The sequence below is a fragment of the Staurois parvus genome, unplaced genomic scaffold (assembly GCF_062004578.1).
Source record: "Staurois parvus isolate SC_StPar_1 unplaced genomic scaffold, SC_StPar_1.0 ptg001059l, whole genome shotgun sequence".
NCBI lineage: Eukaryota > Metazoa > Chordata > Amphibia > Anura > Ranidae > Staurois > Staurois parvus.
Genome location: NW_028318855.1, coordinates 1 through 119,605, shown reverse-complemented (window position 1 = coordinate 119,605; position 119,605 = coordinate 1). Strand labels below are relative to the sequence as shown.

General features: G+C 50.2%; 1 protein-coding gene across 4 annotated transcripts; it reads left to right on the top strand.

The window, feature by feature from the left end:
• The first annotated feature begins 17,962 nt into the window (after window positions 1-17,962).
• LOC149440691 (uncharacterized) lies at window positions 17,963-119,489 on the top strand. 4 transcript variants are annotated; one of them, XM_089658235.1, is made up of 11 exons: window positions 17,963-18,163; window positions 22,646-22,708; window positions 23,216-23,345; window positions 30,031-30,121; window positions 73,789-73,858; window positions 78,216-78,809; window positions 92,349-92,485; window positions 92,567-92,629; window positions 96,439-96,570; window positions 112,227-112,348; window positions 119,294-119,470. In XM_089658235.1, exons 1-11 carry the CDS (start codon window positions 18,052-18,054, stop codon window positions 119,424-119,426), a joined length of 1,647 nt encoding a protein of 548 aa, XP_089514361.1. In that variant the 5' UTR covers window positions 17,963-18,051; the 3' UTR covers window positions 119,427-119,470. The 4 variants fall into 4 exon arrangements, with proteins under 4 accessions (XP_089514361.1, XP_089514363.1, XP_089514362.1 ...); XM_089658237.1 differs by lacking the exon at window positions 78,216-78,809 and having other exon boundaries at window positions 17,965-18,163; XM_089658236.1 differs by lacking the exons at window positions 17,963-18,163; window positions 22,646-22,708; window positions 23,216-23,345; window positions 30,031-30,121 and adding an exon at window positions 72,637-73,377 and having other exon boundaries at window positions 119,294-119,484.
• Window positions 119,490-119,605: the final 116 nt, after the last annotated feature.

Genomic DNA, 119,605 nt, shown 5'->3' with positions numbered 1-119,605 from the left:
AGAGATCCACTTTTCTTCCTCCTCTCTCCTTTCTTCTCCATTTTTCCTCTCCCCTCCTCTCCTTTCTTCCTCTCCCCTCCTCTCCTTTCTTCCTCTCCCCTCCTCTCCTTTCTTCCTCTCCCCTCCTCTCCTTTCTTCCTCTCCCCTCCTCTCCTTTCTTGCTCTCCCCTCCTCTCCTTTCTTCCTCTCCCCTCCTCTCCTTTCTTCCTCTCCCCTCCTCTCCTCTCTTCCTCTCCCCTCCTCTCCTCTCTTCCTCTCCCCTCCTCTACTCTCTTCCTTTCCTCTGCTCTCCTCTTTTCCTCCTCTCTTCATTTTCTCTGCTCTCCTCTCTCCCCTCCTTCTCTTTTCCTCTCTTCTCCTCTCCCCTCCTTTTTGCCTCTCCTTTCCTCTCCATTCATTTCCCACTCTTTCTTACCCTCTCCATTATAATTTCTATCATCCCCCCCCCCTCTCTCTCCCTCTCCCCTCTCTCTTTCCCCCCTCTGTTTCTCCCCCCCCCTCTGTTTCTCTCTCTCCCCCCCTCTCTCCCTCCTCTCCATCTCTCTCTCTCCCCCACCCTTTCCATCTCTCCCCCCTCTCTCTCTCCCACCTCTTCCCCCCCTCTCTCTCTCCCACCCCCCCTCTCTCTCCCACCTCTTCCCCCCCCCTCTCTTTCTCCCTCTCGCTCTCCCTCTCTCTATCCCTCTCTCTCCCTCTTTCTCCCCCCTCCCTCTCTCCCCCCTCCCTCTCTCTCTCCCCTCCCTCTCTCTCTCCCCTCCCTCTCTCTCTCCCCTCCCTCTCTCTCTCCCTCTCCCCCTCCCCCTCTCTCCCCCCCTCCCCCTCTCTCCCCCCCTCCCCCTCTCTTCCCCCCTCCCTCTTTCTCTCCCCCCCTCCCCATCCATCTTTCTCCCCCCCCTCTTCCCCCCTCTCTCTCTCCCCCCCCTCTTCCCCCCTCTCTCTCTCCCCCCTCTCTCTCTCCCCCCTCTCTCTCTCCCCCCTCCCTCTCTCCCCCTCCCTCTCTCTCCCCTCCCTCTCTCTCTCCCTCTCCCCCTGCCCCTCTCTCCGCCCCTCTCCCCCTCTCTCCCCCCTCCCTCTTTCTCTCCCCCCCTCCCCATCCATCTTTCTCCCCCCCCTCTCCGTCTCCCTTATATAGTTATTCTTCCTCTATTGGGGAGAATAAAGTTTCTTCAGACATCAGACAATCGTCTTCACTGTCCGGGATATTTATAGAAAAAAAAACGATTCCTCACCAAATTCCCCAAATTCCGTGAATTCATTTTGACACTTTAGGTGCCTTTCATTTCCAGGTCCCAAGTGTCGGCGATCAGGATACCACAAAACAAGCTCTGGGCATGTGCACAATGAAAACATTTGTTTTGTTTCGGATTAATTCGTTACGTTAATCATTTCATGTCATCATCTTCATTTGGAATTTGTTTTGAATATTTTTATTTGGCTCATCCAACCCAGAGAAATGGAATAAGCTGATTGAATGATATCCAGAAAACAAATGGAATGAAAATAATTTTGGATTAATTTATTATATAATGATTCGGAGATTCGGATGGATCCTCCTCCATCCAACCCAAACACAATAAGTAGGAATCCTGTCAATTCACTTTTCTACCTTCCTGGATTTATCGTATTATGTCTCCATTTCATGATAAAAAAATGTTAATGCGAAATAAACACGAAATGGAACCTAAAGAATGAATGGAATGAATTTTGGATCCTTCGTTATGTTGTTACTTTATTTCGGATGCTTCAATAATAACAAAAGGCCCCAAGTATGGCATCCTGTCATCCGAACGAAACGAAGGAACACGAATGTAATACATTGTTTCCTTATCATTCATTTCAGATTGGTTGAAATTCACTATTATGGGGATTCGGATACATCCCAATCTCTGAATGACGACTTCTGATTCGTAACAAAACGAAGCGCACGCGTCTAACAAACGTCGTGTTCGCGGATTTCACAGATTCCCGAATGACGTTTCATACCCTCGGCTTCTAATCTGCACCGGAGACATTGCGGCGGTTCTGGTTGCTACAGGCAACAGAGTCGCTTCACTTTCCAGGCCGGTTTGATCCTCGCAGCCCCGTCTGGGAAATGATTCCATTAGAAACAAATCTTCATATTTTACCGGCTGATCTGGTTGGATGACTAACAATAGGAGACGAGTTCAGACCTGACAGTGTGTGGCGTAGTAATCCGTCCAATCATTCCACATCTCCTTGTATACGTCTGAAACGTTCCGTCCGCCTTCTATGTAACAACGTATCGATCTTCTGCTATGTAACAACGTATCGATCTTCTGCTATGTAACAACGTATCGATCTTCTGCTATGTAACAATGTATCGATCTTCTGCTATGTAACAACGTATCGATCTTCTGCTATGTAACAACGTATCGATCTTCTGCTATGTAACAACGTATCGATCTTCTGCTATGTAACAACGTATCGATCTTCTGCTATGTAACAATGTATCGATCTTCTGCCGGTCATATGGTTACATTGTTCCCAATACAGTCATGTGAAAGGTTTTGTATCTCTCAGAGAACGGCCTGTGCAGGTAAGGGGCGTCTGCGGGAAAACAAACTGTGGCTCTGAATGGAGCCGAACGTTGTCCTTGCTATAAATGTCGGCCATTTCTGTACCTCATGAAGCCTGACTGGAATAGCAGGACGTTGCTAGGACGTTGCTAAGTGAGGCGTAGTCATTTACTGCTCACCCCCACCATCACAGGAGAGAGCTTTTTCTCTGATTCTGACCCCCTCACATGCTCTTTCTCTCCCCTGATTAAGTCGTTCTGAGCTCAGTGTCTTGGGAGCTCACTCCTGTGATGGTGGGGGTGAGCAGCAATGACTAGGTCTCCCTTAGCAACGTCCTAGCAACGTCCTGGGAGTATTCCAGTCAGGCTTCATGAGGTACATAAATGGCGGACACCCATTACAAGAGCTTTATTCAGCTTTAGTCAGAGCTGTACGGTTTGTTTTTATCTGCAGACCCCCCCCCCCCTTCCCCTCCCTTCTCCCCCCTATCTGCAGACCCCCCCCCCCCCCCCCTTATCTGCATAGGCGTTTTTGTTTTTTTTTTTTTCTTTGGTAAAGGTGAACCATCCCTTGTTGAAGTATTGCTTCACTCAGCCCATATGCCGGCCATACACAGATAGGAAAACAAACGACAATTTCTACAAAAATCAAAACCTCCTCCCACTCTGACCTTCAATGGCCGAATGATTGTATCGGAAATTTTCCTGTCAATTTCAAGAATTTTCCAATCGTTTTCGACCATCAAACGTTTTTTTTTTCCTGATGGATCTCCAATATTCCTCCTACTGCGTCTGCGCATTTCAAACAAATGACCTATAAAGGATTAGAAAATCGTTCGATCCAAAAACATTTTCCAGTCTCTTGTCTACCTTTATGAGGAATATGGAGGATTGAAGGTTACTGCCAGGGGCGGACTGACAACTCATGGGGCCCCCGGGCAATAGAGGATCATGGGGCCCCTGTGTCCTTGCCCAAACTCAAAAAAGCCTATGAAAAAAGTACCAGGGGCATCTCATGGGGCCCCCTACTGACCCCGGGCCCTCGGGCAGTGCCCGAGTTTCCAAATGGTCAGTCCGCCCCTGGTCACTACTACATATACAGTGAATGAAGGCCTGGACTGCTGTATAATCACAACATCCCGCCAAGCTTCATATTACTCCATGAGGGGATTGCATTCAATATCACCATTTAGAGGTCACAGAGTTCACCTTATTGGTTGATTTGTCTCACTTTTTTTTATTTTTTCTTATTTTATATATATACCTCAGACCCATCTCCCTGCTGCCATTTACATCCAAACTCCTCGAGCGCTTAGTCTACGCCCGCGTATGCTCCCACCTCACCGACAACAACCTCCTCGATCCCCTACAGTCCGGCTTCTGTCCCCTACACTCCACCGAAACCGCCCTCCTCAAACTCTCCAACGACCTGCTAACCGCCAAAGCCAATGACCACTACTCAGTCCTCCTACTCCTCGACCTCTCTGCGGCCTTCCACACAGTCCACCACCCCCTCCTCCTTAACAAACTGCACTCCCTCTGCCTCAGAGACTCCGCCCTCTCCTGGATCTCTTCCTACCTATCACAACGCTCCTTCAATGATACCTATAACGCTACCACCTCCCCCTCTCTGTTGGGGTCCCTCAAGGCTCCGTCCTCGGGCCCCTTCTCTTCTCCATCTACACCTCCTCCCTTGGCCAGCTGATACACTCTCACGGCTTCAACTACCACCTCTATGCCGACGACACTCAAATCTATCTCTCAACCCCCCCACCTCACCCCCTCGGTCTCCGCCCCCCACCTCACCCCCTCGGTCTCCGCCCCCCACCTCACCCCCTCGGTCTCCGCCCCCCACCTCACCCCCTCGGTCTCCGCCCCCCACCTCACCCCCTCGGTCTCCGCCCCCCACCTCACCCCCTCGGTCTCTGCCCCCCACCTCACCCCCTCAGTCTCCACCCGAATCACAAGCCTAATGAACGACATATCAGACTGAATGTCACTCCACTGCCTCAAATTAAACCTTTCCAAAACCGAGCTCCTAGTTTTCCCCCCAGCCCGTGCCCCCCCCCCATCCTCTCCATCACGACCAACAACGCCACCATCAGTCCCACCCCGCAAGCTAAAGTCCTAGGTGTCACTCTAGACTCAAACCTGTCCTTCCAACCCCATGTCCAATTGCTGGCAAACTCATGCAGGCTCCGCCTCCGCAACATCTCCAAAATACGTTCGTTCCTAACCCCAGATACTACTGAACTACTCGTTCACCCCCTCATTATCTCACGTCTGGACTACTGCAACTCCCTCCTCACCGGCCTCCCTCATCACAGACTATCCCCGCTTCAGTCTATCCTGAACTCAGCGACCAGACTCATCCACCTCACCAACCGCTCCGCATCTGCCACCCCCCTCTGTCATTCCCTCCACTGGCCTCCACCCCCCTCTGTATTCCCTCCACTGGCCTCCACTCAGTGTCCTCCACCCCCCTCTGCCAATCCCTCCACTGGCCTCCACTCAGTGTCCTCCACCCCTCTCTGCCAATCCCTCCACTGGCCTCCACTCAGTGTCCTCCACCCCCCTCTGCCAATCCCTCCACTGGCCTCCACTCAGTGTCCTCCACCCCTCTCTGTATTCCCTCCACTGGCCTCCACTCAGTGTCCTCCACCCCTCTCTGTATTCCCTCCACTGGCCTCCACTCAGTGTCCTCCACCCCTCTCTGTATTCCCTCCACTGGCCTCCACTCAGTGTCCTCCACCCCCCTCTGCCAATCCCTCCACTGGCCTCCACTCCGTGTCCTCCACCCCCCCTGTCATTCCCTCCACTGGCCTCCACTCAGTGTCCTCCACCCCCCTCTGTCATTCCCTCCACTGGCCTCCACTCAGTGTCCTCCACCCCCCTCTGTATTCCCTCCACTGTCCTCCATTCAGTGTCCTCCACCCCCCTCTGTATTCCCTCCACTGGCCTCCACTCAGTGTCCTCCACCCCCCTCTGTATTCCCTCCACTGGCTCCCGATTGCCCAACGCATTAAATTCAAACTACTAACACTGACATACAAAGCCATTCATAACTCCGCCCCAAACTATCTCACCGACCTGATACCCAAATACCACCCAACCCGTAATCTTCGCTCCTCACAAGACGACCTACTCTCCAGTTCCCTGGTCTCCTCCTCCCACGCCCAACTGCAGGACTTCTCCAGGACTTCCCCCATCCTCTGGAACTCCCTACCCCAATCCATCAGACTGTCACCTACTCTCCTCAGCTTTAGGCGCACCTTAAAAACCCATCTCTCCAGGGAAGCCTACCCCACCCTCACCTAACAGCCGATCTCCTCCACTCCTCCTACCACTCCATCCCCCACAGCCACTTCCTCCTGTACCACTTTCCCCTCCCTCTTAGATTGTAAGCTCCCAGGATCAGTCCCTCCTATCCCTCTTGTATTGATCTGTATTGTCTCCGGTTACAGTTGTGTCCAAAATTATTCAACCCCCAATGCTGTAAAGGGGTTTAGGGACTATAGTGTACATTTGGAATTGTATTCAGAATCAAATCCTACAAGGACGTTGTAACTACCCAAATGCAACTAAAATGACATCAATTGTTTATGTAATACAGTAGTAAATGGTTCTTATGTGGTTTCTTCATTGCCACAATTATTCAACCCCTTAAAGACTACCACTCTGAAGAACAGAGGTTCATACAGGTGCTTTCCATCAGGTATTGAAAACACCTGTGGATGTCACCGAGCAGCAATCAAGCATAATAAGCACCAATTAGGCAGCTTTAAAATGACTGTGATACTCAGCTCCTTCTAGACATTTACTGGTGTGGTTACAAACATGGTGAAGGCAAGAGAATGGTCCAGGAAGACAAGAGAAGAGGTGATTTCTCTTCACAGGAAGGGCAATGGCTATAAGAAGATTGCAAAGATGTTAAACATACCAAGAGACACCTTAGGAAGCATCATTCGCAAATTCAAGGCAAAGGGCACTGTTGAAACGCTACCTGGTCGTGGCAGAAAGAAGATGCTGACTTCGACTGCTGTGCGCTACCTGAAGCGTAGAGTGGAGAGAAGTCCCCGTGTGACTGCTGAGGAACTGAGAAAAGATTTGTCAGATGTGGGTACAGAAGTTTCAGCCCAGACAATAAGACGCACACTGCGTAATGAAGGCCTCCGTGCCAGAACTCCCAGGCGTACCCCCTTGCTGTCTCCAAAGAATAAGAAGAGTCGACTGCAGTATGCCAAAAGCCATGTGGACAAACCACAAAAGTTGTGGGATAGTGTTCTGTGGACTGATGAAACAAAATTAGAACTGTTTGGGCCCATGGATCAACGCTATGTTTGGAGGAGGAAGAACAAGGCCTATGATGAAAAGAACACCTTGCCTACTGTGAAGCATGGTGGAGGGTCAATCATGCTTTGGGGCTGTTTTGCTTCTGCAGGTACAGGGAAGCTTCAGCGTGTGCAAGGTACCATGAATTCTCTTCAGTACCAGGAGATATTGGATGGAAACGTGATGCAGTCCGTCACACACCTGAGGCTTGGGAGACGTTGGACCTTTCAACAGGACAATGATCCCAAGCATACCTCCAAGTCCACTAGAGCATGGTTGCAGAGGAAAGGCTGGAACATTTTGGAGTGGCCATCGCAGTCACCAGACTTAAATCCGATTGAGAACCTCTGGTGGGACTTAAAGAAAGCAGTTGCAGTGCGCAAGCCTAAGAATGTGACTGAACTGGAGGCCTTTGCCCATGAAGAATGGGCGAAGATACCCGTAGATCGCTGCAAGACACTTGTGTCAAGCTATGCTTCACGTTTAAAAGCTGTTATAACTGTAAAAGGATGCTGTACTAAGTACTAAGATTGAATGTCACTTGGGGGTTGAATAAAACTGATAATGCTGTGAGCACAGAAAAGACATTTGTGGTTATTTCATTATAACTGTTATGTTATATTTGTCTGACCTACAAGTGCCTCTTTAATGTAAATGTAAGCAAGATGACTGAATGATCAAAAGCAATGTCAAACTGGCCAAAACACTCAATTTCAGTGGGGGTTGAATAATTTTGGACACAACTGTATATTGTACAGCGCTGAGCACACTGTTGGCGCCATAAATCCTGTATAATAATAATAAATATATATATATTTTTTTTATTTTCTGTTTCTAATATATATTTATTTTTTTTTGTTGCTGTTGAGTGTATTTGTCACTTTTTGTTGGCGTGTACACAGAGTGATTTTTGCACCATTCACGTGTCGCTCTCAGTTGAATCTGATTCTATATTTTTGCGCACATTTATTGATCTTGCGCTGATCTAGTATATTCTTCTCTGTACATTGTGTGATATATTGAAGGTCATACACTATTATAGCGTATTTGTTTGCGGTATCGCGAGGTCGGAATGGAGAATTGAAAGTTGGATATACTGGATTGAGATATTTGGAGGATTATTATTTATCTACATTTGGATATTAATTTTGGACGTTTGTTTATTTTGAATTAATCTCTGGTTGTTTGTTTTTGTAATTTTGTTTATTTTTTGTTATTTATTTTATTTAATTTATATTTTATTCTAATTTATTTTATTTTGTAGTCATGTGTTGAGGTTTTTGAGCTTAAGTGAAGGAAAAGATCTCTGATATTTTCTCAGTATGTTCGTTCAGCTTTGATCTTGAAACCGGAATCGGCGGCACAATAACCGCGCGGAAATCGAAGGTTGGGGGCGGCCGACTTGATTTGTTCCCCTTTCTAGCCGGCTCAGCGTCTGGTGATCACAACAAAAGTCATTCCCTCTCCGGGGAATATCTGGGGATCCCGCCATGAAGGTCCTCTTGTGTTCATTGTGTTTACATGTTGCTGATGTGGAAGTGTCAGAAGTTCGGGGATCATAGGACCCCGGGGGGGGGGGGAGGGGTCTGTGATGGTGAGTGTTGGGAATATGCAGGTCGGTGAGAGATTCTGTTCCTCGCTGTGCGGCACATCACGTCTATACGCGGTATTTTCGCAGGAACAGGTCGTTCCGTTGCCGCACGTTCCGTTCCATTATCACAGCTTCAGCCCCACAACTTACAATTCATTACGGACTCTCTCACCCCGCCGATTGCGCTTTTCTATAGAAATCGTCACTGCAGCGGTGACAGGTCCTCCTTACAGCGCTGGACACCTGCCGGGGCTCTAACAATGCCCTACACCGAAGGTCCCGCCCCTCATCTATTCACAAAAGCCTTTGTTTTGTTTTCCCAGAATGTGAAAACGTTCTCTGAACAGGTGAGAGGGTCGGATGAGTGACAGGATACCCTCCCCCGTTCACAGAATCTGTTGCCTTTGTTTGAAAACAATACAAGGAGTATTGTGAATGGAGGAGAGGACAGGAAGGGGCGGGCAGCTGTCAGGACCTTCTTTAGTGTAGGGCAGTGTTGGATCCAAGGCCATTGGCCTATAAAGGGCCAGAGTGTTCAGAGCTGCAAAGAGGACCTGTCATCACTGCAGAGAGAGACGATTTGTATAGGAAGGAGCGATCGGCAGGTTGTGGAATACACTTTCATGGCAGGTAATATATATATATATACTATAGCTGTTCAGCTTCAGGCCACACCCCCTTCCAGCAGTTCAAAGTCCTGACTTCATCAAGACCAATGCAGGGTCCTTATCCCTCCATTGGATATGATGACACAGCAGGACAGTCTACAGCAGGAGCATGGGGGGGGGGGCATCTGCCAGGGGGGAGCAGAGGATCAGGTAATGTTTTTTCCTCTTCCCTGGACAAAGTGAGCTATTTAACCCTTGCAGTGCAGGCTCCGCCCCACTTCGTATCTGCCTGGAGGGGGGCTTCAAATAATCCCTTAAATGGGAATTGTCAGTTGTCAGTGGGAGGAATTGTGCCCCATCATTGGTGTCAGTGGGAGGAATAGTGCCCCATCATTGGTGTCTGTGGGAGGAATAGTGCCCCATCATTGGTGTCAGTGGGAGGAATAGTGCCCCATCATTGGTGTCAGTGGGAGGAATAGTGCCCCATCATTGGTGTCAGTGGGAGGAATAGTGCCCCATCATTGGTGTCAGTGGGAGGAATACTGCCCCATCATTGGTGTCAGTGGGAGGAATAGTGCCCCATCATTGGTATCAGTGGGAGGAATAGTGTCCCCATCATTGGTGTCAGTGGGAGGAATAGTGTCACATGATTGGTGTCAGTGGGAGGAATTGTGCCCCATCATTGGTGTCAGTGGGAGGAATAGTTCCCCATCATTGGTGTCAGTGGAAGAATAGTGCCCCATCACTGGTGTCAGTGGGAGGAATAGTGCCCCATCACTGGTGTCAGTGGGAGGAATAGTGCCCCATCATTGGTGTCAGTGGGAGGAATAGTTCCCCATCATTGGTGTCAGTGGGAGGAATAGTGCCCCATCACTGGTGTCAGTGGGAGGAATAGTGCCCCATCTTTGGTGTCAGTGGGAGGAATAGTGCCCCATCATTGGTGTCAGTGGGAAGAATAGTGCCCCATCATTGGTGTCAGTGGGAGGAATAGTGTTTCATCACTGGTGTCAGTGGGAGGAATAGTGTCCATCATTGGTATCAGTGGGAGGAATAGTACACCATCATTGGTGTCAGTGGGAGGAATGGTGCCCCATCATTGGTGTCAGTGGGAGGAATGGTGCCCCATCATTGGTGTCAGTGGGAGGAATAGTGCCCCATCATTGGTGTCAGTGGAAGGAATAGTGCCCCCATCATTGGTGTCAGTGGGAAGGAATAATGCCCCATCACTGGTGTCAGTGGAAGGAATAGTGCCCCATCACTGGTGTCAGTGGAAGGAATAGTGCCCCATCACTGGTGTCAGTGGAAGGAATAGTGCCCCATCACTGGTGTCAGTGAAGGAATAGTGCCCCATCACTGGTGTCAGTGGAAGGAATAGTGCCCCATCACTGGTGTCAGTGGAAGGAATAGTGCCCCATCATTGGTGCCAGTGGAAGGAATAGTGCCCCATCACTGGTGTCAGTGGAAGGAATAGTACCCTATCATTGGTGTCCAGTGGGAGGAATAGTACCCCATCATTGAATCAGCGGGGAATGGTGCCACATCATTGGTGTCAGTGGAGATGGCCCATTGGTGTCAGTGGGAGGAATGGTGCCCCATCATTGGTGTCAGTGGGAGGAATAGTGCCCCATCATTGGTGTCAGTGGGAGGAATAGTGCCCCATCATTGGTGTCAGTGGGAGGAATAGTGCCCCATCATTGGTGTCAGTGGGAGGAATAGTGCCCCATCATTGGTGTCAGTGGGAGGAATAGTGCCCCATCATTGGTGTCAGTGGGAGGAATAGTGCCCCATCATTGGTGTCAGTGGAAGGAATAGTGCCCCATCATTGGTATCAGTGGGAGGAATAGTGCCCCATCATTGGTGTCAGTGGGGGAATAGTGCCCCATCATTGGGGTCAGTGGGAGGAATAGTGCCCCATCATTGGTATCAGTGGGAGGAAATAGTGCCCCATCATTGGTGTCAGTGGGAGGAATAGTGCCCCATCATTGGTGTCAGTGGGGGAATAGTGCCCCATCATTGGTGTCAGTGGGGGGAATAGTGCCCCATCATTGGTATCAGTGGGAGGAATAGTGCCCCATCATTGGTGTCAGTGGGGGAATAGTGCCCCATCATTGGTGTCAGTGGGGGAATAGTGCCCCATCATTGGTGTCAGTGGGGGAATAGCGCCCCATCATTGGTGTCAGTGGGGGAATAGTGCCCCATCATTGGTGTCAGTGGGAGGAATAGTGCCCCATCATTGGTGTCAGTGGGGTTAATGGGACACATTGGATAATTGACTTTCTAGTTTACAATCACAGCCGCTCCCCGGGAAGTCGTCACTTTAATGGAGTGTGTTGGCAGAACTCGTATTCCTTCCATGATCTCACTGCAATCTCTTGTGTATTGCGGGCACTTAGTCCATTACCGGGGCCGATCTGCACCATGACCCTCACCGAACATCTGCCGCTCCGCACAATGGGCCCGTGTGTGCTGCTCCTGGCAGACGCCGCTCTGGACCTTCCCTGACCACTGCTTCTTAAAGGGGCACTCCAGTGTAGACAAAATGAAATCCTCTACAGATGGATATAATTCTCGGTGTCTGGTTGGAGACATTGTTACTTTGTATATTGATGGGCCCCCCCCCCCCCCCCCGCCATGTATACTCACCTATCTATGCTTCCTTACCACCCTTCCCATCCCATTGGAGCTCTCACTTCATTGCTGTAATGGAGGAGGACTTCTGGGTATGGGGTGAATGTGACCTCCCCATGTGACTGTGCTCGGGTCCTCAGACAGGGCTGTCCTAATGCATGGGCCCTAGGTGCATTGGGGGCCCCATGATAATCTTGCATTACATTGTACTTGCCAACTGTCCTGGATTTGTCAGGACAATCATGTTATTTACCAAGCTGTCCTGGAATGGCCATGTCCCGGGCAGAGTCCCAGAATCTGTACTGTGCCCTCCTTATACCCCCCCCCCCCCCACTGCGTTGTACTGTGCCCTCCTGATCCCCCTGTACTGTGCCCTCCTGATCCCCCTGTACTGTGCCCTCCTGATCCCCCTGTACTGTGCCCTCCTGACTCCCCCTGTACTGTGCCCTCCTGATCCCCCTGTACTGTGTCCTCCTGACTCCCTCCTGTACTGTGCCCTCCATATCCCCCTGTACTGTGCCCTCCATATCCCCCTGTACTGTGCCCTCCTGATCCCCCTGTACTGTGCCCTCCTGATCCCCCTGTTACTGTGCCCTCCTGACTCCCCCCTGTACTGTGCCCTCCTGACTCCCCCCCTGTACTGTGTCCTCCTGACTCCCCCTGTACTGTGCCCTCCTGACTCCCCCCTGTACTGTGTCCTCCTGACTCCCCCCTGTGCTGTGCCCTCCTGACTCCCCCCTGTGCTGTGCCCTCCTGACTCCCCCCTGTGCTGTGCCCTCCTGACTCCCCCCTGTGCTGTGCCCTCCTGACTCCCCCTGTGCTGTGCCCTCCTGACTCCCCACTGTACTGTGTCCTCCTGACTCCCTCCTGTACTGTGCCCTCCATATCCCCCTGTACTGTGCCCTCCTGATCCCCCTGTACTGTGCCCTCCTGATCCCCCTGTACTGTGCCCTCCTGACTCCCCCCCTGTACTGTGTCCTCCTGACTCCCCCTGTACTGTGCCCTCCTGACTCCCCCCTGTACTGTGTCCTCCTGACTCCCCCCTGTACTGTGTCCTCCTGACTCCCCCCTGTACTGTGTCCTCCTGACTCCCCCCTGTACTGTGTCCTCCTGACTCCCCCTGTACTGTGCCCTCCTGACTCCCCCCTGTACTGTGTCCTCCTGACTCCCCCCTGTGCTGTGTCCTCCTGACTCCCCCCTGTGCTGTGCCCTCCTGACTCCCCCTGTGCTGTGCCCTCCTGACTCCCCCCTGTGCTGTGCCCTCCTGACTCCCCCCTGTGCTGTGCCCTCCTGGCTCCCCCCTGTGCTGTGCCCTCCTGGCTCCCCCCTGTGCTGTGCCCTCCTGGCTCCCCCCTGTGCTGTGCCCTCCTGGCTCCCCCCTGTGCTGTGCCCTCCTGGCTCCCCCCTGTGCTGTGCCCTCTGGCACCCCCCTGTGCTGTGCCCTCCTGGCACCCCCCTGTGCTGTGCCCTCCTGGCACCCCCCTGTGCTGTGCCCTCCTGGCACCCCCTGTGCTGTGCCCTCCTGATGCCCTCCTGGCTCCCCCTGTACCGTGCCTCCTGATGCCCTCCTGGCTCCCCCTGTACCGTGCCCTCCTGATGCCCTCCTGGCTCCCCCTGTACCGTGCCCTCCTGATGCCCTCCTGGCTCCCCCTGTACCGTGCCCTCCTGATGCCCTCCTGACTCCCCCTGTACCGTGCCCTCCTGGTTCCCCCCTGTACTGTGCCCTCCTGATCAGAATTTTCATTTTAGTGCACAGCTAGCTACACAAGACTTTTTTTTTTTCCTTTTGGGGGAGTGCATGTGATCAGCACAGGGCCAATCAGCAGACAGAGAGTCAGGGGTCATGCAGCCTCATAGGACAATGAGCGGAGAATGAAAACTCCTCCTACAAGCTTTAACCAGTGCTCTGCTGGACACTGATAGAAGTCACAAGACTGCTATATATTGCTGATAAGAAAAGGGATTTGCAGTTTAATTTTACCAAAATAATTGCATTTCCATGTTGTGTGTACTGTGGGAGAGCGGATATAGTGAATGCGGGTCCGGGGAGAGCGGATATAGTGAATGCGGGGTCCGGGGAGAGCGGATATAGTGAATGCGGGGTCCGGGGAGAGCGGATATAGTGAATGCGGGGTCCGGGGAGAGCGGATATAGTGAATGCGGGGTCCGGGGAGAGCGGATATAGTGAATGCGGGGTCCGGGGAGAGCGGATATAGTGAATGCGGGGTCCGGGGAGAGCGGATATAGGGAATGTGGGGTCCGGGAAGAGCGGATATAGGGAATGCGGGGTCCGGGAAGAGCGGATATAGTGAATGTGGGGTCCGGGGAGAGCGGATATAGGGAATGCGGGGTCCGGGAAGAGCGGATATAGTGAATGTGGGGTCCAGGGAGAGCGGATATAGTGAATGCGGGGTCCGGGGAGAGCGGATATAGTGAATGCGGGGTCCGGGGAGAGCGGATATAGTGAATGCGGGGTCCGGGGAGAGCGGATATAGTGAATGCGGGGTCCGGGGAGAGCGGATATAGTAAATGCGGGGTCCGGGGGGGGTATATATAGGGAATGCGGGGTCCGGGGAGAGCGGATATAGTGAATGCGGGGTCCGGGGAGAGCGGATATAGTGAATGCGGGGTCCGGGGAGAGCGGATATAGTGAATGCGGGGTCCAAGGAGAGCGATTATAGTGAATGCGGGGTCCGGGGGGAGCGGATATAGTGAATGCGGGGTCCGGGGAGAGCGGATATAGTGAATGCGGGGTCCGGGAAGAGCGGATATAGTGAATGTGGGGTCCGGGGAGAGCGGATATAGTGAATGCGGGGTCCGGGGAGAGCGGATATAGTGAATGCGGGGTCCGGGGAGAGCGGATATAGTGAATGCGGGGTCCGGGAAGAGCGGATATAGTGAATGTGGGGTCCGGGGAGAGCGGATATACTGAATGCGGGGTCCGGGGAGAGCGGATATAGTGAATGCGGGGTCCGGGGAGAGCGGATATAGTGAATGCGGGGTCCGGGGAGAGCAAATATAGTGAATGCGGGGTCCGGGGAGAGCGGATACAGTGAATGCGGGGTTCGGGGAGAGCGGATATAGTGAATGCGGGGTCCGGTGAGAGCGGATACAGTGAATGCGGGGTCCGGGGAGAGCCGATACAGTGAATGCGGGGTCCGGGGAGAGCGGATACAGTGAATGCGGGGTCCGGGGAGAGCGGATATAGTGAATGCGGGGTCCGGGGAGAGCGGATATAGTGAATGCGGGGTCCGGGGAGAGCGGATATAGTGAATGCGGGGTCCGGGGAGAGCGGATATAGTGAATGCGGGGTCCGGGGAGAGCGGATATAGTGAATGCGGGGTCCGGGGGAGAGCGGATATAGTGAATGCGGGGTCCGGGGAGAGCGGATATAGTGAATGCGGGGTCCGGGGAGAGCGGATATAGTGAATGCGGGGTCCGGGGAGAGCGGATATAGTGAATGCGGGGTCCGGGGAGAGCGGATATAGTGAATGCGGGGTCCGGGGAGAGCTGATATAGTAAATGCGGGGTCCGGGGGGGGTATATATAGGGAATGCGGGGTCCGGGGAGAGCGGATATAGTGAATGCGGGGTCCGGGGAGAGCGGATATAGTGAATGCGGGGTCCGGGGAGAGCGGATATAGTGAATGCGGGGTCCAAGGAGAGCGATTATAGTGAATGCGGGGTCCGGGGGGAGCGGATATAGTGAATGCGGGGTCCGGGGAGAGCGGATATAGTGAATGCGGGGTCCGGGAAGAGCGGATATAGTGAATGTGGGGTCCGGGGAGAGCGGATATAGTGAATGCGGGGTCCGGGGAGAGCGGATATAGTGAATGCGGGGTCCGGGGAGAGCGGATATAGTGAATGCGGGGTCCGGGAAGAGCGGATATAGTGAATGTGGGGTCCGGGGAGAGCGGATATACTGAATGCGGGGTCCGGGGAGAGCGGATATACAGTTGTGACCAAAATTATTCAACCCCCACTGAAATTGAGTGTTTTGGCCAGTTTGACATTGCTTTTGATCATTCAGTCATCTTGCTTACATTTACATTAAAGAGGCACTTGTAGGTCAGACAAATATAACATAACAGTTATAATGAAATAACCACAAATGTCTTTTCTGTGCTCACAGCATTATCAGTTTTATTCAACCCCCAAGTGACATTCAATCTTAGTACTTAGTACAGCATCCTTTTACAGTTATAACAGCTTTTAAACGTGAAGCATAGCTTGACACAAGTGTCTTGCAGCGATCTACGGGTATCTTCGCCCATTCTTCATGGGCAAAGGCCTCCAGTTCAGTCACATTCTTAGGCTTGCGCACTGCAACTGCTTTCTTTAAGTCCCACCAGAGGTTCTCAATCGGATTTAAGTCTGGTGACTGCGATGGCCACTCCAAAATGTTCCAGCCTTTCCTCTGCAACCATGCTCTAGTGGACTTGGAGGTATGCTTGGGATCATTGTCCTGTTGAAAGGTCCAACGTCTCCCAAGCCTCAGGTGTGTGACGGACTGCATCACGTTTCCATCCAATATCTCCTGGTACTGAAGAGAATTCATGGTACCTTGCACACGCTGAAGCTTCCCTGTACCTGCAGAAGCAAAACAGCCCCAAAGCATGATTGACCCTCCACCATGCTTCACAGTAGGCAAGGTGTTCTTTTCATCATAGGCCTTGTTCTTCCTCCTCCAAACATAGCGTTGATCCATGGGCCCAAACAGTTCTAATTTTGTTTCATCAGTCCACAGAACACTATCCCACAACTTTTGTGGTTTGTCCACATGGCTTTTGGCATACTGCAGTCGACTCTTCTTATTCTTTGGAGACAGCAAGGGGGTACGCCTGGGAGTTCTGGCACGGAGGCCTTCATTACGCAGTGTGCGTCTTATTGTCTGGGCTGAAACTTCTGTACCCACATCTGACAAATCTTTTCTCAGTTCCTCAGCAGTCACACGGGGACTTCTCTCCACTCTACGCTTCAGGTAGCGCACAGCAGTCGAAGTCAGCATCTTCTTTCTGCCACGACCAGGTAGCGTTTCAACAGTGCCCTTTGCCTTGAATTTGCGAATGATGCTTCCTAAGGTGTCTCTTGGTATGTTTAACATCTTTGCAATCTTCTTATAGCCATTGCCCTTCCTGTGAAGAGAAATCACCTCTTCTCTTGTCTTCCTGGACCATTCTCTTGCCTTCACCATGTTTGTAACCACACCAGTAAATGTCTAGAAGGAGCTGAGTATCACAGTCATTTTAAAGCTGCCTAATTGGTGCTTATTATGCTTGATTGCTGCTCGGTGACATCCACAGGTGTTTTCAATACCTGATGGAAAGCACCTGTATGAACCTCTGTTCTTCAGAGTGGTAGTCTTTAAGGGGTTGAATAATTGTGGCAATGAAGAAACCACATAAGAACCATTTACTACTGTATTACATAAACAATTGATGTCATTTTAGTTGCATTTGGGTAGTTACAACGTCCTTGTAGGATTTGATTCTGAATACAATTCCAAATGTACACTATAGTCCCTAAACCCCTTTACAGCATTGGGGGTTGAATAATTTTGGTCACAACTGTAGTGAATGCGGGGTCCGGGGAGAGCGGGTATAGTGAATGCGGGGTCCGGGGAGAGCGGATATAGTGAATGCGGGGTCCGGGGAGAGCGGATATAGTGAATGCGGGGTCCGGGGAGAGCGGATATAGTGAATGCGGGGTCCGGGGAGAGCGGATATAGTGAATGCGGGGTCCGGGGAGAGCGGATATAGTGAATGCGGGGTCCGGGGAGAGCGGATATAGTGAATGCGGGGTCCGGGGAGAGCGGATATAGTGAATGCGGGGTCCGGGGAGAGCGGATATAGTGAATGCGGGGTCCGGGGAGAGCGGATATAGTGAATGCGGGGTCCGGGGTTTAGTAACACTTTAAATGCATCACCTCTACAATTGCAATACATCCTCCTGCGAATGCCCGCCCCTGCATGTGCTCTCCTCCATTCAGAAAACCCCTTGTATTGATTTCACTGATTGTAACCAGTTCTGTGACTGGAGGAGGGGATCCTGTCATCCCCCCCTCCCCCCCCCCCCCCACAGTAGGTTTGGTTGGGTGTGCTGCTCCCTGCACTCCATGTATTGAGCTCCATTCCCATGTCATCCTCCCCTGTGATCCATCTAGAGAGGGTTGGGGCGGTTGTCAGCTGTGCAGCGTCATGACGAAGAATTCACCTGCGTGGCAGAGCTGGAAATCCAGTTTCCTGATTGCCTGGGGGGTAACGGATATTCATTTCGGAGGTTTGTTTCAAAACATTTCATTTCCCCGACCGCACCGCTGACACTTCGTCTTTCAATGAGCGCATACTTCACTCTGAGATGTCAATAGAGCTCCACAAACAGAGGAGGTCACCTGCCCGGTCTTGTATTGTGAGTCGGCCACACCAAGCCATTGTCTGCATGCCGCTGGAACATTCCACCTGCTGCGGAGGTATGTGCTCTTCGGGGTAGAGGTGTGTGCTCCTCGGGGTGAAGGTGTGTGCTCCTCGGGGTGAAGGTGTGTGCTCCTCGGGGTGAAGGTGTGTGCTCTTCGGGGTGAAGGTGTGTGCTCTTCGGTGTGAAGGTGTGTACTCTTCGGGGTGAAGGTATGTGCTCCTCGGGGTGAAGGTTTGTGCTCCTCGGGGTGAAGGTATGTGCTCTTCGGGGTAGAGGTGTGTGCTCTTCGGGGTGAAGGTGTGTGCTCTTCGGGGTAGAGGTGTGTGCTCCTCGGGGTGAAGGTATGTGCTCCTCGGGGTGAAGGTTTGTGCTCCTTGGGGTGAAGGTATGTGCTCTTCGGGGTAGAGGTGTGTGCTCCTCGGGGTGAAGGTATGTGCTCTTCGGGGTAGAGGTGTGTGCTCCTCGGGGTGAAGGTGTGTGCTCTTCGGGGTGAAGGTGTGTGCCCCTCGGGGTGAAGGTGTGTGCCCCTCGGGGTGAAGGTGTGTGCCCCTCGGGGTGAAGGTGTGTGCCCCTCGGGGTGAAGGTGTGTGCCCCTCGGGGTGAAGGTGTGTGCCCCTCGGGGTGAAGGTGTGTGCCCCTCGGGGTGAAGGTGTGTGCCCCTCGGGGTGAAGGTGTGTGCTCCTCGGGGTGAAGGTGTGTGCTCTTCGGGGTGAAGGTGTGTGCTCTTCGGGGTGAAGGTGTGTGCTCCTCGGGGTGAAGGTGTGTGCTCCTCGGGGTGAAGGTGTGTGCTCTTCGGGGTGAAGGTGTGTGCTCTTCGGTGTGAAGGTGTGTACTCTTCGGGGTGAAGGTATGTGCTCCTCGGGGTGAAGGTTTGTGCTCCTCGGGGTGAAGGTATGTGCTCTTCGGGGTAGAGGTGTGTGCTCCTCGGGGTGAAGGTGTGTGCTCTTCGGGGTGAAGGTGTGTGCTCTTCGGGGTGAAGGTGTGTGCTCTTCGGGGTGAAGGTGTGTGCTCTTCGGGGTGAAGGTGTGTGCTCTTCGGGGTGAAGGTGTGTGCTCTTCGGGGTGAAGGTGTGTGCTCTTCGGGGTAGAGGTGTGTGCTTTTCGGGGTAGAGGTGTGTGCTTTTCGGGGTGAAGGTGTGTGCTCTTCGGGGTGAAGGTGTGTGCTCCTCGGGGTGAAGGTGTGTGCCCCTCGGGGTGAAGGTGTGTGCCCCTCGGGGTGAAGGTGTGTGCCCCTCGGGGTGAAGGTGTGTGCCCCTCGGGGTGAAGGTGTGTGCCCCTCGGGGTGAAGGTGTGTGCTCCTCGGGGTGAATGTGTGTGCTCTTCGGGGTGAAGGTGTGTGCTTTTCGGGGTGAAGGTGTGTGCTCTTCGGGGTGAAGGTATGTGCTCCTCGGGGTGAAGGTATGTGCTCCTCGGGGTGAAGGTATGTGCTCTTCGGGGTAGAGGTGTGTGCTCCTCGGGGTGAAGGTGTGTGCTCCTCGGGGTGAAGGTATGTGCTCTTCGGGGTAGAGGTGTGTGCTCCTCGGGGTGAAGGTGTGTGCTCCTCGGGGTGAAGGTGTGTGCTCCTCGGGGTGAAGGTGTGTGCTCCTCGGGGTAGAGGTGTGTGCTCTTCGGGGTGAAGGTGTGTGCTCCTCGGGGTGAAGGTGTGTGCTCCTCGGGGTGAAGGTGTGTGCTCTTCGGGGTGAAGGTGTGTGCTCTTCGGGGTGAGGGTGTCTCGCCCTTTTGTAACGCAGTGTTAGCACTGCGGCGAGATGGAGCCCTTGTGACGCTCATTGCCTGTCCTGCAACTTCTCGGTTACCCCGGGTGTCAGCCCGAACTCCCTTTTTTTGGTGTATTCGGCTTCATGATTCCCGAATAATGGTTTCCTTAAAGCCCAACTCCGGGCCGGATCACCATCACAGGTCTCCAGCGGGCTCACCCACCCGTTCCTCAGGTGGACCTCGCTCTCCTGCAGGAATACTTCTGTGTCCGGAAATCGTTGAGTTCATATGCTGGAGGACGTCCAACTCCGACTGTAAGCTCTGCGGGTTACATCTTCGCCTCCCCTCTCCTCCAGACCATTCATAAAACAGAGCCTGGGGCCGAGTGTTGGCGACTTCCAGCAAGCTAGCATTCAACTTTACCCAGTGAGGGCCAACTTGAAACTTCTAGAAGGAATCATGGCCGGCCCCAGACACTGCCAAAGGGCCACACAATAGCAGCACATTTTCACACCTCCGTCAGTGGACACAATAATAACCCTCAGAATTGGTGTCAGTGAATGCAGTAATAACCCCCACCATTGGAGTTAGTGGATACAATAATAATCCCCAGCACTAGTGTCAGTGAACACAATAGTAGCCTCCAGCACTTGTGTCAGTAGATGTAATAATAACCCCCAGCATTGGCGTCAGTAGATGTAATAATAACCCCCAGCATTGGCGTCAGTAGATGCAAAAAAAACTTTGAGCATTGGCATCAGTGAGTGCAATAATAATCCCCAGCACTGGTGTCAGTGGATACAATAATAACCCCCAGCACTGGTGTCAGTGGATACAATAATAACCCCCAGCATTGGTGTCAGTAGATGTAATAATAACCCCCAGCATTGGCGTCAGTAGATGCAAAAAAAACTTCGAGCATTGGCATCAGTGAGTGCAATAATAACCCCCAGCACTGGTGTCAGTGAATACAATAATAACCCCCAGCACTGGTGTCGGTAGATGCAATAATAACCCCCAGCATTGGAGTCAGTGGACACAATAATAACCCCCAGCATTGGCGTCAGTAGATGCAAAAAAAACTTCGAGCATTGGCATCAGTGAGTGCAATAATAACCCCCAGCACTGGTGTCAGTAGATGCAATAACCCCCAGCATTGGAGTCAGTGGATACAATAATAATCCCCAGCACTAGTGTCAGTGAACACAATAGTAGCCTCCAGCACTTGTGTCAGTAGATGTAATAATAACCCCCAGCATTGGCGTCAGTAGATGCAAAAAAAACTTTGAGCATTGGCATCAGTGAGTGCAATAATAACCCCCAGCACTGGGTCACTGGATACAATAATAACCCCCAGCACTGGTGTCGGTAGATGCAATCATAACCACCAGCATTGGAGTCGGTGGATACAATAATAACCCCCAGCACTGGTGTCAGTGGATACAATAATAACCCCCAGCACTGGTGTCAGTGGATACCATAATAACCCCCAGCACTGGTGTCGGTAGATGCAATAATAACCCCCAGCACTGGTGTCGGTAGATGCAATAATAACCCCCAGCATTGGAGTTAGTGGACACAATAATAACCCCCAGCACTGGTGTCAGTGGATACAATAATAACCCCCAGCACTGGTGTCGGTAGATGCAATAATAACCCCCAGCATTGGAGTCAGTGGTTACAATAATAACCCCCAGCATTGGAGTCAGTGGATACAATAATAACCCCCAGCATAGATGTCAGTAGACACAATAATAACCCCCAGCACTGGTGTCAGTAGATGTAATAATAATCCCCAGCATTGGAGTCAGTAGATGCAATTATAACCTCAAACATTGGTGTCAGTGGATTCAATAATCCTCAGCATAGATGTCAGTAGACACAGTAATAACCCCCTGAATTGGTGTCAGTAGACACAGTAATAACCCCCTGAATTGGTGTCAGTAGACACAGTAATAACCCCCTGCATTGGTGTCAGTAGACACAGTAATAACCCCCCGCATTGGTGTCAGTAGACACAGTAATAACCCCCCGCATTGGTGTCAGTAAACACAGTAATAACCCCCCGCATTGGTGTCAGTAGACACAGTAATAACCCCCCGCATTGGTGTCAGTAGACACAGTAATAACCCCCAGCATTGGTGTCAGTAGACACAGTAATAACCCCCTGCATTGGTGTCAGTAGACACAGTAATAACCCCCCGCATTGGTGTCAGTAAACACAGTAATAACCCCCAGCATTGGTGTCAGTAGACACAGTAATAACCCCCAGCATTGGTGTCAATGGATTCAATAATAACTCCAAGCACTGGTGTCAGTAGATACAATAATAGCCTCCACCATTGGTGTCACTGAGTGCATAATAACCCCCAGCATTGATGTCAGTGAGCGCAATAAAAGCCACAAACATTGGTGTCAGTACTATTAAGCCCTCCCCTTCCACTTTTTCACTGGCAGTAAAATTTACCCCCCCCCCCGGCCTTCATTGGTGGTCATGGCAGTGAAAGTGTTCTCATCCGCGTAGGTAAGTACACCAGGGACAGGGGGTGGGATGATGTATGGTATTCAGCTTCCGAAGGTTTGCCAAAAGGTGACCCTTTAGGTATCTTAATGTTATCCATGTGACTCTTCACAACTTAGTGGACTCAGCTAGAAGTAACTGTCACTTTTTTTGGAAATGAGTAGCCGTATCCTCATGTGTTCACTTTGTGGTTTTTGTAATTCTCTGAATAGGACACTGTTGATTGGTTGGTGTAAAGGGTCATCTTTTTGTCCAGTCGGTACCCCCCCTCTGAGTACTCGGCACCTCTGTTCATTCTTCTATATTTGTGTCTTTGCAGTTTGTCGGGACTTTGCAGTTTTGGAGGACGGGGCCTTGGCGCACTGCCTGCAGGAACAGGAAAGTAAGTGCCGCCATTGCACACAATGCTAGCCATCATTGCTCCATTGGGGTCATCAACATTTCCCATCATTTTAAGGGGCCAATAAAAATGGTTTGGTGTCGCCACCATTTGAGTATTTTTGGCAAACCAGGAAACGGGTCGTGTCTGCGGGTCGGGCAGATGCCTGGTCTTCATGGGAAGAAGACGTCTTGCACCCTTTCTTGCGTCTTCCTCAGTAAACCACCATTGGCACCAAATGTTTGCTGTGACCTCTCTATGTATTCGTTGTATCGCGTTCGTCCCATTCTGGGCTGTCCTTGTAGTTATGATGGTTCTCATCCCTTCTATGGGTATGATAGTCGTACAGATCTACCAGCAGGGGGTGCAGAATTGTAAGGCTTCCCCCTTTACCACATAGGGGGGGGGGGGGCACAACTGGACAGAATTCATTTCCACCTTTTTTTCTTGACATCTACTTGTTGATAATTAGAACCGTCTATCTGACGCTGTACATTCTATTCCACGCAGTCGAGCAGCATTATGCCTCCAACGTCCGCAAGAATAAGCTGGTCCAGAAGGACATCCGTATAGCCAAGAAACTCCAGGATGAAGAAGACCAGCAGAGCAAAGTCTTCAGCCTGGAGCAGCAGAAACAAATGTGAGTGTGCGATCTGTGTCCACCATCGTCTGCCTGGGACGCTGTTTGGGGGGCAAACTGTAGAAAGTAGCAGAGAAGACCCTTCATGATCCCTGGAGAGTCTCCAGTGGTGGCATCGTAGGGTGAGGGGGCCATACCTGCAGGCTTGTCAGTAGACACAATAATAACCCCCAGCACTGGTGTCAGTAGATGTAATAATAACCCCCAGCATTGGAGTCAGTAGATGCAATTATAACCTCAAACATTGGTGTCAGTGGATTCAATAATCCTCAGCATAGATGTCAGTAGACACAGTAATAACCCCCTGAATTGGTGTCAGTAGACACAGTAATAACCCCCTGCAGTGGTGTCAGTAGACACAGTAATAACCCCCCGCATTGGTGTCAGTAAACACAGTAATAACCCCCCGCATTGGTGTCAGTAAACACAGTAATAACCCCCAGCATTGGTGTCAGTAGACACAGTAATAACCCCCAGCATTGGTGTCAGTAGACACAGTAATAACCCCCAGCATTGGTGTCAGTAGACACAGTAATAACCCCCTGCATTGGTGTCAGTAGACACAGTAATAACCCCCCGCATTGGTGTCAGTAAACACAGTAATAACCCCCAGCATTGGTGTCAGTAGACACAGTAATAACCCCCCGCATTGGTGTCAGTAGACACAGTAATAACCCCCCGCATTGGTGTCAGTAGACACAGTAATAACCCCCAGCATTGGTGTCAGTAGACACAGTAATAACCCCCAGCATTGGTGTCAGTAGACACAGTAATAACCCCCTGCATTGGTGTCAGTAGACACAGTAATAACCCCCCGCATTGGTGTCAGTAAACACAGTAATAACCCCCAGCATTGGTGTCAGTAAACACAGTAATAACCCCCCGCATTGGTGTCAGTAAACACAGTAATAACCCCCAGCATTGGTGTCAGTAGACACAGTAATAACCCCCAGCATTGGTGTCAATGGATTCTGGAGTAACCTGACTATGTATAGGGGTGCTAGGGGTGTACACAGGCTGCCGGATACCACCTGAGCCCTGTCTAGACTGCACTCGATGTGGGAGCCATAGTGGCCCTTCCACCCACCTTCATGGGTTGGGTCAATGTACATGACAAGCATTGCACATGACGTGTACATCCGTGTTTGGCGGCTTTGCCATGTCCAGAGGAAATCATCTCTATGGGTTCTTCTCAGCTGATTTCTGCCGGGCAAAATAGTCACACGCCAATGTACATTGTGGGGCAGCAGGTGAGACATTCATTCCTCAGTTCTTATAGACTTCCACCAATCAGCCATAACATCCCAACCACTCACCTAATACTGAGCAGGTCCCCCCTTCCTGACCCATCGAGGCACGGACACCACTACACATCTGAGGTACACTGTGGTATGTTGTACCAAGACATCAGTAGCAGATCCTTTAAGTCCTGTAAGTTGGGAGGTGGGGCCTCCACTTGTTTTTCCAGCACATCCCACAGTTACTCAATTGGATAGAGATCTGGAGAATTTGGAGGCCAAGTCAACAACTCAACCTTGTTGTCCTTCTCAAACCATTCTTGAATTCCTCAGATGAGGCCACCTTCTTCCATGGCTCCGTGGTCCAGTTCTGATGCTCACATACCCATTGTAGGCACTTTTGACTGTACACGGGTCAGCATGGACACACTGACCAGTGTGCAGCTACACAGACAAACTGCGATTGGACTACACACAGACCAGCCTTCCATCCCCACTTCCATCAATGAGCTTTCCCTCCCCACTTCCATCAATGAGCTTTCCCTCCCCACTTCCATCAATGAGCTTTCCCTCCCCACTTCCATCAATGAGCTTTCCCTCCCCACTTCCATCAATGAGCTTTCCCTCCCCTCTTACATCAATGAGCTTTCCCTCCCCTCTTACATCAATGAGCTTTCCCTCCCCTCTTACATCAATGAGCTTTCCCTCCCCTCTTACATCAATGAGCTTTCCCTCCCCTCTTACATCAATGAGCTTTCCCTCCCCTCTTACATCAATGAGCCTTCCCTCCCCACCTCCATCAATGAGCCTTCCCTCCCCACCTCCATCAATGAGCCTTCCCTCCCCACCTCCATCAATGAGCCTTCCCTCCCCACCTCCATCAGTGAGCCTTCCCTCCCCACCTCCATCAGTGAGCCTTCCCTCCCCACCTCCATCAATGAGCCTTCCCTCCCCACCTCCATCAATGAGCCTTCCCTCCCCACCTCCATCAATGAGCCTTCCCTCCCCACCTCCATCAATGAGCCTTCCCTCCCCACCTCCATCAATGAGCCTTCCCTCCCCACTTCCATCAATGATCCTTCTCTTCCCACCTCCATCAATGATCCTTCTTTCCCATAAATGAGCTTTCCCTCCCCACCACCATGAATGAGCTTTCCCTCCCCACCACCATGAATGAGCTTTCCCTCTCCACCACCATGAATGAGCCTTCCCTCCTCACCTCCATGAATGAGCCTTCCCTCCCCACCTCCATGAATGAGCCTTCCCTCCCCACCTTCATCAATGAGCCTTCCCTTCCCTCATACCTCCGTCCATGAGCCCCCTCCCCCCCCAACCTCCATCAATATGCCTTCCCTCCCCGCCTCCATCAGTGAGCCTTCCCTCCCCGCCTCCATCAGTGAGCCTTCCCTCCCCGCCTCCATCAGTGAGCCTTCCCTCCCCGCCTCCATCAGTGAGCCTTCCCTCCCCGCCTCCATCAGTGAGCCTTCCCTCCCCGCCTCCATCAGTGAGCCTTCCCTCCCCGCCTCCATCAGTGAGCCTTCCCTCCCCGCCTCCATCAGTGAGCCTTCCCTCCCCGCCTCCATCAGTGAGCCTTCCCTCCCCGCCTCCATCAGTGAGCCTTCCCTCCCCGCCTCCATCAGTGAGCCTTCCCTCCCCGCCTCCATCAGTGAGCCTTCCCTCCCCGCCTCCATCAGTGAGCCTTCCCTCCCCGCCTCCATCAGTGAGCCTTCCCTCCCCGCCTCCATCAGTGAGCCTTCCCTCCCCGCCTCCATCAGTGAGCCTTCCCTCCCCGCCTCCATCAGTGAGCCTTCCCTCCCCGCCTCCATCAATGAGCTTTCCCTCCCCTCTTACATCAATGAGCCTTCCCTCCCCACCTCCATCAATGAGCCTTCCCTCCCCACTTCCATCAATGATCCTTCTCTTCCCACCTCCATCAATGATCCTTCTTTCCCATAAATGAGCTTTCCCTCCCCACCACCATGAATGAGCTTTCCCTCCCCACCACCATGAATGAGCCTTCCCTCCCCACCTCCATCAATGAGCCTTCCCTCCCCACCTCCATCAGTGAGCCTTCCCTCCCCACCTCCATCAGTGAGCCTTCCCTCCCCACCTCCATCAGTGAGCCTTCCCTCCCCACCTCCATCAGTGAGCCTTCCCTCCCCACCTCCATCAGTGAGCCTTCCCTCCCCACCTCCATCAATGAGCCTTCCCTCCCCACCTCCATCAATGAGCCTTCCCTCCCCACCACCATGAATGAGCTTTCCCTCCTCACCTCCATGAATGAGCCTTCCCTCCCCACCTCCATGAATGAGCCTTCCCTCCCCACCTTCATCAATGAGCCTTCCCTTCCCTCATACCTCCGTCCATGAGCCCCCTCCCCCCCCAACCTCCATCAATATGCCTTCCCTCCCCGCCTCCATCAGTGAGCCTTCCCTCCTCGCCTCCATCAGTGAGCCTTCCCTCCTCGCCTCCATCAGTGAGCCTTCCCTCCTCGCCTCCATCAGTGAGCTTTCCCTCCCCTCTTACATCAATGAGCCTTCCCTCCCCTCTTACATCAATGAGCCTTCCCTCCCCACCTCCATCAGTGAGCCTTCCCTCCCCACCTCCATCAGTGAGCCTTCCCTCCCCACCTCCATCAGTGAGCCTTCCCTCCCCACCTCCATCAGTGAGCCTTCCCTCCCCACCTCCATCAGTGAGCCTTCCCTCCCCACCTCCATCAGTGAGCCTTCCCTCCCCACCTCCATCAGTGAGCCTTCCCTCCCCACCTCCATCAGTGAGCCTTCCCTCCCCACCTCCATCAGTGAGCCTTCCCTCCCCACCTCCATCAGTGAGCCTTCCCTCCCCACCTCCATCAGTGAGCCTTCCCTCCCCACCTCCATCAATGAGCCTTCCCTCCCCACCTCCATCAATGAGCCTTCCCTCCCCACCTCCATCAATGAGCCTTCCCTCCCCACCTCCATCAATGAGCCTTCCCTCCCCACTTCCATCAATGATCCTTCTCTTCCCACCTCCATCAATGATCCTTCTTTCCCATAAATGAGCTTTCCCTCCCCACCACCATGAATGAGCTTTCCCTCCCCACCACCATGAATGAGCTTTCCCTCCCCACCACCATGAATGAGCTTTCCCTCCCCACCACCATGAATGAGCTTTCCCTCTCCACCACCATGAATGAGCCTTCCCTCCTCACCTCCATGAATGAGCCTTCCCTCCCCACCTCCATCAGTGAGCCTTCCCTCCCCACCTCCATCAGTGAGCCTTCCCTCCCCACCTCCATCAGTGAGCCTTCCCTCCCCACCTCCATCAGTGAGCCTTCCCTCCCCACCTCCATCAGTGAGCCTTCCCTCCCCACCTCCATCAATGAGCACCCCCCACTTCCATCAATGAGCCTTGGGAACATACCACAAGAGCTGCAGTTTTGGAGTTGCCCTGACCCAGTTGTCTAGACTTTACAATTTGGTCCTTGTCAAAGTCCCTCCAATCATTACGCTTGTCCATATTTCTGTTTTCAACACCTCAACTTCAGGGACAACATGTTCACTTGCTGCCTCATATATCCCGCCCACCTTCAGGTGTCATTGAACTAAAGATAATCCATGTTATTCACTTGACCTGTTAGTGGTCAGAATGGCCGATCGGTGTAGCTGACCTCAACATAGGCCAGGAAGACCCGGTGAAGTGTGAAGAAGCTCCTGTCCTCCACCTAAAAGTGCCGCCATTTAATGTGGACCTGAGCTAAACGATCGTAGACCTGCTACGGGGAACATCTAGAAATGTCGATTTATGTAAGCAGTACCTTAAAAAAACAACCTTTTAGTCTTGAATTCCTTCCTAAAAATGGCAGTACACTTCCTGTGCCATGGCACCCCTGGTCCTTGAGCCTGATAGCTGTATATCTGCAGTGTGACATCTCTGACTGTTAGTCTCACGGGATTTGGGGTGAGATTTGGTGATGTCACTACTGTTCTGCTTGCTGGAGAGGAAGCTGTACTGGAGGACCTGCAGTGGATGAATCTCTCTGCTTCATCTCTTCTGTTGATCTGGGCTTCCCCCACCTCTTCTGCTGCTTTTCATATCCCCCACCCACCATCCGTTTACCAGTTATTGGGTGGGGGGCAGCTCTGACATTGGGATGCAGAGCCCTGCCCTCTACCAAGATGGCCACCTCCACACACAGCCTAGTATAAGGCATGGTTAGTCAGAAAAGGGGAAGCATTTACCCACGGAGAGCCCAGAGGAAATACTAGTGGCAAGTCCTTTGTCCTCCACTGGTATTTTTTTTTGGCGTAGCTTCCAGAGTTGGGGTCTCCTTTAAAGATGTTAGTGTATTGGGTATAATATGTGGTGTCGTGGCTCGTGTTCTATTGATGCCATGTCTGGTGTTCCCATGGTGTCGTGGCTGCTGTTCTGATGGTGTCATGCCTGGTGTTCTGATGGTGTCGTGGCTGGTGTTCCGATGGTGTCGTGCCTGGTGTTCCGATGGTGTCGTGCCTGGTGTTCCGATGGTGTCGTGCCTGGTGTTCCCATGGTGTCGTGCCTGGTGTTCCCATGGTGTCGTGCCTGGTGTTCCCATGGTGTCGTGCTTGGTGTTCCCATGGTGTCGTGCCTGGTGTTCCCATGGTGTCGTGGCTGGTGTTCCCATGGTGTCGTGGCTGGTGTTCCCATGGTGTCGTGGCTGGTGTTCCCATGGTGTCGTGGCTGGTGTTCCCATGGTGTCGTGGCTGGTGTTCCCATGGTGTCGTGGCTGGTGTTCCCATGGTGTCGTGGCTGGTGTTCCCATGGGGTCGTGCCTGGTGTTCCGATGGTGTCGTGCCTGGTGTTCCCATGGTGTCGTGCCTGGTGTTCCCATGGTGTCGTGGCTGGTGTTCCCATGGTGTCGTGGCTGGTGTTCCCATGGTGTCGTGGCTGGTGTTCCCATGGTGTCGTGGCTGGTGTTCCCATGGTGTCGTGGCTGGTGTTCCCATGGTGTCGTGGCTGGTGTTCCCATGGTGTCGTGGCTGGTGTTCCCATGGTGTCGTGGCTGGTGTTCCCATGGTGTCGTGCCTGGTGTTCCCATGGTGTCGTGCCTGGTGTTCCCATGGTGTCGTGCCTGGTGTTCCCATGGTGTCGTGCCTGGTGTTCCCATGGGGTCGTGCCTGGTGTTCCGATGGGGTCGTGGCTGGTGTTCCCATGGTGTCACGCCTAGTATTCTTATGATGTCATGGCTGTTCTGTTGTTCTGATGGTGTCATGCCTGTTGTTCTGATGGTGTCATGCCTGTTGTTCTGATGGTGTCATGCCTGGTGTTCTGATGATGTCATGCCTGGTGTTCTGATGATGTCATGCCTGGTGTTCTGATGATGTCATGCCTGGTGTTCTGATGGTGTCTTGCCTGGTGTTCTGATGATGTCATGCCTGGTGTTCTGATGATGTCATGCCTGGTGTTCTGATGATGTCATATGTCCACAGCGAGGAATTAGACTCGGAGTACGCCCGAGCCATACAGGAGGAGCTGCAGAGGAAAGCACAGGAGTGCCTTCAGCGGGAGGAGGAAGACAAGGTAAGGTCACCGAGATCGAATATTTCCTCTGTGAAGCGTTAATGATCGCCTGCACATGTACTGAGTGTAAAGCGGAACTCCGGGCAAAGCCGCTCTGTGATCTCTAATGACATCATGAACCTCAAACCGTGTATCTACATCAGACAGCAGAGCTCAGGGAGAAGCGCAGGGACCAGTGAGATGTGCTGCAGTACAAAGAGCCATGCTGATAGGAGGAGAGAGGAGAGTGACAGATGATTGTACTGCTTCTCCTTTCACTATCCAGTTTTTGGGCGGAGACCCGTAAGTGAAAGTGTAACTGCAGCGGAGACAGATCCAGCCCTCCTTTTCCTGCTGGGCAGGGTTGTGCTCAGAGGCAAAGTCTTGTAAATCTCCCTCCTTGTGCAGGGGGACTGGTCTTGTCTCCGCCCCTTCCTGTAGGTTTATGTAGTAGGTGGGGCCTGATGGGCCCCTCCCACAGCTCTGCTCTCTGCATGGGTTATGTACATCCCAGTGAAGATGTCACTGCTACCTTTTACAAGGTAATATCTGGGTTTGTAAAGGCATTTGGTGCTCGCAGAGTGGATTTATTTTTGATTTAAATGAGTTTTTTTTTTTTTTTGTGCTCGGAGTTCATCTTTATGATCCACCCAGAGACCCCAGAAACCCGGAGACCCCCGCAGACGAGGTGACTGCAGAAATGGAGGCCGTGCTGACAGTGAACGCCTAGCTCTCCCCGGACGTTCTCTTGGCACCAGACGTCTCCTGTCAGGCTCAGGCACATTCTGCTGTCGGGGTGCCAGATCCCGCTGCCTGCACAGACACATCCTGGGGGGGGCGGTATTCCACCGCTGCACCCAACCCAGCAAAGATTTCACAATGCTGCTCTTCTGGAGTTCTGAGGGTTTATGGGCGGTAAAAATTTTGGGATCTGACCTCCCAGGAGATAGAAAAAAAGAATACATTCCTGACATCCAGCCGCAACGTTTAGACTTTTTTGCCCTATAGCAATATTATTTGAAAGATGCCGGCTGGGGGTGGGGGGGAGGGGGGTGGTTGCAGGGTGGGGGGGGGGGGGGGCGGGGGGAACCACCCATTATAAAGTGTTTGCTGATGTCAGAACTATTGGCTTTCTGAACTGGGGATATGAAAAGTAGTGATGTCATCAGAGGGCTCCGCCTCCTGAGAATGCCATTACACTGACGAGGTCTAGAAGGTTGGGTGGAGTCACTGGAAGCAGCACCATCGCTGTCTCCTACTTATCCCATCCTGGGGGGGGCTACTGACAGCTCCCATCCTGGGGGGGCTACTGACAGCTCCCATCCTAGGGGGGCTACTGACGGCTCCCATCCTAGGGGGGCTACTGACAGCTCCCATCCTAGGGGGGCTACTGACAGCTCCCATCCTAGGGGGGCTACTGACAGCTCCCATCCTAGGGGGGCTACTGACAGCTACCATCCTGGGGGGGCTACTGACGGCTCCCATCCTAGGGAGGCCACTGACAGCTCCCATCCTAGGGGGGCTACTGACAGCTCCCATCCTAGGGGGGCTACTGACAGCTCCCATCCTAGGGGGGCTACTGACAGCTCCCATCCTAGGGGGGCTACTGACAGCTCCCATCCTAGGGGGGCTACTGACAGCTCCCATCCTGGGGGGGCTACTGACGGCTACCATCCTGGGGGGGCTACTGACGGCTCCCATCCTAGGGGGGCTACTGATGGCTCCCATCCTGGGGGGGCTACTGACGGCTCCCATCCTAGGGAGGCCACTGACGGCTCCCATCCTAGGGGGGCCACTGACAGCTCCCGCTCTAGGGAGGCCACTGACAGCTCCCGCTCTAGGGGGGCTACTGACAGCTCCCATCCTAGGGGGGCTACTGACAGCTCCCATCCTAGGGGGGCCACTGACAGCTCCCATCCTAGGGGGGCCACTGACAGCAACCATCCTAGGGGGGCCACTGACAGCAACCATCCTAGGGGGGCCACTGACAGCAACCATCCTAGGGGGGCCACTGACAGCAACCATCCTAGGGGGGCCACTGACAGCAACCATCCTATGGGGGCATTGACAGCTCCCATCCTAGGGGGGCCACTGACAGCAACCATCCTATGGGGGCATTGACAGCTCCCATCCTAGGGGGGCTACTGACAGCTCCCGCTGTAGGGAAAGGGGGGGAGGGCTGCTGACTGGTCCCAGTCTAAGGGGGAGCTGCTGGTGGGTCCCAGTCTACAGATGATGGGTGGTCTTCCCCTCCTGGGCTGCGGTGGGCCACCACTACACACGTCCCTCTGCGTAGATTTATCACGATTCCATGAAATGTTTCTCTATATTGGATGTAAAGCCATAATTTTGGATGTAATTTTACAATTTTCAGCAGAACAGGAAGAGGCGGGAAATATGCCATTGGGGACACCTGTTTCAGTGATGTCATATATTGGAGAGGGCTTTGAGTGGGTGTGTCTTCCTGTAAACTGATGGGGGGGGGGGTGGAATTTAGGTGGTATCACAGGAAGCAGAGCCTGGGGTGGTGGTCCACAAAACAGGAAGTGGGCGGGGCAGTGACACGATTTCTGCATATCTGGGGGCTTTGAATGGTGTTGCCGCTCTCCTTATACCGTACATCAGGAGTGGGCGGAGCACAAGTCGGAACGCATTACGTTTTCAAGGTTTTGAAAGTCGGGTTTTTGGGGTATTTAGCGATGGAGCCGGAGTTGCCCTTTAATGTTGGCGTCAGATGCAATGTCTCGGCCTGGATAACCTCCCCCACGCTCTTCATTCTCTGTACTCGCTCTTCCGAGCCGCACATTTCCCAACGCTTTTCCTAATTTAGCGCTCCGTCTGCTCTCGGAGGACGGATGGGTCCTGTCAGTGCGTGGGCGTCCGTTTACGGAGCAGGTCAAGGAGAGGCTGAGTCACTCTGCAGTTCTGGAAATGCCACCCAATCCTGAGATCGGCGTGTTTACCTGCAAATGCTGGCGGCTGATATTCTGCTGATCGCCAACGGAAACGCTGTCGGGCCCATTAGAGCTCCCATTTAGAGTGGTGGCCCCCAGGTGCTGAGTGGTAGCGCTGGCCTCACGGGAAAGGGAGCCGCCCAACACAGGAGGCTTTCAGTATGCAAATCTTGAATTTTGGAAAAATCAGCAGGTTGGCGATCAGAAATTTTGGGGCCCCTTACACAGCCTTAGGCCTTGGCCCCTTCAGGCCTGACCACCAACATATCCTGGGGCCCGCCCACTGACCTTTCCTCCGAATCTGCCCACTGGCCATCCTACCAAGTCCCATCCCATGTCCTTCTCTTCCCGTTTCATCCCCCCTGTTCCATGTTCTCCTTTTCCAGTCTCATCTCCCCCATCCCGTGTCCTCCCCCATCCCATGTCCCCCTCCTCCTCCAGTCTCATCTCCTCCATCCCACATCCTCTTCTTCCAGTCCCATCTCCTCCTCCTCCATCCCATGTCCTCCTCCAGTCCCATCTCTTCCTCCTCCTCCTCCAGTCCCATCTCTTCCTCCTCCTCCTCCAGTCCCATCTCTTCCTCCTCCTCCTCCAGTCCCATCTCTTCCTCCTCCTCCTCCAGTCCCATCTCTTCCTCCTCCTCCTCCAGTCCCATCTCTTCCTCCTCCTCCTCCAGTCCCATCTCTTCCTCTTCCTCCTCCAGTCCCATCTCTTCCTCCTCCAACTCCAGTCCCATCTCCTCCTTCCCACATCCTCCTCCACCTGCAGTCCAATCTCCATCCTATGTCTTCCTCCTGCAAGTAACATCTCCTCCATCCTATGTCCTCCTCTTCTATTACCATCCCTCCCCCATCCAATGTCCTCCTCCTCCAGTGTCATCTCCCATCATCCACATCCTCCAAACTGCCTTCATATATCCTCAAGAGTGCCCCCTTACATCTTCCAAAGTGTCCCATAGTACCTGCAGAGTGCCCCCTTACATCCTTCGGAGTGCTTTCTCAGTACTAAGGGGGCACTTTTGAGGATGAAAAGGGACACTCTGGAGGATCTAGGGGGACACTCTGGTGCCACTAACTTAGTACTGCCAGAGTGCCTCCTTAGATCCTTCAGAGTGTGCCCTTGCAACCACCTGCAGAGTACCACCTCACAACCTCCCCCAGAGTGCCCTAATACCCCTCCACAGTGCCCACTTACATCCTCCCCTAGAGTGTCCCCTCACAATCTCCCCCAGAGTACCACCTCACAACCTCCCCCAGGGTGCCCTAATACCCCTCCACAGTGCCCCCTTACATCCTCCCCCAGAGTGTCCCCTCACAATCTCCCCCAGAGTACAACCTCCCCCAGAGTGCCCTAATGCCCCTCCACAGTGCCCCCTTACATACTCCCCCAGAGTGTCCCCTCACAATCTCCCCCAGAGTACAACCTCCCCCAGAGTGCCCTAATGCCCCTCCACAGTGCCCCCTTACAACCTCCCCCAGAGTACCACCTCACAACCTCCCCCAGAGTGCCCTAATACCCCTCCACAGTGCCCCCTTACATCCTCCTCCACAGTGCCCCCTTACATCCTCCTCCACAGTGCCCCCTTACATCCTCCACAGTGCCCTCTTACATCCTCCACAGTGCCCCCTTACATCCTCCTCCACAGTGCCCCCTTACATCCTCCTCCACAGTGCCCCCTTACATCCTCCTCCAGAGTGCCCCCAGCCACCGGGCCTGCCACCACACTGCCCTGATATCAATGCATGTATAAAGTACCAGGCCCTTCACAGCGCACTCAGACCGTGGAATAGTCCGCCTCTCTGAGGGTCTGCCACCAAGCTTGACACCGAGCCTGCCACTGAGCCTGACACCAAGCTTGACACCGAGCCGACTATTCTGACAGGGAGAGCGTTTCAGAGCCCTTGTAGGACTGCTAAGTCAGGAATGCGATGCAACATTTTGGAACCTCACAAGACCCCTTTCTTAGGCATGTGGCACAACATTTTGGAGCCTTGGAAGACCCTTCGACAGGCATGTGATTTCAGAGCCTTGTAGGACTGCTAAGTCAGCCATATAATGCAATATTTCAGAGCCTCCCACAACCCCTTTATTAGGCAAGTGATGCAACATTTTGGAGCCTCGCAGGACCCCTTTCTTAAGCATGAGATGCAGGCTTTCGGAACCTCTCAGGACCCCATTCTTAGCCATGTGGTGCCACATTTCAGAACCTTGTAGGACTGCTAAGTCAGCCATGAGATGAAATGTTTTGGGGCCTCACAGGACCAGTTTGTCAGGCATGTGATGCAGCATTTCAAAGCCTCGCAGGACTCCTTCTGTAGGCATGTGTTGCAAATTTCAGAGCCTTGGAAGACCCATCATGAGGCATGTGATTCAGCATTTCAGAACCTCTCAGGACCCCTTTCTTAGGCATGTGATTCAGCATTTCAGAACCTCTCAGGACCCCTTTCTTAGGCATGTGATTCAGCATTTCAGAACCTCTCAGGACCCCTTTCTTAGGCATGTGATGCAGCATTTCAGACTACTAAGCCAGCCATGTGATGCGGAATTTCGGGGCCTCAGAGGACCTCTTCTTTAGGCCTGTAATGCAGTGTTTCAGGAACTTGTGGGACCATTACACCAGGCATGTGATTGAAGCATTTCGGAGCCTCGTTTGGGGTCACATACCTGATGAAGGGCCCCTGCAGTCCTCAGCAATGTTGCATTGATGGTGATCACTTTAATAAAGGACCGGACTGTGTCTACAGATCGCAGTGTGCTGGTGACACCATCTCTTCTCCTTGTTCTTGGAGACTCCAGCCTAGCGGGGGACTTCCAGTGTCAGTGATCCCCTCAGTCCTCAGCACAGCGCCGGTTCCCCTGTGTTTTGTAGAAGAGGTATTTCGATATCCTGTTCTCACTTTCCTTCCTCGGTCCTCTCAGCGTGAACTGACTCCGGGACCTTTTATCACAACTCTCAGAGAAATCCTTTATTTCTCTTCCATTTCCTGCCATTGTTTTGGCGTTTTTACTTTCCTGGTGCCGGATGATCGAATTATGTTTATTACTTTATTTGGGACAAAGTCAGATATTTGTGGACTTTTTATGTGACGAACTGCTGAAAATAACCGCTTTGGATGTTTTCAAATTCTCCAAATTATGAAAAAAAAATCACGCTGGGTGTAATGTGGCTGCAAGTCATGCTGGGAATGTTTGTTCCTACAGATCACATGTTATTTCTCTTTATATCTCTACATGGGCAGGATTGGGGGGGGGAGGGGGGGAACTCTAGGGTTGCCCCAATGGATGCTGGGGGTTCCTGAATGGCCATCTGATGGTGTCTGCATAGTTCCAGGACCAATGCAAAGCCAGTTTTTCCCACTGACCCCCCCAATGTAAGGGACATTCTTCCCACTGACCTCCAATGTAAGGGACATTCTTCCCACTGACCCCCAATGTAAGGGACATTCTTCCCACTGACCCCCAATGTAAGGGACATTCTTCCCACTGACCCCCAATGTAAGGGACATTCTTCCCACTGACCCCCAATGTAAGGGACATTCTTCCCACTGATCACCAATGTAAGGGACATTCTTCCCACTGACCCCCAATGTAAGGGACATTCTTCCCACTGACCCCCAATGTAAGGGACATTCTACCCACTGACCCCCAATGTAAGGGACATTCTTCTCACTGACCCCCAATGTAAGGGACATTCTTCCCACTGACCCCCAATGTAAGGGACATTCTCCCCACTGACCCCCAATGTAAGGGACATTCTTCCCACTGACCCCCAATGTAAGGGACGTTCTTCCCACTGACCCCCAATGTAAGGGACGTTCTTCCCACTGACCCCCAATGTAAGGGACGTTCTTCCCACTGACCCCCAATGTAAGGGACGTTCTTCCCACTGACCCCCAATGTAAGGGACGTTCTTCCCACTGACCCCCAATGTAAGGGACGTTCTTCCCACTGACCCCCAATGTAAGGGACGTTCTTCCCACTGACCCCCAATGTAAGGGGCGTTCTTCCCACTGACCCCCAATGTAAGGGACGTTCTTCCCACTGACCCCCAATGTAAGGGACATTCTTCCCACTGACCACCAATGTAAGGGACATTCTTTCCACTGACAAGGAGAGAGAGCAGAGCTGTGGGAGGGGCCCATCAGGCTCCACCCACTACAGAAAACTACAGGAGGGGGCAGAGACCAGACCAGTCACCCTGCACAAGGAGAGGGAGCAGTCTGGCAGGCATCACTGAGCTTCTGGACAGTCTGAGGTGCAACCTGGTGGCGTCGGATGGACTGAAACATGACATCCCAGAGGGGTTCTATTGGATTTAGGTCCGGCGAACGTGGGGGCCATTCAGTGGTATCAGTTCCTTCATCCTCCAGGAACTGCCGGCATACTCTCCCCACATGAGACCGGGCATTGTCGTATACCAGGAGGAACCCGGGACCCACTGAGGATTTATTAAGACTAACAATACAAACATAAACACAGTGCACCAAACCCCAAGCTAACACAAATACATACAACAAGGTGAAACAAACCCAAACCTAAACTGATACAGATACCCAGGTACATACACATGTAGAGCACAACGTAGTCAGGCAGGCCGGGTCAATAACTATCGGGCAGGTAGGTACAGGAGGAGCAGGCAGAGAGAATGGTCGGGGTCACAAGCCAGGGATCAAAACAGGAGAAGTCAGCAGAGGTCAGGATCAGGCAGGGTCGGCAACAAGTCAGGCAGGAACAGGAACGCAGGTAGCAAGATACAGGGCCCAGGAAAAACACACACCAAGGCACAGGCTGCAGGTCTGGCCATCACTTAAATACACCTGCAATCAGCTTTCAGGTGTTTGGCTGACTGCAGGGTTGAGTCTCTGATTGCTGGGAGCACCCGCTGGCCAGCCCTGGTACTGCAGCCCACAAGGCAGGTGAGTCCCACCATTACTGTCAAGTCCATTCCTGAAACTGGGGTTCAATGGCAAATGCCAATCCAGCTCTATGGTGCTGGGCAGTGAGCACAGGGCCCGCTAGAGGTCGTTGGGCCCTCATGGGTGTCAGGTCACCCTCATGAAGTCTGTTTCTGATTGTTTGGTCAGAGACATTCACACCAGTGGCCTGCTGGAGGTCATTTTGTAGGGCTCTGGCTGGGCTCCTCCTGTTCCTCCTTGTACAAAGGAGCAGATACCGGTCCTGCTGATGGGTGAAGGACCTTCTACAGCCCTGTCCAGCCCTCCTAGAGGAACTGCCTGTCTCCTGGAATCTCCTCCGTGCTCTCGTCTCCCGGAATCTCCTCCGTGCTCTCGTCTCCCGGAATCTCCTCCGTGCTCTCGTCTCCCGGAATCTCCTCCGTGCTCTGGTCTCCCGGAATCTCCTCCGTGCTCTGGTCTCCCGGAATCTCCTCCGTGCTCTGGTCTCCCGGAATCTCCTCCGTGCTCTCGTCTCCCGGAATCTCCTCCGTGCTCTCGTCTCCCGGAATCTCCTCCGTGCTCTCGTCTCCCGGAATCTCCTCCGTGCGCTCGTCTCCCGGAATCTCCTCCGTGCTCTCGTCTCCCGGAATCTCCTCCGTGCTCTCGTCTCCCGGAATCTCCTCCGTGCTCTCGTCTCCCGGAATCTCCTCCGCGCTCTCGTCTCCCGGAACCTCCTCCGTGCTCTTGAGACTGTGCTGGGAGACACAGCAAACCTTCTGGCAATGGCAGGCATTGATGTGCCATCCTGGAGGAGATGGATTGCCTGTACAACCTCTGTAGGGTCCAGGTATGGCCTCATCCTACCAGTAGTGACACTGACCCGAGCCAAATGCAAAACGAGTGAAAAACAGGAAAGATGAGGAAGGGAAAAAAATGTCAGTGGCCTCCACCTGTAAACCCATTCCTGTTTTGGGGGTTGTCTCATTGTTGCCCATCTAGTGCACCTGTTGTTAATTTCATGAACACCAAAGCAGCTGAAACTCATTACCATCCCCCTCTCCGACTTACCTGACCAGATCCATATTCCAGGAGGTCCATTGACTTGATACGACTCGGATTACAAAGTCTGCCTTCATTTTTTTGAACAGTTTAGATACCAAACATGCCAAGGCTTAAAACTGTGAAATCACCAAAAAACGGCGCTTTCTAATCCTCTACAGGTCATACGGTTAGAGGGAACCGAAAATTATGGCTCCAGAATACGTCATGTGCGGTGCAACTGATATGTACATATATGTGCTCGCCCCATGATGCACTTTCCATACATACAGTGAAGGAAATGTGTATTTGCTCCCCGGCTGATGCTGAATGTTTGCCCCTCACACAGAAATGATCGGTCTAACAATGGAATGTTCGTCCCTCACACAGAAATGATCGGTCTAACAATGGAATGTTCTCCCCTCACACAGAAATGATCGGTCTAACAATGGAATGTTCGGTGTAACACTGAGAGACAGAATACAACAACAAATTCAGCAGAAATACGTCTAACAAATGATGACGGATCTGCATGTTCATGAGGGAAAGAAGGATTTGATCCCCTATCATTCAGCAGGATTTCTGGCTCCCAGGTGTCTCTCATACAGGTAACAAGCTGAGATTAGAAGCAGTCTCTTAAAGGGAGTGCTGCTAATCTCATTGTGTTACCTGTATAAAAGACACCTGTCCACAGGAGCCATCAAACCATCAGACCGATCGTTTCTGTGTGAGGGGCGAACATTCCATTGTTAGACCGATCGTTTCTGTGTGAGGGGCGAACATTCCATTGTTAGACCGATCATTTCTGTGTGAGGGGCGAACATTCAGCATCAGCAGGGGAGCAAATACACATTTCCTGCACTGTATATATATATATATATATAAAATTAGTTTTTTTACTTTTTTTTCACTTTGTAAATTTTCATTGCTATCACAGGGGAACCAATGAGCCCGCTATGTGATGACATGGGCAAGTGACAGGTTCTCTTTATGGGGACATTGGGGGGTCGATTCGAGATCCCCATAAAAGTGATGATTTTTGAGAGCCCCTTAAAAGTCATTGGATGGCTTTGGAGCCGCCCAGATCACGCCAGCAGCTCTGAACTTGTCTAGCCGTTGGTCCGCCATGCCGCATTATCCCTGGCAGACAAGGGGTTACATAGGTGCTCATAGTACAGAGTTTTGGTTGGTTGTACAGAGATTGTATGATTGTAACATGTATGCTGATCCTTGAATCTCCCATTAACGGAGAGGACGGTGCAAACAACATACAGTGGGGCAAAAAAGTATTTATTCCCCACCAATTGTACAAGTTCTCCCACTTACAGAGATGAGAGAGGCCTGTAATTGGCATCATAGGGAGACCTCAACTATGAGAGACAAAATGAGAAAACAAATCCAGACAATCTCATTGGCTGATCTGGAAAGAATTGATTTGCAAATTATGGTGGAAAATAAGTATTTGGTGAATATGAAAAGTTCATGTCAATACTTTGTTATATATCCTTTGTTGGCAATGACAGAGGTCAGACGTTTCCTGGAAGTCCTCACAAGGTTGGCACACACTGTTGCTGGTATGTTGGCCCATCCTCCATGCAGATCTCCTCCTCCATGCAGATCTCCTCTAGAGCAGTGATGGTTTGGGGCTGTCGCTGGGCAACACGGACTTTCAACTCCCTCCAAAGGTTTTCTATGGGGTTGAGATCTGGAGACTGGCTAGGCCACTCCAGGACCTTGAAATCCTTCTTACGAAGCCACTCCTTCGTTGCCCGGGCGGTATGTTTGGGGTCATTGTCATGTTGGAAGACCCAGCCACGTTTCATCTTCAATGCCCTTGCTGATGGAAGGAGGTTTGCACTCAAAATCTCACGATACATGGCCCCATTCATTCTGTCCTGTACATGGATCAGTCGTCCTGGTCCCTTCGTGGAGAAACAGCCCCAAAGCATGATGTTGCCACCCCCATGCTTCACAGTAGGTATGGTGTTCTTTGGATGCAACTCAGCATTCTCTCTCCTCCAAACACGACGAGTTGTGTTTCTACCAAACAGTTCTATTTTGGTTTCATCTGACCATATGACATTCTCCCAATCCTCTTCTGGATCATCCAAATGCTCTCTAGCAAACCTCAGACGGGCCCCGGACATGTACTGGCTTAAGCAGGGGGCCACGTCTGGCACTGCGGGATCTGAGTCCCTGGCGGCGTAGTGTGTTACTGATGGTAGCCTTTGTTACGTTGGTCCCAGCTCTCTGCAGGTCATTCACTAGGTCCCCCCGTGTGGTCCTGGGATTTTTGCTCACCGTTCTTGTGATCATTTTGACCCCACGGGGTGAGATCTTGCGTGGAGCCCCAGATGGAGGGAGATTATCAGTGGTCTTGTATGTCTTCCATTTTCTAATTATTGCTCCCACAGTTGATTTGTTCACACCAAGCTGCTTGCCTATTGCAGATTCAGTCTTCCCAGCCTGGTGCAGGTCTACAATTTTGTTTCTGGTGTCCTTCGACAGCTCTTTGATCTTCACCATAGTGGAGTTTGGAGTGTGACTGTTTGAGGTTGTGGACAGGTGTCTTTTATACTGATAACAAGTTCAAACAGGTGCCATTGATACAGGTAATGAGTGCAGGACAGAGGAGCCTCTTAAAAAGAAGGTCCAGGTCTGTGAGAGCCAGAAATCTTGCTTGTTTGTAGGTGACCAAATACTTATTTTCCACCATAATTTGCAAATAAATTCTTTCCAGATCAGCCAATGAGATTGTCTGGATTTGTTTTCTCATTTTGTCTCTCATAGTTGAGGTCTCCCTATGATGCCAATTACAGGCCTCTCTAATCTTTGTAAGTGGGAGAACTTGTACCATTGGTGGGGACTAAATACTTTTTTGCCCCACTGTACCTGATTGATCCTCTATATCTGCCCGGAGTTCCCCTTGAAGTATCAGTTGTATGAGGCCCTCTTAGTGTGGTGCTGTGCTGCCACCTAGCGGATCTCCCCGAGACTGCAGGAACAGGGGACTATGGACGGGATTCCCCTTCTCTGCCCCATTCGGGGGATCCTGGCGGGTGCGGGGAGTCAGTGTTTCTCTTCCCAGATAACCGACCACAACATAAAATATTCCACACCACGAGGAAGATTATTTTGTGAATTCGTTCTCCCGCCTCAGTCCGGGGATCGCTCATCAGTCACATGACTCCCCGACGTCGGGGTCACCTCAGTCCGGGGATCGCTCATCAGTCACATGACTCCCCGACGTCGGGGTCACCTCAGTCCCGGGATCGCTCATCGGTCACATGACTCCCAGACGTTGGGGTCACCTCAGTCCGGGGATCGCTCATCAGTCACATGACTCCCCGACGTCGGGGTCACCTCAGTCCCGGGATCGCTCATCAGTCACATGACTCCCAGACGTTGGGGTCACCTCAGTCCCGGGATCGCTCATCGATCACATGACTCCCAGACATTGGGGGTCACCTCAGTCCGGGGATCGCTCATCGGTCACATGACTCCCAGACGTTGGGGTCACCTCAGTCCGGGGATCGCTCATCGATCACATGACTCCCCGACGTCGGGGTCACCTCAGTCCGGGGATCGCTCATCGGTCACATGACTCCCAGACGTTGGGGTCACCTCAGTCCGGGGATCGCTCATCGATCACATGACTCCCAGACATTGGGGGTCACCTCAGTCCGGGGATCGCTCATCGGTCACATGACTCCCAGACGTTGGGGTCACCTCAGTCCGGGGATCGCTCATCGATCACATGACTCCCAGACATTGGGGGTCACCTCAGTCCGGGGATCGCTCATCAGTCACATGACTCCCCGACGTTGGGGTCACCTCAGTCCCGGGATCGCTCATCGATCACATGACTCCCAGACATTGGGGGTCACCTCAGTCCGGGGATCGCTCATCAGTCACATGACTCCCCGACGTCGGGGTCACCTCAGTCCGGGGATCGCTCATCAGTCACATGACTCCCCGACGTCGGGGTCACCTCAGTCCGGGGATCGCTCATCGGTCACATGACTCCCCGACGTCGGGGTCACCTCAGTCCGGGGATCGCTCATCGATCACATGACTCCCAGACATTGGGGGTCACCTCAGTCCGGGGATCGCTCATCGATCACATGACTCCCAGACATTGGGGGTCACCTCAGTCCGGGGATCGCTCATCGATCACATGACTCCCAGACATTGGGGGTCACCTCAGTCCGGGGATCGCTCATCAGTCACATGACTCCCCGACGTCGGGGTCACCTCAGTCCGGGGATCGCTCATCGGTCACATGACTCCCAGACGTTGGGGTCACCTCAGTCCGGGGATCGCTCATCGATCACATGACTCCCAGACATTGGGGGTCACCTCAGTCCGGGGATCGCTCATCGATCACATGACTCCCAGACATTGGGGGTCACCTCAGTCCGGGGATCGCTCATCAGTCACATGACTCCCCGACGTCGGGGTCACCTCAGTCCGGGGATCGCTCATCGGTCACATGACTCCCAGACGTTGGGGTCACCTCAGTCCGGGGATCGCTCATCGATCACATGACTCCCAGACATTGGGGGTCACCTCAGTCCGGGGATCGCTCATCGATCGCATGACTCCCCGACGTTGGGGTCACCTCAGTCCGGGGATCGCTCATCGATCACATGACTCCCAGACGTTGGGGTCACCTCAGTCCGGGGATCGCTCATCGGTCACATGACTCCCCGACGTTGGGGTCACCTCAGTCCAGGGATCGGTCATCGGTCGCATGACTCCCCGACGTTGGGGTCACCTCAGTCCGGGGATCGCTCATCGGTCACATGACTCCCCGACGTTGGGGTCACCTCAGTCCGGGGATCGCTCATCGGTCACATGACTCCCCGACGTCGGGGACACCTCAGTCCGGGGATCGCTCATCGGTCACATGACTCCCCGACGTCGGGGACACCTCAGTCCGGGGATCGCTCATCGGTCACATGACTCCCCGACGTTGGGGTCACCTCAGTCTGGGGATCGCTACATACAGGGGGACCAAGGCGGGGGGGCTACATTCCTACATACAGTGGGACCAAGGCAGGGGGGCTACATTCCTACATACAGTGGGACCAAGGCGGGGGGGCTACATTCCTACATACAGGGGGACCAAGGCGGGGTGGCTACATTCCTACATACAGGGGGACCAAGGCAGGGGGGCTACATTCCTACATAATGGAGACTAAGGCAGGGTGGCTACATTCCTACATACAGGGGGACCAAGGCATGGGGGCTACATTCTTACATACAGTGGGACAAAGGCAGGGGGGCTACATTCCTACATACAGGGGACCAAGGCAGGGGGGCTACATTCCTACATACAGGGGGACCAAGGCAGGGGGGCTACATTCCTACATACAGGGGACTAAGGCAGGGTGGCTACATTCCTACATACAGGGGGACCAAGGCATGGGGGCTACATTCCTACATACAGAGGGACCAAGGCAGGGGGCTACATTCCTACATACAGGGGGACCAAGGCAGGGGGGCTACATTCCTACATACAGGGGGACCAAGGCAGGGGGGCTACATTCCTACATACAGGGGACTAAGGCAGGGGGGCTACATTCCTACATACAGTGGGACCAAGGCAGGGTGGCTACATTCCTATATACAGGGGGACCAAGGCATGGGGGCTACATTCCTACATACAGGGAGATCAAGGCAGGGAGGCTACATTCCTATATACAGAAGGACCAAGGCAGGGGGGCAACATTCCTACATACAGGGGGACCAAGGCAGGGGGGCTACATTCCTATATACAGTGGGATCAAGGCAGGGTGGCTACATTCCTACATACAGGGGGACCAAGGAAGAGAGGCTACATTCCTATATACAGGGGGACCAAGGCAGGGAGGCTACATTCCTACATACAGGGGGACCAAGGCAGGGAGGCTACATTCCTACATACAGGGGGACCAAGGCAGGGTGTCTACATTCCTATATACAGGGGGACCAAGGCAGAGGGGCTACATTCCTGCATACAGGGGGACCAAGACAGGGAGGCTACGTTCCTACATACAGGGGGATCAAGGCAGGGGGGCTACATTCCTACATACAGGGGGATCAAGGCAGGGGGGCTACATTCCTACATACTTGGGGACCTAGGCAGGGGAGATATATTTCTACATACAGTGGGACCAAGGCAGGGTGGCTACATTCCTACATACAGTGGGACCAAGGCAGGGGGCTACATTACTACATACAGGGGGATCAAGGCAGGGGGGCTACATTCCTACATACTTGGGGACCTAGGCAGGGGGGATACATTTCTACATACAGGGGGACAAAGGCAGGGTGGCTACATTCCTACATAAAGTGGGACCAAGGCAGTTTGGCTACATTCTTACATACAGTGGGAACAAGGCAGGGTGGCTACATTCCTACATACAGTGGGTCCAAAGCAGGTGGGCTACATACCTACATACAGGGGGACCAAAGCAGTTTGACTACATTACTACATAGAGTGGGACCAAGACAGGGTGGCTACATTCTTTTATATTCAGTGGGACCAAGGCAGGGCGTTGCATTCCTACATACAGGCAAACCAAGGCAGGGGGCTACATTCCTACATACAGTGGGACCAAGATAGGATGACTATGCACTGATCTGTGCACACTACAAATCTCATAGTGCATCTTCAGAGTAAGCAAGGTAGGGTGGCTACATTCCTTCATACAGAAGGACCAAGGTAGGGAGGCTACATTCCTACATACAGTGGGACCAAGGCAAGGTGACTACATTCCTACATACAGGGGGAGCAAGGCAGGGGGCTACATTCCTACATACAGTGGGACCAAGGCAGGGGCGCTACATTCCTACATACAGGGGGACCAAGGTAGGGTGGCTACATTCCTATATACAAGGGGACCAAGGCAGGGAGGCTAGATTCCTGCATACAGGGGGACCAAGGCAGGGGTCTACATTCCTACATTCAGGGGGACAAAGGCAGGGGGGCTACATTTCTTCATACAGGGGGACCAGGGCAGGGAGGCTACGTTCCTACATACAGTGGGACCTAGGCAGGGCGCTGCATTCCTACATACAGGGGGACCAAGGCAGGGTGTCTACATTCCTATATACAGGTTGACTAAGGCAGGGAGGCTACATTACTACATACAGGGGGACCAAGGCAGGGGGGCTACATTCCTATATACAGGGGGACCAAGCAGGGTGTCTACATTCCTACATACAGGGGGACCAAGGCAGGGAGGCTGCATTCCTACTTACAGGCGACCAAGGTAGTGGGGATACATTACTACATACAGGGGGATCAAGGCAGGGGGACTACATTCCTACATACATGGGGACAAAGGCAGGGAGGCTACGTTCCTACATACAGTGCGACCAACGCAGGGCCCTGCATTCCTACATATAGGGGGACCAAGGTAGGGAGGCTACATTCCTATATACAGGGGGACCAAGGCAGGAGGGCTACATTCCTACATACAGGGGGACTAAGGCAGGGTGTCTACATTCCTATATACAGGGGGACAAAGGCAGGGGGGCTACATTCCTACATACAGTGGTACCAAGGAGGGTGGCTACATTCCTACATACAGGGGAACCAAGGCAGGGTTTCTACATTCCTATATACAGTGGGTCCAAGGCAGGGGGGCTACATTCCTACATACAGTGGGACCAAGCAGGGTGGCTACATACAGTGGGACCAAGGCAAGGAGACTACGTTCCTACATACAGGCAAACCAAGGCAGGGGGCTACATTCCTACATACAGTGGGACCAAAGCAGGGTGGCTACATTCTTTCATACAGTTGGACCAAGATAGGATGACTATGCACTGATCTGTGCACACTACAAATCTCATAGTGCATCTTCAGAGTGAACAAGGTAGGGTGGCTCCATTCCTTTATGCAGTGGGACCAAGGCAGGGCGCTGCATTCCTACATACAGTGGGACCAAGGTAGGGTGGCTACATTCCTTCATACAGTGGGACCAAGGTAGGGAGGCTACATTCCTACATACAGTGGGACCAAGGCAGGGTGTCTACATTCCTACATACAGGTGGACAAAGGCAGGGTGGCTACATTCCTATATACAGGTGGACCAAGGCAGGGTGTCTACATTCCTACATACAGGGGGACCAAGGCAGGGGGGCTACATTCCTACATACAGGGGGACCAAGGCAGAGGGGCTACATTCCTTTATACAGGGGGACAAAGGCATGGTGGCTACATTCCTACATACAGGGGGACCAAGGCAGAGGGGCTACATTCCTGCATACAGGGCTACCAAGGCATGGGGGGCTACATTCCTACATACAGGGGGACCAAGGTAGGGTGGCTACATTCCTATATACAGGTTGACTAAGGCAGGGAGGCTACATTACTTCATACGGGGGGACGAAGGCAGTGTGTCTACATTCCTATATACAGTGGGACCAAGGCAGGGTGACTACATTCCTACATACAGTGGGTCCAAGGCAGGAGGGCTACACTCCTACATACAGGGGGACCAAGGCAGGGGGGCTACTTTCCTACATACAGGTGACCAAGGCAGGGGGGCTACGTTCCTACATATAGAGGGACCAAGGCAGGGGGGCTACATTCCTACATACAGTGGGACCAAGACAGGGAGGCTACATTCCTATATACAGGAGGACCAAGGCAGGGGGGCTACATTCCTACATACAAGGGGACCAAGGCAGTGAGGCTTTACTCCTACATACAGTGATGCCAAGGCAGGGAGGCTACATTCCTACATACAGGGGGATCAAGGCAGGGAGGCAACATTCCTATATACAGAAGAACCAAGGCAGGGGGGCTACATTCCTACATACAAGGGGACCAAGGCAGGGTGGCTACATTCCTACATACAGTGGGACCAAAGCAGTGTGCCTACATTCTTACATACAGTGGGACCAAGGCAGGGTGACTACATTCCTACATACAGTGGGTCCAAGGCAAGGGGGCTACATTCCTACATACAGGCAAACCAAGGCAGGGTGGCTACATTCTTTCATACAGTTGGACCAAGATAGGATGACTATGCACTGATCTGTGCACACTACAAATCTCATAGTGCATCTTCAGAGTGAGCAAGGCAGGGTGGCTCCATTCCTTTATGCAGTGGGACCAAGGTAGGGTGGCTACATTCCTTCATACAGTGGGACCAAGGTAGGAAGGCTACATTCCTACATACAGTGGGACCAAGGTAGTGGGGCTACATTCCTACATACAGTGGGACCAAGGCAGGGTGTCTAAATTCCTACATACAGGTGGACAAAGGCAGGGGGGCTACATTCCTACATACAGGGGGACCAAGGCAGGGTGGCTACATTCCCACATAGAGGGGGAGCAAGGAAGGGAGGCTACATTCTTACATACAGGGGGACCAAGTCAGAGGGGTTACATTCCTTTATAGAGGGGTACCTAGGCAGGGGTCTACATTCCTACATACAGGGGGACCAAGGCAGGGGGGCTACATTCCTACATACAGGGGGACCAAGGCAGGGTGTCTACATTCCTACATACAGGGGGACCAAGGCGGGGGGGCTACATTCCTACATACAGGGTACCAAGGCAGAGGGGCTACATTCCTACATACAGGGGGACCAAGGCAGGGGTGCTACATTCCTACATACAGGGGGACCAATGCAGGGGGGCTACATTCCTACATACAGTGGGACCAAGGCAGGGTGTCTACATTCCTGCATACAGGGGACCAAGGAAGTGAGGCTACATTCCTTCATACAGGGGGGCCAAGGCAGAGGGGCTACATTCCTGCATACAGGGTTACCAAGGCAGAGGGGCTACATTCCTACATACAGGGTACCAAGGCAGAGGGGCTACATTCCTACATACAGGGGGACCAAGGCAGGGGTGCTACATTCCTACATACAGGGGGACCAATGCAGGGGGGCTACATTCCTACATACAGTGGGACCAAGGCAGGGTGTCTACATTCCTGCATACAGGGGACCAAGGCAGGGTGGCTACATTCCTACATACAGGGGGACCAAGGAAGTGAGGCTACATTCCTTCATACAGGGGGGCCAAGGCAGAGGGGCTACATTCCTGCATACAGGGTTACCAAGGCAGAGGGGCTACATTCCTACATACAGGGGGACCAAGGCAGGGGGGGCTACATTCCTACATACAGGGGAACCAAGGCATGGAGGCTACATTCCTACCTACAGGGGGACCAAGGAATGGTGGCTACATTCCTACATGCAGGGGGACCAAAGCAGGGTGTCTACATTCCTATATACAGGGGGACCAAGGCAGAGTGGCTACATTCCTGCATACAAGGGGACTAAGGCAGGGGGGCTACATTCCTACATACAGGGGGACCATGGCAGGGGGGCTACATTCCTACATACAGGGGGACCATGGCAAGGGGGCTACATTCCTGCATACAAGGGGACCAAGGCAGTGGGGCTACATTCCTACATACAGGGGGACCATGGCAGGGGGGCTACATTCCTTCATACAGGGGGGCCAAGGCAGAGGGGCTACATTCCTGCATACAGGGTTACCAAGGCAGAGGGGCTACATTCCTGCATACAGGGTTACCAAGGCAGAGGGGCTACATTCCTGCATACAGGGGTACCAAGGCAGAGGGGCTACATTCCTACATACAGGGGGACCAAGGCAGGGGGGGGCTACATTCCTACATACAGGGGAACCAAGGCATGGAGGATACATTCCTACCTACAGGGGGACCAAGGAATGGTGGCTACATTCCTACATGCAGGGGAACCAAAGCAGGGTGTCTACATTCCTACATACAGGGGGACCATGGCAGGGGGGCTACATTCCTGCATACAAGGGACCATGGCAGGGGGGCTACATTCCTACATACAGGGGGACCATGGCAGGGGGGCTACATTCCTGCATACAAGGGGACCAAGGCAGTGGGGCTACATTCCTACATACAGGGGGACCATGGCAGGGGGCTACATTCCTACATACAAGGGGACCAAGGCAGGGGGGCTACATTCCTGCATACAAGGGGACCATGGCAGGGGGGCTACATTCCTTCATACAGAGGGACCAAAGCAGGGGGGCTACATTCCTACATACAGGGGGACCAAAGCAGGGGGGCTACATTCCTACATACAGTGGGGGATCAAGGCAGGGGGGCTACATTCCTATATTCAAGGGGACCAAGGCAGGGGGTCTGCATTCCTATATACAAGGGGACCAAGGCAGGGGTGCTACATTCATATATACAGGGGGACCAAGGCAGGGGGCTACATTCCTACTTACAGGGGGACCAAGGCAGGGGGGCTACATTCCTACATACAGGGGGACCAAGGCAGGGGGCTACATTCCTACATACAGGGGGACCAAGGCAGGGGGGCTACATTCCTACATACAGGGGGACCAAGGCAGGGGGGCTACATTCCTACATACAGGGGGACCAAGGCAGGTGGGCTACATTCCTACATACAGGGGGACCAAGGCACGGGGGCTACATTTCTATATACAAGGGGACCAAGGCAAGGGGGCTGCATTGCTACAGTGAAACCAAGGCAGGGAGGTTACATTCCTACATTCAGGGGGACCAAGGCAGGGAGGCTACATTCCTACATACAGTAGGACCAAAGCAGGGTGGCTACATTCCTACATGCAGTGCGACCAAGGCAGGGTGTCTGCATTCCTACATACAAGGGGACCAAGGCAGGGATGCTACATTCCTACATACAGGGGGACCAAGGTAGGGTGGCAACATTCCTACATACAGGGGTACCAAGGCAGGGAGGCTACATTCCTATATACAGGGGGGCTACATTCCTATATACAGGGGGGCCAAGGCAGGGAGCCTACATTCCTGCATACAGGGGGACAAAGGCAAGTTGGTACATTCCCTATATACAGTGGCAGCAAGGCAGGGTGGCTACAATCCTACGTACAAGGGGACCAAGGCAGGTGGGCTACATTCCTACATACAGGGGGACCAAGGCACGGGGGCTACATTCCTATATACAAGGGGACCAAGGCAGGGGGGCTGCATTGCTACTGTGAAACCAAGGCTGTGAGGTTACATTCCTACATACAGGGGGACCAAGGCAGGGGGGCTACATTCCTACATACAGGGGGACCAAGGCAGGGAGGCTACATTCCTATATACAGGGGGGCCAAGGCAGGGGAGCTACATTCCTATATACAGTGGGACCTAGGCAGGGGTGGGGCTACATTCCTACATACATGGGGACAAAGGCAGGGGGCTACATTTCTACATAGATGGGGACAAAAGCAGGGGGGCTACATTCCTACATACAGGGGACCAAGGCAGGGGGGATACATTCCTATATACAAGGGGACCAAGGCAGGGGGGTTTCATTCCTATATACAGGGGGACCAAGGCAGGGAGCTACATTCCTACATACATGGGGGACCAAAGCAGGATGGCTACATTCCTACATGCAGTGTGACCAAGGCAGGGTGGCTACATTCCTACATACAGGGGGACCAAGGCAGGGGGGTTTCATTCCTTTATACAGGGGGACCAAGGCAGGGAGCTACATTCCTACATACATGGGGGACCAAGGCAGGGGTGCTACATTCCTACATACAGGGCGACCAAGGCAGGGGTGCTACATTCCTACATACAGGGGGACCAAGGCAGGGGTGCTACTTTCCTATATACAGGGGGACCAAGGCAGGGGGCTACATTCCTATATACAGTGGGACCAAGGCAGGGGGGCTATATTCCTATATACAGTGGAACCAATGCAGGGGGCTACATTCCTACATACAGTGGGACCAATGCAGGGGGCTACATTCCTATATACAGTGGGACCAAGGCAGGGGCGCTACATTCCTACATACAGGGGGACCAAGGCAGGGGGGGCTACACTTCCCACTTAGAGGGGGACCAATGTAGGACCAAGGCAGGAGGTCTATGTTCTTACATACAGTGGGAACAAGGCAGGGGGGCTACATTCCTACATACAGGGGGACCAAGGCAGGGTGGCAACATTCCTCTTATGCAGAAATAATCATCCTCAGCCAAAGCCATAGTTGTTTAAATCCAAAGTCACGTCCAAGTCGCACTGTAAAGTCACAATGAAAATCGCATGATTTTGAAGTCACAGAAGTGTGAATGGTACCTTAAATAACAGTTTTTTACCCCTTTAATTTCCCCTCCCCCTCCCATACATCTGATCTCTATGGGTCCTGCATATTAACCCCTCACCTCCCTTATCCTGGATATTAACCCCTCACCTCCCTTATCCTGAATATTAACCCCTCACCTCCCTTATCCTGCATATTAACCCCTCACCTCCCTTATCCTGGATGTTAACCCCTCACCTCCCTTATCCTGGATATTAACCCCTCACCTCCCTTATCCTGGATATTAACCCCTCACCTCCCTTATCCTGGATATTAACCCCTCACCTCCCTTATCCTGGATATTAACCCCTCACCTCCCTTATCCTGGATATTAACCCCTCACCTCCCTTATCCTGGATATTAACCCCTCACCTCCCTTATCCTGGATATTAACCCCTTCATCTCCATCCTTCCCCTGTATGTGACCTGTAAATTAACCCTTCCCCTTCTTTCTGTGTGTGGCCTGTCAATTTAATGGGAGGTATTTATAAAAACTGAAAGATACCGAATCTGGTGCGACCGTACCTAATTACCGTTCAGCGCGTTCAGTTAAGCCGAAAATGAAAACTAGAAGCTGATTGGTTACCATTCACAGCTGCTTCCATCTCAATAAATTCCCCCCCGATGTATATGTTCAGCATTCTCAAGTTCCATGTTTTTCCCCTCAGTACTGGCATATTTCTTCATTTCCAAAAAATTGTGGCAAAAATGAGATCACCTGGGGGGGGGGGGGGAGAGGTATTTTATTTCCAAAAATGTATGGTGGTATATCCCTTACACACCATACTGGAATCGTCTTGCGCATGGTGACGGTGTACAACATGGAGGAAATAAGGGGTCATTTCGGGGGGGTCTGCTCTGACCTGGAATTTTTTATTTCAACACAAAGTTCAGGGAACAGTTTCTTTTCTTGAAAATGTTTTTGTCTGTTTCCTTATATAGTAAAAAATACCCCCCCCCCATGTTTATTAAATTCTATCAAAAGAAAGCTCTGTTTGTCTGACAAATATACAATGGGTATGAAAAGAATCCCCCCCCCCCACCGCTTTAAAATAATTCCTTGTTGTGTCGTTGCATCCTGAAACGTTGCCCCCCCCCCCCTCCTTGTTTCTCTCTGACCTTTCATGCAGTTTGGATCGATGTCCTGATCCAGGGAGGGTCTTTGTTGTACCAAATACCTTCCACTTCTTCATCACAGACTTCAGTCTGCATCTAGGTATTGATAAAGGTTTTTACTTTTTTTTGTACCCATCTCCTGACTCGTGCCTGTCCACAACTTTATCCCGGAGATCTTGGTGATAGCGCTCCCCCCACCCATAGTTGACTGTTGGCTCCAGTTGCACTAGCAGGGACTAAAATGCTCCAGGAAAGCTCTTTTTATGCCGCACTAATCATAATGACCCCAGATGATCACTTCAAATGGTTTTGTGTGAGAAAGCGATTAGCTACACCGGATTGAGTTTACAAGTAATTTTTATGATGGGGGGGGGGGGTCATTTTTCCAACTCAGTGATTCTGGTTTTTATTTTTTTTTTTCGTTCTGAAATGTTGGGGTTCTATCACTTGGATATTATACAGCTGGGTAAAACAAAAACTGTGTCTGTCTTCATTTCATGCTGTGGGGGTGTGATTCTATACCTACTGTAATATAAAGCTCATTGGGGTACATTGTTGTATGTCGGAGTGAATGTCAGTCAAACTATCCCAGCGCTGAATCCAGCACAATGTCCTGGATAGGAAGGCGTGTTACAATCTGGTACTCGAGTGGTTAAAGGGTTGCATGAAGATGGCTGAGTTCACATCTATGCATGTCAGCAACGTGCTCACATTCCCGACACGCACAGGAAACATGCGGCCGTTCAGCAGGCCCGTGGCAGTGCCAATGATTGTTAATGGCAGCCCACACATCTGCAAACACCAGCGCCAAATCCCATGATGCTGCAGTACCTTGCAGGCCAGTCCTGCGTATTCCTGGAAACAATCAGGGACTTCTCTTCTACATTTAATGCATTGGCTGCCCGGCATGTGACGCGCGAGGAAACGCAGAAAACGCGGGCCAGTGCTTGGATGCCTTATGCGGCCACATGGAAAGCTTTTTCCAAGCCGTTTTCAATGATGTTTACTAAAAATGACATCAGAAGAAACGAAAGAATCCTAAAACTAACAAATTCCATCGACCAGCAAAAAGGAAACCTGTTTTACAGATAGAAATAGAATGAAAGATAATCATTGGAATCCGACAGATATTGATCTTTAACAAGAACCCCACCAAGAGATCGGATAGAAACCGATCGGAGATTCTGCGTCCTTCCTTGAGTCTTCATGTTAATGGAAAATTGAGATTGAGTGATTGGACGTTGAAGGATTGGGTGTTGAGGGATCGGACGTTGAGGGATCGAACGTTGAGGGATCGGACATTGAGGGATCTGAGGGATCGGACACTGAGAGATCAGACATTGAGGGATCGGATGCTGAGGGATCGGATGTTAAAGAATTGGATGTTGAGGGATCAGAGAGATCGGATGCTGAGAGATCAGATGTTGGGGGATAGGATGTTGAGGGATCAGATGTTGAGGGATCAGAGAGATCGGATATTGAGGGATTGGATGTTGAGGGATCGGAAGCTGAGGGATCGGACGTTGAAGGATTGGATGTTGAGGGATCAGAGAGATCGGATGTTGGGAGATCGGATGTTGGGAGATCGGATGTTGGGAGATCGGATGTTGGGAGATCAGATGTTGAAGGATCGGATGTTGAGGGATCAGATGTTGAGGGATCAGATGCTGGGGGATCAGTGGGATCGGATGGTGAGGGATCGGAGGTTGAAGGATCGGATGTTGAGGGATCAGATGCTGAGGGATCAGAGGGATCGGATGGTGAGGGATTAGAGGGATCAGATGTTGGGGGATCGGATGTTGAGGGATCAGATGCTAAGGGATCGGATGGTGAGGGATCAGATGTTGGGGGATCGGAGGTTGAAGGATCAGAGAGATCGGATATTGAGGGATTGGATGTTGAGGGATCAGAGAGATCGGATATTGAGGGATTGGATGTTGAGGGATCGGAAGCTGAGGGATCGGACGTTGAAGGATTGGATGTTGAGGGATCAGAGAGATCGGATGTTGGGAGATCGGATGTTGGGAGATCGGATGTTGGGAGATCGGATGTTGAGGGATCGGATGTTGAGGGATCGGATGCTGAGGGATCAGAGGGAGCGGATGGTGAGGGATCAGAGGGATCAGATGTTGGGGGATCGGATGTTGAGGGATCAGATGCTGAGGGATCGGATGGTGAGGGATCAGATGTTGGGGGATCGGAGGTTGAAGGATCGGATGTTGGGAGATCGGATGTTGAGGGATCGGATGGTGAGGGATCAGAGGGATCAGATGTTGGGGGATCGGAGGTTGAAGGATCGGATTGCTACATTTGTATCCACTGTTACTTGTTACATTGTCAATATTCTGGAGTTGGGTTCTACTGTTACCTTACAGTGGGAAATCCCTTGAAGTGTTGACTCTGTACATTTGTAGGGGAATTTCAAGGTTTTTGATGAGTTGTAGTCGTGTTGCTTTCACTTTGCAGGTTGAATGTTTTGTTGTCAGTGGAGCTCACACTCTGTTAGATCGGCACCTTTGCAGATTAAAAAGGTCATTGTGAATTTCCCCCGGGGGAGGTGGAACCTTGGCTGCCCTTTAATTCTGAGACACAGGAAATTCACACCGCCCTCCCCCCTCCACTACAAAGCAAAAAACAAAAAAAGTGCAGAATGAATGTTTTGCCTTCAAAGGCTGCAAGTGATTTACTGCACCTGTGAGAGTGGAGAGAGCTTAAAGTGGAAGTCATTTTTTTTTGTTGGTGGGGGAGGGGAGCTTCTGCCATAATCTGCAAATATGCCCAGTGTACACCTACCATGTCCTGTACTGATGGGTCCAGACACCCTTCACCTTTATAAGCATCGATCAGACGGGGGATAGAGAGATACAAAGTAACATTGTTTATAAACATCGATCAGACGGGAGATAGAGATACAAAGTAACATTGTTTATAAACATCGATCAGACGGGAGATAGAGATACAAAGTAACATTGTTTATAAACATCGATCAGACGGGAGATAGAGAGATACAAAGTAACATTGTTTATAAACATCGATCAGACGGGAGATAGAGAGATACAAAGTAACATTGTTTATAAACATCGATCAGACGGGGGATAGAGAGATACAAAGTAACATTGTTTATAAACATCGATCAGACGGGGGATAGAGAGATACAAAGTAACATTGTTTATAAACATCGATCAGACGGGAGATAGAGAGATACAAAGTAACATTGTTTATAAACATCGATCAGACGGGAGATAGAGAGATACAAAGTAACATTGTTTATAAACATCGATTAGACGGGAGATAGAGAGATACAAAGTAACATTGTTTGTAAACATCGATCAGACGGGAGAGAGATACAAAGTAACATTGTTTATAAACATCGATCAGATGGGAGACAGAGAGATACAAAGTAACATTGCTTATAAACATCGATCAGACGGGAGATAGAGAGATACAAAGTAACATTGTTTATAAACATCGATCAGACGGGAGATAGAGAGATACAAAGTAACATTGTTTATAAACATCGATCAGACGGGAGATAGAGAGATACAAAGTAACATTGTATATAAACATCGATCAAACGGGAGATAGAGAGATACAAAGTAACATTGTTTATAAACATCGATCAGACGGGAGATAGAGAGATACAAAGTAACATTGTTTATAAACATCGATCAGACGGGAGATAGAGAGATACAAAGTAACATTGTTTATAAACATCGATCAGACGGGAGATAGAGAGATACAAAGTAACATTGTTTATAAACATCGATCAGACGGGAGATAGAGAGATACAAAGTAACATTGTTTATAAACATCGATCAGACGGGAGATAGAGGGATACAAAGTAACATTGTTTATAAACATCGATCAGACGGGAGATAGAGATACAAAGTAACATTGTTTATAAACATCGATCAGACGGGAAATAGAGATACAAAGTAACATTGTTTATAAACATCGATCAGACGGGAGACGGAGAGATACAAAGTAACATTGTTTATAAACATCGATCAGACGGGAGATAGAGAGATACAAAGTAACATTGTTTATAAACATCGATCAGACGGGAGACGGAGATACAAAGTAACATTGTTTATAAACATCGATCAGACGGGACATGGAGAGATACAAAGTAACATTGTTTATAAACATCGATCAGACGGGACATGGAGAGATACAAAGTAACATTGTTTATAAACATCGATCAGACGGGAGATGGAGAGATACAAAGTAACATTGTTTATAAACATCGATCAGATGGGAGACACAAAGTAAGCTACAATACATGATATTCTTTTTTTTTGGCTTTAGATACATTTTAAGACCTCTGTTTTAAAGCGGAGTTCCACCCAAAAGGAGACGTTCCACTTTAAGCCTTTGTCCCCCGATCCCCATTAAGGATTGGCACCTTTGGGCAGCGGGGGGGGGGGGGGGGGGAGCGGTACCCGAATTTGACAGGTACCCTCTCCCACTTCTGCTGTGATCACCTAGGCCATTAGAAGCGGAAGTTCTCCTCCCTCCCCGTAGTGACAGGTCCCAGAAGACTACGGGGCCGTTCACAGAGAGCAGCATTTCTCACGCATGCGCAGTGGGCACCGAGCTGGGAAGCCGCAAGCTGTCACATCCGGGGGCCCACACTGAAGATACTGGCTCCGGGGAGAGAAGACGGCCGGTGAAACCAGCCGTGGTGAGGACACTGCTGGACCGAGGGACAGGTAAGTGAGCGGTGGTGAGGACACTGCTGGACCGAGGGACAGGTAAGTGAGCGGTGGTGAGGACACTGCTGGACCGAGGGACAGGTAAGTGAGCGGTGGTGAGGACACTGCTGGACCGAGGGACAGGTAAGTGAGCGGTGGTGAGGACACCGCTGGACCGAGGGCAGGTAAGTGAGCGGTGGTGAGGACACCGCTGGACCGAGGGACAGGTAAGTGAGCAATGGTGAGGGCACCTCTGGATCGAGGGACAGGTAAGTGAGCAATGGTGAGGGCACCACTGGACCGAGGAACAGGTAAGTGATTGGTGGTGAGGACACTGCTGGACCAAGGGACAGGTAAGTGAGCGGTGGTGAGGACACTGCTGGACCGAGGGACAGGTAAGTGAGCGGTGGTGAGGGCACCGCCGGACCGAGGGACAGGTAAGTGAGTGGTGGTGAGGGCACCGCTGGACCGAGGGCAGGTAAGTGAGCGGTGGTGAGGACACCGCTGGACCGAGGGCAGGTAAGTGAGTGGTGGTGAGGACACTGCTGGACCGAGGGCAGGTAAGTGAGTGGTGGTGAGGACACCGCTGGACCGAGGGCAGGTAAGTGAGTGGTGGTGAGGACACCGCTGGACCGAGGGCAGGTAAGTGAGTGGTGGTGAGGACACCGCTGGACCGAGGGACAGGTAAGTGGCTGTATTTTAAAAGTCAGCACCTACAGTTTTTGTACAGTTTTTATAGCTGATGACTTTTTTTTTCAGGTGGAACTCGGCTTTAATTCCAGAAATGTATTTATTGTTTTGTATAGAGTGGGGATGTGTAGGAGTTCTAGTTCTGTCTGTGACCCCATTGGGGAGATTTTCTCTTTCTTTCCTGGCCTGTGACACCCGTACAAGAAATAGGGGCTGCAGTTGTCACTGAGACTAGAGAGCACAGACCGCAATAACATTGTCAGACGTTCTCTCTCTTCCCCACCATGCTAACAATTGTCTGGGGTCCCCAATGGAGAGATCTTCCCCTCTTGTGACCCCCATACAAGACATGTCTTCACTAGACTACCGTGTGTCCAAAGGGTAGATCACCCCAACAATAAAGACCAGACAAGGGCTCCAACCCCCGTGTCTCTCTATGCAAACCTGGAGTAGGGAGTTATAGGAAAACATGGCGGTTTTTGTAGGATTTGGAGGCAGAATTTGTACTTCTCACCATCCAGTGGGGGAGACATAGACACATCGTCTGTTCCTTGTTGGTGGAAGTGTGGTGACCACACAGGAAGTGATGGGATATCTCTACAGTGGGGGGCAACGAAAGCCTCATGGGGTCTAAATGTCCCTCACTCTCCAACACTAGAACTTTGGGTTTTGCCAGTGGAGGTCCACTTCATAGGAGCCTGTGCTGAGAGCAATGTGTGGGCTGCTGTGGCTGGTCCCTGCTTCTGAACATGCTAGTTGCCTGGCTGTCCTGCTGAGTCAGTGATGGAAATACTTGGAGTCCAGCCTGGGACACGTGGCAGAGCTGATCAGTGTCAGTGGCTTTGTTTCTGAAGGCGGAGCGTATTTTACATTTGACCTCTTATTTTTCTGGTGTGAATTCAGACATGTACTGTGTGTGTGGGGGGAGGGGTGAAGTCAGGGAGGGGATGGATGTGTGTTTGACGCATGCAGACTAACGCAGGTGTGATGTATGTAATGCGTGGTGAGTGTCTCGGCTTCCAGACCACCAAACCACATCACAGCTGCCACGGCCACATAGGAGGCGGTACTGACAGCAATGCAGAAGTGGGCAGAACTTGTATTTTTTAATTATCGTTCAAATTTCACTTGATGGTAGAAAAGCTCTTCCTCCATAGTAACTCTCCCTCTATAGTAACTCTCCCTCTATAGTAACTCCTCCATAGTAACCCTTCCTCTATAGTAACCCTTCCTCCATAGTAACCCTCCCTCTATAGTAACCCTTCCTCTATAGTAACTCTTCCTCTATAGTAACTCCTCCTCTATAGTAACCCTTCCTCTATAGTAACTCTTCCTCTATAGTAACTCTTCCTCTATAGTAACTCTTCCTCCATAGTAACTCTTCCTCCATAGTAACTCTTCCTCTATAGTAACTCTTCCTCTATAGTAACCCTTCCTCTATAGTAACCCTTCCTCTATAGTAACTCTTCCTCTATAGTAACTCTTCCTCTATAGTAACTCTTCCTCCATAGTAACCCTTCCTCTATAGTAACCCTTCCTCTATAGTAACCCTTCCTCTATAGTAACCCTTCCTCCATAGTAACCCTTCCTCCATAGTAACCCTTCCTCCATAGTAACCCTTCCTCTATAGTAACCCTTCCTCTATAGTAACCCTTCCTCTATAGTAACCCTTCCTCCATAGTAACCCTTCCTCTATAGTGACTCTTCCTACATAGTAACTCTTCCTCCATAGTAACTCTTCCTCCATAGTAACCCTTCCTCTATAGTAACCCTTCCTCTATAGTAACCCTTCCTCCATAGTAACCCTTCCTCTATAGTAACTCTTCCTCCATAGTAACCCTTCCTCTATAGTAACCCTTCCTCTATAGTAACTCTTCCTCTATAGTAACCCTTCCTCTATAGTAACCCTTCCTCTATAGTAACCCTTCCTCTATAGTAACCCTTCCTCTATAGTAACTCTTCCTCTATAGTAACTCTTCCTCTATAGTAACCCTTCCTCTATAGTAACCCTTCCTCTATAGTAACCCTTCCTCCATAGTAACCCTTCCTCTATAGTAACTCTTCCTCCATAGTAACCCTTCCTCCATAGTAACTCTTCCTCTATAGTAACCCTTCCTCTATAGTAACTCTTCCTCTATAGTAACCCTTCCTCTATAGTAACTCTTCCTCTATAGTAACTCCTCCTCTATACTAACTCTTCCTCCATAGTAACTCTTCCTCCATGGTAACTCTTCCTCCATAGTAACCCTTCCTCCATAGTAACCCTTCCTCCATAGTAACTCTTTCTCCATAGTAACTCTTCCTCCATAGTAACCCTTCCTCCATAGTAACTCTTCCTCTATAGTAACCCTTCCTCTATAGTAACCCTTCCTCTATAGTAACCCTTCCTCTATAGTAACTCTTCCTCTATAGTAACACTCCCTCTATAGTAACCTTTCCTCTATAGTAACTCTCCCTCTATAGTAACTCTTCCTCTATAGTAACTCTTCCTCTATAGTAACTCTTCCTCTATAGTAACTCTTCCTCTATAGTAACTCTTCCTCTATAGTAACCCTTCCTCTATAGTAACTCTTCCTCTATAGTAACCCTTCCTCTATAGTAACCCTTCCTCCATAGTAACCCTTCCCCTATAGTAACTCCTCCTCTATAGTAACTCCTCCTTCTGTAGCAACTCTTTCACTATAGTAACCCTTCCTCTATAGCAGGGGTGTCCAAACTTTTTTCAAAGAGGGCCAGATTGGATGAAGTGAACATGGTGGAGGGCCGAACATTTTTCCAAACATTCTTTGAACCATTACAATTAAATGCAAATAAATTATTTTATGCCAAGTTACCGTATTTTTCACCGTATAAGACGCACCTAGGTTTTAGAGGCAGAAAACAGGAAAAAAAAAATTCTGAACTAATGGACTGCGGACAGCACAGGGATGACCAGAGACTGCGGACAGCACAGGGATGACCAGAGACTGCGGACAGCACAGGGATGACCAGAGACTGCGGACAGCACAGGGATGACCAGAGACTGCGGACAGCACAGATGACTGCTGACCTTTGGGGAGGTGGGGAGCGGGTACCTGAATTTGACAGGTACCCGCTCTTACTTCCGCAGTTGTTCTTTGATCTTACCTGTTCCTCGATCCAGCCGCGCGCTGTCTTCCCGGCTTCTGTAATGGCGCTCGGCATGACAGCCGGGTGCCCAGTGCGCATGAGCAAGAAGCACTTGCGCTTTGTGATTGGTCCGGCGGCTTCTGGGATCTGTCATGTGTCCCGGGTACCGCCTTACCATTCACAAAAAGCACCGCTTCTTGCGCATGCGCACTTGGCACCCGGCTGTCATGCCCAGCGCCCACACTACAGAAGCCGGAAGACAGCGCGCCACTGGATAGAGGAACAGGTAAGGTCCCACTGCAGGGCTGAGCGGCCGGCCCGGTATTCTGACACGGCCGCGGTGGAAATACCGGACCGGCCGCTCCATATTCGCTCCATAAGACACACTGACACACTGACATGGAGGGCCGTATTAAACCGACCCTCGGGCCGTAAATGGCCCGCGGGCCGGACTTTGGACATGCCTGCTCTATAGTAACTCTTCCTCTATAGTAACTCTTCCTCTATGGTAACTCTTCCTCTATAGTAACCCTTCCTCTATAGTAACTCTTCCTCCATAGTAACTCTTCCTCCATAGTAACTCTTCCTCTATAGTAACCCTTCCTCCATAGTAACTCTTCCTCCATAGTAACCCTTCCTCCATAGTAACTCTTCCTCTATGGTAACTCTTCCTCCATAGTAACTCTTCCTCCATAGTAACTCTTCCTCTATAGTAACTCTTCCTCTATAGTAACTCTTCCTCTATAGTAACCCTTCCTCTATAGTAACTCTTCCTCTATAGTAACCCTTCCTCTATGGTAACTCTTCCTCTATGGTAACTCTTCCTCTATGGTAACTCTTCCTCTATGGTAACTCTTCCTCTATGGTAACTCTTCCTCTATAGTAACTCTTCCTCTATAGTAACTCTCCCTCCATAGTAACCCTTCCTCTATAGTAACTCTTCCTCTATAGTAACTCTCCCTCTATAGTAACCCTTCCTCCATAGTAACCCTTCCTCTATAGTAACCCCTCCTCTATAGTAACCCTTCCTCCATAGTAACCCTTCCTCTATAGTAACCCCTCCTCTATAGTAACCCTTCCTCTATAGTAACCCTTCCTCCATAGTAACTCTTCCTCTATAGTAACTCTCCCTCTATAGTAACCCTTCCTCTATAGTAACCCTTCCTCCATAGTAACTCCTCCTCCATAGTAACTCTTCCTCTATAGTAACCCTTCCTCCATAGTAACCCTTCCTCCATAGTAACCCTTCCTCTATAGTAACTCTTCCTCCATAGTAACCCTTCCTCCATAGTAACTCTTCCTCTATAGTAACCCTTCCTCTATAGTAACCCTTCCTCTATAGTAACTCTTCCTCTATAGTAACCCTTCCTACATAGTAACTCTCCCTCTATAGTAACCCTTCCTCTATAGTAACTTTTCCTCTATAGTAACTCTTCCTCTATGGTAACTCTTCCTCTATGGTAACTCTCCCTCTATGGTAACCCTTCCTCCATAGTAACCCTTCCTCTATAGTAACCCTTCCTCTATAGTAACTCTTCCTCCATAGTAACTCTTCCTCTATAGTAACCCTTCCTCCATAGTAACCCTTCCTCCATAGTAACCCTTCCTCCATAGTAACCCTTCCTCCATAGTAACTCTTCCTCTATAGTAACCCTTCCTCTATAGTAACTCTTCCTCCATAGTAACACTTCCTCTATAGTAACCCTTCCTCTATAGTAACTCCTCCTCTATAGTAACCCTTCCTCTATAGTAACTCCTCCTCTATAGTAACTCCTCCTCTATAGTAACCCTTCCTCTATAGTAACTCTTCCTCCATGGTAACTCCTCCTCTATAGTAACTCCTCCTCTATAGTAACTCTTCCTCTATAGTAACTCTTCCTCTATAGTAACTCTTCCTCCATAGTAACCCTTCTTCTATGGTAACTCTTCCTCCATGGTAACTCTTCCTGCATGGTAACTCTTCCTGCATGGTAACTCTTCCTGCATGGTAACTCTTCCTGCATGGTAACTCTTCCTGCATGGTAACTCTTCCTGCATGGTAACTCTTCCTGCATGGTAACTCTTCCTGCATGGTAACTCTTCCTGCATGGTAACTCCTCCTCTATAGTAACTCTTCCTCTATAGTAACTCTTCCTCTATAGTAACCCTTCCTCCATAGTAACCCTTCCGCTATAGTAACTCTCCCTCTATAGTAACCCTTCCTCTATAGTAACTCTTCCTCTATAGTAACTCTTCCTCCATGGTAACTCTTCCTCTATAGTATGTAAATAGAAAGTCTACAGTGAGCGCTCCAAAGTGTCAGCAGCTGAACATTCAAGGAAAACCCATAAAAAGTCCCAAAATGAATATACAAATATAAAATACAGCGCTATGCGATATTGCTCTGGTATAGGTGACAGTAATATAGACATAAAACCAAACATGAAATATATATCATAAATGGATAAAATGCAGTCCTGTAATGGTGCTCGCCGTTCTCCAGTGCAAATGATAGAAAGCACACTAACCAGAAGCGTATTGGTAAAACTGTGTTGGAGAGTCTGTAAAGAGAAGGTAATCCGATGCCTTCTGCTGGACAGTCTGAGCTTTTGAAGAACACCAGATGAAAATAGAAGAAAACAAGTCTAAAAAAGAAAACTAATGCAGCCATCACATCTAAGAATTGGAGCTTCTCATTTTTGCAGCCTTAGAGTGACCCTTGCACCAGTTCCAGAGAAGAGGGATTATTCACTCCACACATCTCTGCAAGGATATCTCTGGCCTGTGGGACCTCATCTTTTCCACACGAGGGCGCTTCTTCTCTACATCTTCCAGCTCCTATCCAGTTTCTGACCAGAAAGAGAGAGGATTCTTCAGGATTATTTATATACATGCGTATTACCAATACGCTTCTGGTTAGTGCGCATTTCTATCATTTGCACTGGAGAACAGCGAGCACCATTACAGGACTGCATTTTATCCATTTATGATATATATTCCATATTCCATGTTTGGTTTTATGTCTATATTACTGTCACCTATACCAGAGCAATATCGCATAGCGCTGTATTTTATATTTGTACTTCCTCTATAGTAACTCCTCCTCTATAGTAACTCCTCCTCCATAGTAGCCCTTCCTCTATACTAACTCTTCCTCTATAGTAACTCTTCCTCTATAGTAACTCTTCCTCTATAGTAACTCCTCCTCTATAGTAACTCCTCCTCTATAATAACTCCTCCTCTATAGTATTTCCTCCATAGTAACCCTTCCTCCATAGTAACCCTTCCTCCATAGTAACTCTTCCTCTATAGTAACCCTCCCTCTATAGTAACCCTTCCTCTATAGTAACTCTTCCTCTATAGTAACCCTTCCTCTATAGTAACCCTTCCTCTATAGTAACCCTTCCTCTATAGTAACTCTTCCTCTATAGTAACTCCCCCTCTATAGTAACTCCTCCATAGTAACCCTTCCTCCATAGTAACCCTTCCTCTATAGTAACTCCTCCTCCATAGTAACCCTTCCTCCATAGTAACCCTTCCTCTATAGTAACTCTTCCTCTATAGTAACTCTTCCTCTATAGTAACTCTCCCTCTATAGTAACCCTTCCTCTATAGAAACTCTTCCTCTATAGTAACCCTTCCTCCATAGTAACTCTTCCTCTATAGTAACTCTTCCTCTATAGTAACTCCTCCTCTATAGTAACTCTTCCTCTATAGTAACCCTTCCTCTATAGTAACCCTTCCTCTATAGTAACCCTTCCTCTATAGTAACCCTTCCTCTATAGTAACTCTTCCTCTATAGTAACTCTTCCTCCATAGTAACTCCTCCCCTATAGTAACCCTTCCTCTATAGTAACTCTTCCTCTATAGTAACCCTTCCTCTATAGTAACCCTTCCTCTATAGTAACCCTTCCTCCATAGTAACCCTTCCTCCATAGTAACCCTTCCTCTATAGTAATTCTTCCTCCATAGTAACCCTTCCTCTATAGTAACCCTTCCTCTATAGTAACCCTTCCTCTATAGTAACTCTTCCTCTATAGTAACTCTTCCTCTATAGTAACTCTTCCTCTATAGTAACTCTTCCTCTATAGTAACTCTTCCTCTATAGTAACTCTTCCTCCATAGTAACTCCTCCTCTATAGTAACCCTTCCTCTATAGTAACCCTTCCTCTATAGTAACCCTTCCTCTATAGTAACCCTTCCTCTATAGTAACCCTTCCTCTATAGTAACCCTTCCTCTATAGTAACCCTTCCTCTATAGTAACTCTTCCTCTGTGGTAACTTTTGAGAGTAGGTGTATACATTGGGGAGGCTGATAAGGGGTTCCAGGGAATTACTTTGCCCAGGGGCCCATGATGCTACTAAGACTGCCCTGCTTCCCCGTGGTGGCCATGCTTTATCCTGTCCCTTTCAGATCTTTCTACTAGGGTTCCAGGAACACTCCAGACGTTGCCCAGCCAAGGAACACACGTCTAAGGTTTCATAACTGCAAATTGGGCCCTGACCAGTCCCATGGGGGCCAACTTCACACCATGCCATGAGTGGGGGGCGGAGCCATCAGTCATCTCCCTTCCCCTCCAGTCTTAGCTCCTTTTACTATGTAAAATTTTCCAGGAATTCCCCTTTAAATTGATTTAGTTTAGTATTGAATGCGAGTAAAATAACAAAGTCATAGAAAAAAAATTTTTTGTAGGAAAATTAAAATTGTGAATTCCTCATCTGTCAGTTGACATCAACAGAACCGTGGGTGAGTGGTTAGCACTTCCGCCTGGCAGTACTCGGGTCGTCGGTTCAAATCCCAACCACGCCACCTGCCTGGAGTCTGCATGTTCTCCCTGTGCCTGCGTGGGTTTCCTCCTGGTACTCCGGTTTCCTCCCACACTACAAAGACATGCTGGTAGGTGAATTGGCTCCTGTCTAAATTGTCCCTAGTATGTGTGAGTTAGGGACCTTAGATTGTATGCTCCTCAGGGGCGGGGACTGAAGCGAATGTAATATATATATATATATATATATATATATATATATATATATATTTATGTGTGTGTATATGTATGTATGTATATATATATACATATACAGGTGAAACTCATTCATTGATTTCAGTGCAGCAACTTAAAAGGTGACACTAATATATGAGACTCATTCCATGCAAAGCAAGATAGTTCCAGCCGTGATTTGTCATCATTGTGATGATTATGGCTTACAGCTCATGAAAACCCCAAATCCACAATCTCAGAAAATGAGAATATTCCATGCAATCAATAAAACACGGATTGTACATAGAACAATATCGGACCTCTGAGAAGTAGAAGCTGCATATGTACTCAGTACTTGGTTTGGGCCCCTTTTGCAGCAATTACTGCCTCAATGCGGCGTGGCATGGAAGCCATCAGCCTGTGGCACTGCTGAGGTGTTATGGAAGACCAGGATGCTTCAATAGCGGCCTTCAGCTCTTCTGCATTGTTCCGTCTCATGTCTCTCATCTTTCTCTTGGCAATGCCCCATAGATTCTCTATGGGGTTCAGGTCAGGCCAGTTTGCTGGCCAATCAAGCACAGTCATCCCACGGTCATTGAACCAGGATTTGGTGCTTTTGGCAGTGTGGGCGGAGCCAAGTCCTGCTGGGAAATGAAGTCAGCATCCCCATAAAGCTCGTCTGTGGAAGGAAGCATGAAGTGCTCCAAAATCTCCTGGTAGACGGCTGCGGTGACCCTGGACTTAATGAAGCACAGTGGACCAACACCAGCAGATGACATGGCTCCCCAAATCAACACAGACTGTGGAAACTTCACACTGGACTTCAAGCATCTTGCAGTGTGTGCCTCTCCATTCTTCCTCCATACTCGGGGTCCTTGGGCCTCTCCATTCTTCCTCCATACTTGGGGTCCTTGGGCCTCTCCATTCTTCCTCCATACTTGGGGTCCTTGGGCCTCTCCATTCTTCCTCCATACTCGGGGTCCTTGGGCCTCTCCATTCTTCCTCCATACTCGGGGTCCTTGGGCCTCTCCATTCTTCCTCCATACTCGGGGTCCTTGGGCCTCTCCATTCTTCCTCCATACTCGGGGTCCTTGTGCCTCTCCATTCTTCCTCCATACTCTGGGTCCTTGGGCCTCTCCATTCTTCCTCCATACTCTGGGTCCTTGGGCCTCTCCATTCTTCCTCCATACTCGGGGTCCTTGGGCCTCTCCATTCTTCCTCCATACTCTGGGTCCTTGGGCCTCTCCATTCTTCCTCCATACTCGGGGTCCTTGTGCCTCTCCATTCTTCCTCCATACTCGGGGTCCTTGGGCCTCTCCATTCTTCCTCCATACTCGGGGTCCTTGGGCCTCTCCATTCTTCCTCCATACTCGGGGTCCTTGTGCCTCTCCATTCTTCCTCCATACTCTGGGTCCTTGGGCCTCTCCATTCTTCCTCCATACTCGGGGTCCTTGGGCCTCTCCATTCTTCCTCCATACTCGGGGTCCTTGGGCCTCTACATTCTTCCTCCATACTCGGGGTCCTTGGGCCTCTCCATTCTTCCTCCATACTCGGGGTCCTTGTGCCCCTCCATTCTTCCTCCATACTCGGGGTCCTTGTGCCTCTCCATTCTTCCTCCATACTCGGGGTCCTTGGGCCTCTCCATTCTTCCTCCATACTCGGGGTCCTTGGGCCTCTCCATTCTTCCTCCATACTCGGGGTCCTTGTGCCTCTCCATTCTTCCTCCATACTGGGGGTCCTTGGGCCTCTCCATTCTTCCTCCATACTGGGGGTCCTTGGGCCTCTCCATTCTTCCTCCATACTTGGGGTCCTTGGGCCTCTCCATTCTTCCTCCATACTGGGGGTCCTTGGGCCTCTCCATTCTTCCTCCATACTTGGGGTCCTTGGGCCTCTCCATTCTTCCTCCATACTCGGGGTCCTTGGGCCTCTCCATTCTTCCTCCATTCTCGGGGTCCTTGGTTTCCAAGTGAGATGCAAAAGTTGTCTCATCAGAAAAGAGGACTTTGGACCACTGAGCAGCAGACCAGGTCTGTGTTTCTTTAGCCCAGGTAAGACGCGTCTGACGTTGTTTGTTGTTCAGGAGCGGCTTGACAAGAGGAATACGACATTTGAAGCCCATGTCCAGGATCCGTCTGTGTGTGGTGGCTCTTGATGCGCTGACTCCAGCCTCAGTCCACTCCTTGTGAAAGTCCCCAACACTTTTGAATGGCCTTTTCCTGACAATCCTCTCCAGGCTGCGGTCATCCCTGCTGCTTGTGCACCTTTTTCTTCCACACTTTTCCCTCCCACATAACTTTCTATTAATGTGCTTTGATACAGCACTTTGGGAACATCCAACTTCTTCTGCAATTCCCTTTTGAGGCTTTCCCTCCTTATGGAGGGTGTCAGTGATGGTGTCAGGTCAGCAGTCTTTCCCATGATTGTGATTCCTACTGAACCAGACTGAGAGACCATTGAAAGGCTCAGGAACCCTTTGCAGGTGTTATGGCTGAATGAGCTGATTAGAGTGGGACACTTTGAGCCGAGATTATTCCACCTTTTCACAATATTCTCATTTTCTGAGATTGTGGATTTGGGGTTTTCATGAGCTGTAAGCCATAATCCTCACAATGATGACAAATCACGGCTGGAACTATCTTGCTTTGCATGGAATGAGTCTCATATATTAGTGTCACCTTTTAAGTTGCTGCACTGAAATCAATGAATGAATGAATGAATGCACCAGATTCTCATTTTTCTAGTTTCACCTGTATATATATATGTGTGTATGTATGTATGTGTATATATGTGTGTATGTATATATATATATATATATATATATATCTGTGTGTGTAAAGTGCTGCATAAATGGACGGCGCTCTATACGTACCCGCAATAATAGTAATAACGCACAGCGCCGCGTTCACTAGAGGTGCGGGTTCCCCCGTAGAGTGGTGCAGTACTACCTCTGAGCAGCAGAGGGGGCAGTCTCACTGCTCTCCTTGCCATACAGAAAAGTCGATGGAATCGATCTCGTTGTGTAATTTGTATTTTTGCTGATCCGGCCTCTAATGCTCTGGGGCCCCTTTTATACCGTGGCCCCAGGGAGCCTATTAGGAAAGAGTTGGCCATCGGAGATTTGCATACAGAAGTAACAGCAGCTTGGCCCCCATTCTGCGCACTGTCATCGCGGACACATTCTTGGTGTCACCCTTCCCATAGATGTTGCAATGTGGGGCTGAGGAAGATCTCGCGCTGTAGTCAGACTTGTATGACAAACACGTCATGTGACCAGTCATCAGCACACGGGGGATGGGGGGAAGGGGGTGATTGGGCTCTCCAGGGTGAACGGCAGGCTGGGGTAGACTGGACTGCAAGTGTTTGAAGAATTCTGCACATGACCAGCTTTTCCTGATTTACAACAAAAGTTGCTGCGTCCAAAGAGATGCAAAGCCGGAGAAATGCGACCTCATCTGCGCTGCGCTGCGCCACAGGGGGGGGGGGGGGGGTCAGTGGGAATCGGCTCATCATTGGGCCGGTGCAGTTTTTTGGATTTTCCATTATTCAGAGATGAATCCGAATGACAAGAATAACGAATTAAAAGAAATCTGAAATAACGAAACAAAATTTGTCCGAAATTCGAATTCAAAAACGCATTTGAAAACCCATTCAACCCAAAGTACAGATACCTGCAGCTGCACCACCCACACAGAGGAATGGGGGACCCGTACCAATACCTGCAGCCGCACCACCCACACAGAGGAATGGGGGACCCGTACAGATACCTGCAGCCGCACCACCCCCACAGAGGAATGGGGGACCCGCACCAATACCTGCAGCTGCACCACCCACACAGAGGAATGGGGGACCCGCACCAATACCTGCAGCTGCACCACCCACACAGAGGAATGGGGGACCCTCACCAATACCTGCAGCCGCACCACCCCCACAGAGAAATGGGGGACCCTCACCAATACCTGCAGCCGCACCACCCACACAGAGGAATGGGGGACCCGTACAGATACCTGCAGCCGCACCACCCCCACAGAGGAATGGGGGAACCACACAAATACCTGCAGCCGCACCACCCACACAGAGGAATGGGGGAACCACACAAATACCTGCAGCCGCACCACCCACACAGAGGAATGGGGGAACCACACAAATACCTGCAGCCGCACCACCCACACACAGGAATGGGGAACCCACACAAATACCTGCAGCCGCACCACCCACACACAGGAATGGGGAACCCACACAAATACCTGCAGCCGCACCACCCACACAGAGGAATGCGGGACCCTCACCAATACCTGCAGCCGCACCACCCACACAGAGGAATGCGGGACCCGCACAGATACCTGCAGCCGCACCACCCACACAGAGGAATGCGGGACCCGCACAGATACCTGCAGCCGCACCACCCACACACAGGAATGGGGGACCCGCACAGATACCTGCAGCCGCACCACCCACACACAGGAATGGGGGACCCGCACAGATACCTGCAGCCGCACCACCCACACAGAGGAATGCGGGACCCGCACAGATACCTGCAGCTGCACCACCCACACAGAGGAATGGGGGACCCTCACCAATACCTGCAGCCGCACCACCCACACACAGGAATGGGGGACCTGCACAAATATCTGCAGCCGCACCACCCACACAGAGGAATGCGGGACCCACAAAAATACCTGCAGCCGCACCACCCACACACAGGAATGGGGGACCTGCACAAATACCTGCAGCCGCACCACCCACACACAGGAATGGGGGACCCGCACAGATACCTGCAGCCGCACCACCCACACAGAGGAATGCGGGACCCGCACAGATACCTGCAGCTGCACCACCCACACAGAGGAATGGGGGACCCGCACAGATACCTGCAGCCGCACCACCCACACACAGGAATGGGGGACCCGCACAGATACCTGCAGCCGCACCACCCACACACAGGAATGGGGAACCCACACAAATACCTGCAGCCGCACCACCCACACAGAGGAATGCGGGACCCGCACAGATACCTGCAGCCGCACCACCCACACACAGAAATGGGGGACCCACAAAAATACCTGCAGCCGCACCACCCACACACAGGAATGGGGGACCCTCACAGATACCTGCAGCCGCACCACCCACACACAGGAATGGGGGACCCGCACAGATACCTGCAGCCGTACCACCCACACACAGGAATGGGGGACCCTCACAGATACCTGCAGCCGTACCACCCACACACAGGAATGCGGGACCCGCACAGATACCTGAAGCCGCACCACCCACACACAGGAATGGGGGACCCACAAAAATACCTGCAGCCGCACCACCCACACAGAGGAATGGGGGACCCTCACCAATACCTGCAGCCGCACCACCCACACAGAGGAATGCGGGACCCGCACAGATACCTGCAGCCGCACCACCCACACACAGAAATGGGGGACCCACAAAAATACCTGCAGCCGCACCACCCACACACAGGAATGGGGGACCCGCACAGATACCTGCAGCCGCACCACCCACACACAGGAATGGGGGACCCGCACAGATACCTGCAGCCGCACCACCCACACAGAGGAATGCGGGACCCGCACAGATACCTGCAGCTGCACCACCCACACAGAGGAATGGGGGACCCTCACCAATACCTGCAGCCGCACCACCCACACACAGGAATGGGGGACCTGCACAAATATCTGCAGCCGCACCACCCACACAGAGGAATGCGGGACCCACAAAAATACCTGCAGCCGCACCACCCACACAGAGGAATGGGGGACCCGCACAGATACCTGCAGCCGCACCACCCACACAGAGGAATGCGGGACCCGCACAGATACCTGCAGCCGCACCACCCACACAGAGGAATGGGGGACCCTCACCAATACCTGCAGCCGCACCACCCCCACAGAGGAATGGGGGACCCGCACAGATACCTGCAGCCGCACCACCCACACAGAGGAATGGGGGACCCTCACCAATACCTGCAGCCGCACCACCCACGCACAGGAATGGGGGACCCACAAAAATACCTGCAGCCGCACCACCCACACACAGGAATGGGGGACCCACACCAATACCTGCAGCCGCACCACCCACGCACAGGAATGGGGGACCCACAAAAATACCTGCAGCCGCACCACCCACGCAGAGGAATGGGGGACCTGCACAAATACCTGCAGCCGCACCACCCACACACAGGAATGGGGGACCTGCACAAATACCTGCAGCCGCACCACCCGCACAGAGGAATGCGGGACCCACAAAAATACCTGCAGCCGCACCACCCACACACAGGAATGGGGGACCTGCACAAATACCTGCAGCCGCACCACCCGCACAGAGGAATGTGGGACCCACAAAAATACCTGCAGCCGCACCACCCACACAGAGGAATGGGGGACCCGCACCAATACCTGCAGCTGCACTACCCACACACAGGAATGGGGGACCCGCACAGATACCTGCAGCCGCACCACCCACACACAGGAATTGGGGACCCGCACCAATACCTGCAGCTGCACCACCCACACACAGGAATGGGGGACCCGTACAGATACCTGCAGCCGCACCACCCACACACAGGAATGGGGGACCCGCACAGATACCTGCAGCCGCACCACCCACACAGAGGAATGCGAAACCCACAAAAATACCTGCAGCTGCACCACCCACACAGAGGAATGGGGGACCCGTACAGATACCTGCAGCCGCACCACCCACACAGAGGAATGGGGGTAGGTGTCATTAATTCTAAGGGCACCCACCCACACTAGAAATTGTAACCGTACTGGGAACTTCGGCTGCGATTCCCCAAGGGGTGCAGGGACTTCTTCCCTTCATGTCCCGGGCACAGGAGTCCATTGAAATGTCTGGGCTCTCATGTCCACGCAAATCACAGCCCGCACGGCCGCATGGGGTTAGGCTCGGCTCTCTGTCCCTGTTGGCTAGGCTATATGGGGCCCTGGGGCCCCGGGATTTCTGTCAGCAGCCCTTCTTCTGAGCATGGATAAATGTTTGGATACATTGGGCCGTCCTTGCTTTGTACAACGCTGTGGAAGGTGTTGGTGCTACATACATCTTTATTGATTGATGCTTGTGCCAATGTATACTCACGCTCTATTAATTGCTTCTTTTTGTTTTTTCAGGAAATTGCCAAAAGGCTTCAGCAGCTGGAGGAGGAAGAGCTGCAGCGGAAGGCTCAGGACAGGCTGGGAGGTAAGATTGATCTATTACTGACAGCGATGCTGAAGGGGCTGCAGGGCGGAATCATAGCGAAACCGCGTACCACCTGCTGCGATATGATTCAGCCGCCATGAAGGGTGCAGCCTGGTCAGGGAGTACAGCATTGACTCACTGGAATTTTTCACAGTTTTGCAATAACATTAGGCAGCTGCCAGATCTGATGTTCTTATAGAACGTTCTGGTTTTTAGACACACGAGCGCGGGGCGTGACCGAATAAATACAATTTTAATGGTGATTTTATCTGGCAGAGAATGTCTAATAACCAGGAAGAACGGGAAGTAAATAACCAACTTTTTGTCTTCTGTGGATCGTTTTACAACTTGTTTGTGAGATAAAACTCCTGATCCTAGAGCTGCTCCATGTAGTCTTTGGGTGATGCTACATTCCATAAGCTGCCAAAGATGCCAGAGTCTACTGTATGACGTGTGTGAACCACAACATCTTCCATGTAGTGTGTAGACTTCCATATCCTCTTTGTAGAGCGTAGACTGAGGCGTCTTCCGTGTAGAATGTAGACTGCGGCATCCTCCTTTCATGCAGGGTCTTCTCTTTAGAGTGCAGGCTGTAGCACCTCCTGGGTAGAGCGTAGATTGTAGCTTCTTCCATGTTGACCGCAGACTAAGGTGTCTTCTACATAGAGCGTAGACTGAGGTGTCTTCCGTGTAGAGCGTAGACTTACAAATCTTCTTTGCAGAGTGTAGACTGAGGTGTCTTCCACGTAGAGCGTATGCTGAGGTGTCTTCCGCGTAGAGCGTAGACTGAGGTGTCTTCCGCGTAGAGCGCAGACTGAGGTGTCTTCCGCGTAGAGCGTAGACTGAGGTGTCTTCCACGTAGAGCGTAGACTGAGGTGTCTTCCGCGTAGAGCGTAGACTGAGGTGTCTTCCGCGTAGAGCGCAGACTGAGGTGTCTTCCGCGTAGAGCGCAGACTGAGGTGTCTTCCGCGTAGAGCGCAGACTGAGGTGTCTTCCGCGTAGAGCGTAGACTGAGGTGTCTTCCGCGTAGAGCGTAGACTGAGGTGTCTTCCGCGTAGAGCGTAGACTGAGGTGTCTTCCGCGTAGAGCGTAGACTGAGGTGTCTTCCGCGTAGAGCGCAGACTGAGGTGTCTTCCGCGTAGAGCGTAGACTGAGGTGTCTTCCGCGTAGAGCGTAGACTGAGGTGTCTTCCGCGTAGAGCGTAGACTGAGGTGTCTTCCGCGTAGAGCGTAGACTGAGGTGTCTTCCGCGTAGAGCGTAGACTGAGGTGTCTTCCGCGTAGAGCGTAGACTGAGGTGTCTTCCGCGTAGAGCGTAGACTGAGGTGTCTTCCGCGTAGAGCGTAGACTGAGGTGTCTTCCGCGTAGAGCGTAGACTGAGGTGTCTTCCGCGTAGAGCGTAGACTGAGGTGTCTTCCGCGTAGAGCGTAGACTGAGGTGTCTTCCGCGTAGAGCGTAGACTGAGGTGTCTTCCGCGTAGAGCGTAGACTGAGGTGTCTTCCGCGTAGAGCGTAGACTGAGGTGTCTTCCGCGTAGAGCGCAGACTGAGGTGTCTTCCGCGTAGAGCGCAGACTGAGGTGTCTTTCTGTGTAGAGCGTAGAATGCATTGTCTTCCAAGTGAATGGTAGACTATGGCAGCTTCCATGTAGAGTGTAGACTGCAGCATCTTCTCTTTCGCGTGTAGACTGTGGCATCTCCTATGTAGAGCGTAGACTACAGTTCTTCCATGTAGAGCGTAGACTACAGTTCTTCCATGTAGAGCGTAGACTACAGTTCTTCCATGTAGAGCGTAGACTACAGTTCTTCCATGTAGAGCGTAGACTACAGTTCTTCCATGTAGAGCGTAGACTACAGTTCTTCCATGTAGAGCGTAGACTACAGTTCTTCCATGTAGAGCGTAGACTACAGTTCTTCCATGTAGAGCGTAGACTACAGTTCTTCCATGTAGAGCGTAGACTACAGTTCTTCCATGTAGAGCGTAGACTACAGTTCTTCCATGTAGAGCGTAGACTACAGTTCTTCCATGTAGAGCGTAGACTACAGTTCTTCCATGTAGAGCGTAGACTACAGTTCTTCCATGTAGAGCGTAGACTGCAGTGTCTTCCATGTAGAGCATAGACTACGGTTCTTCCATGTAGAGCGTAGACTGCAGTGTCTTCCATGTAGAGCATAGACTACGGTTCTTCCATGTAGAGCGTAGACTGCAGTGTCTTCCATGTAGAGCATAGACTATGGTTCTTCCATGTAGAGCATAGACTATGGTTCTTCCATGTAGAGCGTAGACTGCAGTGTCTTCCATGTAGAGCATAGACTATGGTTCTTCCATGTAGAGCGTAGACTGCAGTGTCTTCCATGTAGAGCATAGACTACGGTTCTTCCATGTAGAGCGTAGACTACGGTTCTTCCATGTAGAGCGTAAACTACGGTTCTTCCATGTAGAGCGTAGACTGCAGTGTCTTCCATGTAGAGCGTAGACTGCAGTGTCTTCCATGTAGAGCATAGACTATGGTTCTTCCATGTAGAGCGTAGACTGCAGTGTCTTCCATGTAGAACGTAGACTGCAGTGTCTTCCATGTAGAGCATAGACTGCAGTGTCTTCCATGTAGAGCATAGACTGCAGTGTCTTCCATGTAGAGCATAGACTGCAGTTCTTCCATGTAGAGCGTAGACTGCAGTCTCTTCCATGTAGAGCATAGATTGCAGCGTCTTCCCCTTTAGGGCATAGACTGCAGCATCTCTCTTTTTCAGGTATAGAGTGGGGTGCCTTCCTTTTAGAGTGTAGACTGTGGCATCGCTTTTGTAGAGCGTAGACTACGGTTCTTCCATGTAGAGCATAGACTGCAACATCTGTGTAGAGCGTAGACTATAGTGTCTTCTCTCTTGAGTGTTGACTGTTGGCAGGCTCTATTGTTCTCATGGGAAAGGATTCCTTTGAGAAAGTTATCTTGTAGATGCTGCTCATGACCATGAAGGGCCCATACTTCTACCTGGAAGGTATTACTCCTCATTCAGCCACACTCATGAAGTTGATTGGCTTGTTACCTGTAGAAACTAGAGATTTCATTTTTGTTTTTTTGATCGGTTTTACAGATGCATCTTCCAACCTTTGATCCTGCAAGCCATTAGCATTGACCTGCATTAGATGAGTTGGGAGTCTTATGAGCATGATTTGTCTAGGGCAGTGGTTCCCAAGCTCAGTCGTCAAGTGCCCCCCAACAGGTCCTGTTTTCAGGAACTCCTTCACCATGCACAGGTGCTTTAAATCGATGTCAATGGCTTGGTATTTATGACTGCTATGTTGTCTAAGGGAAGTTCCCAAAACATGGCCTGTTGGAGCTTCTAGAAGAATGAGGTTGGGAAACATTGGTCCAGGAGCATTCTGAGTATGAAAGATGCCCAATAATCAGGACTTTAAAGGTGTCCTCACAAAACTTGTCTAACTGTGGGCATCTTCTACACTGACTTGTACATGGGATATTGGTGTCAATATGTTAGTATATGACCCTTTGTCATCCATATAGTAAATGTAGGGAATATGGGTACTCAGCACTCCGATGTTTGGTGATGGAAGGGGGGGGGGGGTTAAGGGTAGAATAGATTTTGCTCATCAGATGGAGTTGGAGGCAGCAATATTAAGGACTGAAAGGAAAGCCAGGAGTGGACACATACAGTATATAGGAGGATTGTGTTATAGGCTGGCTCCTTTTTCATTTGTGCTGTACACAGACCCCTAACAAATACATATTATAGATAGTATATATGGGATGTCCCTAACAAACCTCTACTCAGGCCATCTGTGGACCCACAAATGCAATTTCATTTATGGATGGATGCTGGTAGGACAAACCATCCACTGGCTTCTTTCATTTCTCATTGCCTGATGTCCACTTTCTGGATTTTCTAGCTCTGTAGAAACTACCATGGAATGCGACTGCTCTTGCACCATTCAGTAGAGGTGATTGGAGCTGGGTGTCAGGTGCTGAGATCTCAGGAGTTCCATACAACAAGCCAGGAGGTAGCTCACCATACCAGCGTCCAGAAATAATTGAACTTCTTCTTTTGGGTCGATCGTTCTTTAAGGAAAATGCTTTTAACAAGCATGCAGCAGGATCTAGTCTGCTTCAGCACAAGTCTGCCGTAGTTTGCATGCCAATAACATGTTTGTTGAGTCATGTATGTGCCTTTAAGCCAAATGTGTTCTGTGATCCTGCTAATACCCATTTACTTGTAATGTCTTTCTGTCTAGTCAGATCCGCTGACTCTAAAGTTGTGCAAGGGCTTTTCCTTGCTTGTAGACGTGTTGCAGATGTATGTTTAAAGCTTACTAACCTACGCTTTGTGTTTGCATGTGTAAACAAGAGCAAAGTGGCTTGCCATTCTTGGACAATGATGATGAAGAGGAAGGCTACACCTTCCAAAACGATAGTCCTAAGTACACAAGCTCCTCAGATTACATTCGAGGTCCAAGAAGCTCAGAGCGGGAGCATATGCCCAAACGTTCTGAGGAACTCTCCTCCGGCAGAATGAATCCCAACCGCGTCTCCTTTGGTCAAGTCCACTACGACAGCAATGGCTCAAAAAACTCCAAAACCCCAGAGCAATGGAAAGAGCCAGTCCGTAAGGAACAAGTGCAGTTTGCCTACAGGAACCCTAGACATTCCTCTGAGAGGAGTCCATGCCATCTGAGTGGTGTTGAGGCAACTCCAACCCAGGACAGGGATAAAGTCCGCAAAGAGGAAAAAATCAGAGGCCATCGAGAAAAACACTGCAAGCACCATTCCGACCGGTGCAGGCGCTCCAGCTCTGATAGTGATGATTACTCAGAACACTGCGCCAGAGACAAAAGAAGCCGTCGTTCCCAATGGAACCAAAACCGAGAACACCACCATCATCACCACCCACGATCTTCTAACAATCATTCTTCTAGGATGTCAAGTCACGAATTGAGAACAGGTACAAAATAGATCATAATGATACAAAGAATCCCGTAAGTTAGTTTTTGTTTTTGGGAGCAAGAACTTTTTAAAGGTTCATTGAGAAGAATTCTGCAACTTCACGACATGTTGGTTGCAGAAGGCTTTAAATTGTATCAGGTCAACTTACTGACCAAGGAAATTGGAATCAATATTTGTGAAAGTTCTAAAAACACAATAGCTATTAGCTGTGTGCATTTCCCAGAACCCCTTTCCTGTAAGAGGGGATTAGGTCATGGGAAATGGATGTGGTATTTTAGATGGATGTGGTCTCTTTTTGACCTTCCGTTTTTTTATTCTCATTAACTGCATGGGCAGGTTTTGATTCCTTGTACAGTTGTGACCAAAATTATTCAACCCCCACTGAAATTGAGTGTTTTGGCCAGTTTGACATTGCTTTTGATCATTCAGTCATCTTGCTTACATTTACATTAAAGAGGCACTTGTAGGTCAGACAAATATAACATAACAGTTATAATGAAATAACCACAAATGTCTTTTCTGTGCTCACAGCATTATCAGTTTTATTCAACCCCCAAGTGACATTCAATCTTAGTACTTAGTACAGCATCCTTTTACAGTTATAACAGCTTTTAAACGTGAAGCATAGCTTGACACAAGTGTCTTGCAGCGATCTACGGGTATCTTCGCCCATTCTTCATGGGCAAAGGCCTCCAGTTCAGTCACATTCTTAGGCTTGCGCACTGCAACTGCTTTCTTTAAGTCCCACCAGAGGTTCTCAATCGGATTTAAGTCTGGTGACTGCGATGGCCACTCCAAAATGTTCCAGCCTTTCCTCTGCAACCATGCTCTAGTGGACTTGGAGGTATGCTTGGGATCATTGTCCTGTTGAAAGGTCCAACGTCTCCCAAGCCTCAGGTGTGTGACGGACTGCATCACGTTTCCATCCAATATCTCCTGGTACTGAAGAGAATTCATGGTACCTTGCACACGCTGAAGCTTCCCTGTACCTGCAGAAGCAAAACAGCCCCAAAGCATGATTGACCCTCCACCATGCTTCACAGTAGGCAAGGTGTTCTTTTCATCATAGGCCTTGTTCTTCCTCCTCCAAACATAGCGTTGATCCATGGGCCCAAACAGTTCTAATTTTGTTTCATCAGTCCACAGAACACTATCCCACAACTTTTGTGGTTTGTCCACATGGCTTTTGGCATACTGCAGTCGACTCTTCTTATTCTTTGGAGACAGCAAGGGGGTACGCCTGGGAGTTCTGGCACGGAGGCCTTCATTACGCAGTGTGCGTCTTATTGTCTGGGCTGAAACTTCTGTACCCACATCTGACAAATCTTTTCTCAGTTCCTCAGCAGTCACACGGGGACTTCTCTCCACTCTACGCTTCAGGTAGCGCACAGCAGTCGAAGTCAGCATCTTCTTTCTGCCACGACCAGGTAGCGTTTCAACAGTGCCCTTTGCCTTGAATTTGCGAATGATGCTTCCTAAGGTGTCTCTTGGTATGTTTAACATCTTTGCAATCTTCTTATAGCCATTGCCCTTCCTGTGAAGAGAAATCACCTCTTCTCTTGTCTTCCTGGACCATTCTCTTGCCTTCACCATGTTTGTAACCACACCAGTAAATGTCTAGAAGGAGCTGAGTATCACAGTCATTTTAAAGCTGCCTAATTGGTGCTTATTATGCTTGATTGCTGCTCGGTGACATCCACAGGTGTTTTCAATACCTGATGGAAAGCACCTGTATGAACCTCTGTTCTTCAGAGTGGTAGTCTTTAAGGGGTTGAATAATTGTGGCAATGAAGAAACCACATAAGAACCATTTACTACTGTATTACATAAACAATTGATGTCATTTTAGTTGCATTTGGGTAGTTACAACGTCCTTGTAGGATTTGATTCTGAATACAATTCCAAATGTACACTATAGTCCCTAAACCCCTTTACAGCATTGGGGGTTGAATAATTTTGGTCACAACTGTATGCCAACCACTTTAAAATCCTTGCCTATGAATCGAGGCAAAACCTTTTGTGTAGTTACCTAATGAACAAAAAGTCTCCACAATGTATAGATCATACGCTGTATGTCCAAGAGTTTGTGGACACTTGACCATCACACTTCTATAAGCTTGTTGGACATCCTATTCAAAAATCATCTGTTTTCATTTAGGGTTGTTTCCAACCCGCTTTCACTCATGAGGTTATAATAGCCTCCACTCCTCTGGGTAGGCTTTCCACAAGATTTTGCAGTCTGTCTGTGAGAAAGGGACCAGGTACATTACTGATGTTGGATGAGAAGACATGGCTTGCCATTGGTGTTCCAGTTCATCTGAAAGGGGTTCAGTAGGGTTGAGATCAGGGCTCTGTGCAGGACACTTGAGTTCCTCTACACCAGACTGGTCAAACCTTGTGGCATGGCCCCCTTTTTGTGGCTGAAACCTCTTCCACTATTCTGGGAAGTCTTTCCCCAAGATGTTGGAGGGTGTCTGTGGAAATTTGTGTCTATTTTTTAGGTCAGGTACTGATGATGAATGAGAAGACCTGGCTCACCATCTTCCAGTTCATCCCAAAGGTGTTCAATAGGTTGAGGTCAGGGCTCTGTGCAGGACACTGGAGTTCCTCCACACCATACTGGTCAAATAATGTCTTTATGGAGCTGACTCGAAGAACAGTCTTATTGGAATTGAAAAGGACATTTCCAAAGCCCTTGCCACAAGGTTGGAAAGACAGGTGAGGGCTAGAACCCCCAGCAGCTAAAAGAGTATGTGTGAGGTTAGGTACTAATATTGGATTGAGGTCGGGTATTAATTTTGGATGAGAAGACCTGGCTCACCATCGGTGCCCATCCCAAAAGATGTTAGGTAGGGTTAAGGTCAGGGCTCTGTGCAGGACACTCAAGTTCCTCCTCCACACCAAACTGTTAAACCATGTCTTTGTGGAGCTGTCTGTACACAGGGGACAGTCATGGTGAAACAGAAAACTTCACCAAACTGTTACTACAAGCAGGGCTGCTGTTAGAAACCATACAGCCAACCTGACAGGGCCCCTCCCCCAAAAAATACAGTTTGCTATGCTTCACTTATGAATGAACATAGTGAGCAATCAGTACTGATCACTCATTGTGTTCATTCAGGCAAGGAAAGGGTTGGTAAATGTGACATATTTACCGGACCCTTCCCCCGCTCTCCGTCCTGAAGGATCCTATTGTGTGCTTGCAGCTGCCGATGGGTAGGAAAGAAGGGAAGCCGGCAGCACTGTGAGGGTGGGGGCACACAGGGAAACATATGGTGCACAGGGAGAGTGATAGGTGCGGGGGGGGGGGGCAATTGCAGGAACCAGGAACCGATCCCCTGTATGGCTCCCTCTGCAGCAGCTGAAAGCCAGTGGGAAGGAGAGAAGAAACCAGAGAAGAGAGCCATACAGGGGAACAGTTCCAGTAATCCCCCCCCCCCCCCCCCGCTGTGCTGAAAAACCCTACCTGCCCACCTTTGATTTACCCAGCTGCCTGGGCCCCCGTGCTGGCCTGGGCCCCATACAGGAGCACTGGTGGTACCCCCTTATCCACTGCCCTGACCACAAGGTTGGAAGCGCACAGTTGTCTCCAATGTCTTTGTATGATGGAGTAGTCTCAATAATTTGGAGGGGGGGGGGGTACTTAATCAATACAGTACAGCTGCAGCTTTTCCTGACATGGCATAAGTCCAGTAAAACTTTATAGGAAATAATCAATTTCTGTATTAACTTTGTCTGTGGCACTAACGTGGCTGTCATGATACCAGTTTGTCCGTTGCTTTGATCTTGTGGTGCTTTTGTAGCACTTTCTGTATGTTCTCATCATGACTATTATATGGCACTTTATATGGTCAGAAGGTTTCTCGTCACACAATGAGACATCACTAGGGCGGCCCATCCATTGTAAAGACTCTGTAAAGGAGGGATCCTTCACAGGGGTCTGCTTGGGAGTAATGTGAAAGTGGAAGACCCAAATACTCCTGTGCTTAGGGATGGACTCTGTCATATGAATCAACCAACGAAAATCTTGGAATATTATTATTATTATACAGGATTTATGGCGCCAACAGTGTGCTCAGCGCTGTACAATATAACGGGAGATAATACAGATCAATATAGATCAATACAAGAGGGATAGGAGGGCCCTGATCCTGGGAGCTTACAATCTAAGAGGGAGGGGCTGATCCTGGGAGCTTACAATCTAAGAGGGAGGGGCTGATCCTGGGAGCTTACAATCTAAGAGGGAGGGGCTGATCCTGGGAGCTTACAATCTAAGAGGGAGGGCCTGATCCTGGGAGCTTACAATCTAAGAGGGAGGGGCTGATCCTGGGAGCTCACAATCTAAGGGAGGGGCTGATCCTTGTAGCTTACAATCTAAGAGGGAGGGGCTGATCCTGGGAGTTTACAATCTAGGAGGGAGGGGCCTGATCCTGATCCTGGGAGTTTACAATCTAGGAGGGAGGGCCTGTTCCTGGGAGTTTACAATCTAAGATGGAGGGGCTGATCCTGGGAGCTTACAGTCTAAGAGGGAGGGGCCTGATCCTGGGAGCTTACAGTCTAAGAGGGAGGGGCTGATCATGGGAGCTTACAGTCTAAGAGGGAGGGGCCTGATCCTGGGAGCTTACAGTCTAAGAGGGAGGGGCTGATCATGGGAGCTTACAATCTAAGAGGGAGGGGCTGATCCTGGGAGCTTACAATCTAAGAGGGAGGGCCTGATCCTGGGAGTTTACAATCTAAGAGGGAGGGGCTGATCTTGGGAGCTTACAATCTAAGAGGGAGGGGCCTGTTCCTGGGAGCTTACAATCTAAGAGGGAGGGGCCTGTTCCTGGGAGTTTACAATCTAAGCGGGAGGGGTTGATCCTGGGAGCTTACAATCCAGGAGGGAGGGGCTGATCCTGGGAGCTTACAATCTAAGAGGGAGGGGCTGATCCTGGGAGCTTACAATCTAAGAGGGAGGGGATGATCCTGGGAGCTTACAATCTAAGAGGGAGGCCCTGATCCTGGGAGTTTACAATCTAGGAGGGAGGGGCTGATCCTGGGAGCTTACAATATAAGAGGGAGGGGCTGATCCTGGGAGCTTACAATCTAAGAGGGAGGGGCCTGGTCATGGGAGCTTACAATCTAAGAGGGAGGGGCTGATCCTGGGAGTTTACAATCTAGGAGGGAGGGGCTGATCCTGGGAGTTTACAATCTAGGAGGGAGGGGCTGATCCTGGGAGCTTACAATCTAAGAGGGAGGGGCTGATCCTGGGAGCTTACAATCTAGGAGATGCACGCCTTGCTGCCCTCAAAGAACCGTGGAGTCCAAAAGTACTAAATAGAGAAACACAAAACGGCGGGTGCACCGGCCTTGTGCATTATCTTTAAAAGTGTGTTTATTGAATATAAAAAGCAGATATTCTACTGACAAAAGTATATATAATTAGGGCCCATCATAAGGGGCCACTCTGTCCAATTATTAAACACACTTTTAAAGATAATGCGCAAGGCCGGTGCACCCGCTGTTTTGTTTTTCTCTATATAGTCTGCTTGGGAGTACTGCTGGGTAGATGGATCTGCATCTCTGAATAATAAAAAATCCTGGGAGTTTACAATCTAAGAGGGAGGGGCTGATCCTGGGAGTTTACAATCTAAGAGGGAGGGGCTGATCCTGGGAGTTTACAATCTAAGAGGGAGGGGCTGATCCTGGGAGTTTACAATCTAAGAGGGAGGGGCCTGATCCTGGGACCTTACAATCGAAGAGGGAGGGCCTGATCCTGGGAGTTTACAATCGAAGAGGGAGGGGCTGATCCTCGGAACTTACAATCTAAGAGGGAGGGGCTGACCCTGGGATCTTACAATCTAAGAGGGAGGGGCTGATCCTGGGAGCTTACAATCTAAGAGGGAGGGACCTGATCCTGGGAGCTTACAATCTAAGAGGGAGGGGCTGATCCTCGGAGCTTACAATCTAAGAGGGAGGGGCCTGATCCTGGGACCTTACAATCGAAGAGGGAGGGCCTGATCCTGGGAGTTTACAATCTAAGAGGGAGTGGCTGATCCTCGGAATTTACAATCTAAGAGGGAGGGGCTGACCCTGGGATCTTACAATCTAAGAGGGAGGGGCTGATCCTGGGAGCTTACAATCTAAGAGGGAGGGACCTGATCCTGGGAGCTTACAATCTAAGAGGGAGAAGCTGATCCTGGGAGCTTACAATCTAAGAGGGAGGGGCTGATCCTGGGAGCTTACAGTCTAAGAGGGAGGGACCTGATCCTGGGAGCTTACAATCTAAGAGGGAGGGGCTGATCCTGGGAGTTTACAATCTAAGAGGGAGGGGCTGATTCTCGGAGCTTACAATCTAAGAGGGAGGGCCTGATCCTGGGAGTTTACAATCTAAGAGGGAGTGGCTGATCCTCGGAACTTACAATCTAAGAGGGAGGGGCTGACCCTGGGAGTTTACAATCTAAGAGGGAGTGGCTGATCCTCGGATCTTACAATCTAAGAGGGAGGGACCTGATCCTGGGAGCTTACAATCTAAGAGGGAGGGACCTGATCCTGGGAGCTTACAATCTAAGAGGGAGGGGCTGATCCTGGGAGCTTACAATCTAGGAGATGCAGGCCTTGCTGCCCTCAAAGGACCAGGGAGTCCAAAAGTACTAAATAGAGAAACACAAAACGGCGGGCACACCGGCCTTTTGCATTATCTTTAAAAGTGTGTTTATTGAATATAAAAAGCAGATATTCTGCTGACAAAAGTATATATAATTAGGGCCCATCATAAGGGGCCACTCTGTCCAATTCGTGCTGCGTGTTTTATTAAACACACTTATATAGATAATGCGCAAGGCCGGTGCGCCCGCCGTTTTGTTTTTCTCGATATAGTCTGCTTGGGAGTATTGCTGGGTAGATGGATCTGCATCTCTGAATAATAAAAAAAACAAAACAATTGAAACCGGATTCTCTGCATTATTGAACCAGAAATCAAAGTACAGAAATCGATTTTAACTCGCGTTATCGGGGATTGTTCCTCCATTCCATGATCTGATTGCAGAAAAATGTGTGATTTTATGTGATATATGCGATAAACGTTTATGGTTTTCTTTTTGCTGTTCCAGAGATATAAAATATAATCAAGCTGATGACAGAATGACATCTTTTGACGTCATACTGCTACCAGATAGGACCGGTGGTGGTGCTGGTTTGGACTTTCTGACGATGGGGGTTGGGGGACGTATTGCGCTCTGCAAGTGCAGTTGCTCCAGATCTTAGTAACTTGGATCAAGTAGCTCTTTGCAAAGAATCCTCAATCACAGGCAAGGAAAATAAAAAACTGCTTGCAAGTGATTGGACGATGGGAGTTAGCAGATTTTCCCTCATTTAGTCCTCATGCACACTGGGGGGGGGGGGGGGTTAGCTGTGTAAAGTCATGTTAAAAATCGAAGATTTTACCACGGCTGGGCGTTGGGCCCGTTTACCACGGCTGGGCGTTGGGCCCGTTTACCACGGCTGGGCGTTGGGCCCGTTTACCACGGCTGGGCGTTGGGCCCGTTTACCACGGCTGGGCGTTGGGCCCGTTTACCACGGCTGGGCGTTGGGCCCCTTTACCACGGCTGGGCGTTGGGCCCCTTTACCACAGCTGGGCGTTGGGCCCCTTTACCACGGCTGGGCGTTGGGCCCCTTTACCACGGCTGGGCGTTGGGCCCCTTTACCACGGCTGGGCGTTGGGCCCCTTTACCACGGCTGGGCGTTGGGCCCCTTTACCACGGCTGGGCGTTGGGCCCCTTTACCACGGCTGGGCGTTGGGCCCGTCTACCACGGCTGGGCGTTGGGCCCGTCTACCACGGCTGGGCATTAGGCCCGTCTACCACGGCTGGGCATTAGGCCCGTCTACCACGGCTGGGCATTAGGCCCGTCTACCACGGCTGGGCATTAGGCCCGTCTACCACGGCTGGGCATTAGGCCCGTCTACCACGGCTGGGCATTAGGCCCGTCTACCACGGCTGGGCATTAGGCCCGTCTACCACGGCTGGGCATTAGGCCCGTCTACCACGGCTGGGCATTAGGCCCGTCAGCCATGGTAGACAGGCCCAGCACTTTGCCCTGGTGGACGGGCCCAGCACTTTGCCCTGGTGGACGGGCCCAGCACTTTGCCCTGGTGGACGGGCCTAGCGCCCAGCCCTGGTGGACGGGCCCAGCGCCCAGCCCTGGTAGACGGGCCCAGCGCCCAGCCCTGGTAGACGGGCCCAGCGCCCAGCCCTGGTAGACGGGCCCAGCGCCCAGCCCTGGTAAACGGGCCCAGCGCCCAGCCCTGGTAAACGGGCCCAGCGCCCAGCCCTGGTAGATGGGCCCAGCCCTGGTAGACGGGCCCAGCGCCCAGCCCTGGTAGACGGGCCCAGCGCCCAGCCCTGGTAGACGGGCCCAGCGCCCAGCCCTGGTAGACGGGCCCAGCGCCCAGCCCTGGTAGACGGGCCCAGCGCCCAGCCCTGGTAGACGGGCCCAGCGCCCAGCCCTGGTAGACGAGCCCAGCACTTAGCCGTGGTAGACGGGCTTCAGAATGTAGATCCACCTGAAGCATTTGATATTCATCAGAAGAGGAACAGAGTTGGGGATTATTTGTGGGAGATCTCTCTATTGCACAATTTATGACATAGAAGTAGCTGACCCAACCCAGTGATACCCAATATATCACACTTGGGTGTAAATACTATTTAATTCCTTGTTTTGTCCTCATAATAACAAGCATTGTCTGCCTCACAATGGTGCTCAGTCTTCTCATTGCGATAGTCCAGGGACTTTTCTTTGATCAAAATCAGGAAGAGAAATCCCCGTGGGATTTTTATAAAGGAGTCATCAAATGACGGAGCAATCTGATAGCATGAAGACCATCATTGAAAAGGAAAGTATATCATAAAAGTCACATTCTATTATTGTACCAAATGACGGGTTTTCCAGCTCCGTTTATTTGCACAAATCCGCTCCGGGGAGTAAAGGAGGTGAATTTTTTGTTTTTTTTTCATTTTGGCGCTCAGTAAAGCGTGAATCCTCGGAGACAAAGCTGACTTCTAAAAAAAAAAAAAAAGGTGTATTAGATAGTTGTCACCTAAGTGTTCGCCTTGTGCCAGGACGGGGGGGGGGGGTTCATGGTTTTTGAGGGTTCAGTTTCTGGCATAACACCCTATGCCTCGCCACTGGCTATCCCCGCTTCAGTCGATCCTGAATACGGCTGCCAGACTCATTCACCTTTCCAACCGCTCTGTATCCGCCACCCCCCTCTGCCAATCCCTCCACTGGCCTTCACTCAGTGTCCTCCACCCCTCTCTGCCAATCCCTCCACTGGCCTCCACTCAGTGTCCTCCACCCCCCTCTGCCAATCCCTCCACTGGCCTCCATTCAGTGTCCTCCACCCCCCTCTGCCAATCCCTCCACTGGCCTCCACTCAGTGTCCTCCACCTCCCTCTGCCAATCCCTCCACTGGCCTCCATTCAGTGTCCTCCACCCCTCTCTGCCAATCCCTCCACTGGCCTCCATTCAGTGTCCTCCACCCCCCTCTGCCAATCCCTCCACTGGCCTCCATTCAGTGTCCTCCACCCCCCTCTGCCAATCCCTCCACTGGCCTCCACTCGGTGTCCTCCACCCCCCTCTGCCAATCCCTCCACTCAGTGTCCGCCACCCCCCTCTGCCAATCCCTCCACTGGCTTCCGATTGCGCAACGGATCAAATTCAAAATCCTAACACTGACGTACAAAGCCGTCCACCATACTGCCCCGAACTACATCACTGACCTAATATCCAAGTACCACCCAACACGCACACTCCGCTCCTCACAAGACCTCCTTCTCTCTAGTTCCCTGGTCTCCTCCTCCCATGACCGCCTCCAGGACTTCTCCAGGGTGTCACCCATCCTCTGGAACTCCCTGCCCCAACCCATCAGATTATCACCTACTCTCCTCTCCTTTAGGCGCACCCTGAAAACCCATCTCTTCAGGGAAGCCTACCCCGCCCCCTGCTAACCTGCCGATCTCCTCCACTCTTCCTACCACTCCATCCCCCACAGCTATCTCCTCCTGTACCACCATCCCCCCCTCCTAGATTGTAAGCTCCAAAGAGCAGGGCCCTCAATCCCCTCATGTTTCGCATTGTATTGGTATTGTTCTGTCACATGTTCTGTCCCCCTTTGTAATGTACAGCGCTGAGCCAACTATTGGCGCTTTATAAATACTGTATAATAATAATAATGTCAGATCGGCTACAGATATCTGGGCAAAAATGGAAGAAATAATTGCAGTACAATCCTACATTACATGCAGATTTCACTTTGTTTATCCCCTTAAAAAGACTGCAAGTACAAAACCATACGTATATACAAAAAATCACCAGCGCCAAAAAAACGTGAAATAATACCTAAATAAATGCTGCTGCTCACCAGTGTGAACACCAAAAAAACATAAATCCTCAAACAGCGCAAATAAAATACAATAAATAATAAAAAAATAAATAATCCAAAAAAAATAATACATAAAAATTAAAAAAATATAAATTTTATATAAATTAAATAGAATAGTCCCACTCCAAATTATTAGGATGAATAAGGTGAGTAAAATACAGTTGAAAAGTCCTTGTCAAGGGTCCTTTGGATAAGGACTGTATTTTATATATATTTCATATATATATATTTCCACTGTATTTTACTCACCTTATTCATCCTAATAATTTGGAGTGGGACTATTCTATTTAATTTATATAAAAATTATATTTTTAAAATTTTTATCTATTATAAGTTGTTTTTTTTTTTTTTTTTGATGATTTTTTTATTATTTATTGTATTTTATTTGCGCTGTTTGATGTTTTATACAAAACCATACTTGCTGATCTGCCAGAATTTCACCGTGTTCCTGACAACGTGGTGCCTCTGCTGTACTCAAATCCCAGCCGGCATTCCCAGCCTTGCCTGCTGAACACCAACCACCCCAATTGACGTCCCTTTCCAAATGCAGCGATTGACTTCTCTTCCAGCAAAGCATTTCTGCACGACTCCTGAGAGCCCCTTTCTATGCACTGTGTGTGGTGTAAGGGCTCCTGGGAGATGTAGTGCTGGTGGCATAACAAATCTATAACTACGGTATCAACCAAATAAATATACTATAAACTATACCCTCTAACATATAAGATCTAACTTTCACCCTTGAAAGTGCAAACCAGCACTAATACTCCAATATGTTAAATAAATATCCCTAAACACATATAATGAACCCAAACAATCATAAAATAAATCCCAAAAATAACCAATACATATAAACAAAATAATTAAAATACAAAGAAATATATAAAAAATATCAAAAATATTATCCAAATTGTAAGTCACCCGTGTCCAAAAAATATATAGATATAAAAATAAAGTCACTCCAAAAACTTTGTGTCCAAAAATATGCAACCTATCAGATCCTTTGGTATCGAGCCCCTCCAATGGCTCCCAAAAGGAAAGAATGTACCTCAAAAGAAAGAAAACTCACATAGTGCATGGTGTATGGGTATGATATTGAATCTATTAAGTTAATGCACTATATGAGTTTTCTTTCTTTTGAGGTACATTCTTTCCTTTCGGGAGCCATTGGAGGGGCTCGATACCAAAGGATCTGATAAGTTGCATATTTTTAGACACAAAGCTAGACGGGCTCAGCGGCCGGCCAAGCTAGACGGGCTCAGCGGCCGGCCAAGCTAGACGGGCTCAGCGGCCGGCCAAGCTAGACGGGCTCAGCGGCCGGCCAAGCTAGACGGGCTCAGCGGCCGGCCAAGCTAGACGGGCTCAGCGGCCGGCCAAGCTAGACGGGCTCAGCGGCCGGCCAAGCTAGACGGGCTCAGCGGCCGGCCAAGCTAGACGGGCTCAGCGGCCGGCCAAGCTAGGCGGGCTCAGCGGCCGGCCAAGCTAGGCGGGCTCAGCGGCCGGCCAAGCTAGGCGGGCGCAGCGGCCGGCCAAGCTAGGCGGGCGCAGCGGCCGGCCAAGCTAGGCGGGCGCAGCGGCCGGCCAAGCTAGGCGGGCTCAGCGGCCGGCCAAGCTAGGCGGGCTCAGCGGCCGGCCAAGCTAGGCGGGCTCAGCGCCCACCCAAGGTAGGCGAGCTCAGCGCCCACCCAAGGTAGGCGAGCTCAGCGCCCGGCCAAGGTAGGCGAGCTCAGCGCCCGGCCAAGGTAGGCGAGCTCAGCGCCCGGCCAAGGTAGGCGAGCTCAGCGCCCAGCCATGGTAGGCGAGCTCAGCGCCCTGCCATGGTAGACGGACTCAGCTCCCAGCCATGGTAGACGGACTCAGCTCCCAGCCATGGTAGACGGGCTCAGCGCCCATCCATGGTAGATGGGCTTGAGAGTGGAGATCCACCTGAAGCATTTGATATATATCAGAAGAGGAACAGAGTTGTGAATTATGTCTGGGAGATCTCCCTATTGCACAATTTATGACATATAAGTAGCTTACCCAAAAGGAAAGAATGTACCTCAAAAGAAAGAAAACTCATATAGTGCATGGTATATGGGTATGATATTGAATCTATTAATGCACTATATGAGTTTTCTTTCTTTTTAGGTACATTCTTTCCTTTTGGGAGCCATTGGAGGGGCTCGATACCAAAGGATCTGATAAGTTGCATATTTTTGGACACAAAGTTTTTGGAGTGACTTTATTTTTATATCTATATATTTTTTGGACACGGGTGACTTACAATTTGGATAATATTTTATATATATTTTTGTATTTTAATTTTGTTTATATGTAGTGGTTATTTTTGGGATTTATTTTATGATTGTTTGGGTTCATTATATGTGTATTAGCATATGTGTTTAGGGAGATTTATTTAACATATTGGAGTTTTAGTTCTGGTGACAAACCTAAGTCAAAAGGAACTAAATTCCCAGCAGCTGTCCAAGCAAGATGCAACAAAATGATGTCACAGGAAGTAATAAGAGTTTGGAATGATGAAAACATAAAGTAATGTTCTGATTGTTATATACAGGTTAGGATCCTTTCACACGGGTGGCCAGGGATGGTATAAACAGGTAGTGGTTCTGGGGGGGGGGGGGATTACCAGCCCCTGGACACCCACCTACAAACAGACATGGTGCTACTCCGATGAGTACACATTGCAGCAATCACAATGCTTTTCACTGCCTGCCAAGTGAATAGAGCCGCGTCACAACATGCGGCTCACATTTCCAGTCCAAAGGTCCAAAAACTTCCGTTTAGCGATTTTAGAAAAAAATACGGCGTCAGGACGTGCCGACGTCACCTCCTGGTTGTTTGCAAACCTTGTTTCACCGTTCCCTCTGCAAGGTGATCAAGGGGGGATGGGGGAACCTTCACTAGTGTGGTAGGAGCCTACGAGGTAGCCACAGGTTTAGCTGGTTGATGAATCGGAAAACCTTTATCTGAAGTCTAGGTTGATGAAATTCCCAGCCGGATTCTACTTTCTTCTGACTCTCTCTTGAATTGCATATCATTTTGCTCACCCTGGAATATACTAAGAAACCAATCTAAGCATACACATGACCTCATCTTCCGTATTTTGTGCCCAACAAGGTGAGGAGACCAGGCCAGGCTTCGACATGGACCCCCTGCACTGGAAAATGGCTGAACTGCATGTCCAGAGCTCCGACCAGCTCTTGCAGGATGAAGAACTGGCTCGCCGACTGCAGGAAGAAGAGGAGAAACGCGTAGTAAGTGAACGTACTTCATCCAACCAATCCCTTCCCGAGAAACCAGTCATTGACTTCCTTTACTTTCAATATCTTCTACAGGCAGAACTGAAACGGCGGGATCAGCACGAGGACTTCCGGGCAGCTCAGGTCGCACAGGATGAAGTAAGAACCATTTTATCGTTACAAATGATCCAGGCCTTGGTCGTGGTTGCGTTTTAGGATGACCGCACTCGGATTGTGCAACCTTCCACGAATCGGCTATTTATATGGTCATTTTAGCTCATTTGAACCAAACATTTTGCGAATGGAAATTGCAAATATGATTGTATCTGCCAGAAACTGAGCAATCTAAACCAGTTTTGTGGAAAGCCATTTGGGACTTTAAGGCCTGGTTTGATCAGAGCGATTCCAATCTTATTGGAAGTTTTTGTGGTTTGGTGGAAATCTCCATTTTGTGTACTAAATTTGAAATGTATAGCAGGAAACTGGATTTATAAAAGGTTCATGACTGCTGGAAGTCCTGGCCTACAGTGGTGATATATTTCTTTTCTTTCATCCTTTGAGGGACACGTGAAGATCAAGCTATGCAGTGCACACGCAAGAAGAAGGACTACACGGAAGGCTGCATGTTGGAGGACTGGTTCTGTTTCTTGGGTGTGCATTGCATAGCTTGATCAACCTACAAAGAGTCTGACAAACCAAAGTTTGCTGAGACTGAGAAATATGAGGGACACAGGAGGGTTTAGCTTTCAGGTTACACCACCGCCAACAAGCACACTGGAAAGACACTGGAAACCAGCCTGTAGGCCAGCCCAGGATAACCCCTTCCACCGCCTGCTTGGCTAATGTCCTAGGAGGATTGGACATCTTTTCTTCAGCTCTGCTCTTTTGCTAGTACTTTTGTTTTCTTCTTCAACTTTTCTTCAGCCAAGACTCTTCTTTACCTTTCTACTACTGCATGTCTCCATGATTGAAGCTGTCCAATGTGGTCATCCTCAGCCTGGCTCTTGGAGTACCACGTACTGACCACACTGGACTGGACATCGCAGGGATAGCCTGGAAGTGACCTTTGGGCGCTGGGTTATGTGTGGGACACTTTCCAGACTCTTTCCTACTTTGCAGGTCCAGAGCTGCTGGAAGTGCTTCAGCTTACTTAGTGGGCAGGCTGGTCATAATGAGCACCAGGAGCTTCCACATATACATTAGTAGATGGACACGGTTATTCCTTCCAGCCGGGTTCTACTGCAGAAGGGGTTTGCAGTGTGGGACTGAGTGCTGACAACATCCTCTGGGTGGAGTGTCCTGAGCACGCTGTCCGTGCTCTTTTCCACCATATAGTAAGGAAGCATCTTCCTGCTTCTGCTCTCAAACAGCCACATTGGTGCTTCAACCTACAATTCGACCCAGGTGTCCCCTTTCGTCATCTGCCTTTCACTTGCTAGGTACCAGCTGTCCAGGTTTTGTGAGTACCTGTGGCCTCTACCTTGAGCCCATACGTTCCCTTAACGCAATGTGGTCACAACATGTCTACTTATAGACACAGAAAGGACAGTCCCTATGTTTTAGTAGCCCCCAGCTATCACCCTAATGGCTCTGGGGCTGCTTGCAGTGTGCCTACTGATGGTGCCAGCATCTGCAGCCCAGAGTCATGTTGCCCTCTGCTCCTTGAAATGATCCCATCCTTGGAGTCCTCTTTGGATCCACCAGGTGTGGCCTTTTCTTCTGTCCTTTCTGCTTAGGTTCAGACTTAATGGCCCAAGTCACCTGGTTATTTGCTGACGCTGATCGCAGAGGGCCACAATCACACTACCATGCTCTCTCCTGCAGATTCTAGATCTGACTTTCCTGCAGCCTTAGCAGCTTACAGTCCATTGGCCGCAGAGACTTATTCTGAGTCGTTCCAGTCCTTAACTGATAAAATTACCTCTGAAGAACTACCGTTTACTGATGTTACCCCCAAATTAAAGGGGACTGTTGCAGCATTTACTGTGCAGATTATACCACTGTGAAACCAGAGGATCAGCCTGTTGCTTCTGCCAGGGCACTTTCCAGTCTGGGGTTATTAAAACTCCTTTTATATGAAGAGTAGATGAATCCTGATAAACTCTTTATTCCCCCCAGTATTTCGTGAGAATTTTGTGCAGAAGTAGACTACCCTCACTGTGGACCCGGTAGTATCCAACCATACCAAGGCACCATTCCAGTAAAAGATGCATCTGCAGGTCCCAGTAGCGGGTATGGGATTTACTCCTGCCTGTTAACCTTTAGCAAACCTGTTTGAGATCCCTTATGGGATATCTGTCACATCGTAGATCTCAAAGCTCTGTTTGTCTTCTTTCGAACCCAGAAACTTTGCATGGAATCTACCAAATTGGCTATCTGTGACATCAAGGAGACTTTCTAGCTGCTGTGGACATCAAGGACATGTATCTCTCCAGCACACCGATTCCTACATTCTTGCTGTTGCTCGGCCTTGCCCTTCATTATCCTGTCTTTGGTGTTCACCAAGGTCCTAGCCCCAATATTGGCCCTGCTGTGCTCTTGAGGTATTCCCATTGTGAGATACTTAGATGACCTGTTGAGGAAACAGTTGGCAGAGGCTCTGTTATCTAAATTTGGTTCTTTCTGCACTTTGGAAACTGCCAGCTGAATGCATTGGGGACTTCCAGTCTCTACTCTGACTCGCAAGATGGAATTCCTTGTGGCCATCACCTCTGTGAAGTAAGTGTCTGAACTAGAGGTGTTATCTGCAAGGAACCCTGGCTGGATTTGCATAGAGATAAAAGAATGATTTGGCTCCAGACTTCCCTTTTCACTTCCCCTTTTTGGAGTTTTCTTCCTTTCACCTCCACCGGGACACCGTTTTCTGTTCCTCTGACTGGCTCCAGTTCATCTAAAGGTAATTTCCCACCATGATCCTAATGAGCTACAGACCAAGACTGTCCTTCAGCCTCTCCTTCTCTGAAATTGACCCCAGAACTGCGCTCTGATGATTAGTTCCACCATCTTGAGGTGGCTCAGGTAGAACATTTTTTAAGTTTATGGTCTCAAGTATTGGGTTCCACCCTCCCCCTAGAACATGTAGGATGTAAAGCAACCCATAGATTATGCAATTGTCCTTCCTTCCACCATGGATGGAAGGAAAGAACATTTTTGATTCCCCCAACAACACATTTAGAGATCACATGAAAAAAATCTCACAGGCTGGTTGTACGGAACTAAATTGATGGATCAACTTCAGTATAGTCTTCCCATAGATGGATTGAATCTCAGGCAATGCCTGCTGAACCTTCCCCCCTCTCCCTTCCTGCCTTCTTCCCTTCCTCCCTCCCCTCCCTCCCTTCCCCCCCTCCCTCCCTTCCCCCCCTCCCTCCCCTCCCTCCCTTCCCCCCCTCCCTCCCCTCCCTCCCTTTCCCCCCTCCCTCCCCTCCCTCCCTTCCCCCCCTCCCTCCCCTCCCTCCCTTCCCCCCCTCCCTCCCCTCCCTCCCTTCCCCCCCTCCCTCCCTTCCCCCCCTCCCTTTCCCCCCTCCCTTCCCCCCTCCCTTTCCCCCCTCCCTTCCCCCTCCCTTTCCCCCCTCCCTTTCCCCCCTCCCTTTCCCCCCTCCCCTTCCCCCCTCCCTCCCTCCCTCCCTCCCTTCCCCCCTCCCTTCCCCCCTCCCCCCTCCCCCTCTCCCTTCCCCCTTTCCCCCTTTCCCCCTCTCCCTTCCCCCTTTCCCCCCTTCCCCCCTTCCCCCTCTCCCCCCTTCCCCCCTTTCCCCCCCCCTTCTCCCTCTCCCTTTCCCCCTTATCCCCCCTTTCCCCCCTTCCCCCTCCCCCCTTTCCCCCCTTCCCCCTCCCCCCTTTCCCCCCTTCTTCCTTTGATTTCTTTCCCAGGATACACTGGTGAACTACAACAATGGGCAAATGTTAGGTGCGTTGTGATTGGATGCCCGATACCTCCTGCAGTAATCCTCTCATATGTTTTCCATTAGGAGATTGCAAAGTACATCCAGCGGCAGGAGCTGAAAGCCCATCGGAGGTCGGAGGAGCTGGACCTGCCGGGGGACAGTGATGATGACGGCAGTATTTGTAGCTTCTCCGACAGGAAGAGCCTGGGAATAAAGGTAAAGTCTCATCACGCAGTAATTGTCAGGGCCGGCTGACACCATACAAAGTCCAACCGCTGCTCTTCTGTAGAATTCCACTTAATGCTGCGACCGGGGGCCATGACAGAAGGGTGGGCTGCTGTGACTGGGGGCCATGAGAGAAGGGTGGGCTGCTGTGACTGGGAACCATGAAGGAAGGGTGGGCTGCTGCCACCGGGGACCATGAAGGAAGGGTGGGCTGCTGCCACCGGGGGTCATGACGGAAGGGTGGGATGCTGCCACCGGGGGCCGTGATGGAAGGGTGGGCTGCTGTGACCGGGGACCATGATGGAAGGGTGGGCTGCTGCCACCGGGGGCCATGAAGGAAGGGTGGGATGCTGAGACCGGAGGCCATGATGGAAGGGTGGGATGCTGAGACCAGAGGCCATGACGGAAGGGTGGGCTGCTGCCACCGGGGGCCTTGACGGAAGGGTGGGCTGCTGCCACCGGGGGCCTTGACGGAAGGGTGGGCTGCTGTGACCGGAGGCCATGAAGGAAGGGTGGGCTGCTGCCACCGGGGGGCCATGAAAGAAGGCTGGGCTGCTGCCAACCGGGGGCCATGACGGAAGGGTGGGCTGCTGCCTACCGAGGGCCATGACGGAAGGGTGGGCTGCTGCCTACCGGGGGCCATGATGGAAGGGTGGGCTGCTGCCACCGGGGGCCATGACGGAAAGGTGGGCTGCTGCCACTGGGGGCCATGACGGAAGGGTGGGCTTGGTTCTTACAAAGAAGTAATGTCATAAATACCCGATCGACCCGCTCAGGATACGCGGGTGTTCGGTCAGGACTCCTCTGCACTGCGCAGTGAACTCCATGGAAGTCCCACACGTGGCTCCATGTTCCAACCCCTCATCTAGAAGACATAAAGTTCATAAAAGCTTCTGCAAAAACACTTGTATGGTGTGGCCGAAACGCGTCAGTAGAGCGCATGTCATTATAAATAGAAAAAGCACAAATGTATCAAATGTATTCTGCTCCATGTCTTTGGTAAGAAAATAAATGGCAATCAGTGAATATTGATTGGTTTGTGTGAACGTTATAGTGCGGGGATCTCCAAACTTGCCAAGGAAAGGGCCAGTTTACAGTCCTTCAGACTTCGGGGGGGGGGCGGCTGTGCCCAATGGGGGTAAACAATGTCACATCTTTGGTATTGGGGAGAAATAGTTGGTGCCAGGGGGAGGAATTATGCCCCATCGTTGGTGTCAGTGGGAGGAATCGTGCCCCATCTTTGGTGTCAGTGGGAGGAATTGTGCCCCATCGTTGGTGTCAGTGAGAGGAATAGTGCCCCATTGTTGGTGTCAGTGAGAGGAATAGTGCCCCATCTTTGGTGTCAGTGGGAGGAATTGTGCCCCATCTTTGGTGTCAGTGGGAGGAATTGTGCCCCATCTTTGGTGTCAGTGGGAGGAATTGTGCCCCATCTTTGGTGTCAGTGGGAGGAATTGTGCCCCATCTTTGGTGTCAGTGGGAGGAATAGTGCCCCATCATTGGTGTCAGTGGGAGGAATAGTGCCCCATCATTGGTGTCAGTGGGAGGAATAGTGCCCCATCATTGGTGTCAGTGGGAGGAATAGTGCCCCATTGTTGGTGTCAGTGGGAGGAATAGTGCCCCATTGTTGGTGTCAGTGAGAGGAATAGTGCCCCATTGTTGGTGTCAGTGGGAGGAATAGTGCCCCATCTTTGGTGTCAGTGGGAGGAATAGTGCCCCATCTTTGGTGTCAGTGGGAGGAATTGTGCCCCATCTTTGGTGTCAGTGGGAGGAATTGTGCCCCATCGTTGGTGTCAGTGAGAGGAATTGTGCCCCATCTTTGGTGTCAGTGGGAGGAATAGTGCCCCATCATTGGTGTCAGTGGGAGGAATAGTGCCCCATCGTTGGTGTCAATGGGAGGAATAGTGCCCCATTGTTGGTGTCAGTGGAGGACTAGTGCCCCCCCTCGTTGGTATCAGTGGAAGGAGTAGTGACCCATTGTTGGTGTCAGTGGGAGGAATAGTGCCCCATTGTTGGTGTCAGTGGGAGGAATAGTGCCCCATTGTTGGTGTCAGTGGGAGGAATAGGGCCCCATCATTGGTGTCAGTGGGAGGAATAGTGTCTTGTATCATTCAGAGGAATAGTGCCCCAAGGGCCGGTTAGAGGCTGGCAAAGGGCCACATGCGGCCCCCAGGGCACAGTTTGGAGACCTCTGCCCATCAGGTAACAGTTTCAGCCCATATTATTTAGCTGTGGCCCACTGTTGTCACCATCTGGAAACCCACCCTGAGAAATGACATGCAGCCATTGCTGGGGGCCGTGTCTGGTGTCACTCAGTGCTGCCTCTTTGCATTGGATGAAGACAAGTTGTTGTTTTGTTCTCACATACAGTTGTGTTCAATATAATATCTGTGTGATGGAAAAAGTGAGTAAAGCTGCAAATCCTTCTAATCCTTTTATTTCCATCCACACAAATGCATTGGGAACACGACACATTCTATTCCAAATCACAACATGAAGAAAAATACATCAAATTTGTGTTGTTCCTCTAAAAAAATGGAAGAAAAGTGAATATTAGACGGTTCAAAAAAATGGCCGTGTTTGTATTCTTCTTTACAAACTCCAACATTCACTATATAAACTGAGAAATGTTTGAAGATTTCCTTTGAATGACTTCATGAATATTTGGTTGTAGTCGCACTGTTTCTGAGAACTGCTGTACATCTGTGTTGCATGGAGTCCCCCAACTTCTGGCCCCTGTGATCAGGTATTCCAGCCCAGGATGATTGGACCACATTCCACAGTTCTTCTCTATTTCTTGGTTTGGCCTCAGAAACGGCATTTTTGATGTCACCCCACAAGTTTTCTATTGGATGAAGATCCGGGGATTGGGCTGGCCACTCCATAACGTCCATCTTGTTGGTCTGGAACCAAGATGTTGCCCGTTTACTGGTGTGTTTGGGGTCGTTGTCTTGTTGGAACCCCCATTTCAAGGGCATTTCCTCTTCAGCATAAGGCAGCATGACCTCTTCAAGTATTCTGATGGATTCAAACTGATCCATGATCCCTGGTATGCGATAAATAGGCCAAACACTGTAGTATGGGAAACATCCCCATATCATGATGCTTGCACCACCATGCTTCACGGTCTTCACAGTGTACTGTGGCTTGAATTCAGTGTTTGGGGGTCGTCTGACAAACTGTCTCCGCCCACTAGACCCAAAAAGAACAATCTTACTTCCATCAGCCCACAAAATGTTGCGTCATTTCTCTTTAGGCCAGTCATTGTGCTCTTTGGCAGATTGTAACCTCTTCAGCACACGTCTTTTTCCCAACAGTGGGACTTTGCGGGGACTTCTTGCAGATAGCTTGGCTTCACATCGGCGTCTTCTAATTGTAACAGTCCTCACAGGGAACGTCACACCTTCTTTCATCTTCCTGGAGCTGATTGTTGGCTGAGTCCTCACAGGGAATGTCACACCTTCTTTCATCTTCCTGGAGCTGATTGTTGGCTGAGTCCGCCCCATTTTGGCTATTCTTCTCTCCATTCCAATGGCAGTTTTTCGCTTTCTTCCGCGTCTTTCAGGTTTTGGTTGCCATTTTAAAGCATTTGCCATCATTTTAGCTGAGCAGCCGATCATTTTCTGCACTTCTTTATATGTTTTCCCCTCCAATCAACTTTTTAATCAAGGTGCGCTGTTCTTCTGAACAATGTCTGGAACCACCCATTTTCCTCAGAATTTCAGAGAGAAATGCACTGTAACCAGCATGTCCAACATTTGCTGCCTTCCTTCCTTAAATAAGGGCAATAATTGCCACCAAAGAATGAATGACCTCACTAATAGAACTCCACACGGCTATTATTGTGACCACGCCCCTCAATGAGTGATTCAATGACACAGAATCAGCAGCATGCATGTCATGACTGTCGGGTCTGTTGGATTTCTATGACTCTACTACACCTGCTAGGAAATTATCTGCCATGTAGGAATATCATTTCCACCAAAAACAGCGATTGATCCGGTTAGTGATGTCTGACGGCTAGTATTTTCAACACAACTGTAATAAAATGGCAGTTAGTTCTCGTGTCCCGCAGTTAGTTCTCATGTCCCGCAGTTAGTTCTCGTGTCACGCAGTTAGTTCTCATGTTCCGCAGTTAGTTCTCGTGTCCCGCAGTTAGTTCTCGTGTCACGCAGTTAGTTCTCGTGTCACGCAGTTAGTTCTCGTGTCACGCAGGGAGTTCTCATGTCACGCAGTTAGTTCTCGCGTCACGTAGGGAGTTCTCATGTCACGCAGTTAGTTCTCGCGTCACGCAGTTAGTTCTCGCGTCACGCAGTTAGTTCTCGCGTCACGCAGTTAGTTCTCGTGTCACGCAGTTAGTTCTCGTGTCACGCAGTTAGTTCTCGCGTCACGTAGGGAGTTCTCATGTCACGCAGTTAGTTCTCGTGTCACGCAGTTAGTTCTCGTGTCACGCAGTTGGTTGTCGTGTCCCGCAGTTGGTTGTCGTGTCCCGCAGTTGGTTCTCGTGTCCCGCAGTTGGTTCTCGTGTCCCGCAGTTGGTTCTCGTGTCCCGCAGTTGGTTCTCGTGTCCCGCAGTTGGTTCTCGTGTCCCGCAGTTGGTTGTCGTGTCACGCAGTTGGTTGTCGTGTCACGCAGTTGGTTGTCGTGTCTCGCAGTTGGTTCTCGTGTCCCGCAGTTGGTTCTCGTGTCCCGCAGTTGGTTCTCGTGTCCCGCAGTTGGTTCTCGTGTCCCGCAGTTAGTTCTCGTGTCCCGCAGTTAGTTCTCGTGTCCCGCAGTTAGTTCTCGTGTCCCGCAGTTAGTTCTCGTGTCCCGCAGTTAGTTCTCGTGTCACGCAGTTAGTTCTCGTGTCACGCAGTTAGTTCTCGTGTCACGCAGTTCTCGTGTCACGCAGTTAGTTCTTGTGTCACGCAGGGAGTTCTCATGTCACGCAGTTAGTTCTCGCGTCATGTAGGGAGTTCTCATGTCACGCAGTTAGTTCTCGCGTCACGCAGTTAGTTCTCGCGTCACGCAGTTAGTTCTCGTGTCACGCAGTTAGTTCTCGCGTCACGCAGTTAGTTCTCGCGTCACGTAGGGAGTTCTCATGTCACGCAGTTAGTTCTCGTGTCACGCAGTTGGTTGTCGTGTCCCGCAGTTGGTTCTCGTGTCCCGCAGTTGGTTCTCGTGTCCCGCAGTTGGTTCTCGTGTCCCGCAGTTGGTTCTCGTGTCCCGCAGTTGGTTCTCGTGTCCCGCAGTTGGTTGTCGTGTCACGCAGTTGGTTGTCGTGTCACGCAGTTGGTTGTCGTGTCTCGCAGTTGGTTCTCGTGTCCCGCAGTTGGTTCTCGTGTCCCGCAGTTGGTTCTCGTGTCCCGCAGTTGGTTCTCGTGTCCCGCAGTTGGTTCTCGTGTCCCGCAGTTGGTTCTCGTGTCCCGCAGTTGGTTCTCGTGTCCCGCAGTTGGTTCTCGTGTCCCGCAGTTGGTTCTCGTGTCCCGCAGTTGGTTCTCGTGTCACGCAGTTGGTTGTCGTGTCACGCAGTTGGTTGTCGTGTCTCGCAGTTGGTTCTCGTGTCCCGCAGTTGGTTCTCGTGTCCCGCAGTTGGTTCTCGTGTCCCGCAGTTAGTTCTGGTGTCCCGCAGTTAGTTCTGGTGTCCCGCAGTTAGTTCTGGTGTCCCGCAGTTAGTTCTCGTGTCCCGCAGTTAGTTCTCGTGTCCCGCAGTTAGTTCTCGTGTCCCGCAGTTAGTTCTCGTGTCACGCAGTTAGTTCTCGTGTCACGCAGTTAGTTCTCGTGTCCCGCAGTTAGTTCTCACGTTGTCGTGGATCTGCAGGTTGAGGTTCTGGCTCTGTAGCCTTCAGGCCGGGCGTTGTATGAGCACCATGTGACCACCCGGTGCACTCTGCAAGGCCTGCTCACCTCAGACACCTTGCTGTTGGTTTTTCTGGCCGCCATCACCAGTCCTGCGGCCGGCTCATCTCAGTTACCAGAAGGCGCCGTTCTAGAACTTCCTCTGCAGTTGCGTCAGCCGCGGCCATTTCTAGATATAGAGCTGCGATTTCTGGAAGAGATTTCCTCTTTGCTGGGTAATGAGCAACCACAGCGATCAGCTGATACAGAGCAGGAAGCCGAACGGCGGCTCATCGGGGGGAGCGCAGCACCATCCATCCTTTCCTCTGATCATCACTGTGAGGCTTCAAAAATGAACCCCCAACAAACATCGATGATTTCCTCCGGAGTCGCTCGGATGGCGTTGTGATAACTGTCAGCGTGCAGCCAGATTCTGCTTCTGTGTGCGTCCATTCCTGATTCCTCTTCTGTGTGCGTCCATTCCTGATTCCGCTTCTGTGTGCGTCCATTCCTGATTCCTCTTCTGTGTGCGTCCATTCCTGATTCCTCCGCTGTGTGCGTCCATTCCTGATTCCTCCGCTGTGTGCGTCCATTCGTGATTCCTCTTCTGTGTGCGTCCATTCCCGATTCCTCTTCTGTGTGCGTCCATTCCTGATTCCTCTTCTGTGTGCGTCCATTCCTGATTCCTCTTCTGTGTGCGTCCATTCCTGATTCCTCTTCTGTGTGCGTCCATTCCTGATTCCTCTTCTGTGTGCGTCCATTCCTGATTCCTCTTCTGTGTGCGTCCATTCCTGATTCCTCTTCTGTGTGCGTCCATTCCTGATTCCTCTTCTGTGTGCGTCCATTCGTGATTCCGCTTCTGTGTGCGTCCATTCCTGATTCCTCTTCTGTGTGCGTCCATTCCTGATTCCTCTTCTGTGTGCGTCCATTCCTGATTCCTCCGCTGTGTGCGTCCATTCCTGATTCCTCCGCTGTGTGCGTCCATTCGTGATTCCTCTTCTGTGTGCGTCCATTCCCGATTCCTCTTCTGTGTGCGTCCATTCCTGATTCCTCTTCTGTGTGCGTCCATTCCCGATTCCTCTTCTGTGTGCGTCCATTCGTGATTCCGCTTCTGTGTGCGTCCATTCCTGATTCCGCTTCTGTGTGCGTCCATTCCTGATTCCGCTTCTGTGTGCGTCCATTCCTGATTCCGCTTCTGTGTGCGTCCATTCCTGATTCCTCTTCTGTGTGCGTCCATTCCTGATTCCTCTTCTGTGTGCGTCCATTCCTGATTCCTCTTCTGTGTGTGTCCATTCCTGATTCCTCCGCTGTGTGCGTCCATTCCCGATTCCTCTTCTGTGTGCGTCCATTCCTGATTCCTCTTCTGTGTGCGTCCATTCCCGATTCCGCTTCTGTGTGCGTCCATTCGTGATTCCGCTTCTGTGTGCGTCCATTCCTGATTCCGCTTCTGTGTGCGTCCATTCCTGATTCCGCTTCTGTGTGCGTCCATTCCTGATTCCGCTTCTGTGTGCGTCCATTCCTGATTCCTCTTCTGTGTGCGTCCATTCCTGATTCCTCTTCTGTGTGCGTCCATTCCTGATTCCTCTTCTGTGTGCGTCCATTCCTGATTCCTCTTCTGTGTGTGTCCATTCCTGATTCCTCCGCTGTGTGCGTCCATTCCTGATTCCTCCGCTGTGTGCGTCCATTCCTGATTCCTCCGCTGTGTGCGTCCATTCCTGATTCCTCTTCTGTGTGCGTCCATTCCTGATTCCTCTTCTGTGTGCGTCCATTCCTGATTCCTCTTCTGTGTGCGTCCATTCCTGATTCCTCTTCTGTGTGTGTCCATTCCTGATTCCTCCGCTGTGTGCGTCCATTCCTGATTCCTCCGCTGTGTGCGTCCATTCCTGATTCCTCCGCTGTGTGCGTCCATTCCTGATTCCTCTTCTGTGTGCGTCCATTCCTGATTCCGCTTCTGTGTGCGTCCATTCCTGATTCCGCTTCTGTGTGCGTCCATTCCCGATTCTCCGCAGATCTGAGGAGGTTGGCAGAAAATAACTCGTCTCCCGGATTTTGAACTGTATTGTCAGAGAGCTGAACCAGTTTCGGAGGCCGTGCGCCAAATAATCGTCATCGAATTACAAATGGTGTGCAGTACATCCAGTCCTCCTGCCCCGTCCTGCAGCACCCCTCGTCCTACTTACTGGAGAGCCTCCATTCCTGAAATTACAGCCAGGAGTTGCTTTATAAATGAAGCCGTTCTAGTAGATGCTGCCATCAAGACAAGACCACCTGACACATTGTTTATAAACATCGATCAGGCGGGGGATGGAGAGATACAAAGTAACATTGTTTATAAACATCGATCAGACGGGAGATAGAGAGATACAAAGTAACATTGTTTATAAACATCGATCAGACGGGAGATAGAGAGATACAAAGTAACATTGTTTATAAACATCGATCAGACGGGAGATAGAGATACCAAGTAACATTGTTTATAAACATCGATCAGACGGGGGATGGAGAGATACAAAGTAACATTGTTTATAAACATCGATCAGACGGGAGATAGAGAGATACAAAGTAACATTGTTTATAAACATCGATCAGACGGGAGATGGAGAGATACAAAGTAACATTGTTTATAAACATCGATCAGACGGGGGATAGAGATACAAAGTAACATTGTTTATAAACATCGATCAGACGGGAGATAGAGATACAAAGTAACATTGTTTATAAACATCGATCAGACGGGAGATAGAGATACAAAGTAACATTGTTTATAAACATCGATCAGACGGGGGATGGAGAGATACAAAGTAACATTGTTTATAAACATCGATCAGACGGGAGATAGAGAGATACAAAGTAACATTGTTTATAAACATCGATCAGACGGGAGATGGAGAGATACAAAGTAACATTGTTTATAAACATCGATCAGACGGGAGATGGAGAGATACAAAGTAACATTGTTTATAAACATCGATCAGACGGGAGATAGAGATACAAAGTAACATTGTTTATAAACATCGATCAGACGGGAGATGGAGAGATACAAAGTAACATTGTTTATAAACATCGATCAGACGGGAGATAGAGATACAAAGTAACATTGTTTATAAACATCGCTCAGACGGGAGATAGAGATACAAAGTAACATTGTTTATAAACATCGATCAGACGGGAGATAGAGATACAAAGTAACATTGTTTATAAACATCGATCAGACGGGAGATAGAGATACAAAGTAACATTGTTTATAAACATCGATCAGACGGGAGATAGAGATACAAAGTAACATTGTTTATAAACATCGATCAGACGGGAGATAAAGATACAAAGTAACATTGTTTATAAACATCGATCAGACGGGAGATAGAGATACAAAGTAACATTGTTTATAAACATCGATCAGACGGGGGATGGAGAGATACAAAGTAACATTGTTTATAAACATCGATCAGACGGGAGATAGAGAGATACAAAGTAACATTGTTTATAAACATCGATCAGACGGGAGATGGAGAGATACAAAGTAACATTGTTTATAAACATCGATCAGACGGGAGATGGAGAGATACAAAGTAACATTGTTTATAAACATCGATCAGACGGGAGATAGAGATACAAAGTAACATTGTTTATAAACATCGATCAGACGGGAGATGGAGAGATACAAAGTAACATTGTTTATAAACATCGATCAGACGGGAGATGGAGAGATACAAAGTAACATTGTTTATAAACATCGATCAGACGGGAGATAGAGAGATACAAAGTAACATTGTTTATAAACATCGATCAGACGGGGGATGGAGAGATACAAAGTAACATTGTTTATAAACATCGATCAGACGGGAGATAGAGAGATACAAAGTAACATTGTTTATAAACATCGATCAGACGGGGGATGGAGAGATACAAAGTAACATTGTTTATAAACATCGATCAGACGGGAGATAGAGAGATACAAAGTAACATTGTTTATAAACATCGATCAGACGGGAGATGGAGAGATACAAAGTAACATTGTTTATAAACATCGATCAGACTGGAGATGGAGAGATACAAAATAACATTGTTTATAAACATCGATCAGACTGGAGATGGAGAGATACAAAGTAACATTGTTTATAAACATCGATCAGACTGGAGATGGAGAGATACAAAATAACATTGTTTATAAACATCGATCAGACGGGAGATAGAGATACAAAGTAACATTGTTTATAAACATCGATCAGACGGGAGATGGAGAGATACAAAGTAACATTGTTTATAAACATCGATCAGACGGGAGATAGAGAGATACAAAGTAACATTGTTTATAAACATCGATCAGACTGGAGATGGAGAGATACAAAGTAACATTGTTCATAAACATCAATCAGACGGGAGATAGAGAGATACAATGTAACATTGTTTATAAACATCGATCAGACGGGAGACGGAGAGATACAAAGTAACATTGTTTATAAACATCGATCAGACGAGAGATAGAGATACAAAGTAACATTGTTTATAAACATCGATCAGACGGGAGATGGAGAGATACAAAGTAACATTGTTTATAAACATCGATCAGACGGGAGATAGAGATACAAAGTAACATTGTTTATAAACATCGATCAGACGGGAGATAGAGAGATACAAAGTAACATTGTTTATAAACATCGATCAGACGGGAGATGGAGAGATACAAAGTAACATTGTTTATAAACATCGATCAGACGGGAGATAGAGAGATACAAAGTAACATTGTTTATAAACATCGATCAGACGGGAGATAGAGATACAAAGTAACATTGTTTATAAACATCGATCAGACGGGAGATGGAGAGATACAAAGTAACATTGTTTATAAACATCGATCAGACGGGAGATGGAGAGATACAAAGTAACATTGTTTATAAACATCGATCAGACGGGGGATGGAGAGATACAAAGTAACATTGTTTATAAACATCGATCAGACGGGAGATGGAGAGATACAAAGTAACATTGTTTATAAACATCGATCAGACTGGAGATGGAGAGATACAAAGTAACATTGTTTATAAACATCGATCAGACGGGGGATAGAGATACAAAGTAACATTGTTTATAAACATCGATTAGATGAGAGATACAAAGTAACATTGTTTATAAACATCGATTAGATGAGAGATACAAAGTAACATTGTTTATAAACATCGATCAGACTGGAGATAGAGAGATACAAAGTAACATTGTTTATAAACATCGATCAGACGGGAGATAGAGATACAAAGTAACATTGTTTATAAACATCGATCAGACGGGAGATGGAGAGATACAAAGTAACATTGTTTATAAACATCGATCAGACGGGAGATAGAGAGATACAAAGTAACATTGTTTATAAACATCGATCAGACGGGGGATGGAGAGATACAAAGTAACATTGTTTATAAACATCGATCAGACGGGAGATAGAGAGATACAAAGTAACATTGTTTATAAACATCGATCAGACGGGGGATGGAGAGATACAAAGTAACATTGTTTATAAACATCGATCAGACGGGAGATAGAGAGATACAAAGTAACATTGTTTATAAACATCGATCAGACGGGGGATGGAGAGATACAAAGTAACATTGTTTATAAACATCGATCAGACGGGAGATGGAGAGATACAAAGTAACATTGTTTATAAACATCGATCAGACTGGAGATGGAGAGATACAAAATAACATTGTTTATAAACATCGATCAGACGGGAGATAGAGATACAAAGTAACATTGTTTATAAACATCGATCAGACTGGAGATAGAGATACAAAGTAACATTGTTTATAAACATCGATCAGACTGGAGATGGAGAGATACAAAGTAACATTGTTCATAAACATCGATCAGACGGGAGATAGAGAGATACAAAGTAACATTGTTTATAAACATCGATCAGACGGGAGATAGAGATACAAAGTAACATTGTTTATAAACATCGATCAGACGGGAGATAGAGAGATACAAAGTAACATTGTTTATAAACATCGATCAGACGGGAGATGGAGAGATACAAAGTAACATTGTTTATAAACATCGATCAGACGGGAGATGGAGAGATACAAAGTAACATTGTTTATAAACATCGATCAGACGGGAGATAGAGAGATACAAAGTAACATTGTTTATAAACATCGATCAGACGGGAGATAGAGATACAAAGTAACATTGTTTATAAACATCGATCAGACGGGAGATGGAGAGATACAAAGTAACATTGTTTATAAACATCGATCAGACGGGAGATGGAGAGATACAAAGTAACATTGTTTATAAACATCGATCAGACGGGAGATGGAGAGATACAAAGTAACATTGTTTATAAACATCGATCAGACGGGAGATAGAGAGATACAAAGTAACATTGTTTATAAACATCGATCAGACGGGAGATAGAGAGATACAAAGTAACATTGTTTATAAACATCGATCAGACGGGAGATGGAGAGATACAAAGTAACATTGTTTATAAACATCGATTAGATGAGAGATACAAAGTAACATTGTTTATAAACATCGATCAGACGGGAGATAGAGAGATACAAAGTAACATTGTTTATAAACATCGATCAGACGGGAGATGGAGAGATACAAAGTAACATTGTTTATAAACATCGATCAGACGGGAGATAGAGAGATACAAAGTAACATTGTTTATTAACCACTTGCCGACCGCGCATAGCCGAATGACGGCTTCACCGCGGCCGGCCAGTTCTGAGTGGACGTCATATGACGTCCTCCCAGAACGCGCTCTCCTGCGCGCCCCAGGGGGCGCGCACCCGGCGATCTCCGTGATCGCTGTGTCCTACGGACACAGCTGATCACGAGATGTGGTGAAAGGCCGATCCCACCGGCCTTTTACCACGTGATCAGCGGTGTCCAATGACACGCTGATCACAGGAAAATGCAAGTGCCGGTTCTCGGCTGCACTTTCCTCACGCTGTCAGATCGTGAGGAAAGTACTGCCGAGAACCGGCAGTTGTCAGAGCGGGGATCGGCACCGATCATCAGGGCACTGATGATCAGTGCCCTGATGATCGGTGCCCAGCAGTGACCCCCGCAAGTTCCGATCAGCTGTGCGCCCACTAGCCCCGCCCACCCATTCCCAGCAGTGCCCCCACCTGTGCCCAGCAGTGCCCCCACCTGTGCCCAGCAGTGCCCCCACCTGTGCCACTCTGCAGTGCCACCTACATGTGCCCAGCAGTGCCACCCACCTGTGCCCACCCACCTGTGCCCACCAGCGCCACCCACCTGTGCCCACCAGTGCCACCCACCTGTGCCCACCCACCAGTGCTGTCCACCAGTGCCACCCACCAGTGCTGCCAGTCAGTGCCACCAGTCAGTGCCCAGGGGTTGTGCCAGTCAGTGCCCAGAAGTGATGCCAGTCAGTGCCGTCTATCAGTACCCATCATCAGTGTCACCTATCAGTGCCGCCTATCAGTGCTGCATATCAGTGCCGCCTATCCGTGACCCCTAATTAGTGCTGTCTATCAGTGCCGCCTATCCGTGCCACCTCATTAGTACTGCCTATCAGTGCCCTTTAGTGCTGCCTATCAGTGCCGCCTATCAGTGCCCATCAGTGCCGCCTCATCAACGCAAATCAGTGAAGGAGAAAAAATACCTGTTTGAAAAATTTTATAAAAGAAACAAATAAACTTTTTTTTTTTTTTTCAAATTTTTTGCACTTTTTTTAATTTATAGCGCAAAAAGTAAAGCGCCCAGTGGTGATTAAATACCACCAAAAGAAAGCTCTATTTGTGAGAAAAAAATGATCAAAATTGCATATGGGTACAATGTTGCATGACCGCGCAATTGTCAATCAAAGTGCGGCAGCGCTGAAAGCTGAAAATTGGCCTGGGGGGGAAGGGGGTATAAGTGCCTGGTAGGCAAGTGGTTAATAGTGATCAGAATGGATTTAGAGAGGTACAGAGTCCCCATTGGAAGCTTGTATGACAGGGTGACAACGCATGAGCACAGTTGGGACAAATGCATAGAGCGTTGTCACCCTATAACAGGAAGTGCCTGAACAAGGACTTTCATGGCAGGAACACCAGGGATTATAATGAGAAGTGCCGATTTAAAAACGTTTAAAAGAACGACTTTTGAGACCACAGGAATATGTTAGAGAGTCCATGAAACGTGAACCATAGTAGTAGGTGGGGCGCGGGACAGTCGGGTTCTCAGTGTTTCCGGAAGTTTTCTTTTCCTGAAATAATTGTAATTGACTTTATGTGCCTCTGAAATGTCTGGGAATGGAGACTCCAGAAGGTGGCAGCTTTCAGCCCTTTTCCTCCTCGCTTGTCATAGCCCTCCCCTTGTCTGGGACCGTTTAATTACTGTCTGAGCTGGACCAGCTCCTTCGCCCCTCCTCTCCCCCCTCTCCCCGCCCCTTTCTCCAGCCTTCACGCCCCTTTCTCCTTCCCCTTTCTCCAGCCTTCCCGCCCCTTTCTCCTTCCCCTTTCTCCAGCCCTCCCGCCCCTTTCTCCTTCCCCTTTCTCCAGCCCTCCCGCCCCTTTCTCCGGCCCTCCCTCCCACCCATTTCTCCCGCCCCTTTCTCCAGCCCTCCCCCCGCCCCTTTCTCCGGCCCCTTTCTCCGGCCCCTTTCTCCGGTCCCTTTCTCCAGCCCTCCCACCCCTTTCTCTGACCCTCCCTCCCCGCCCATTTCTCAGGCCCCTTTCTCCGACCCTCCCCCCGCCACTTTCTCCGGCCCTCCGCCCCTCCCCCTGCCACTTTCTCCGGCCCTCCGCCCCTCCCCCTGCCACTTTCTCCGGCCCTCCCCCCGCCCCTTTCTCCGGCCCTCCCTCCTGCCCATTTCTCCGGCACCTTTCTCCGACCCTCCCCCCACCACTTTCTCCGACCCTCCCCCCACCACTTTCTCCGACCCTCCCCCCGCCCCTTTCTCCGGCCCTCCCTCCCGCCCATTTCTCCGGCACCTTTCTCCAACCCTCCCCCCACCACTTTCTCCAGCCCTCCCACCCCTTTCTCCGGCCCGCCTCCTCTAACCTTTTATGTAGCTGTTGGGGGGAGGAATGAAGGAGAATACAATGATTTCTCCTGGGGGTGCTGACCTCACTTCCAAGATGGCGGCCCCCAGCACCAGTCTCGTGGCTTTGGGGTGTCGACACAAAGGGGGACTTTCTGTGGAAATCACATATAATATATTCGTTGTCCAAACAGTCCTATAAATGATGAATGTTCTGGTGACGGGTCTCCAGGTTACACATATTGGAAGAGTTGTTTTTTGGTGAATGGAGTTTGACTTGAAGACTCCTCACTCTAGGTAGGGGTAACGTCTTCATTGGTGGTCACCCCATCCCCCATGGTTTGCGGTTCAAGTACAAAGACTTCTATTGCCTGCCATGAGGAAGTGCACCTTGGGGACCAAATGTCCAGGCTGTTCATTCTCAGGTTCCAGTCCTGGGTGGACTTTGTAGGATAATGGGGAGATATCATTGTCAGGTTCCAGTCCTGGGTGGACTTTGTAGGATAATGGGGAGATATTCTCAGGTTCCAGTCCTGGGTGGACTTTGTAGGATAATGGGGAGATATTCTCAGGTTCCAGTCCTGGGTGGACTTTGTAGGATAATGGGGAGATATTCTCAGGTTCCAGTCCTGGGTGGACTTTGTAGGATAATGGGGAGATATTCTCAGGTTCCAGTCCTGGGTGGACTTTGTAGGATAATGGGGAGATATCATTCTCAGGTTCCAGTCCTGGGTGGACTTTGTAGGACATGGGGAGATATCACGAAGGGTTGTGAAGATTTGTGCTCCTCGGGTTGGCTGGGATAACTCGGTAACATCCTATTTGGTTTCCTCAGAATGAAGTGCCTTCTGACAACCAAGGACGCTTGGACTCTGAGGGACTGGCATCACCGACCGAGTGCCGCACACCGGAGAAGATGGAGCTGCTGGCTGTGGACGCAACTTGTGACCAGGCCAAGTAAGATTACACAGTCCACCGACTGCGACTACACAGTCCACCGACTGCGACTACACAGTCCACCAACTGCGATTCCACAGTCCACCAACTCAGATTACACAGACCACCAACTCAGATTACACAGACCACCAACTGCGATTACACAGACCACCAACTGCGATTACACAGACCACCGACTAATATTACACAGTCCACCAACTCAGATTACACAGTCCACCAACTAAGATTCCACCGTCCACCGACTAAGACTTCACAGACCACCGACTAAGACTTCACAGTCCACCGACTAAGACTTCACAGTCCACCGACTAAGACTTCACAGTCCACCGACTAAGACTACACAGTCCCCCAACTAAGACTACACAGTCCCCCAACTAAGACTACACAGTCCACCAACTCAGATTCCACAGTCCACCGACTCAGATTCCACAGTCCACCGACTAAGACTACACAGTCCACCAACTAAGATTACACAGACCACCAACTGCGATTCCACAGTCCACCAACTCAGATTCCACAGTCCCCCAACTAAGACTACACAGTCCCCCAACTAAGACTACACAGTCCCCCAACTAAGACTACACAGTCCACCAACTCAGATTCCACAGTCCACCAACTAAGATTACACAGTCCACCAAGTACAAGAAACGTTTAAGCCGAACTCCAGCCAAACTGTCTTCTGTTTCTTTCAGTTTTGGAAAGATTGGGGGAAAGTTAACATTTTATCAGGTTTCTGTCTCTCGGTTTTCCCTGTTGGGTAAATTTTCCTTCAGTTCCTGTCCTTATGACACCTACAAGAGAAATGGGTAGAAGGGGTTGTCACTGGACTGGACTGGAAAACACGAACTGCCATAAAAACAGTCAGAAGTTCGAACCTTTCTTCATTCTACTAAAACCCGCCTGGTCTGTGTTCCCGTTGGAGGGATTTCCTATCACTTCCTGTTCTGACAGGAAGTGCGGGAAAATTTCCTCAAACACTAGATTTGAACCCTTTTCTGTTTTCATTTTTGGCTGGACCTGGGCGTATTTTTCATAGACTGCTTTCTATAATGTTTCTTGCAGGTCATGTTTGTGAAGCAGTATGGGCCTTAGAGTATTAACTGGCCCAGTGTTCAGAAAAGAACTGTCAAAAGTCCTGCGTAACAAGGTAATGGAACTCTATAAAGATGGAAAAGGACATAAAAAGATATCCAAAGCCTTGAATATGCCAATCAGTGCTGTTAGATCACCTATTAAGAAGTGGAAAGTTCGGGGATCTCTGGATACCAAGCCAAGGTCAAGGATACCAAGAAAGATTGCAGCCACAACTGCCAGAAGAATTGTCCGGGATTCAAGGCTTTGGACATCTTTTATGTCCTTTTCCATCTTTATAAAGTTCCATTACCTTGTTACGCAGGTCTTTTGACAGTTCTTTTCTGAACACTAATTGCAATTTAAAAAGCCACAGATGTGGGACATTAACCTCTAATTGGCATTTTAACCCATGTGTGTCCCCTTGTGTGCCTGTACAAAGGCCGAACATTCCAGGGGGCGGAGACTTCTGATCCTGAGGGTGGAGACTTCTGATCCGGGGGGCGGAGACGTCTGATCCGGGGGCGGAGACGTCTGATCCGGGGGGCGGAGACGTCTGATCCTGGGGGCGGAGACGTCTGATCCTGGGGGCGGAGACGTCTGATCCTGGGGGCGGAGACGTCTGATCCTGGGGGCGGAGACGTCTGATCCTGGGGGCGGGGACGTCTGATCCTGGGGGCGGGGACGTCTGATCCTGGGGGCGGGGACGTCTGATCCTGGGGGCGGAGACTTCTGATGCGGGCCATTTGGGTGATTTCTGTTATTAGGATTTAAAAAGGAGCCAAACAACTCTGTGATAAATGGTGTCATGTGATCATCATCCTCCAATAAAAGACCATTTTGTGGCAGATCCGTCATATGTTCAATATCAATGCCACAATTTCTGCCGGGGGAGGGAGACTTTTGAGCACAACTGTATATTGTACCTTCCCATCAGGCCCCGCCCTTAGGACCGCCTCTAAATGCATTTCCCCGGAAGGGGTCCCCCTGTCGGTCATCACCAAGTGACGCAGAGTTCAGTACTGACGTGTATTCCAGGTACTACGGAGCTCATTCATGACTTCACCTGTTTCATAGGATATTATTTTGTATCCATTCAAGCCCTGATGAATGGGGAGCTCCGCCCCCTGAAACGCGTTGGATAAACATACAGAACCGGCGTGGTGAGCCTTCGTTTGGACTAAATAGGTTGTGACTTCCAGCATCCTGGTTCTGTCTTTATTTCAGGTCCTTATATATCGCTGTCAATGTACTCCGCGCTTTACATATATATTGTACATTCCATCAGTCCCCGCCCCCGAGGAGCGTACAATCTAAGGTCCCTAACTTACATTCATACATACACATACTAGGGACAATATAGACAGGATCCAATTCACCTCTCAGCATGTCTTTGGAGTGTGGGAGGAAACCGGAGTCCCCGGAGGAAACCCACGCAGGCACAGGGAGAACATGCAAACTCCAGGCAGGTGGTGCTGTGGTTTGGATTCAAACCGACGACTTGAGTACTGCCAGGGGGAAGTGCCAACCATTTAGCCGCTGTGCTGCTGTTTTAATATTTTTCATTAGTCGTTTTTGGGGTGTACTTGTTCTAATTTCTGCGATGTTTTGGGGGTGAATGGATGGTGAATGGATGGTGAATGGATGAACTGATCGCCCTCCTGTATAATGGTGTTGAAGGAACAGATGACTGGTTTGTAGTTTTGGTGTCGCTGACCTTTTGTGGTCTTAGGCCGGGCCGATGTCTCCACTTCACAGGTCTGACCCAACCGCCATCCCCGTAAGAAATGGAACACATTCTGGCCGCACCACATTTCCCTCCGCCGATAACCCGTTCTATTTCTGGTGGCTCATTCCACTCCGTGGGTTTTTGTTTTTGTTGTTTTTTTTTTTTTTTTTTGCTGCACGTTCGTTTATCCTTTTTGAGAAACCAGATTTCTAAAAATAACCACGGCCCGCGCGTCGGGGGCCACGTACCAGTGTAACGCGGTGGAAATCTACTCATTACATTCTGTAGGCGTCAGCCTGCGGTGCGGGTCGTTCTACACGAGAAGCATTCAGCAGGATGCGTACAAAGCTGTGTGCAGTCAGTGTGCCGTCAGTGTGCAGTCAGTGTGCCGTCAGTGTGCAGTCAGTGTGCCGTCAGTGTGCAGTCAGTGTGCCGTCAGTGTGCCGTCAGTGTGCCGGGCATCAGACTCCTGAAATGGGGCGACCGTCCTCTTTTTTTTTTTTTTTTTTTTTTTTTTTTATATTTTATCATCCGTATAAATATTACAATTTCCATTTACTCCAACATTCTCCAATCTATATATGGAAACATTTCCCCATCTCCCTCCCTTCAACCCCCCCCCCCCCCCTTACCAGTGGTCCCCCCCTATTTCCATAGACGGCTCGCAAACCGGGTGTATTTTCATCCGGTAAACGAAAAATCGGTCGTTCGTTAAACGAATGTGACCACCAATGATTACGAGAATCGTCCGACCAAGTCGTAAAAATCATGACATATCACAGGAAATATCAGGTCGCGGCTCATGCGCATATTTTTTTTTGTATAAACGATCGTACGATTTGACCATCATTGCCGTGAAAATCGGTTGTTTTTAACAAGTTTTCCAACATGACCGATAATCCAAATGTGGAAAAAACACGAAAACCGGCCGACGAATTAACCCACCAACAGTGCGAAAACCGACCGATTAATCTTTCGGATGAAAAATCGTCTGATTTCTGAAGCGTCTATGGCCGCCATTATTTCCCGTCCTTTATCCTTCCTTTCTGATATTTATATTAATCAGTTCAGTGGAGTCACTTACCTGTCCTAAGCCCCGGAGGTATGAGCGGCACCATGGAGTCTGCGGGGTATAGACTCTCCTCTTTAACCGCCTGTCTACTGGGGCAGTTTTTTTTTTTTAGGGTGGGGAGGGGGGGGTTTGCACACAAGGTAAAATGTACATTTTTTTCCTAGAATTTACTTTAACCCCCCAAAAGGTATATATCTTCTGAAAGCAGAAACCCTGCGGAGTAAGGTGGTTGTGGTTGCAATTTTTTAAGCTGCGTGATATTTGCGTCGCTATTTATCAAACTCCTATTTCAAGATAAAAATGCGCGACAAGGAATTTTAGGGCAAATGAACTCAATATTATAACCAAATATAAAAGATTAAAGTGATTCTAAAGACAAAATAACAAACATGTTTATAGTTACATAGTTACATCGTTATAGTTATATAGTTACATAGTTACATAGTTACAGAGTTACAGAGTTACAGAGTTACAGAGTTACAGAGTTACAGAGTTACAGAGTTACAGAGTTACAGAGTTACAGAGTTACAGAGTTACAGAGTTACAGAGTTACAGAGTTACAGAGTTACAGAGTTACAGAGTTACAGAGTTACAGAGTTATATAGTTATATAGTTATATAGTTACATAGTTACAGAGTTATAGTTACATAGTTACATAGTTATAGTTACATAGTTACATAGTTACAGTTACATAGTTATAGTTACATAGTTAGTCTGGATGAAAAAAGACAACAGTCCATCCAGTTCAACCATAAAACAAGTTACAATCCTCCACCCACAGTTGATCCAGAGGAAGGCAAAAAACCCAGCAAAGCACGATCCAATCTCCTCCTGCAGGGGAAACATTCCTTCCTGACCCCCCGAGAGGCAATCGGATATTCCCTGGATCACCTTTCCCTATAAATGTTATATCCAGCAATCCACTGAGCTGGCCACAACCAACTCTGGAGGGAGTCTATTCCACATTCTCACAGCTCTTACTGTGAAGAAACCTTTCCATGTTTGGAGATGACATTTCTTACCTGCTCTGTGTAGTGGTTTTGATCGTCCTCTTCTCAGGTCCCCCGCCGGGGCTCCTGGCCCCTTCCTCCTGTCAGGTGACCCCACAGCAAGCAGCTTGCTATGGGGGCACCTGCTGTTCCATGTGTCCATTCACACACAGAGCTGTGCCTCATCCCCGCCCTCTCTCTTCTCATTGGTTCACTGGCTGTGATTGACAGCAGTGGGAGTCAATGGCTCCAATTTCGGTCCCAGCCAATGAGGAGAGGGAGTCCTGGGATAGCCGAGACCCCAGTGCACATCGCTGAATCATGAGGGGGCTTAGGTGAGTATTGGGGGGGGTAATGCATGAAGGTGAAAAGCCTTGAGCCTTTAGAACGACTTTAAGCTGCGTCAAGTCAATAGATACCAAACATGGCAAGCCTTAAAGTGATACTAAAGTCTTTGTTTTTTGTTTTTTTGGGATTTTTTTTTCTTTTTTTAATGACAAACATATATACTTCCTATACATACTATACTTACCCGCCCTGTAATGGTTTTACATAGAGCAGTCCAGTCCCCCACCTGCGTTACTGGCCTCTCCCGCCTGTTGGGTGCCCCCATTGCAAGCTGCTGGCTATGACGGGAAACTGAGCCGGCGTACTCCCGAGCAACAGCGCTGCGTGTCCATTCACACACACAGCCACAGAGCGGCCATGCCCCCTCTCTCTCCTGATTGGCTCACTGGCTGTGATTGACAGCAGCGGGAGCCAATGTCAATTGGCAGTACTCGGGTCGTCGGTTCGAATCCCAACCACAGCACCACCTGCCTGGAGTCTGCATGCTCTCCCTGTGCCTGCGTGGGTTTCCTCCGTGTACTCTGGTTTCCTCCCACACACCAAAAACATGCTGGTAGGTTACTTGGTTCCTGTCTAAATTGGTCCTAGTCTGTGTATGTATGAATGTGAGTTAGGGACCTTAGATTGTACGCTCCTCGGGGGCGGGGACTGATGTGAATGTACAATATATATGTAAAGCGCGGAGTACATTGACGGCTCTATATTAGTACCTGAAATAAAGACAGAACCAGGATGCTGGAAGTCACAACCTATTTAGTCCAAACGAAGGCTCACCACGCCGGTTCTGTATGTTTATCCAACGCGTTTCAGGGGGCGGAGCTCCCCATTCATCAGGGCTTGAATGGATACAAAATAATATCCTATGAAACCGGAGAAGTCATGAATGAGCTCCGTAGTATCTGGAATACACGTCAGTACTGAACTCTGCGTCACTTGGTGATGACCGACAGGGGGACCCCTTCCGGGGAAATGCATTTAGAGGCGGTCCTAAGGGCGGGGCCTGCCGGCTTCAGTGAATCACAATCTGTGTGAAGTCATCAGATTCTGGAGAGTCCTTCCTTTTCTGGAAATGAAGACGGCCATTTCTGGGCCATTCGTTTCTGGGGCCAATCGTGTGATTATGTTCTTTAAAAACAATTTAAAGCTGCTCTCCCGGGAAATGTAAAAACTTCCCTTGTGGTGGGGCTCCCCCCCCCCCCCTTCGACACCCCCCCCCCTCGTTTTGTCTAGGGAATCGTTCATTTTACGGACCGTATCTCTCGCCCCGCTGGCTGCCGATACCCGGGATGTGGGCGGCCCCTCGGTGTGGACTCCGCTGCCGGTCCTGCATTGTAGGCAGTGACATCAAAGTGCAGCCGCTGGAGTGGGGGAGGGGTGAGCCTGTCGGGACAAAGAACAAGGAAAGTCAAAATGTAGACAAAAATTTGCCTTTAACCCTTCAAGTTCAACCGGAAGTTTTAACTCTTGTTGGGTTTTTATAGCTCACTGTGACACCAGGACAGGAAAAGTGAGGGGACGGGGTGTCCCCCGGGCAGGAAGTCAGGAGAGATTCCCCAGCAGGGAACCAAGTTTTGGCTGGAGTTGGACTTTAATGTATGAGGGCCGTCATGTCTTCTTATCAGATCCAACATGGACATGGCTGCCGGCCCCCGACTTGTGGAACCTTCGTCTGGCCCCATGATGAAGGGTTGGAATGTTGGGTGGGATCGTTCATTCATATATTCAATCTCCTACAGGCTGCATTCTCCAAGGAACATCGCAGAGGAACTCGACCCAACGTTCAAATCCAAGAAGGACGCCCAGCCCGAGGAATTCACTGTCTGCTCCCAAGGTGCACAAAGTCACATTGCTCATGGTGTTCATGTGTAGGGCCCATGTACATGTACCCAGCATGCCCCTCTCCTGCTATGGACAACTGTCCCAAGACCAGGCCTCCGGAATATTCCATAAAGCCGTTCATAGTCCTGGAGATGATTACCTTCAGACTGCCCCCCCCCCAATACAAACTCTGTATCCCTGTTATGTACAATGTCCCCGATTTCACAGGG

Coding starts and splice junctions, on each gene's coding strand:
- LOC149440691 (XM_089658236.1), top strand. CDS start 72,652: ATGGGGGACCCACAAAAATACCTGCAGCCGCACCACCCACACACAGGA. Junction 96,571..112,226: donor GGAAGAGCCTGGGAATAAAG/GTAAAGTCTCAT, acceptor TGGTTTCCTCAG/AATGAAGTGCCTTCTGACAA. Junction 112,349..119,293: donor GCAACTTGTGACCAGGCCAA/GTAAGATTACAC, acceptor AATCTCCTACAG/GCTGCATTCTCCAAGGAACA.